Source organism: Peromyscus eremicus, chromosome 23 (genome assembly GCF_949786415.1).
Source record: "Peromyscus eremicus chromosome 23, PerEre_H2_v1, whole genome shotgun sequence".
Lineage (NCBI taxonomy): Eukaryota > Metazoa > Chordata > Mammalia > Rodentia > Cricetidae > Peromyscus > Peromyscus eremicus.
This window is the reverse complement of record NC_081438.1, coordinates 27,600,436-27,722,331: the sequence shown is the minus strand read 5'-3', so window position 1 is coordinate 27,722,331 and position 121,896 is coordinate 27,600,436. Positions and strand designations below refer to the sequence as shown.

General features: G+C 43.8%; 2 protein-coding genes, 6 long non-coding RNA genes and 3 pseudogenes across 8 annotated transcripts; 4 read left to right on the top strand and 7 right to left on the bottom strand.

Moving 5' to 3' along the window:
• Positions 1-436: 436 nt before the first annotated feature.
• On the bottom strand, positions 437-16,072 carry LOC131898614 (uncharacterized). Its single transcript, XM_059249801.1, is given in 11 exon segments — positions 437-507; positions 1,035-1,101; positions 2,801-2,928; positions 5,576-5,630; positions 5,632-5,725; positions 7,743-7,831; positions 8,458-8,571; positions 11,441-11,540; positions 12,168-12,220; positions 13,536-13,652; positions 15,344-16,072. Coding segments are annotated over 11 exon segments (1,617 nt in total).
• A 2,306-nt stretch (positions 16,073-18,378) lies between these two features.
• On the top strand, positions 18,379-19,996 carry LOC131897901 (uncharacterized). Its single transcript, XR_009375823.1, has 3 exons — positions 18,379-18,492; positions 18,691-18,872; positions 19,466-19,996. It is a non-coding gene; the product is annotated as an uncharacterized LOC131897901 (long non-coding RNA).
• Positions 19,997-21,251: 1,255 nt separating this feature from the next.
• LOC131898650 (small ribosomal subunit protein eS6-like) lies at positions 21,252-41,013 on the bottom strand (annotated as a pseudogene).
• A 47-nt stretch (positions 41,014-41,060) lies between these two features.
• LOC131898652 (uncharacterized) lies at positions 41,061-45,452 on the top strand. Its single transcript, XR_009375974.1, has 3 exons — positions 41,061-41,536; positions 43,122-43,643; positions 45,097-45,452. It is a non-coding gene; the product is annotated as an uncharacterized LOC131898652 (long non-coding RNA).
• Positions 42,385-43,652, bottom strand: LOC131898655 (uncharacterized). Its single transcript, XR_009375977.1, has 2 exons — positions 42,691-43,652; positions 42,385-42,604 (listed from the first exon to the last, which is right to left on the bottom strand). It is a non-coding gene; the product is annotated as an uncharacterized LOC131898655 (long non-coding RNA).
• A 1,302-nt stretch (positions 45,453-46,754) lies between the features above and the next one.
• LOC131898648 (small ribosomal subunit protein eS6-like) lies at positions 46,755-76,976 on the bottom strand (annotated as a pseudogene).
• Positions 76,977-77,818: 842 nt separating this feature from the next.
• On the top strand, positions 77,819-82,057 carry LOC131898653 (uncharacterized). The gene is made up of 3 exons (XR_009375975.1): positions 77,819-78,294; positions 79,881-80,402; positions 81,848-82,057. It is a non-coding gene; the product is annotated as an uncharacterized LOC131898653 (long non-coding RNA).
• On the bottom strand, positions 79,144-80,813 carry LOC131898654 (uncharacterized). The gene is made up of 2 exons (XR_009375976.1): positions 79,450-80,813; positions 79,144-79,363 (listed from the first exon to the last, which is right to left on the bottom strand). It is a non-coding gene; the product is annotated as an uncharacterized LOC131898654 (long non-coding RNA).
• Positions 82,058-94,698: 12,641 nt separating the features above from the next.
• Positions 94,699-97,838, bottom strand: LOC131898649 (small ribosomal subunit protein eS6-like; annotated as a pseudogene).
• Positions 97,839-100,794: 2,956 nt separating this feature from the next.
• LOC131898435 (uncharacterized) lies at positions 100,795-103,658 on the bottom strand. Its single transcript, XR_009375924.1, has 3 exons — positions 103,418-103,658; positions 102,165-102,224; positions 100,795-101,235 (listed from the first exon to the last, which is right to left on the bottom strand). It is a non-coding gene; the product is annotated as an uncharacterized LOC131898435 (long non-coding RNA).
• Positions 103,659-103,730: 72 nt separating this feature from the next.
• Zscan21 (zinc finger and SCAN domain containing 21) lies at positions 103,731-118,597 on the top strand. Its single transcript, XM_059249752.1, has 4 exons — positions 103,731-103,786; positions 109,570-110,048; positions 110,828-111,023; positions 117,345-118,597. The coding sequence occupies exons 2-4, from the start codon at positions 109,653-109,655 to the stop codon at positions 118,187-118,189; spliced, it is 1,437 nt and encodes a 478-aa protein (XP_059105735.1). The 5' UTR covers positions 103,731-103,786; positions 109,570-109,652; the 3' UTR covers positions 118,190-118,597.
• The last annotated feature ends 3,299 nt before the right edge of the window (positions 118,598-121,896 follow it).

Below are 121,896 nucleotides of genomic sequence, written 5' to 3'. Positions count from 1 at the left end.
AAAAGAGAACGTGAAGTTGAAAGAAAGCATGGATGGGTATATGTTAAGGGTTTGGAGAAAGCGAAAGGATAAGTCTTGTGATTACATGTATTAGGATCTCAAAAAAAGAGCTCAGATGCCCATATGAAAGGCTTATTCAATGTATATGCCTGAATGAACCTGAGTGTCAAAATAAGTGATGATAGTGAGGGAACAGAATTAATACATGGGATTGTGCAGGGGAGGTGAGGAGCAGGAACAGGAGAAAAACAAAGGGGAGAGAGGAGAGAAGAGTAGGAGGGGAGAGAAGGAGGAGGAGTTGTGGAGGATGAAGGAAGGGAAGGAAGAGGAAGAAGGAGGAAAAAGAAGAAAATGAAACAGAAAACAGACGGCTTGCCCCTCTCTTACACAGAACAGAGCTCATAGCTGCATAGGATGGGACGGCATTAGAAAGCCATCATTCTTCAACCGTCACAGCAATGGCTTCCTCAGAAACCACCCATGATGGGATAATGAGCAGGTGAAAAGCTAGTAAGAGTAGTGGGGTATGTGCTTAATCCCAAGGCTTTCTCTACACGTTCCATATCAACTACACAGGAAATCAAAGCTTGGCTGTAAATCAAGAGCTGGACAAGCATTCATCCCAGGTTTCCAGTGACCATCACCACTGTGGGGCTGTTCCTCTCACTGGGTGTCTACATGAAAATCTCCAGGCAGAGCTTTTGACTCAGGGGATCTAGATGAGGCCCAGTTGGTATCTGTTCTGTAGTACCAGATCCAGAGACCACTGGTGATCTCCAGTCCTGAATTGCATGCTTACAGCTGCCCTTCAGGTTTTGAACACAGTAATAATCCTGTGCTTCTAGAAAGTTCCTCTGGCTGCTGTATATAATGTCTACATCTGTGGGTTGGGGTGGAATTTTTTTAAGGGGTTGGAATTGTTTGTTTGAAATTTGGAGACATAGTCATCTAATTGAAAATCCTTCTGAGTATTTCCAGGACAAACTCCTCACTCTGAGGTTCCCCATCAGTAAACATAAAACATTCTTGCTTACCTTTATGAGACTCCTTGATGTTAGAACTCTGGGAGTTTATTATCAGCTGAAGAAAATCCACTCTTTGCTGAAAGAATAATTTTTGAAAGATTCAAGGTCAGTTGAGAGGTCAGAGTGAGTCACAAGTGCAGAACTAGTCACCATTCTGACAATAATGCTTATTGAAAGTCCAGAAGTCTGGCTGGGATTCCCAAAGTCAATGATAAAGAACAACAAAAAAAAAACATGTCCATACACATGCTTTGGAGAGCAGAATGCTTTCCTGGGTGAACACTGGCTCTGAATCCAATGGCTTTGGTCTTTCCTGTCTTTGACCCTGAGTTCTCTGGCTTCTGAACAGTCCAGGTTGGCCCCTTCCCTTTGCGTGTGTGTTCACACAGAAGTTCTGGACTTCAGTCTGGTGTCCTCCCATCTTAATCTCAAACCATTGTCCTTATAATGAAACTTGGAGGCAGAATGACTGAGAGAGACGAGCCTGGGCTTCATAGCAAGATTATCTCAAAAAACTTAAAATTAAAAATAAAGCAGACTAAACTGTGCTGAGTAGGATAAAATGAATTTTTTTTTTGAAAATGTGTAAAATGATAAGCTTGGAAATGAAGTGATTTCTTGCCAGTATGAGGTCTGGGGAGTTGAAGTACCTGGAAAGAATTTGTAAGCAGAATCATTATCCTTTTAGGAAAAGGAAGTGGTAATTTTGTCTCACTTTTTTAAAATTTACATTAAATGACGCACACAAAAAAATTGTACATAGAAATGGAATGAAATGAAAATTTGATGCATGTATATATTGAATGTTGCTTAAATCAGGTTAAGTATATTTTTCTCAACATCCATCACTCATCTGTGATGAGAACTTTCAAAGTCCATTTCTCTATAGCTTTGGGGATTTTTAGAATGACTTCAATGAGCATAGGAGTACAAATGTCTCCCACACAAGCTTATGTCATCTTATGACCGACAGGAAGATGGCTGGATCACATGGGAGTTCTATTTTTAACTTTTTGCTCATCTTTTTCCTCTGATGTGAACTAAGATCACTGAAGACTTAATCTTTGAAGAAATTATCCATTAATAATGGTTGTTCCTGTCTGGGTGTGATGGCTCACACCTTTAATCCCAGCACTCAGGAGGCAGAGGAGGGTGAAAACCAAAATAATAATAATAATAATAATAATAATAATAATAATAATAATTAATAGCTTCTCTGTTGTGATCTTCCAGTCCAACATCAAAGTCATAAACTCTGTTTCCAATATGAAACTCTAGAATAGGATTGAGCTGGATACCCAGGGCAACTTGAACCATTGTTCAAGGATGACATGTTTGCTGATCACATGTAAGGATCTGGGTTTTATTTTATCTCCAGCACTGACAAAATAACAAACTTTGATTTTTTTTTTAGATCTATCCATATAGTTTTCCATAATTCCCCCAGTTTACATCCCCACAAATCATATGCAAACAATATCTGTTTACTAGCATGTGGTGAAATTCTTGCCCTAAAAATATTTATTCTGTGGTACACTAATTGTCAGGCATATCATTAATTTTAAATGCTTTCTCTGGCTCATTTTATTTCTCTATTCCCAACCACTACACTCTTCATTCTCTTCTAAATATCAAAAATTCCCTGTCCTTAACCTACACTCCTCATGTAACTTTTAAAGATACAGAGGAAATATATATATATGTATATTTGTTTTATAGAAAGAGGGAGAAATACATTATCAACAAATGAAAGTCCTCGTGTGAGTAGTTATTACCTTTGCTTTCTCTTGCATGCGATCCTCCTTCATTTGCTGTACAGAAGTTTTAAAAAAGCTCATAACATCTTTTGGAAACAAGCAGATATTTAACGCATCAAATACTGGGATAAGGAATGGAAAGAGTGCTAGAGGGGAAAGAAAAGAGAAACCGTGGTGAAAATACAAATTTTACCTGGAATGATTACATTTATTCCAAACACTCAGAACAGTAAAAGTTACCAGGATCTCAACCAAGACACTCTCTCTCTCTCTCTCTCTCTCTCTCTCTCTCTCTCTCTCTCTCTCTCTCTCTCTCAGGTTCCAAGCCACTGGCTGGGAAAGGGTGTGTCAATGTATGGCCACTGACATAGAAGTGATATCAATGGCACCTGCTGCACGGTTTCAGGGTTAAATCCCTTGACCTCTCACCCTTGACATGTTGGACTAAGGTCTTTTTGGATAAATCAGGCTTCAGTCCAGTTGCTGCAGTTAATCGTGATGTTCAAGAAAGAGCTTTCACGCTGGAGAGATGGCTCAGAGGCTTAAGTGCTTGCCTTGCAAATGTGAGGCTCTGGGTTCAGTTCCCAGAACCCACGTTAAAATCCAAGTGCAGTGCCTCGCGAATGGCAACATGAGAGATGAAGACAGTGAATTCCTGGAAGCTTAATGTCTAGTGAAGCTTGGTGAAGTTCGCCTACCTACTTGGTGAAGTTCCAGGCCAGTAAGAGAGCCTGCCTCAAACAAAAGGTGGCAGATGCCTGAAGTTGCCCTCCGACCTCTGCATACTTATACATACTCCAGTGCATACACCCATACACCCATATACTCCAGTGCACCTACCCACCCACCCATGAACACAGACACAAATGATGATGATAATGATGATGATGATGATGATAACATTAACCAAAAACACACAAAAAATGAAGAAAACCTTATAAGATAGAGACAAAACAATATCCAGAAGGGTATTTGTGGGTATTGAGGAAAAACTGATGCCGTATGACAATACTTTATAGCATGTACCACTAAAAGAGAAGGAAAAACACACTTTAGGCAGAGAGAGAGTGGATACTACTGACCAAAGTGCAAACTAATAAAATAAAAAACATGGAGGAAATCAATGAAAACAAAAGATTCTTCTTTGAAAATGTCTTCAGAGTTGGCAAAATGTTAGCTGGGATTGTTCTAGAATTAGAGTGATAGCTCAGATTACTAGCATGCATAGTGAAGTGGGAGGAGAATAATGTTATGGAAAACACAAGGGCATATAAAGGAATCCCACTAGTAATTGAGCGACTAGGACAATAGCCTCAATTATACATCTGAGCCAGAATGTACAAATTCCTAGAAATACACAAATTGTAGAAACTGACTCAAAAAGAAATGCATACAATGCATAATAGACTGGTGACATAATGAGAAGTTATTTGTTGCAAAGCAAGCACACAGAGATCCATAGCATTCCTCACAATCTAGAGAAAATTGAAAACTATGACAAGAGGAGATTATCGGATCAATGTGTTCCGGTATCATACTTAATCTTACCTCCTCCTATCTAGCCTTAAGTACAGAATTTAAAGTGCTGCTGATTTTTTAAAAAATGCTATCAACAAGGAAAGCCTAAAATCAGGAGGTTTCAATGATGACTTTTGCTAAATATTTAAAGAAAAGCATATGCCATTTCTTCCCAAATATGTCCAAAATATAGAAAGGACATGAAAACATCTCCAAAATTTTCCATAAGATGTGTGGTACCCTAACACTGAGACCAGATGAATATCTCACAGGAAAAGAAATCTACAAACTAACATCACTTGTAAGTGTGGTTGCAAGATTTTCAACACGATATTAGATACTAAATCAAGTGACTATAAGAAGAGTTATATTACCCTAACTCGGTAGGATTCATCTCAAGGATGCTCTGCTGTATAACTGAGTATATCAATGCAAATGAAAATGAGCAAAACAGATGAACAGATGAAAAAAACATCAAAGCCAACACTCTTTTGTGATTAAAGACATGTCCTTAATTAGTTCAGCACATTATATTAGATATTACTATACAACTCAGGACTTCCCCTTGAGTATACATCAAAAAACAACTGAAAACGTGTTGAAACACAAACTTGCATAATATTCATAGCAAGGCCAGGTAGTGGTGGTGAACACCTTTAATCCCAGCACTTAAGAGGCAGAAGCAGGTGGATTTCTGCGAGTTCAAGGCCAGCCTGGTCTGCAAAGCAAGTCCAGGCCAGGCTCTAAAGCTACACAGAGAAGCCCTGTCTCGAAAAACAAAAAGAATATTCATAACAGCACTGTTTCACAACAGCCAAAAAGGTCAAAACATTCCAAATATCCATCAGTTACAGACAGAACATGACATGTCCATAAGATGGAATATAATTCTGTCATAGAAAAAATGAAATACTAATACACACTTAAGATGCATGAACTTTTAAAACATACTAATTTGAAAGTGAGATACAAAAGGTGACATTATACAGTTCTATTTATATGAAGTGTCCAGAATAGGCAAATCTGTGCAGTTAGAAAATAGACTTACTTGTTGTTTATGCCTCTGAGAGGTAAGGAGTTAGTCATTAAAAGTACAGAGTTTCTGAGATGACAAAAATGTTCCACAGCTGACAACAGTGATAGCTGAAAATATTTTAAATATACTGAAAATCATCTTTTGGCCTGTTTAAGTGGACTACTGACAACATATGCAGATTATATTTCACTACACTGTTACTTAAAAAGACAGAAAGAATGAAACATTAGGTCACATACTCACTGTGATGAACAATGGATCAAAGATGTCAACTTTTAAGATCTTCTTTATTTTTTTCCACAAAAGGATCCTGTGGATTGTTGAGGGAATCAACATTCACACCAAATGATGTGGCAGTGATCACATCCATGCTGTAGGCCCCAAAAATGCTGAGGACAGAGAGAAATGGAAATTAACAGCTACACCTCTTCCTACTCTGCCTAAGACACATAAGGTGTGAAGTAGTAAATTCAGTCCAGCCAAGATAATCAGAGTGCCACACAGAAACCCTTCCTATGATGCCCTTGTTCCGACCATACTCAATTGTGAGAAGTTTTTCAGGTGACAGTGTTGTACCTGTCTTTGTGCTGTGGGATGGCATGGATACCACGATGGTTAGTTTTAATTATCAAAATAACATAATCTAGAAATCCCTGGGAAGAAACTCTTAAGGAGGAATTGTTTATACCAAGTTGGACAGGCGTGTTGCCTTGATTGTGTTAATGGATGTGGGAATACATGATCCACATTATCATTCCCTAGATGTGGTGGTCTGAATGTAATTGGCCGCCAATAAGCTCATAAGGAGTGGCACTTTTAGGAGGTGTACCTTTGTTGAAGTAGGTGCAGCCTTGTTGGAGGAAGTGTGTCACTGAGGTCTCCTATGCTCAAGATTCCACCCAGTGTCCGAGTTCACTTCCTGTTGCCTGTGCAAGATGTAGAACTCTCAGCTACCTCTCTACCACCATATCTACCTGCACACCACCATGTCCCACCTTGATGATAATAGACTGACTCTCTGAACTGTAAGCCACCCAGTTAAATGTTTTCCTTTATAAGAGTTGTCGTGGCACTTTGCACAGCCTTGGTGCAGGGAGGAGGGGCTTGGACCTGCCTCAACTTACTGTACCAGGCTCTGCTGACTCCCCATGGGAGACCTTACCTTGGAGGAGATGGGAATAGAGGGTGCTCTCAGGGGGGAAGGCTGGGGGTAGGAAGAGGGAGGACAGGGGAATCTGAGGTTGATATGTAAAATGAATAGAAACTCTCATAATAAAAAAAATAAAGAAAAAAGTTGTTATGGTCATGGCATCTCTTCACAGCAATGGAAACCCTAAGACACTGGGTTCAGTCCTGAGCTTTGTAAGTATGGGAAAGATAAGCTAAATATTAAGCTTGTGTGTACTCATTTTACATTGTTCTTCACTGTGGACATCAGTTCTCTCCCTCTACCATGTGGCTCCCAGGGATCTAGTCAAGTTAGCGCTTTGGTGGCTGGTGCCTTTACCCACTGAACTGTCTTGCCAGACCAAGGAAAGATTTACTGTTTCATTGATAGTCTCAAAAAGTTTATGATGGAATATAAATTGTTTGACATTTTAACTTTCCTGGTACACACACAGCATCCGAGTACTTTCTCCATCTTTTCTACTGAATCAACACTAACAGGTTTGTTTAGATAATGTCCTTTCTTTCTAAATTATCTTTTTTTTTCTAGAATTTAAAAAATGACAGTTGAGTAGATGACTTAATAATGGATCCTGTATACAGAGGTGAGACTTGTTCTCTGTAAGTCATCCTACCTTCTTATAGGAGACAACCCTTTGTAGGCTGGCCCATTATAAGCCCATCCTAATACTGCTACAAGGATGTCTCCAGTTTCCTCTGGTCTCAAACTTCAGTAGTAGTCTGAACTGTTGTAATCAGTTGAAACACCATACAACTCACTTTCTACTGGTCCTGGAGTAACCTAACAATGGACACTTCAACTCCACAGCTGGCAGTTATGGAGTCTCCTAGCATTATTGTTATGATTTGAATGTGCAATATTCCCCCAGAGGATCATGCATTTGAACACTTGGTCCCTGGCTAGTGGCACTCTCTGTAAAAAAAATGTGGAAACCTGGAGGTAGAGCCTCATTAGAAGAAGCAAGTCATTTTGGGCAGGCCTTGAGTCTCTATAGTCTGGCCATACTTCCTTCGTCCTGATCGTAGATACAGTGTGATCCGCTAGCCTCCTGCTCATGCCGCCATGTCTTCATGCTGTGACGTACTGTATCCCCCTAGAACTGTAAGGCAACATGAAGCCTTTCTTCCTTCAGTTGCTTTTGTCAGGGTCTTTTGTCACAGCAACAGAAAAAGAACTCACACAACAACCCAGCCCCCAATGACCATGCCAGCACTCACTCTTTCATGGAGATGGAATTCCCATTCTCTGATCCATGCCTCATATTTCTCACCAACACATCTGCATACTGGTTAATGATGGGGAGCATCTATGCACAAAACAAAACACCATTGTAGCTTAAGTTTTTCTGCCTGGCCCACAGTCAGGACAAATCTCTCTCACCTGCCAGTCCCACAGCCACTCAGACCCGACCAAGTAAACACAGAGATTTATATTGCTTACAAACTGTATGGCCATGGTAGGCTTCTTGCTAACTGTTCTTGCAGCTTAAATTAATCCATTTCTATAAATCTATACCTTGCCACATGGCTCGTGGCTTACCGGCATCTTCACATGCTGTTTGTCATCGTGGCGGCTGGCAGTGTCTCTCTGACTCAGCCTTCCACTTCCCAGCTTTATTCTCCTCCTTGTCCTGCCTACACTTCCTGCCTAGCCAATGGCCAATCAGTGTTTTATTTATTGACTAATCAGCAACACATGTGACATACAGAACATCCCACAGCACACCATCTATAGTGAGCTGAGGGGCCTCAGTTCCCAGTAGACACAGCTTCCCCAAGGACAAAGCAAGAAGTCCCATTAACACAAAGAGACATTCTTAGGAAGTTTCAACTCAGAGGACACTGCTTGGAAAAGAACTGTGATCTTCCACTCTACTTGTCCCCATATCTGTTCCTCATGTTTCCAATGACAAACTTATTATTACTTCATTACCTCCTTGAGCTTTCCACTGGTGAAGGTTGGAGACAGCAATGCTCGAATTCTCTTCCATTCCTCGTTCTCAGCGATGGAGATGGCTTTTTTCAAAATTCCCGATGGACCAAATACCTAGAATCCAAAGCAAAAGAGATGTTGCCCTATATAGATTTGGAGAACAGCCAGGTTGTGGTGAAATGTTAACAGGCATCATTTACATACAAATTGTTTATAACTATGTCATTGAATGGCACAGGAAATGTGTGTTTCAAATGCCTTACTCTCTGGGAGGCTAGAGGTAGAGAAATTCACTCTGTAGCCCAACTTAGACTCACACATTTTCTTCTACTGACCTAACCTCCTGAATAGTTATACCACCACCAGGCCAGATTGTCTGAATCTTAAAGACAAAAAAGCTGTAATGTCCCTTTTCTCCTCTGAGCCCGTCCCTCCCACCCATAATTCTTCATTTGATATTAGCTCACCTCCTCCAGGAAGTTTCCCAGCAGCCTGGGAAGGCATTCCTTCCCAGTTGTGGAGGTCTGATAAAGGTAGGCTTGAGTTGATTGATGTATCAATATGCATGCATTTTAATATTATGCCTAGCTCTACTAATAATATGTAATTAATAAATGCAATGAAAAATTTTAAGTGTATGTGTTGTATGGAAAGTCACAAGAGCAGCAGCTAAAATTGAGCCCAACTGTGGAAGAATAAAGTTTATCTCCTTTAAAAGTAAATGCACACTCAACATTCTGTTCAACATTGTACTGGAGTGAAGAAAAAAATAAAACAAAAAGTATATAGAAAGAAAAAACTTCCCTATTTTTTATTAAATTAAGGTCAAGATAGAGAATTCATGGAAGATGTAAACAAATATCTAGAACTTACAAATGAGTCAATTTGCAAAAATTAAGGCACACTGGTAAGTGAGGAATGTGCAAAACTACATTAAATACACAATGACTTTCACAATCATTCCAAAGAAAATGAAATACTTTAGGTATGAATCTAACAAAATCTAACAACAGCAATAAAAATGCTCATTTAAAAAAATCAATGAAAATTTGAAGGAATGAAGAAATGTCAAGAATTCACAGATCAAAACAATCTGCTGGGGAGACGGCTCCGAGGGTAGGAGGGCTTGTTCTTTAAGCATGAGGACCTGGGTTTGAATTTGCAACAGCCACATTTTAAAACATTTTATGGCCAAGAGTGCCTGTAACCTGGTGTTGGGGGAATGGAGACAGGCAGATACCAATAGCTTACTGACCCACCAGACTAGCCAAAACAGCAGAGTAGAACAGTAGAACACGTAACATCCTCCTTGGGGCCTCTGCAGGTTCACACAGGCACACACACGTACACACACATTTATACAACTCTCACAAATGCAAGATTGAGAATCCTAAAATATTGTGCTATAGACATGCATACACACACACACACACACACACACACACACACACACACAAAATGGAGTCTTATTCAGCCATAAAGAGGAACAAAATTATATCATTTACAGGAAAATAGATGGAACCAAAGATCACATTAAGTGAAGACAAATTCAGGAACACGAATATCACCTATCAGTGTCGATAATAGTTTTTTTTAAACTATGTTCATACAACAAAATATTATAGGGACTGGAGAGAGGGGTCAGCACTTAAGACCCCTCAGTGCAGGGGGAGGGGCTTGGACCTGCCTCAGCTGAATGTATCAGGCTCTGCTTGACACCCCATGGGAGGCCTTATTTTCTTGTAGGAGGGAATGGGGGGTGGATTAGGGGGGAAGGCTGGAGGGGGTGGGAGGAGGAAAGAGAGGGGAATCTGTGATTGGTATGTAAAATGAATGAAAAAAATCTTAACTAAAAAAAAAAGAAGACTTGCTGCTCTTGCAGAGGACTGGAGTTTGGTCCTCGACACACTTCAGCTGCCTCATAAATACCAATAACTACGGCTGTAAAGGATCTGTGCCCTCTTTTGGCCTCTGTGGGCACCTACACACATGTGCACATGCACACACGGAGAGAAACACATACAAACATATACACAAAATAACTATTTAAAAAATAAAAAAGTCACAAGAAAGCCCACTGTTTTTGTACAATAAATATATGCCAATGCTGTAGAAAATAAAGATAAAATGTTTCCAACTAAAAAAAGAAAATACAAGCTGTGTGTGGCAACTCTAATAGACAAGGATGTGGGAACCTCGAGGTGAAGGAACAGTTCTGTACCTTGGCTGTTGATGGTTATACATAGGTGCACCAATAAACATGCATGGAGTTACATACCCTTGGGCGCACACACTACAAAATAAAGAGATGTAAGATTGGTACTGAATAAAATGTATGGGTTATACAAATTTCCTGTCACAGAAGCATACTAAATTTATAGTTATGTAAAATATCACCATTGAGACAAACAAGATGAGGAACATATGGACCATTGTTATGTATTTTGGGCCAATGCCCTATGAAATTATAATTATTTCATGATAAAAAACTAACATATTGCCAGGTGGTGGTGGCTCACACCTTTAGTCCCAGCACTTGGGAGGCAGATGCAGGTGGTTCTCTGTAAAAACAAAGCAAGTTCCAGGACAGCCAGAGCTGTTATACAGAAAAACCTTTTCAAAAAAAAATTAAAAAAAAAAAAACCACTAACGTATAAAAACATAGGATCTGAGTTTGAATATCAAGCACATATTTAAAAAGCTGGACATGGCCCTGTGCATCTATAACCTCAGCTCTGTGAGGGACAGAAACTGGAGAATTGCCAGTGCTTACTGACTGACAGTCTGGCTCCAGGTTCAGTGAGAGACCCTGTCTCAAGGGAATAAGGCAGATAGAGCAGGACATCCAACATCCTTCTCCGACTTCCATATGTGTGTAGGTATGTACATGGGCACGCATATGCATATCCCTATGCACATGCACGTAAACACTCATGCCTCAAAAAGACCCTAATATATAAATAAATAGAGAATAGGCACCTACCCGACGATTTGTGAAGGTAGAATAACATTCCTTCACCAACACTGTTTTGATCATGTCTGGATCCGTGATAGCTAACACAGGCTGTCGGCCCTCATAAAACCTGCAAAGCAAAGAGGATTAAACCCAGCCATCTAGATTTGATAGTTGGAGGCATGCCAAGGAATCCAGAATCTGATCCAGATGTTATATAACCAACACCTTAGTTATGCAACATGAGCACCTAGTTCAAGTGAGGGATTCTGACCATAGGTCACTGGCATCTCATGAAACGAAGTGTAACGTAGGACATTCAGGGAGGGGCAAACACAAAATAGCTCTACACAGAAATCATAATTAGAACTAAATTGGAGCATGTGTTACCTGGATGGTGCCTACATGAATATTACCCATGTACTATTTTTTATAATTTTGCATAATCAAAATATTAGAATACCAAAAAAGATATGAAGTGAATGGAAAATTGAAAGTAAGTAACTTAAGTTCAAAATAGTGGAATATCCAGACACTGGACTGAAACTCAGGTGAACCATTCCTGAACCGTCAAGTCCTGGAGAAAAATCAAAATATGCGACTTTCTCCACCAAAATCTGTCTGTGAAGCACAACACTGGCAGACATATGGGATCTTTGGTAGGAAAAGCCCTCCAAAATCTTCGTAATACATAGCTTACACTCCTGTGGGCTTTGACATTTCCCGTCTTCCCAATGGAAGTTGCCATAATACTTACCCCCACATTTTCCCATATTTTCTATGACATTGTTTGTCAAATTCCCAGAAGCCCTGGAAAGAGAAAGAAAATAAAAATCCATAACTATTTTAAATATACTCTTCTCACCTCTAGTTGGGGCACAAATGATTTGGATCTTACAAAATCAGGTTTACTGTCTACCCCTAGACAGCAGTGAGAGGGGCATTGTTATTTGTAGCTGTCGGAGTGGAAAGGAGATTAAATTGCTAGAGGTATTTGAAATGGGGATATTAAAGTTTCCCGAATTTTCTCCCAACATTGCAAATGAACAAAAGCTCACCCTTGATTGTAAATAATTGCCTATGCTTGGCCACTTACCCTTCGCTACAAATAACAGCTAACAACATGTCTCTAAAGATTTCGCTTCTCCACATGCTGTCCCTAAAATCCCAAGACTCTCTGAACTGTTCCCTCCATAGACACAATGGAGAAACAGAAGCTAAGGGAATGCCAGTGAGATCCACTAAACTCCTTACCCAGCATCTTTTTCATTTATTTCATGCCTCTTTCCTTAGAAGACTAACAGAATTGTGACAGTGAAGAGACCAGTGGCCTCCTTTAATTTAGAGCATTTAGTCTCCAGCAAGTTTCTGAGTGAGAAGGCAAGTGAATAAGAATGATAATGAGTGGGCTGAAGAGATGGCACAGTGGTTAAGAGCATTGCCTGATGTGTCAGAGGACCAGGGTTCAATTCCCAGCACCCACATAGCAGCTATCTGTAATTCCAGTTCTAGGGGGACACCTTTGTGGGCACCCAGAACTCATACACAGACTTGTATGCAGGCAAAATACCCATACACCAAAAAAAAATATTTTTAAAAAAATAACAAAGGGAGTTTGCCTTTATGGCTCCCTGGCAACATGGAAAAATGGGGAGAGGCCACCTCTACACAGAACACAGCAAAGGAAAGTACTTTCTCCTCTACACACAATGTTGGAAATGAAATACTGGCAATGAGTCTCTGACACTTCAAAAGAAAACTTCTGCTAAGTTTCAGTTATAAGTTCTAATTATGCAAATAAAAATTCCAGAAGCATGGCTGTCCCTTGCTAGAATCTGCACTGGGAACAAAGGACATTGCCCTTGGAAGATCACAAGTCTGAACATCAAGTCCTCAGCATGAGTGTTGATATGTCAAAGGTATGAGCTGATGAACTGCGCTAAACCGGAATTTCCAAAGACTAACAGCAAGGCCTTCAAGAAGCTGATCTTGTCTCAGATGGAAGCCAAACATAGTTTCTGAAATGCTACCTCAGTTCTACTCAAGATCTTGTCTTTTTATTGATGGACCTTAGCCAATCTTGGCAAACACAAGAAGAAAGATAGGGAGCCCAGTGAACACTTACCTTCTTGTGGTAAGCAAAAATTGAACCCAAGAATGGCAGAGGCTTGGGCCCAGGAATTCCCAACTTTTTAAAAATCCCATGTGAATGGGTTCCATACCTATGAAGTGAAAGAGAAAACTAGTACATTGGGATTGTCATTGTATGCTATAGTGGCTCACCAGTTGTGGATACAGACACTATAAAATTCAAACAAGGGAGGCAACATGTAGGCAACAAATAACAAAAACTCCAACAACAATAATTATTTTTAGTCTTCACATCTTCTCCATGGGACTCAGCAAGTGTATCTGAGAGTTTTCTCTTGAGAGAGGAGGCATATTCTCCACTTCCTTGTAACTCATACCTGAAGGTATTTCATTTCATCACTGCCCCATCCTCTTCCTTATCCACCTGTACTAAGGGATTCACACGACCAGACAGACGGGTATAGGAAACACTGATGAATTTTTTGAAACCTAATAAGCAAGTTTATTTCAAAGCATACATGCGATCTATACCACGTATTTGTTTATGCATTAGGTTCCCATTCCTGGCACTATCATAAACAAATGAGTAAATACATCAGTTGTCACAAATATTGAAAGCAACAACCCCATTTTAACTTTTTGAAGGAAGGTTCTGGGATATCTAGAGCTGAATAGAAAGAAGGAAATGAAACATTTCCATTAATTGTAAAATATTATCAGATGGAAAAGATGTTGCACAATACTTTAAATACTTACCTATTGCTTTAAAGATAAATAAAAATAAAACCACATTTGAATTTTTCATTTTCACATCATTATGAATGTCTAACTTTCCTTAGAGTAAAATGGTGACAGAAGTCACAGACTCATAGTTTCTCTCTCTCTCTCTCTCTCTCTCTCTCTCTCTCTCTCTCTCTGTCACACATACACACACATGCATGCACGCACTCACGCACACACACACACACACACACTCACACAGAAAAAGAGACAGAGACAGAGACAGAGACAGAGAGAGAGAGAGAGAGAAAAAAACAGTGGTTCTCAACCTTCCTAATGTTGCAACCCTTTAATACAGTTCCTCATGTGGTGGTGACCCAACTGAGCAGACATATTGGAAGTAGATATTCGTCCAGTAATGTTCTCACTAACCATCACTGCATATCCATTCCCAGAGGCATCCATAAAGACAGTCCTTGCATTATTAAGAGGGCTTTGTTTTACTACCCTGGGAAAAATAAATGAACAAACCTTAAAACTTTCAATAAGTTTATGCTTAGGATAATGATTATCTGTCTGGCCACAAAAGGTACAGAGAAACAAACACCAAGATTCATGTTCCTTTTGCAAAGTGTCTAACATTTCCTGTACATAAGGCAATACAAGATTGTCAAACATCTTTCCAAAGGTAGTCAAACTGAGTTCCTTAGCTTTCCACAATAGTTGAATAACCAATTCATAATAAGGATTCAATACCTTAGTAGGTGAAGCAGACAGATGAACCCAATAAATAGGCCCAGTCTGCCAAAACACTCCAGTGGGAGAAAATTTGGAAGGCAAGACTAGTAATTGTAAAGGCCGGCCATAATCTATCTGCTGAACATGTAAATCTAATAAAGCCTGTTCTACTTGAGCCAATGCTGCTTTTGCTTCTGGGGTTAATTCCCATAATGATGTAGGTGAAGAATCTCCTTTAAGAATATCATAAAGAGGCTTTAGATCTCCAGTAGTTATCTGAAATGTAGGTCTAAGCCATTGAATTTCTCCTAAAAATTGCTGCCATTGATGCAAGGTTTGTAATTCTGAAATTTTAAATTGTAACTTTTGAGGAGCAATACCTACTTGCTGAATAGTATAACCAAGATACTGATATGGCATTTTCTGTTGCACCTTTTCAGGTGCTATAACTAGTCCAGTACTGGCAAGTGCTTGTTGTAAATCTGCATAGGTTTGCAGCACTTGTTCTTGTGTGCGTGCAGCCAGTAAAATATCATCCACATAATGTATGATATATGTCTCTGGATATTTGTTCCTTATGGGAGATAAGGCTTCTGCAACATACATTTGACACATACTAGGACTGTAAGCCAACTGCTTAATAACGGGCATAGCCTGATCAGAGTCCCCAAATATCTTTCCAGCTAGTTGTAACAAGCGTGAGACAAAGTCAGCATATGGCTCAGAAGGGCCCTGCAGCACTTTTGATATCTGTTCTCCTGCAGCTACATTAGGTAGTGATTTCCAGGCTTGCACTGCGGCAGCAGCTATTTGAGCATAGGTACCGAGATCATATAAAATCTGTTGTTGAAGGTTAGCATACTGTCTTGATCCCGTGAGCATGTCATAATTTCTCTGGGGTTGTCCAGCTCGAGCATTTATGTAAGCCAGTTCTAAGCATTTCTCATGATTTTCACTTTTCCATAGTAAATAATCATCCCCAGATAACACAGCTCGGCACAATCGCTGCCAATCACTTGGCATCAAATGATTAGCGGAAAATGATTCAAACAGAGTCACAGTGAATGGAGCCTGTGGTCCATAACTGCTCACTGCCTCCTTCAACTGCTTCATCTCTTTGAAAGTTAAAAGAACATGCTCCCGGACCACCTGTCCAGCTTGATTCTGAGTTTCAGTTACTGGATATGTTTCATGCCACATCACCCCCTTTTTTTTGCCTATATCTGTCCTCTGATTCTTTTTCCTCCCCTATCCAATGAGGATTTCTTGGCAGGGGCCGAGACAACAGAGGCATAGAAGGTGCTGACTGTGCTTTCATTTTTGCACGACACAACTTCTGTTGTAGTTCCTCTATCTCTTTTTCTAGCTGCTCTTCCTCCTCTACTAAATCTGAGACAGAGGCAAGATCATCGTCTTCTTCCTCATCCATTAAATCTTTCACAAATATCCTTATACACTCTTTACAGGGGACCTCGACCTCTTCCTTTTCCCCTTTCAAAGATTCATTCATCTCGGCCTCCTGAGCGTTAGCAAATGCTTGCTCACACTCTGAAAGTTGCTCTTTCACTTTCACTTTATCAGTCAGAAGAGCATCTTTCACAACTCTCCATAGAGAGCTGTAGGAAATTTATCTGTCAAACCTCCTCCCGTCAGAAACCAAGAACTTGCTTCAGCTATGGTGTCCGCAAATGTGAGTGCGGTGCTAGACTTAATTCCTGTTCCTTGCTTACTTGACTTAATTCCTGTTCCTCAGTGGCCAACTGAGCTTTTGCAGTAGAATTACCCATGGTACGTACCAATGTTCCAGACCTCTACCCCTCCTTTTAGGGTAAGCTTCGTTCGCTTACCCCTTTCCAGATCTCAGTGGGACCTCCACTTGCCACGACACGCGCAGCTGGAGCACGAAATCTGATGAAGGACACTGAGGTTAAACAGCACTCTAGACACCCAGTTTCAGTTCATCAGGGAAGCAGCTCTCTTTATTCATACCAACATGGGCTTATATGCACCTCTAACAGCAGGGGTCAAGGAATGGTTACTCTGTATCCAGAGGCAAGCCGGACACTGTTTTCCAAACAGGAAAAACCACAGGGGAACTGATCCCCAGCACCCTCTGGAACCCAACTGCACATTTTTCACACAAACAACTTAACTGGGACAGGACAAAAAAAGGGCATTTAAAATGAAGGCAGCAAATTTACTGCTGCTGACATTTGATTTCCAAATAGAATCAGGAAGGATTCAAATTTCAGGTAATTGAAGTAAGTTGTGAAAATTTAGGAGAAAGGAATCTAGACATGGTAGCTTTTAAGGCCAAAACTCAGGAGGTAGATACAGGCAGATCTCTGAGTTGAGGCCATGCTGGACAGCAGAGAAGCCCTGTCTCAAAAGCAAACAATCATTTAGTATAATGCCGGGCGGTGGTGCCGGCGCACGCCTGTAATCCCAGTACTCGGGAGGCAGAGCCAGGCGGATCTCTGTGAGTTCGAGGCCAGCCTGGGCTACCAAGTGAGTTCCAGGAAAGGCACAAAGCTACACAGAGAAACCCTGTCTCGAAAAAACCAAAAAAAAAAAAAAAAAAAAAAAAAAAGCAAACAATCAAAAAGTTAGGAGAGAGGCTGAGAGATGGCTCAGCAGTTCAGAGCACTGCCTGCCCTCCTGGAGGACCTGGATTCCACTCCCAGCACCTATATGATGAATCATAACTACCTATAATTGAAAAGCACGATTAAACATGAACGCATACAGTTTGCTACTGTCTGTTACCCTAACACTAACCTCAACCTAAATATCCCTAAGGCCATCTAAGCATGGCCTTTTCTATACTGACATGTACCTAGGCACTTTGTAAGTGGGTCCTCTGTGTGCCCTTGTGTGGGTATGAGGACATGGGCACAGTGCCTTTTTGTTCCTTCACCTCTGGTGACAGTGGTATGGGGTTTCTCAGGTATAGGGAATCTGTGATCATATACAAAAGATGACACACTAGAAAATCAACACCAGAATGATCTACAGGGAGGAGGTTTTGAACAGTGGGAAGACCCTAAGAGAAAATTACTTTTTTCCTGGAATGCATGTGGTATAGAGGTAATGGTTGGGAAACCTCTTCTGCTTTCTTGAAGTTGAGGGTCTGGCTGGAGCCAGGCTTCCCAGGTCAGTGTGTGGCATGGGCATATGGACACCACTGTGTCCCATTGTACACATGGAAAGGCAGGAGAGAAGATGGCAGCCCTGGTCAGCCCTAGAGAAAGCCTATGTGGAGGAAGTGCTGACTGGAGGGCCCCAGGAAGTGACCTCACTTCCTTAGTATTATTACAGATGGAACTCAGGCTCCTGGTTACCAGGTAACCAGCCATCAACAGCAGCCTCAACTCACTCACTTCTCTGGAGGCACTAGAAGAGCAAGGATGTTCTCTTGCTTCAGGTGTTTTGGTTGTTCACGCCGCCAAAAACCAAAGCTTCCTGGCCGGTTCCGACGTGTGCTGCGAAGTATTTGTGCACACCTCTGTCTATTTTCCTGTAGGAAAAATGAGGTAACACAGGCCAGCCTGCAGCCAGGAGACTTTTTGGTCCCCCTGATCCACTGCAGTTCCTGAATGGGTCTGTGTTCCTGTGAGAACACTGAGAAACGTCTTTTATGCTCGCTTTTCACTTCAGTGTGTGGTAATGGGTTGTTATTGTCTCTGAGATTTCACATTTAAACCCTCCTTCCTTCCTTGGTCTTTCCTCAGGATGACAGGATTCAGGAAGACGGCCCCATATTTGATCCACGGAGCCCAACCTATATGCAAGACGTTATCAATCATATACCAAAAGCCTATAAGGATGGGAATTACCTATTTATAGGTATAATATTGACTATCTACCATAGGTTTGTGACCACCTGGGAGATGCTGGACTTAATTATGGACACGTGAGTGGCTACACACAAGTCAGGCTCTCAAGCCTCCTGTTTGGTTTTAGAATGTCTCTACCCTTCTCTGGGACTGTATGCTCTCACAGAACAAGTATTATTGTATCATTGGTCCTGGGCCTGGACCTTCAAGATGACATGGCCAGAGATAGGGGTAGGGGAGACAACACTAGATTGTCATTCACTTTTCCCAAGAAGTGTCAAACACTATCCTTTCTTATCCTTTGAACAGAGCCTTTTTCCCATTTGTATAAAAGCTTCTAGACACTATCTAGGTTTGATGGGACTAACAGAAGCAGATAAGGGTCCCTGGGGCCACCCAAGAAATCCTGTAACAACAACAACAACAACAACAAAAAAAACCAAGAAGGAGAAGCTTAGGTTACCCATTGTGTGACAATCCTTGAGAGCTGTGACCAGAGGCTCTTTCCCAGACCCTAACCATGGAAGTCAGAACATTGCAAGGAGCCCTGAGGACCCTCATCCCCTTCCTGGCTTCTATTTCTCTACCTGATTCATGTAGCTCCTTCTAGATCCCTTGGTGGGTTGGGGACACATGGCCTTAGTGGTGACACCCTCATGAAATGCCACAGGTATGGACCTTTGCAGCCAGACTGTATGGAGGATCAGGAAAAAAGGAAGTGAGTTGGCTTGGGTGACGAGGGAGGTAAGAGCCCCTCTACACAGTGGGATGTCTGGGGTGGCTAGGGTTGAGGACTGAGCTGTTACCAGTCACCCTGCTCTTGGGATTCCCACTAGAGGGATGGTACCAGAGACTTCACGTGCAGGTGGAGAAAAACAGAAATAAATCTCCATTGATCTCCTTGGTCCTGAGGAGCACAGGGATTGACGGAAGCTAAAGGGCCCTAGGGGAAACCATCCCCACTACAGCCCAGCCCAGTCTGCCCAGTCCCTCCTCCAAGGGACAGAAAGTGTCTCGAGCCCTGTCCATACAGCTCTACACTCCTGACCACCATGCCCAGCAGCACATGGGCTGGGCAGCCTTTTCCTCATCTAAGGGACACTGCTGTGCTGGTGAAGTGAGGCCAGGCTTCTGACTCTACTTCCCTCCAACCTGGTCCTCCCTGCAGTGCCTTGTTATCCTTCCTATCGATATGGACGTCAAAACAACCCCAGGACTTCAGGTCTCCAAACCTTGCCGTGGCCAAGAGGCTCGTGAAATATCTATGGCCCGATGAGCCTGCAAAAGACTTCACTCTCCAAGGGGAGGCGCTGGAGGAGCAGGACTGTAAAATGGGTGAGGAGGCCTGGGGTAGGTTCCTAGGAAGGCTGAGGTAATTTCGATGATGGGTTATACCAGGGAATTGTCCAGATATCCCGCCTGGAACCAGAGCTGGACACCTGTCGGGTGAGATGTCCTGTTGTGGGGAGAGGGGACTGGGGATTTTCTGACATGAACAGACCTTGTGTAACCAGCAAGGCCATCTCTGGGAAGCTCACCCCATCATGGAAACTTCTAGGGCACTTCCACTAATGGTTCATCTCTTTCTACCTTAGATGATGGACTCCTCAGGGAAGTTAATACAGAGGCACCCATGCAGGATGCATTAGGGATGGTGGAGACTCTACATGTGGGACCAACTTCTGTGGCAGAGCCCCGGGAATTTCTGAAAACCCAAGATGACACAGACCTGGCCCTTGGGGAACCAACCGTGCCAGAAGCTGGACCAGTACCACTTCAAACTTCAGACCAGCCTCTGCCCACTGATGCACAGCCACCTCTAGAAGTGGCTGCAGATGTTCCAGATGCTGGGCGGCTCTTTCTAGTTTCTGTTGTGCAACTGGGTGCACCAGAGCCCTTTTTCCCTCTGCCTGATGTTGACATAGATTGAGATTGTTTATGACCTGCCGAGTTCCACCCAGGACCAGCTGTCCTTCCCGTCTTTAGAGAAAGTATCTCCTTTCGTTGTGTTTAAAACTTTTTATTGTTGTTTTCAAAGTTAATATTAATATTGCCTTTAATTATATTTCATTATTTTTCCTTGTTTTTTCAATATTAATATGTATTAATAAACATTAAGTATGCCTAGTTCTCTCATTGTTTTCATGTTAATATCACCTTTAATTTTGTTTATTTCTTTTTTATTAATGGTTTCATTGTTAATATTTCCTTTAATTTTCTTTAGTACTTTTTTCAATGTTAATATTGCCTTTAATTATGCTTAATTCTTTTTATTGTTGTGTTCATTGTTAATATTGCCTTTCATTTTGTTTAATTCTTTTTATTGTTCTTTTCACTCTCAATATCTCTTTAAATTTTGTCTAATTTTTTTTTATTGTTGTTTTCATTTTTAGTATCTCCTTGAATTTTGTTTAAATTTTTTAGGGCATGATCATTTATTTGTTACCCTTAAAGACTTATTTCTGACTGGACTCAGACTCACAAGTAAAAGCTCTGAGAGGACAGCCTACGTCTCTTGGCGATCTGGTCCTGGCGCTTTACTTGGGCGTCCTTCATTCTCTTGCCAAAAGTTCATCACATTCTGCAGCCTTCTCCTTGTTTTCCTTTGTCTGTTGTTTCTTTAGAGCAGCAATATGACAGCCTTTGTGTTGCAGGACATGAGGAGTGACAGGATGCTGAATCTTGAGTGCTTTGGTCCTGGGCTTTTTCTTGGTTTAATGGCTTTCTGACCATGTATTTTTGGCGGACATCATCTTCCTTAAAGAGATTAAAAAGCTTTCAGATTCTGCTAGCTCTTTAAGGTCCCAAGTGACGAGGCACAGTAGTATCTGTCCATCCAGGAATATCCTCCTCTCCTTTTTTTTTTTTTTTTTTTCTTCCAATAACCAAATTAGGAACACTGAAATTGGCTTCCATGATGCATCCTCAAACAGACTTGTGCTTCCTCTCTCCGTTCTCCTTGGTCTATAACAAGAATGGCCCTTACTCAACAGCAGGTGCACGCTGCCATGGGTCAAAATGCCTTGCTTCATGGGAAAACTTTTTCATTCCTGCCAATGATTCGGACCACATACCCCTTCCACTCTTCACCCAGAGCATCAGCAGCTACTTCTGTGGCCATGGGCTTCTCACAGAACATACGAAGCTTGTGTTCATCATCCACTTCAATGAGTTTCTGACAGCTGGTGGCAGGGAAGGAGACATTCAGCTTCATCTTGACACAGCCAACCGCCTAGGAGGTGCCACAAAAAAAGAGCTGTTTAACTCCTTTTTATGGTGTTCTCAATGTGGGTTGTTATTTAGACTTTAATATTAATAAAAATTTGTTTACTCATGTTATGGTTCAGGGGCATCATGTCTATTCCCCATGTGCTACAATTTACTCATGTCTACCTGTGTATGGCAACTCTGAGACAAACATGTGGATCATGGAAGGAGAACCCTTGAAGGCCGTCTTAGAAGCAGGGAAAAGCAAGCAGCTCATGTGGCAGAAAAAGGGCAAATACCAACAATGGTGAGGAATATATGATTGTGAACTGGCAGTCTTCTGCTCAGCGGTCTCCCTAACACTTAGGGACATAGATTCTGAGTTCAGATAGAGTAGGGCTCAAGCTCAGAGGTCTTCACTTTCTCCATGGGCTTCTGCTCTGTCAAAATGGTCTGCAGGGCCATGCAGAGAAAAATGATGTCAACTTAACTATAATGGTGCTCCCCATTCTCACCAACCCTGAGCCCAGAGCTGGCCGCATACTCAGAGATCTGCTTGCTTCTGCCTCTTAAAGGCCTGCACCACCACTGCCCAGTCCCTTTTCTTTTCTTAATGTGAGTTTGGGTATTGAACTCATGCTTGCAAGGCAAACATTTCAGTAGCTGAGTTATCATGCCAGTCCATTTGCATTTTGTGTTATATTATTAATTCACATAGCTGCTTAATTAAAAACAAGGTTTATACTCATTATCTCCCCCCCCCGTGTGTGTGTGTGTGTGTGTGTGTGTGTGTGTGTGTGTGTGAGAGAGAGAGAGAGAGAGAGAGAGAGAGAGAGAGAGAGAGAGAGAGAGAGCCTGTGGAATCCAAAAACCAGGAGTCAACATTTCACGAAGCTGGAGTTAGAGGCAGCTGTGAGCCACACTTTAATAAGTGCTGGGAACTGAACTTGGGTCCTCTGCAAGGGTTCTTAACTCTGACATTTGCACAGTTCAGTAGACTATTGTCCTTCCTTTCATAGACAAAGACACTGAGGCTTAGGCGGGAGACTGACTTGTTCTCAAATGCAAACGGCGTAAGCAATGGTTTTCTATTTCAAACCCCTGTGACTAAGAACTGAGAAGATGACAGGGTTGCAGCCATCTTTGAGAAGGGTCAGACTAGGGGCCAGCAGGCCCTGGGAACCCCACCAGGGATGTGCTGCCCCTCCACCCTTAGGCCCTGGGAACCCACCAGGGATGTCCTGCCCCGCCACCCTAAGCCCTGGGAACCCACCAGGGATGTCCTGCCCCTCCACCCTAAGCCCTGGGAACCCCACCAGGGATGTGCTGCCCCTCCACCCTTAGGCCCTGGGAACCCACCAGGGACGTCTTGCTCCTAGACTCAGACAATTAAGAGCTACATAAAAAATGAGTTCCAGACATTTCCTGCCATCACCTAAAGGATATGATAGATTATATACCATAGCTGTTAGAGGGAGCAAGTTTCCTACAGATAAGAAATGGGATGTCTAATTGTCAGAGAAAATGGGTAAGAAAAAAGTAAGCACCAGTCCTGAGCTTGTAACTATACAGAGTTGGAATTCCCCCGATCCCCTCCCCTAACCATTTTAAAAACCCTGCCCCATTGCTACTCAGGGTCTCTCTGCTCAGCTGCTGCGTCAGATGGATGGAGAGACCCAGGTTTAAAATAAGAACTCTTTGCTTTTGCATTTGGATCGGTCTCTTGATGGTCTTTGGGGGACTCTGGGTACAACAGAAGGGCATTTCTTTCCTGGACCATTGAAAACTGAGACTAGCCAGGGACTAGTCCATTGAAAATGATGTTATCTATCTATCTATCTATCTATCTATCTATCTATCTATCTATCTATCATCTACCTACCTATCATCTATTATCTATCTTTTCATCTTCTATCTATTATCAAGTATCTATCATCTATCTATCATAGATGATCTATCATCATCTATCAGTTTATAATCTAAATCTATCCTCTATCTACATATTTATCAATTAAAGCTTTCTATCTTTGACATCTATCTATTATCTATCCTTCCCTCCTTTCTTCCGCCCACCACTTACCTATGGATCCATCTATTGTCTATTTCTCAATACTTTATTTCAGTATTAGGGGTTGAACCTAGAGCTTTACACATACTCAGTAAACACTCCATCATTGAGTGACATCCTCAGCCCGATTTTTACTTTAACTTTTTTTTTTTTTTTGATAAATGGTCTCATTAATTTGTTCAGGCAAGCACTGAACTCACTCTGTAGCCCAGGCTAGACTTTAACTTGTGATTCTTCAGTTCAACCTCCTGAGGAGCTGGAATTATAAGCCTGCACTATGGAGTCTGGCTTTTTTTTTTCTTTGTAAGGACTTCTCTCAAGGTGGTCAGACCCTCCACTTTTCCCGGTTATCTCCTCCCACAGGACCCATTTGTCACCTTGGAGAAGATTTTTGGAGAAAAAAAGACAACAGTTTCTACTCAGGGTGGAACTTGGCAGGGATCCTAGAATTGCTGTCACTACCTTTTCCAGGCAAGGCAACTCATAAACGTCTACATTTCCATGGCGCACATTGGAGGCTACGTGGGGGAGGGAGGAAGAGCCAGTCTTTTCCCATTTACAGAGAAGAAGTAGTGCTGGGAGGTATGGCTGGAAGGAAAAACAAGGCCCAGAGGCCTTTGAGAAGAAACTTTTTTGCCTGGAGTCTCACTATGTAGCCCAGGTTGTCCTTGAACTCACAATCTGCGCTCCCATTATTCGGTGCCAAGGTTGCATAACTGTGCAGTGCTGGGGAAATGAACTCAGGTCCTCTTGCATGCACAGCAAGCATTTTGCCGCCTAAGCCATCTCCCCAGCCCAAGGCAGACGTTCTATAAACAGAGACAACTCTGATGGTCTCAGTGACTGAATATTTTCTGTAGGTAGAGTTTTAGCTCACATGAGTCTCGAGTATATATAAATTTATAAAATATATAAATATATAAAATATATAAATTTAAAAATCACATAGAAAGGTCATTAAACGTAATTTTGTGAGCGGGGGACCGTAACGTAACTTTTATATGCTCGAATGCCTGTGCAGCATACATGAAATCCTGCCTTCCACCCCCAGAACCACAGAAACCAGGTGTGGCATTGCATGGCTGTAATCCCAGAACTTGGGAGGTGGAGGGGGAAGGATCAGTAATTCAAGGTCATCCTTTGATACATAGTGAGTTTGAGGCCAGTTTGGGTTACACTGGATGCTGTATTTTAAAAAGGGGTAGGGGTGGGGTGTGGGTAGAAAGAAAGGAGAAGCCAGGTCAGGCAGGCTTGCAGAATCATGCTAGGGAGGAGAAGGAGGACGAGAAGGAAGGAGGGAAGAAGGGGAGGAGGAGGAGGAAGGAGGGGAGGAGGAGGGAGGGGAAGAACATGAGGAGAGAGAGAAGGAAGGAGGGGAGGAGGGGGAGGAGGAAGAGAAGAAAGGAGGAACTCATGCTTCCAGGAACTGTGACCAAATGAATTGTGCTAGAATTCAGAGACTACTGCCTCATACCTGTTGGGGTGGCTGAAGGGACGCTAGTCAGCCTGGTCCTGGCAAACATGGCCCTGGCCAGCCTTCTCCCCCATTCCCTCTGCCTTGCTAAAATCCGTTAGCTTGCATTCCTAAGGCTAGCCCCCAAGGTCCATTCCCTTATTTGGCCACTTCCTCCTCCTGAGGCTGACTATCAAGGTCTAGCTATCCAAGTACTGAAGTCCAGCAATCAGAAGCCCCCTTTGGTTCACTTCATTAACATGCCCAATTAAAAGTAAACACTTCATCCTAACATGGGATTTTCACCTTTACCTTTATTTATTTTAAGATTTATTTATTACGTATACAGTGTTCTGTCTGCACATATCCCTGCAGGCCAGAAGAGGGCACCAGATCTCATTACAGATGGTTGTGAGCCACCATGTGGTTGCTGGGAATTGAACTCAGAACCTTTGGAAGAACAAGCAGTGCTCTTAACCTCTGAGCCATCTCTCCAGCCTCACCCTTACCTTTATAAACCGCCATTTTCCTATGGGCCACCTCTGTCTCCCCTCTATCCAGAGGCAGGCAGTCCTCTGTCCTCTGGGACAAATCCCCCTCCCCATTTCCCGTGTCCCCTTCCCCTTCTCCCTTGTCTTCCATCTCCTGTCCTTGTCTCTTATTCCCTGCCCTCTGTCCCTCTGGGGCAAATAAATCTCCTTTGTGCTGAGAACTTGGTATTGGCGGTCCCGAGTGGATACTTTTCCTTTCAGTGGCAACTATTGAAACTACCCCTACCTCAAAAAGGGGGTGTAGACAAGGATGTGGAGAAATTAGAATTCTTGTGTCTTGCTGGTGAAGACCCCTTGGAAAGCAATATGGTGCTAACCTTTAAACATTTAAAAACAGAATTGCCATATGAGACACAAATTCCATTTCTGGGCATAAATGCTAGAAAACTGAAAGCAAGGATGTGAAAAGATATTTGTACACCCCTGTTCACAGCAGCAGAATCATCATAGGCAAAAGATGGAACTGCCCCAGGGTACCGGTTGGTCTTTGTCAACATGTCACAAACCAGACTCACCAGGGACGAGGAACCTCAATGGAGGAATCATCTTCATCAGACTGGCCTGTGGGAGCATTCTCTTGATTGGTAATCGGTATGGAGGGGCCCAGTCCACTGTGGGCACTGCCATCCCTGGGCAAGTGGCCCTGGGTTGTGTAAGGAAGGTAGCTAAGTAACCTAGCGGAATCAAGACAGTAAGTAGCTCTCCTCCATGGTTCCTGTTTGAGTTCCTGCCCTGACTTCCCTCAAGGGTGGGCTGTCCTTGGGCTGTGTGAGCCAAAAAACCCCGTTTCTCCTCAAGTTGCCGGTCAGTGTTTTGGCACACCAACAAATTAGGACACCAAATGAAGTGTCCACCACCTGACGGATGACTAAACAGAATGTGACACACGTGCACTCGGCCGTTAGAAAGGAAGGGCACGGGGCTGGGGAGATGGCCAGTGGTTAAAGCACTCACTGGTAGAAATCTGCGTTTGGTTCCTAGTATCATACTGGGTGGCTCACAATGGCCTTAAACTCCAGGTCCTGGGCATCTGACATTCTCTTCTGGACTCTTTGAATATCTGCATTCATATGTGCATGCGCATACATACATACATACATACATACACACACACACACACACACACTTAAAAATAAAATAAAAAAAATTTAAAGGAAGGACATTCTGATACATCACACAACGTAGTTCAAGTTTGAGGACAACTGTGCCAAATGAAATAAGCCACTCACAAGAGGACAAAGACTGTTTGATTCCATTTATCTATGTACATAGAGTAGAGCATGCAGGGAGAGAACATCGAGAGAGTGAAGAATGTAATGTTAACAGTTAATAGTTAATCGTCATAGTCAAGACAGTGGCCTTTTCTAGGAGGGAATTCATGCTAAGTAAAGACTCAGATGTGACTTCCGACCTGGCAACTCAGTCTTGATCATTGAAAAGCAATTAACAGTAGACAGTAGTGCTCATGATCTGTAGTTATTGAAATGCAGGACTCATTCTAGAGATCAAGATTTGGACATGAGGAAGCTATGCCCAGAGATTCTTTGTTTAAGATTCCTGTTCTTTCCAAAAGGGCAGCTGTCAGTCACATGTATATGCTGAGCCCTTAAAATGTGGAATCTGAATTGAGGTGTGTATGTGCGCGTGTGTGCGTGTGTGCGTGTGTGCGAGTGTGAGTGTGTGTGTGTGTGTGTTTGAGGTATTGGGGATGGAACCCAGGAACTGGACCTCACATATGCTAGCAGGTACTCTACCACTGAGCCCACCCCAGCCCCTCACTGGGGGATTCTAGGCAGGTGATGTACCACTGAGCCACACCCCAGCCCCTCACTGGGGGATTCTAGGCAGGTGCTCTACCACTGAGACATGCCCTCCAGTCCCAGAACTGATTCCTACCAAAGAATATTAAAGAGGATTTTAAAATCTTATTATTTTGGCAAGTAGATACAGATCCTTGTCTGGCAGTAGTCAGACATTGTTCATTAATGGGGAAGAATCAATGAAAAGCTCCCATGAACTACAGCAACAACCCATATCAGTGTTATATAGGTTTGATCTTTTCTTTTCTTTCTTTTTTTGGTGGGAGGGTGGCTTTGAGACAGAGGAGTTTCACTATATAGCTCTGGCTGTCCTGGAACTCACTCTGGAGACCAGGCTGGTCTTGAACTCACAGAGATCCACCTGCCGCTGTCTCCTGAGTGCTGGGATTAAAAGCGTGTGTCACCACTGTCTGGCAGATTTGATCTTTTCTGTTGTTTTTTAAATAATTTTTAAATAAATTTTCACTATGTAGGCCAGGGTAGCTTGGAATTCAGTATGGAGCTTAAGCTGGTCATCAGTTTATAATCTTCCTCCTTCAGCCTCCTTAGGTCTAGATGTGTACATCTGCATTAGTATTGCATTAAGAATAGAGAGACTTCCTCTTTGAGTCGTGTAGACTAAGAGCAAGCCCAAATTTGAATTCTCTACTTTTATCTCTGTGCCTTCCATCTGTCTGTGGCCTGTTTGTTGTGTGTGTCTGAAGTCTGTCCCTAACGAAGAGCTTTGCTACACAGCATGAGAAAGCATGAGGGATTCCTTTCTCTAGAAGTCTTTAACAAAGTTCTACAAGGTAAGAAGTTACTGTATGGATCCCACCTGGCCCAGAATAGCAAGGAAACTACAAACAGTTGTTATCAGTCTTTATACCCACACGTTGCTTTGAACATTTATGGGGTATTTATTTTGTTTAAGATTGCTTTCAGCAAACGATTACAACCTGCACCCCCATCATTCTGGGTCAGGGACATGGGAGAGTACATAATTTAAGATTGAAGCTATGCCTTTAGCTTAGGTTGTAAATGCTGATTACGTGGGAATTGCAAGGCATGGTGAGGTCGGTTACATTGTTCTTTTAAAGGCAAGTTAAACAGGCTGAGTACATAGTAAGGCAGCAGGGTAGGTACATAGTTTTGAATGATTCCCAGGCACGTTATTAACTTGGTTGCAAGGTCCAGCAAAAGTTCAGTTTCTGAAGGCAAGAAGGATTTTCAGAAAAAAACATTTCCACATACTTCATGCCTGGTTAATACATTTGAGTTTAATCTCATTCCAACAGACAAGCAATGTGTCCCACACAGGCTCTCCCAAGTCTCATCTATTCATTATGAGTTGTTGAGCATGGGAAGACGTTGCTCCAAAAGTGTGAAGTGCTAGACATGATGGGTAAATGCTGAAGATCTGTTGTACAGCATTGAGAATGTAGTTCATAGTCATGTCTTGAGTACTTGTATTGATGACTGACCACCCATGGTCTCAGGAGGTGGGAGGAAGAGGTGGTAAGGATCTCAAGTTCAAGGTCTTCCTTGGTTATATTGTGGGTCAGAGGCCAGCCTGGGCTCTATGAGACCCTGTCTCAAAAACAATCCCCACCCCATCAAAAAAACCACCTAAAAACCAACAGTAAACAACCCCCAAAACAAGACCAGAAAAGTCACCTTCAACAAAAATCTGAAAAACAACAAAGCAAAACCGAACCCAAATCATACCAAAACAAGAACAAAAAGAAAAAAAGAAAGAAAAGAAAAAGGAGAAAATTGCTGAGGAAGCCTGCCTCCCTATCTCCTTTCTCCCTTTTGTCCTTTACTTTTTCTGACCTCCTAAAATCTAGGACCTAGGTCAGTGGTACTCTACCTTCCTAATGCTGAGACCTTTTAATACACAGTTCCTCATGTGATGCAGCTGTCTTTGAGTCATTTCTGTTCCAGTAAGTAACCTCTCACCCCATATTCTTTTTTTTGTTTTGTTTTGTTTTGTTTTGTTTTGTTTTTCGAGACAGGGTTTCTCTGTGTAGCTTTGCGCCTTTCCTGGAACTCACTCTGTAGCCCAGGCTGGCCTCGAACTCACAGAGATCCGCCTGGCTCTGCCTCCCGAGTGCTGGGATTAAAGGCGTGCACCACCACCGCCCGGCCACCCCATATTGTTGTTAGCAACCCCAATACAACTCATCGGTTCACCAGGTTGGACTTTGGTAGTATCCGTACTTGGGTGTGTTGTGGGTTCCCTGTCCCCCCAGGAAAAGTTTTGTCACCCAAGACCACACTCATGCTCACCCAATCAACCCTAGTTAAATTCAGCGAGTCATAAATTAAAAGAAACACTTGCTGAAAGAAAGAACGAAAAAGAAAAGAAATCGTTGAGAGACATTTTAAACGTTTACTTCACAGGCTGCTAGAAACCTAATTTTTAGGACCCCACAGCAGGATCCATATTGCCACCTAGTGGCAATAATCTGAAACTGCAACAGAATCTACCTCTAAGTCTTTTCCTGAAGCAGGCTTGAAGAGGTGTCTGAGGAGGCTGCCTGGAGGTATCCGTTATTAGAGAGCATCCAGAGGTACAAGGACTTGTTTCCCAATGGAATGTACTAGTTACTTTCTCGTTGTTGTGAAAATGCCTGGCAAAAGAAACTTCAGGAAGAAGGGTTGGTTTTGGTTCAGTTTGTAAGGTGTAGTTTATCGTGGTGGGAAGGCATGGCAGCCGGAGCTTGAAGCAGCTGGTCACCTTGCATCCACAATCAAGAAGCAGAGGGTGGGGAAGGGGCAGGGAGAGGGGGAGAAGGAGAGGGAGAGGGGAAGGGGGGCGGTGCTCAGCTTACTTTGTCTGTTTTGTTCAGTCTGGTGTTGCCCACATTGAGGGTGATCCTTTCCACCTCAGCTAACCTAATGTGGATGATCTTTCACAGAGGAGTCCAGAGTCTCTTAAGGGACTTTTAGATCCTGTCAAGTTGACAATCGATATTAACCATCCCATCACGGGGAACATGGGGGAAAGGACAGTACAACTTTTCCTTGTTTCCTGGTTCCATTTCCTTGGAATCCCTTTTCCTATCCTGTCACTATAAGACAGTGTCTATACTTAGTAACTCAGTGTTCCATTTTCACTTCCTTGGAAGATTCTCTCCTCCTTCTGGTGCCTTTCTAGGTACCTAACCTCTGTGATTATTCAGATTGTAACACACATGACAAAAGCTTAAAATAGGGACATACTGATAGAATTTCTAGCCATGCCCCATGACCTCACATGTGTTGGCAAGATGCTTAGTCACTTCCTGGGCCGTACCTATGTAATCTGTGTGCTGTGTGGTCATGTAATTTGTGTGCAGTGTGATCACGTAATCTATGCACATGCGTGGTGTAGTGTAGGCCCATATGTGCATGCGTTGGGGGAGTCCATGAAAGGCGGATCCCATTACCCTCTCTTCCCTCTCCCACACATGTCTTTCAAACAGGCCTGTCCCTCCCTTCTCCTAATAAACTCTTATAGTGGGTTTTGTTGTGCCCCATGACTTTTTCTCACAGGGTAAACAGCACCGCATAAAACTAACACATACATTCATAGAATACAGTGTGTAGCAAGCCCACAGCCAACATCAATCTAAACTGAGAGAATCTCAAAGAATTTCCTCTAAAATCAGAAATAAAACCCAGTGTCTACTGAAAGATAAACAGTACTGTTTGGTGGCGCTGGTTACTGGTGGAAAAGTCAGGAGCCACGGCCATGATTACTAGAGTTACAGAGAGCTTTATTAGAAGGGAAAGGTGAGGGAGAGAGGGGAGCTAGGTCTGGGGGAGGGGGGAGATGGCGGGAGCAGAGCAGAGAGCAGGGAGCAGAGAGGGAACACAGAGTAGAGAGCAGAGAGAGAAGGCACAGACTGCGTGACCATGGCAGGTTTAACTTGAGGCCCAGTCCATGAGAGGGAGTGGGTGCCCTATACTATCTGATGGCCAGGAACTGGAGACTGGATAGTCCAGAGACCTAGGGTGGAATCAAACACTACAGGCAAAAAACAAACCAACAAAAAACAGTGAAATGATTCCTAATGATATTCTGCAATACTCACAGATCAGTGCTTTGTCCAGTTATCATCAGAGAGGCTTCCTCTGGCAGCAGATGGGAGCAAGTGCAGAGACCCACAGCCAGACGTTAGGCAGACAGAAAGTTTCAAGTGGAGGTAAACATCCAAATATTATTTTATCCACCTTATCCTGTCATATGAACTATGCCTTCTGCAGTTGTGAATACAAAACAACTCTGACCTCCCAATTTGATATTTTTATACTACATTTCATTGTTTCATTTCTTCATATGAGCAGCTCCAGATTCAGGGTTTTTATCAAGGCCAGGTAAATTTACTCTATATTCTAGATAAGAAAATTTTGTGTTTGAAAGATTATTTTCAATTCTGAGAAATAACATAAATGGACTCAAGGCAAAGATCACATGATGATCTTAAAAGATGTAGAAAAAGCCTTTGATAAAATCCAACATGCTTTTTTTGATAAAAGTCCTATGGTACCTCAATAGAATGGAGGTTTCTATGACAAACCCACGGGCAGCGTCAGGTTCAGTGGAGAAGAACTTGAATCAATCCCAATCAAATCTGAAAATAATCAGTGCTGTCCACTATGCCCAGTCCTTTTCATTATTGTATTTGATGCATTAGCTGGAACCATGAAGCCTTAAAAGGAAATTAAACACATACCAATAGGAAAAGAAAAAAAATCAAAGTATCCCTACTTGTCAACGATATGATATTATACACAACATTTTCCAAATATCCTGCCAGAAAACTTACAGAGATGATCAACAGTCTCAGCAAAGTGGCAGGTCCCAGAATCACCTTACAAACTCAATAGCTATTCTACACACCACCAACAAACAGGCAGAGAAAGATCATGGAGACACTGCCATGCAGAATATTCTAAAGAAGACAGAATACCTGTGCAGAAGCTTCTAAGTGTTATGTTGGCTTATGCATCAAATCTTGTTTATTTCCCAAGCGACTGCATTCTTGTTCAGAAGGTCCTTCTCTGTAGTTATAGTTTGAAATTCACTCCTTATGTTTTCATCTAGCAATCTCCAGAGTATTCAGATATTCTGCTGCTGATCTGTTTGTATTCAAAAGAGAAGGATTGAGTCATATGCTTGTATCTTTTTATTTACTATCAAAAAGATTTCATGCAAAAATATTTTTTATTGGATGAGATGTATTAGTTCTTCACCTTTTGTTACTCTCCCCTAAAGTTATTTGGTATTACTTTTAAACTTTTAAATATTTTATTGTTTATTATTTTATATATGTTATTATTGTATTCATTTTTTGAAATGAATACATTTACAGTTGACTAGGGAGGCATTACAATATGTGCTAATGATATCCAGAGAGTGATTTGGGAATACCTTGAAAGCGTATATTACAAATGGAAAATCAAGAAAGACACCTGTGAGATTTCAAAATTAATTCAGGAGAGGAGGTGCCATAGACTCCCAAATATAAGGATATTGCTCTTTGCTACTATTCAGAACTTGATATAAGAACCTATTGCTGATGGTATTGGCGTAAAAACAGACAGGTGGATCAATGGAATCTAATCAAAGACCCAGACATAAATCCACACACCTATGAACACTTGATTATCGACGAAGAAGCCAAAACTATACAATGGAGAAAAGAAAGCATCTTCAACAAACGGTGCTGGCATGAATCCAACACTCAGTACAAAACCTTATCAAAGAAAAGGGGGCTAAGAGTAACAGCAGCTTCCACCCAGCTTCATTTTTGATACATTCAGGGTTTAGGAGCCTTCAGAGGCTGGGTTTAAATGCATGGAGAGATTTTTATGACAGAGCCACTCAAAGAAATATAAATTTCCCTTGTGCAAAACAAACAGTGATTGAAGCTCAGACACACTGCCACCACAAGAGACTCTTTTTGTTTGTTTTGGTTTTTAACATTCTTTTCTAGTCACTTCTTGGGGCGAAGGATAGAACTCAAAAAGCCAGGGGAAACTTATCATACTTGGAAATAGAACTAGGACCTTCTGGAGTGTGTGTGTGTGGGAGCGGGTCCTTTAAAAAACACAGACTCGTGGTGGAGCCTCCTGCCTCAGCCTCCAGAGCCCGCGCCACCACAGGCCCTGCTTGCATTGCTTTTGTTTAGAGTTCGGGTTCCAGGGCCTGCTGTAGGCTCAGGGCCACCTCTACCAACTACTAAGTCCAGCACCAGGACTTTGGTTATTAATATCATTCATTCTAATAGCAGCACAAGCCACTCAGTAGCCTCCAGTCAGGGGACTCAGGCTCCACTTTACCCTGAAGCAACAGGACAAGGCTGGGGGAGGCGTGGCGTGGTGATAAAGCTGATGATGCATTTCCTTAGAGTTGAGGGCTTCCTTTCTTCTGTTTCCTGGGGGAGAGGTTTGCAATGAATGTTTCAGTGATCTTTCAAAAGAAACTCTGTAACCACTCTTGAACATTCTGATTTTATTTCAAACTTCACTCCAGAAAAGGAGTTCCGTTTACTTTTTGTTGTTGCTGTTCCATGATTCTGGGGGTTGTGGTTGTTGTTACATGTTTCTGGGATTTTTGTTCTTGCCTACTGTTCCTGCCCTTCTGATTGTATATTACTTTTAAAATAAAAATAAAATCTAAGAAATTCAAAAGATACAAGAAACTAGATGTAATGCCAACACTCGGAAAGCTGAGGCAGGAGGATTGTGAGTTCCAGTCTGGCCTATGCTCCTTAACAAGGCTCTGTGGGGAAAAAAAAAAGCAGTTCAAAAACAGGAGTGTCCTGTCATATCAGTATAATCATGAAAATTTGGCCCTTGGGTCTGTCATGGCGGCTCATGTTCTGATCCATATTTAGGGGATGAGCACAATGAAGATCAATTCAGTGTCGCCTTTGACTCTGGATATAGTTCTGAGAGCTGCCTAGCCTACAGGAACCCCAGTGTAAAGAGAGAGAAAAAGCACCTGGGGGAGGACAAGTGGCTCACACCTTTAACCCCACCACTCAGGAGGCTGAGCCCTGAGAATCACTGAAAGCTGGAGGCCACTCCGGTCTACACAGGAAGCTCTAGGCTGTCAGGACTACTGAGCAAGGTCCTGTCTCCAAATAAATAAATAAAAGAAACAAATAAACTTGGGACTAGGAGATTGGAATAGAGCACTTTTCTGGCCTGGGGAAAGCTCTCTGGGTTCTATTCCCAGAGTTGGAAATACAGACAGACAACCCAACAGTCAGCACATGGCCAGGATCCAGGTCCTTGCTCCTTTAAGGTTCCACCTTCCTGAGAAGGTGGCACCTGGCAGGCAAGCCGCAGCAGCAAAGGGCTGCTTTTCTCCTCTGGTCATTTTCTGAAGTTCCTGAAGCCACACTGAAATGTCTCCAGGGTTTTTTCAGCATTCTCCTCTGTAGGCACACAGACATCTTCCTGACCCCTGTGACACACTCAGAGCCTTTCAGGTCAGAACTAATTTCAGCCAGGTGGCAACCCAAGGATTCAGAGGGAAACTCCATCCAGTAAATATCAACACCCAATTAAAACCAGAAACTGAAAGAAAACTATGTGAGGCTTGACATCTACTCTGCAGTATAAAACATGATACAAACATCATCTCCAGTCCCCTCTGCTATCACTACAGAGACCAGGATAGCCTGAAACTGTGGCAATCCTCCTGCCTCTGCCTCTTGAATGCTGAGATTACAGGTATGGAACACACACACACACACACACACACACACACACACACACACCTTTAAAAGAGAGTTTACTTGCATGTATAGATATGCACTACATTCATGCAGTACTCATGTAGGCCAGAAGAAGGCTTTGGATCCCCTGGACTTGGAGTTACAGGTTATAGTTCTGATCACTGTGTGGATGCTGGGATTTGAACCTGGGTCCTCTGCAAGAGCAGCAAGCTCTCTTAAAAGCCATCCCTTTAGAAGAGAAAGTAGGAAGTACTCTTGAACGCATTGGCACAGGAGATCACTTCCTAAATATAACACCAGTAGCACAGACACTGAGAACAACAATTAATAATAATAAATAAATAAATACTAAATTAATAAATGGGACCTCTTGAAAATGTATGAGAATTCAGTGGAGTTTCAACCCTAGTTCATCTGCACATCTTCAGGTTCCCATGTGTGCCTTTAATACCTATGGAGTGGTGGGCGGTGGTGGCGCACGCCTTTAATCCCAGCACTTGGGAGGCAGAGCCAGGCGGATTTCTATGAGTTCGAGGCCAGCCTGGGCTACCAAGTGAGTTCCAGGAAATAGGCGCAAAGCTACACAGAGAAACCCTGTCTCGAAAAACCAAAAAAAAAAAAAACCAAAAAAAAAAACAAAAAAAACAAAAAAAAAAAACAAAAAAACCTATGGAGTACCCAGGGTTCCCGGGGGTTAGCTACATCTGGCGTGGGATATGAGGGAAAAAAATCTACATACACTATGTTCTCATGTGTATTAACTTTATTCCTCTAAGACAAAATTCTATCAATTCAGCTATAGCTCCACCAGGCATTCAAGGCAGGAGGAATAACTCTAGACATATCTATATCCATCTACTTTATTTCTCTGGAAATGAAATCCTGTCTCCATAACTGCAGTTCCATCCAGGTCCCTAGCTCATAGTCCTGCTAACGACTAATGTCAATTCTCTCAGCCTCATCATCGTCCTCTGTGTCCTCTTTCTCCATTTCTGCTACTCTCTACTCCTGGCACTCAGAAAACTCTACTCGAGATCTGCTTACCCTTTATGGAACCTCTGTCATCCTCTCTTCTCTCTCGCCATGCGGTTCTGTCCCTGTCTACAGAATATACCTGCCTTTTCTTTCCCTGGGCACCTCATTGCCTGCCTCCTCAGGAATGTTGTTTTATCTCCCACCTTGATATGTAAAAAGCTCTTTTGTTCTCAGTCAAAGTGCTCTGGAGAACCAGCAGGCCTCAAGGCCAGGAGATGGCCTGAGCTTCACTAGCACAGGAAACAAAGCTACATGTCTCTGCCAGCTTGTCAGCAGGGCAGTTAGTAACTTAGGTTCAGCAGGTCTGGGGAGCTGAACTGTTTACCAATAGGTCTGGGCACACAAGGATTTCATAGCAGAAGACAGCTGAAATATTAAAGGCTGGGTAACACCAAATATTCATAATAAATGGCTTTGCCTTTTGACAGACCCTTGGCTGGTCAAAGTTCAGCTTTAATACACAGCTGAATCTCTATGATATATTCTTGCGGCCCGCAAGACTTTTCATAAAGAAATTAGACACCGTTGGAGAAGCTTCCTAACTCTGTCTATCCATTTTACCTCATGAGGCAATAACACATCTTCATCTTGGTGGCAGATGCCTGCTGCTTTGGAAGCAAGCCATTAGGGTCATGTCCAGTCTTGTGTGCTTTCCAGGTGTAATGCTGACAAGGGTCGGCTCCTTCCCTAGAGCTACTCAAGACCATTCCTACAGGGTAGTTAAGGTCCGGCCCATAAACTTGTCTGGTGGTTTCCCCTCTTCCCCTGAGACCACCGGAGAATGCTTTGCTCATTTTAAAACCTGGACTTAAATTCGGTTTGATTAGGCTTAGTGCATGGGTGGAGTTACCCACTACCTGGGGATATTTTGCTTAATACCTCTTTCTCAGGCTGTTTCCACCCTCTTTGTAAAGCTCTCTTTGGCAGATATCCCATAGTTCTGATACTTCTTTATCTTTCACTTCACAGGCTGTTTCCACCCTCTTTATGAAGCTCTCTTTGGCAGATATCCCATAGCTCTGATACCTCCAATATCTTTCACTTCACACGATGGCCGTCCTGACATTTCAGGGCCATCATGTGGGGACTCCCCTGCCACATGCTGTCTGGCCTCCGTTCTCTGAAACCACAGAGCATGAATCTATGACCCCTTTACTCTTGCATCCTTCATGCTGAAGCCAGCGCCAAGGAGGTGGCACTGCCAAGTTCTGCAGCCAGCTTGGGTTGGACCCTCATCTCCCTGAACCACACTGGCAGCAGCTTTCGTTTGTAGTTGCTTTCTAGGAGCAGAAAATGCTTTCGGCCTTTTCCTTTTACAAATCAGAAGTGCTGTGTGGGGTTCTGGCCTGGGAGAACTCTTCCGTTTGTTATGGTCAGATCATTAAGGTCACTAATCTTAACAATCACAGCCTCTGTTCCAGCACATACCTGGGATGGGATGCTAAGTTTGCAACATTTTTTTTTCTTTTTAAATTTAGCCACAAGTAGGTTCTCAGGTCACGGGCAGAAGGCAGTCAGATTCTTTGCCAAAGTATCCCATGAATGGCCTCCAGTCTGTTTGCTGACATCATTCCCCTGTGAAACCCCTTGAGCTGTGTCTCCCTAGTCCACATGGCTCTCAGCACTACTGCCTTTAGGATCCTATTAGAATGACCCTTTAATCTCTACTTACAGTGTCCAACCACTTTTCTAGTCCAAAGTCCTAAAGTCTTCACATTCCTCTAAAACAAAAACAAAAACAACATGGCCAGGCTTTTCAACAGCAATACTTCATCCCTGATATTAACTTCTGTATTAGTTACTTTCCTATCCCCATGATGTTAAAACATTGTGACCAAGGCAGTTTATGAAAGGAGGATTTTCCTTGGGCTTATGTTTCCAGACAGATAAGAATGCATGCAACAGGAAGACATGGCAGCCAATACAGGAAGCAGAGAGCTCACAATCACAAGAGAGCAAGGAAGTGGTGTGAGGCACAGGGCTTGGGGATTAAACCAGTAGCTTCCAAAAAAGGTAATCTGACACCTGTGGAACATCTTGTAATGTCTGGAGACAGCTTCTGCAGTCAGAAGAGGGAAGGTGAGGTTGGCACCTAGCAGAGGGGAAACAGTCCCGGACTGGAAAGAAACCAAGTGTCTGTCACAGTTGGAAGAACAGACAATCTGTGGCATAGGGCTGTGCCCAGTGCTGCTGCTGGTCTACAATCCCAGCTCTTCAGGAAGCAGAGGTAAGGGAATCAATAGCTCAAGTCGCTCTCTCTGCTTTCAGCTTGTGCTGTGAGATGTGAACCCTCAGCTCCAGCTCTAGCCTCTGTGCCTGTCATCTGTCACTCAGCTCCATCATCATGGGTGTTTATTTCTCTAGAACCATAAACTTAAATCAACCCTTCATTCTATGTCTTTCCCTGGTCATGCTGTTTTATCACAGCCACAGAAAAGTGACCAAGACAACAACAGTGTGAATTCAAGGATAGCCTGGGAACTTAGTGAGACCTTGTCTTAAATACAAGATAAAAAGAGGGGTGAGCATACAGCTCAAGAGCACAATGCTTGTAGAACTTGCTCAAAGCCCTGGGTTCTACCTCTAGTACCATTTTTTTAAAATGTGGGCCAAGGAGCTGGTTTAGTGGGTAAAGTACTTGGCACACAAGCATGAGGACCTGAGTTCAGATCCCCAGAACCTGTGTAAAGCTGGATGTGGTAGCACTCTGTTGTCAGGATGGGAAACAGAGGCAGGGGAATCCCATGAAGCTAGCCTGTCATCTGCAGCTGTAAACAACAGGAGACTCTTGACAAGGCTGGGGAGAGGAAACCTCAACTGAAGAGTGGCCTCCGTCTGATTGGCCTGTGGGCATGTCTGTAGGGCATTTGCTTGATTGCTAATTGATGGAGGAGGGCCTTGCCAACACTGTGGGTGGTACCACCCTTAGGCAGGTGGCATGGGCTCTATAAGAAAGGAAACTGAATGTGAGCCCAGCCTACTCTCCAAAACATACATCCAGAGGTGTGTGTCTCCTAGGTGATTTCAAATCCAGTCAAATTTGGCATGAAGATTAACTATCTATTCTAGTTCCTTTTTCTGACCAAGAGCAACATGGGAAATAAAAGTTTTATTTTATCTTGCACTTCCAGGTCAGTCTATCATTGAGGGAAGTCAGGGTAAAACTTGTGCGGAACCTGGAGGCAGGAACTGAAGCAGAGACCATGGAGAAGTAATGCTTGCTCTCAAGCTCACATTCTAGATTTCATGTTAGGTAATGAAAACAAAAGAAAACAAAACAAAACACTGTAATATCAAACCTCGTACCTGTGCACCTTGCTTTACTCTCTGTAGTAGCATCATTTGATTCTTGGCAAATGTGATGAGATCTTCTCCGGGCAACGTCTCCAGCTGAAGCAGTTGTCATATGATCGACTTCTGTAACCCATGCATCCAGTGTGTCCCCCAAAAGAAACACAACATCTGCCTAAAACAAAAACACGCTCAACATTCAAGGCAACCATACTTCTAAAATTAACAAGTATAACTTCAACAACTTTAAGTAATCAGAAGAATCAAAAAGCAAACAAAAACCCCAGCATAAAACTCTTACAGAAACCATTAAGTTCTCTAAGTGTACGAGTGGGTGTTGGACCTAGAGATTTGTAGAGCTGTAAAATTCATTCTGTTGGAAGCTGAAAAGTCATCCATGTGCACATGAAAACAAACATAACTACAGTCGCACATGAATGGAGGAACATTCAGGCTTTATCTAAAATCTTAGGCTTTACTAACTCTGAAGACTACTTAATCCTTGTGCCTTCCGTTTCCTCACCTGTAGAATAAGATAATGAAGGAACTCAGCTCATGAAGAAGCTTAAGTGACAGAATCGGGAGCTTAGGCAAATGCCTGGAACTCAGTAAGCAAATGAAACATTTTGGTAATAAACAACTACCTTTCAGAATCATTGAGCATTAAACATTTCACAGGGCTGTAAGAAGGACCTTATTCAACCCTCCTTTGACTATGGAGCTGAGTCAACACGATATAACTCCTTGACTCTTCCCTTTATCAGGTCCTCTTCATCGCGTCACTGTGTAAATGTCTGAAATACAGCAGGATCTCTCGGGATAGTGATAACAAGGAGCAGGAAGGAAACAAACTGCTTGTACATCAGGAAATTAAAAAAAAAAAAAAAAACACCAGGAAATCAATGGGTGATTATAAATTGAAATGGAAATCCCTGAGGAAAGGAAGAGTGCTTCTTTTAAAGAAGAAATCCTTCTCCCCATGCCCGAATTTTCCAATTGATTACCCTTCCGAGCTACAGGGAACCTGGCAGTGGAATGCTCTCCTCACCTTGGATTTTCTGGTCCCGGAAGGTGCCGCAGCCACCCCATCTTGAAGAGGACCGTGCAAAACAAAATCGTCACAAGAATTCAGCCAAAAGAGCTTGTGACAAGGAAGAGCCCCTTCAGGATCAAGAACCAGGGACCGTCGCCCTGGCACGTGCCAGCACCGGGCTCTACGCTGAGCGCAGCGGCTGGCACTGAGCCGCGGAAGCCAGGACAGCGTGATGGCCGTTCCCTCCCCCTCCTTGAGTGATGCAGACCAAAGGGGCAGAGCGACTCCACCGTTAGCTCCCTGCCCCTACCACCGTCACCGCTGCTATGCAGGAGTCTGGGCTGCTCCGCCTCTGAGGCTGCCAGAGCAGATTAAGGGTGGTGCTAAGGGAAAGCCTCCCCAGAATGCCTCCCCCGGTTTCCAAGGTTACATGGAAGAGGCACTTCCTCTTCCTCCTCAGCCTCCTGGAGGAAGTTAGTTCCCTGTGAGCTGGTCTCTGGCCTTTGCCTGCAGCACCAGGAGCCTCAGAGCTCTGCCCTGGGTGGAGTGAGGCGTTTGAACACAGGTGTTCGTTGATCACTTTGTTTCCTAATTTTTTAAGATGTTGTTTGTAAGTTTGAGTATCCCAACTAGTGGGCATATGTGGAACAAGTAGTTCCTAGGTGATGTAATTCTGTCAGATGTACAAAATTTGTTGCGTCGTGAATAGTAATTGGGAATGTATATCTGGATCCATTAGTTTATCAGAGTTGCAAAATGCTGACATGTTGACTCTGTCCTTCTAAAAATTAATTAATTGGCTGAGATAATTCTTGTGCTTCTTAAGATTGTTAATTTGAAAGGCTCTGGAATCATGTAGGAGACCAGCCTTTAGGCTTGTCCGTGAGATTTCTCTAGATTAAATTAATTGAGATGGGGAAACCCACGGTAAATGTGGGTGGCGTTATTCCGTGGATTAGAGGACATGTCTGCATGAAAAGGAGAAAGCAAATTGCACACCAGCATTCATCTGAAAGGATTCATCAAGGTCACAGTGTGGAAAGTCAAGAGTGACTGGTGTCTATAGGCTCCCTTCAGTGTGGTCCCTAAGGAGAGAGGGCAGGATACAGGGATCTAAGAGTTCTGCCAGAGTATAGCAGCCTTCCCTTTCCTAGTGGTTGCTCACAAGGGGATGGAAGGAAGAAAAGAGGAAAATCTCAGAGGACTCTCTGGAGAGGCAGGCAAAGAAGAGATGGAAGATATTCCAATATAGATGTTTGTTGTTGCCTCATAGAGTGGTAACAGATAACATCTAGACTGACCTAAGCCATTAAAAAAAAAAAAAAAAAAAAAAGGCCTGATATTTTTCAATAGTTAATCCTGGCCCAAACATAAACTGGAAGATGGAATAAGGAGTATCAATCATAGTGCTGCTTGTTTGTAGGTGAAAAGGCATTTATTTATTCCTCCAGTTTTTCAGGCTGTCTTCTCCCAGGTGTAGACACACACTAATTGCAGGTACAGGCCTTCAAGCAGTTTGGCCCTCACCCCAAGTATAGCCAGAGAGTATCTCAAGTTACCCAGGGGTAAAGGCAGATAGTTTTGTTGGCTTGATCCTCTTTGATCGTGGCTTCTGGAAGCTGTGTGGCATGATCTTACAAAATATGAAGATATCAGAGGTTTACAATTCAAAGTCAAGTTTTGTCCCTGATAATCCTCTGGTGGGGCAAAAATCCTTACCTCCTTTTTGTCCTCATTCTCAATACACAGCACAGCAAGCAACTGGATTCCTTCTCTCTCGCTTCTCTAGTTCTTCAGAAAAAGGTATTTTCTTCAGTTTTACAGTGGAATGAATACCTTTTGTTAGGAAATTGTCATGTGCTATGTAAACTCACTGAAGCTGGCTCCAGAGGTGAGATTTTCCCACAGACCCAAGCACGTATGTCTCACAGTGTCCTCCAAACTCCCTGTTTTCCATCCCTCTTCTCTCTACTTTGTAGCAGGAGAAAGGAGACCAGCAAAGCAGCACTGGGATGAAAAGCACTGTGCCCTTGGAAACAGCTGAAAAGGCACTGTTTCCAAAAGAGGATACTGTTGTTTAACCCAGGATATAAAATGGCTGTGGTACCCAGAGCAAGAACTGACCTGCATTTCTGTTCCCTTTGGATTAGACTTCCTGGTACCAGAAAGCACCATGCGAGATTCCAGAGATGGGAGACAACTCACAGTCCTTCCCAGCTCTGACACCTGTGAACCGCATCAACCAGCATGGCATGACAACCCGGGTGCAGTTGTGGCATGTGTGTGTACCTTGGACTAAATTGGACTCATTGGACTTAAGACCTGCTCAACAAGAGGGCAACCATGCTTGATACAGGAAACAAACCTAACTATTCAGTGCTAGTGAGGTCATGGTTATTGGTAGAGAATTTACAGCCACTAATTTGCTAAACCAGCATCATCCCTAACAACAATCTCTAAACATTTGTCCTTATGCCCACAGATAATTGTGGTCCTCACTGCTCATCAAGGCAACTTTTCTTTGCAATGTACGGAGACCACTACAGAAAAACACAATCAATCAATATGCAGAGTTGTAGAGGTCAGTCCCAATGGATGAGACTGAGAACATGGGCAGAGAACATGGGCAGAGAAGAGCCCATGAGGCTTCAACCCCACATAAAAAACTACAGGTAACTGAGGAAAGCTGGGAGCAAGAGAGCACACCAGTCGCTTGTCCAGTACCAAATAATCAGCCCTGAAAACATCCCTACAAGTAACAGGGACTGAAGAGGTTATATTTAGAAATATGCATGTATATATGTATGTACATATTTGCATACAATAATAGTTAACAAAAAAAGAAGCCATGAATTTGGTGGAGAGCAGGGATTGTTATATTGGAAGGGTTCTGAGGGAGAAAAGGAAAGGAGAAATGTTATATTGTTTACCTTCCCTGGCCAGGGAGGCTAAATCTCTTCACAATAAAAGGTCTGTGAAAAGATCTATAAGGGATTACCAGTGGACTCCAGACTTAAGAGTGGTGTGAACAAAGCACTTCCCACTTTTATTCTTAAAACAAGAGAAATGTGAGGTGACTTTTACAGTTAACCTAAGCAAATAGAAGGACACTGAGGAAATTCAGCTGGTGGTATGTCTTATCATCTTTGGTCATATGAACAGAGCCAAGAGTATCCCACCCAGGCCTTTTCCTTTTCTGTAGAGGTAATGTGTACATGCCAAGCCGTTCCCTTTCATGTCCTTGCTTTCAAGTGCATTCACTTATGGTTTATACATTTTTTTTCTACAAAGCTACCTGGGGAAAAGAACATTCTGCACTCCAACCATATTTTACTGTTAAGGTTACAGCTTCTTTTTTTAACATAGGCTCCTGATTTTATAATCTCAGAATGGCTAGTAAACTCTTTTTTTTTTTTTTTTTTTTTTTTGAGATATGGTCTCTCTACATACTTCTTGACTGTCCTGGCACTCACCACGTGCAGACCAGGCTTGGCCTGTAACTCACACATACCCACTTTCCCCTGGCTTCCATGTGCAGGGATTAAAGTTGTGCATCCCAATCAGCCAGTAAACAGTTTGAAAAGTATTCAATGTCCTTGGCTATGAAGGAAACACAGATGAAAACTACTTCAGGATTCCATCTCACTCCAGGCAGAATGGCTATGATCAGGAATACAAGTGACAAGCAACAGTGATGTGGATGTACAGAAAGAAACACTCTTATGCGCTGTGGGTGGAGGCATAAACTAGTACAGACACTATGAAATCAGGCTGGTCTCACAAACGTCCCCCACAGGCTCCCATAGTTGAACACTTGGTCCCCATTTGGTGACACTGTTTAGGGAAACTGTAAAAGGTAGAACCTTGTTGGAGGATGTACCTAACAAAGGATGAACTTTGAGCACGAATGGCCTTGCTTCACTTCCAGCTCATCCTCTCTGCTTTATTTTTGCTTTTGAAGATAAAACTGTAAGTCAATATAAATTCTTTCATAAGCTGTTGTTACTCAGAGTAGCTTCCCAGAGCTAGTGAGGTCATGGACCTTAGAAAAGAATCTACCAGCACAACTTTTCTAGACTAGCATAATTCCTTACTACACTTGAAATCTTATCCTTATATCCACAGATAAGTGAAGCTACTATCCCTCATTTAAGACTCTTCTCTTTACAAAACATGTGGAGACCATCACAGAAACCACAACTGGACACAATGCGGAAATAAACCAGTGGGTCAAGGGGAGACCAGTACCAACGGATACATCTACATCACAGCTGTGTCTCTGAACAGGTACCAATATGGAAGCGAGCTTGTGAAAGCTAAAATACCAGGAAGTTTGCTCTGCAACAGTTTCTCCTAAAAATGACTCTATAAACAAGACCAGGACAACAGCAGTATCAACGGACATGTTGATGTAGAACACCCCTAGACAAAGGACTACAGGCACCTAATGACTGCTGAGAGGAGAATTAGTTTCTCCCAGGGTTGAACCCCTTATTCAATGTCTAATGCAGAGTGGTCAGCCCTGAAAACTGTATATACACACACAACAAAAATGTATTCCACAAGTTGTGTATACATATATATTACATATTGTCTTAGAGTTTTTATTGCTGTGAAGAAACACCACGACCATGATGACTCTTATAAAGGAAAACATTTAATTGGGTGGCTTACAGTTTCAGAGTTAATCATCATGGGGAGATTGGTGGCACGTAGGCAGACATGGTGTTGGAGAGGTAGCTGATAGTTCAGCATCTTGTGCAGGCAACAGGAAGTGGTCTGTCTCACTTGCATGGATTGAGCATATATGAGACCTCAAAGCCCAACTCCACAGTGACACACTTCCTCCAACAAGGTCATACTTATTCCACCAAAACTACACCTCCTAATAGTGCCACTCCCTAGGAGCTTATGGGGGCCAATTACATTCAAACTACGGAGGTCCACTCTCTGGCCCCCAAAAGCTTGTAAAAATATCATAATACAAAATGCATTTAGACCAACTTCAAAAGTTCCCATAGTCTATCACAATATCAACAATGTTTCCAAGTCCAAGATTCACCCTTCTGAGGTTCATGCAATCTCCTAACAGTAATCCCCTACAAAATCAATATCAAAGAATAGATTACATAATTAAAACATATAATGCCATAGGATATACATTAGCATACCAAAATGTAGGGAAGGTGGTAGAGTGAGGAAACACCGGACAAAAGCAAGACCAAAAACCAGATGGGCAAACTTCCAAACTCTCTATCTCCGTGTCCCATGTCAAAATGCTCTTCAGATCTCTTAACTGCTTTTAGCTTTGTTGACTGCAACATACTTCTTTCTCTTGGGCTGCTTCCACTCCCTGTTTGCAGCTTTCCTCAGCAGGTATCCCATTGTTAGGTGTGACATCTTTTGTTCCACAGTGCTGTGAACAGTGCAGCAGTGTGGGCGCACTGAACGGGGGTGTGGACGTATGCATTGTGACAATGTGACTTAGATTCATTTTGTATAGACCCTGGAGTGGCTTCGCTGGACAGTATGACAGCTTTAGTGTTTTGTTATTGTTAACCTCCTGTGATGATTGATCTTCCTCTCCCTCTGGCTACATTTGTAATCACCTGGGAGCCACACCTCTGGGTGTGTATGTGAGGCTGTCTCCAGAGAGGGTAAACTGAGCAGGGGAGACCCACGCTGAGTCTGGGCAGCACCATCTCATAAGCTAGGGTTCCAGACTGCTTCAAAAGCGAAGTGAAGTGGATGCTGAGCAACAGGATTCATCTGCTTTCTGACCAAAGAGACAATGGGATCAGCCACTTCAGACACCTGCACCACTCCTTCCCCACCAGGATGGACTAAACCATTCAACAGGAGCCCAAATAAATATACCATCCTGGCTCAAATTCCTTTCTCAGATATTTTGTCAAAGAATTTGGGAAGTCACCAACAGCCCCCATATTGATTCCCATGGCAGCTGCACCAGTTCCCATTCTGACCAGCAGAGTATAAGAGCTCACTTCCACCTCCTCCCTGGAAGCTTTTGTTTCCTTAATATGACAGTTCTGACTATAATGAGATAGTATCACCACACAATTTTAATTTATATTTCCAGTGGATTGTGGTATTTGCCCTTTTTTTTTCAAATGTTTATGGAGTTTTTGTAAATTATAGTTGTATTTCTTCAATTTACTTGTCCATTTATTAATTGGAAGATTTTTTGATATTCAAGTTTTGAAATTCATTACAGAGCCTAGATATTAATCTGCGGACTGATCTTCTCCCATTTGCCAGGCTGTCTCTTTATGCTGGGGATTGCTTCCTTGCTAATGGAGCATGATTTTTAATTTTTGGAGGCCTATTTGTTGAGTTCTTGGAATATATTGTGTACTGGATTTCTTCTCAGAATGTTCTTGCATATGCCCATATATTGAGCTGTTTTCTGTAGCTTTTTCTCTAGTGGTTTCAGGTCTCACCTTAGGGTCTTTGTCTAATCTGAACTGCACTTTTGGTTGGAGGAGAGATGAGAATCTAATTTTATCCTCTATGTGTGAATATCCAAAACTACTTATTCAAAAAATATCATTTTCCTCAATGTATGTTTTTGGCATCTTTGTCCAAAGTATGTTGGGGCCTGGAAGGATGGCTCAATGGTTAGGAGAACTTTCTGCACTGACATAGGATACAGGTTTGCTTCCCAGTATCCAATCTGTCAACTCACAACCACCAGTAAGTAGCTCCAGCTCCAGGGGATCCAAAGTCCTCTTCTGTCCTCCAAGGGCACTCCCATTCACTGCCATACACCTGGACACAGACATATAAATAAAAAACAAAAATCTTGTTAAAGACCAGGGTGGTTCTAGCTGTGTGGCTTCATTTCTGTGTCCTCTGTCTATTCTACTGGTCTACTCTTCTGTTTTCTGATAGTACCATGCTGTTCCTGCCACTTAGAACCAAGTCTTGAGATCAAATGTTCTGATAACCTGCAGTGTTTTTTCCTGCTTTGGATTATTTTTTTCCTAGAGTCTTTTTAGCCATCATATGCATTGTAGATTTTTTCCTCTTGCTTTGTGAAGAAGATCATTGGAATTTTCATAGGTATTACCAAGATCACTAGATAGATTTTGACAAAACAGACAGTTTATTTTATTCATGTCAATCCAAAAGCATGAGAAATTTTCTGTTTTCTAAAACCTTAATTTTTTCTTATATTTTTGGTTGTAGATATCATGTACCTTCAATGGTAGGTATTATTTTAAAAAAAAAACTTTTAAAAGTGGATGGGGTCCCCACCTCCTGATTTCGACAGTATCCAGAGTTTGATTACTGCGACCCGCGCAGCTGGAGCACGAAATCTGGCGAGGGACCCCGAGATTAGACAGCACTCTAGACACCCAGTTTCAGTTCATCAGGGAAGCAGCTCTCTTTATTCATACCAACATGGGCTTATATACCCCTCCAACAGCAGGGGTCAAGGAATGGTTACTCTGTATCCAGAGGCAAGCCGGACACTGTTTTCCAAACAGGAAAAACCACAGGGGAACTGATCCCCAGCACCCTCTGGAACCCAACTGCACATTTTTCACACAAACAACTTAACTGGGACAGGACAAAAAAAGGGCATTTAAAATGAAGGCAGCAAACTTACTGCTGCCGACATGTCCTCCCTTTTTATTTTCAAAAGGAACACATCAGCTAGAACAGCCTGTGGAAGATCAGATAGCCCCTGCCTTAGGTCACCTGTTGCAATCCCCAAACTTACCCGTCATAGGGGGCTGCCCTTATGGCCCCTGCCTTAGGTCGCATGAGGACCACAGGAGTTGCCCGTCTCTGGGTACTATCTGTAACCACACTTGTGCAGATTCAGAGGGTGATGTGGCCAGAAGGGCTTGCTGTCGGTGTCGAGTGAACTGGCGTTGCCATTGGCATAGCAGAAATAACCCAATTCCCATACCACCTGCACAGATTAATAAGAGGGAAACAGACCCTGCCCACCTAGTAATCCACCCAACAGCATTAGACATTAATGACCACCAGGTCTGCTCATTTACAGGAACAACTCTAGTTTCATCAATCCTTACAATAGCATGTGCTAACTGAATTGTATAGTTCAAAAATGTTCCATTCCAAGGCCCTCGCAAATAAGCATTCAATTCTGCAACCTTGGCCAATGCATTAAAAGCTGCATGAGGGGTTATACAAACTTCTGACATTCCATAAGCATGTAACATATGTTGGCGTATCCACAACATATCTATTTGTTCTTGTAACAGTGCTGCTTGCTGATTAAGCATCAGAATTCCAAAGTGTAATTGTCCATTCAATGTTTGCTGAGTGTCCAAGGCACCAGCCACCCTCTCAGATAATGTGTTGATAACGGCAGCCTGTTGAACAGTCTGAGATAATGCAAGCCCAGCAGCTGTAGCAGCAACAGCAGATGCAGCCACAGCCGCAACAATTGGGGCAGGAATGCCAAAGTCTCTTCTCGTCCTCTTCAGTTGCAGCGGAAACTGATCAGAAGGACTCTCCAGAGGCATCACTGCAAATGCAGGTATTCTCACAATCACTGCATGGGACCAATTTGCACTCCAGCAATTATTCAAGCTACAATTTAGAACTGAACAGTTCAGTAGTCCCTCCCCTCCCACATCACCATTCCAAACAACAAAAGGGAAAGGAGCACTTGGGAGACCCACAACACGAGACATGCTGGAATTACCTACAAAGTCTGCCAAAGAAGTATTACTCAGGACTAGGCAATCATGAAATCTGCCTTTCAGATTCAAGGAGATATCACTGGTATTATTCTTGCCAGCTGTCTTGGAGTTTTACATTGCTGGCAGCAGTACCAATTGTCCAATTAGAAGAAAATACAGCAGGAAAAAGCAGGGCTATCAATACTCACAGGCAGTAACACAGGCGGATTTCTTACTAAACTCCATAACGGCTCAGCTTCTCCCTGAGGCATCATCATGGGCATCATCATCAGCCACAGTATCCACAGATGCATTTTTATCAATCTCTTCTGCCAGGCATATACACCTTTCTGGGAGCCAAATGGGCTTTTCAGCACCTGAAGGATAAACACACACAGCTCCCCTCACTCTGGCCAACATAGGTGCAGGAGGCTGCCAGGTACGGGTGGCTAAATCCTTCCATCGCACCTTAGCATCAGAGACAGAGGGGCCACCAAAATGCCTCTGAGCTGCTGAAACTCCCTTGCTATCAACAAGCAAAAAATTTAAAGTAAAAAGTGTAATGGAAAGTAAAGCTTGAGGTCCTTGTATATCCCTATACATCTCACCCTCTTTTATTTTTTGCAAATCGGTTTTAAGATGTTGATGAGCCCTTTCCACTATGGCTTGCCCCTGGGGGTTATAAGGAATGCCAGTCTTATGAATAATATTCCAATGTTTACAAAATCCTGTGAAGCTGGCACTGGTATACACAGGACCATTATCTGTTTTTATATGCTAAGGAACCCCCACATAGGAAAAAGCTGAAATTAGATGTTTTTTAACATCTTGAGCACGTTCTCCTTTATGCAGAGAGGCAAATATTAAGTGAGAAAAGGTATCCATTGACACATGCACATAGGCCAATGGTCCAAAGCTAGAAATATGAGTAACATCAGTCTGCCAAATCTCATTTGAGATAAGTCCTCGAGGGTTGACACCCAGAGAAGGCACATGAATAAATGGTGCACATAAAGCCTCAAGTCTAGAACAACTAGTACGATGTTGCAAGGTCTGAGCATTAACATGAAATTTACGATGCAATTGTAGAGCATTATCATAGGCAGTAACAGCGGGGAAACAATTGAACATTCATGGCATGGCACCCAATTGTACCTCCCATCGAGTATAATGATCTGCCACTTTATTGCCTTCAGCTAGTGGACCAGGCAACTCTGTATGTCCTCTAAGATGCCCAACAAACACAGAATGCTTCCTTGCCCAGATTAATAGTTGAACTTGTTGAAGTTGGCTTTGCACAGCAGAGTGTTGGCCTATGTATGGGGCAGTTTCTATACCACAATGGCCTTAGCTACATAACAGCTATCAGTATAGATATTAAGGTCGTCTGTAGGAAACATTTCAAGAGCTAGCTGTAAGGCAAACAACTCTGCTTGCTGAGCAGACATATTGGAAGTAGATATTCGTCCAGTAATGTTCTCACTAACCATCACTGCATATCCATTCCCAGAGGCATCCATAAAGACAGTCCTTGCATTATTAAGAGGGCTTTGTTTTACTACCCTGGGAAAAATAAATGAACAAACCTTAAAACTTTCAATAAGTTTATGCTTAGGATAATGATTATCTGTCTGGCCACAAAAGGTACAGAGAAACAAACACCAAGATTCATGTTCCTTTTGCAAAGTGTCTAACATTTCCTGTACATAAGGCAATACAAGATTGTCAAACATCTTTCCAAAGGTAGTCAAACTGAGTTCCTTAGCTTTCCACAATAGTTGAATAACCAATTCATAATAAGGATTCAATACCTTAGTAGGTGAAGCAGACAGATGAACCCAATAAATAGGCCCAGTCTGCCAAAACACTCCAGTGGGAGAAAATTTGGAAGGCAAGACTAGTAATTGTAAAGGCCGGCCATAATCTATCTGCTGAACATGTAAATCTAATAAAGCCTGTTCTACTTGAGCCAATGCTGCTTTTGCTTCTGGGGTTAATTCCCACAATGATGTAGGTGAAGAATCTCCTTTAAGAATATCATAAAGAGGCTTTAGATCTCCAGTAGTTATCTGAAACATGTAGGTCTAAGCCATTGAATTTCTCCTAAAAATTGCTGCCATTGATGCAAGGTTTGTAATTCTGAAATTTTAAATTGTAACTTTTGAGGAGCAATACCTACTTGCTGAATAGTATAACCAAGATACTGATATGGCATTTTCTGTTGCACCTTTTCAGGTGCTATAACTAGTCCAGTACTGGCAAGTGCTTGTTGTAAATCTGCATAGGTTTGCAGCACTTGTTCTTGTGTGCGTGCAGCCAGTAAAATATCATCCACATAATGTATGATATATGTCTCTGGATATTTGTTCCTTATGGGAGATAAGGCTTCTGCAACATACATTTGACACATACTAGGACTGTAAGCCAACTGCTTAATAACGGGCATAGCCTGATCAGAGTCCCCAAATATCTTTCCAGCTAGTTGTAACAAGCGTGAGACAAAGTCAGCATATGGCTCAGAAGGGCCCTGCAGCACTTTTGATATCTGTTCTCCTGCAGCTACATTAGGTAGTGATTTCCAGGCTTGCACTGCGGCAGCAGCTATTTGAGCATAGGTACCGAGATCATATAAAATCTGTTGTTGAAGGTTAGCATACTGTCTTGATCCCGTGAGCATGTCATAATTTCTCTGGGGTTGTCCAGCTCGAGCATTTATGTAAGCCAGTTCTAAGCATTTCTCATGATTTTCACTTTTCCATAGTAAATAATCATCCCCAGATAACACAGCTCGGCACAATCGCTGCCAATCACTTGGCATCAAATGATTAGCGGAAAATGATTCAAACAGAGTCACAGTGAATGGAGCCTGTGGTCCATAACTGCTCACTGCCTCCTTCAACTGCTTCATCTCTTTGAAAGTTAAAAGAACATGCTCCCGGACCACCTGTCCAGCTTGATTCTGAGTTTCAGTTACTGGATATGTTTCATGCCACATCACCCCCTTTTTTTGCCTATATCTGTCCTCTGATTCTTTTTCCTCCCCTATCCAATGAGGATTTCTTGGCAGGGGCCGAGACAACAGAGGCATAGAAGGTGCTGACTGTGCTTTCATTTTTGCACGACACAACTTCTGTTGTAGTTCCTCTATCTCTTTTTCTAGCTGCTCTTCCTCCTCTACTAAATCTGAGACAGAGGCAAGATCATCGTCTTCTTCCTCATCCATTAAATCTTTCACAAATATCCTTATACACTCTTTACAGGGGACCTCGACCTCTTCCTTTTCCCCTTTCAAAGATTCATTCATCTCGGCCTCCTGAGCATTAGCAAATGCTTGCTCACACTCTGAAAGTTGCTCTTTCACTTTCACTTTATCAGTCAGAAGAGCATCTTTCACAACTCTCCATAGAGAGCTGTAGGAAATTTATCTGTCAAACCTCCTCCCGTCAGAAACCAAGGACTTGCTTCAGCTATGGTGTCCACAAATGTGAGTGCGGTGCTAGACTTAATTCCTGTTCCTTGCTTACTTGACTTAATTCCTGTTCCTCAGTGGCCAACTGAGCTTTTGCAGTAGAATTACCCATGGTACGTACCAATGTTCCAGACCTCTACCCCTCCTTTTAGGGTGAGCTTCGTTCGCTTACCCCTTTCCAGATCTCAGTGGGACCTCCACTTGCCACGACACGCGCAGCTGGAGCACGAAATCTGATGAAGGACACTGAGGTTAAACAGCACTCTAGACACCCAGTTTCAGTTCGTCAGGGAAGCAGCTCTCTTTATTCATACCAACATGGGCTTATATGCACCTCTAACAGCAGGGGTCAAGGAATGGTTACTCTGTACGCAGAGGCAAGCCGGACACTGTTTTCCAAACAGGAAAAACCACAGGGGAACTGATCCCCAGCACCCTCTGGAACCCAACTGCACATTTTTCACACAAACAACTTAACTGGGACAGGACAAAAAAAAGGGCATTTAAAATGAAGGCAGCAAATTTACTGCTGCTGACATTTGATTTCCAAATAGAATCAGGAAGGATTCAAATTTCAGGTAATTGAAGTAAGTTGTGAAAATTTAGGAGAAAGGAATCTAGACATGGTAGCTTTTAAGGCCAAAACTCAGGAGGTAGAGACAGGCAGATCTCTGAGTTGAGGCCATGCTGGACAGCAGAGAAGCCCTGTCTCAAAAGCAAACAATCATTCAGTATAATGCCGGGCGGTGGTGCCGGCGCACGCCTGTAATCCCAGTACTCGGGAGGCAGAGCCAGGCGGATCTCTGTGAGTTCGAGGCCAGCCTGGGCTACCAAGTGAGTTCCAGGAAAGGCACAAAGCTACACAGAGAAACCCTGTCTCGAAAAAACCAAAAAAAAAAAAAAAAAAAAAAAAAAAACCAAAAAAAAAAAAAAAAAAAAAAAAGCAAACAATCAAAAAGTTAGGAGAGAGGCTGAGAGATGGCTCAGCAGTTCAGAGCACTGCCTGCCCTCCTGGAGGACCTGGATTCCACTCCCAGCACCTACATGATGAGTCATAACTACCTATAATTGAAAAGCACGATTAAACATGAACGCATACAGTTTGCTACTGTCTGTTACCCTAACACTAACCTCAACCTAAATATCCCTAAGGCCATCTAAGCATGGCCTTTTCTATACTGACATGTACCTAGGCACTTTGTAAGTGGGTCCTCTGTGTGCCCTTGTGTGGGTATGAGGACATGGGCACAGTGCCTTTTTGTTCCTTCACCTCTGGTGACAGTGGTATGGGGTTTCTCAGGTATAGGGAATCTGTGATCATATACAAAAGATGACACACTAGGAAATCAACACCAGAATGATCTACAGGGAGGAGGTTTTGAACAGTGGGAAGACCCTAAGAGAAAATTACTTTTTTCCTGGAATGCATGTGGTATAGAGGTAATGGTTGGGAAACCTCTTCTGCCTTCTTGAAGTTGAGGGTCTGGCTGGAGCCAGGCTTCCCAGGTCAGTGTGTGGCATGGGCATATGGACACCACTGTGTCCCATTGTACACATGGAAAGGCAGGAGAGAAGATGGCAGCCCTGGTCAGCCCTAGAGAAAGCCTATGTGGAGGAAGTGCTGACTGGAGGGCCCCAGGAAGTGACCTCACTTCCTTAGTATTATTACAGATGGAACTCAGGCTCCTGGTTACCAGGTAACCAGCCATCAACAGCAGCCTCAACTCACTCACTTCTCTGGAGGCACTAGAAGAGCAAGGATGTTCTCTTGCTTCAGGTGTTTTGGTTGCTCACGCCGCCAAAAACCAAAGCTTCCTGGCCGGTTCCGACGTGTGCTGCGAAGTATTTGTGCACACCTCTGTCTATTTTCCTGTAGGAAAAATGAGGTAACACAGGCCAGCCTGCAGCCAGGAGACTTTTTGGTCCCCCTGATCCACTGCAGTTCCTGAATGGGTCTGTGTTCCTGTGAGAACACTGAGAAACGTCTTTTATGCTCGCTTTTCACTTCAGTGTGTGGTAATGGGTTGTTATTGTCTCTGAGATTTCACATTTAAACCCTCCTTCCTTCCTTGGTCTTTCCTCAGGATGACAGGATTCAGGAAGACGGCCCCATATTTGATCCACGGAGCCCAACCTATATGAAAGACGTTATCAATCATATACCAAAAGCCTATAAGGATGGGAATTACCTATTTATAGGTATAATATTGACTATCTACCATAGGTTTGTGACCACCTGGGAGATGCTGGACTTAATTATGGACACGTGAGTGGCTACACACAAGTCAGGCTCTCAAGCCTCCTGTTTGGTTTTAGAATGTCTCTACCCTTCTCTGGGACTGTATGCTCTCACAGAACAAGTATTATTGTATCATTGGTCCTGGGCCTGGACCTTCAAGATGACATGGCCAGAGATAGGGGTAGGGGAGACAACACTAGATTGTCATTCACTTTTCCCAAGAAGTGTCAAACACTATCCTTTCTTATCCTTTGAACAGAGCCTTTTTCCCATTTGTATAAAAGCTTCTAGACACTATCTAGGTTTGATGGGACTAACAGAAGCAGATAAGGGTCCCTGGGGCCACCCAAGAAATCCTGTAACAACAACAAAAAAAAAAAAAAAAAAAAAACAAGAAGGAGAAGCTTAGGTTACCCATTGTGTGACAATCCTTGAGAGCTGTGACCAGAGGCTCTTTCCCAGACCCTAACCATGGAAGTCAGAACATTGCAAGGAGCCCTGAGGACCCTCATCCCCTTCCTGGCTTCTATTTCTCTACCTGATTCATGTAGCTCCTTCTAGATCCCTTGGTGGGTTGGGGACACATGGCCTTAGTGGTGACACCCTCATGAAATGCCACAGGTATGGACCTTTGCAGCCAGACTGTATGGAGGATCAGGAAAAAAGGAAGTGAGTTGGCTTGGGTGACGAGGGAGGTAAGAGCCCCTCTACACAGTGGGATGTCTGGGGTGGCTAGGGTTGAGGACTGAGCTGTTACCAGTCACCCTGCTCTTGGGATTCCCACTAGAGGGATGGTACCAGAGACTTCACGTGCAGGTGGAGAAAAACAGAAATAAATCTCCATTGATCTCCTTGGTCCTGAGGAGCACAGGGATTGACGGAAGCTAAAGGGCCCTAGGGGAAACCATCCCCACTACAGCCCAGCCCAGTCTGCCCAGTCCCTCCTCCAAGGGACAGAAAGTGTCTCGAGCCCTGTCCATACAGCTCTACACTCCTGACCACCATGCCCAGCAGCACATGGGCTGGGCAGCCTTTTCCTCATCTAAGGGACACTGCTGTGCTGGTGAAGTGAGGCCAGGCTTCTGACTCTACTTCCCTCCAACCTGGTCCTCCCTGCAGTGCCTTGTTATCCTTCCTATCGATATGGACGTCAAAACAACCCCAGGACTTCAGGTCTCCAAACCTTGCCGTGGCCAAGAGGCTCGTGAAATATCTATGGCCCGATGAGCCTGCAAAAGACTTCACTCTCCAAGGGGAGGCGCTGGAGGAGCAGGACTGTAAAATGGGTGAGGAGGCCTGGGGTAGGTTCCTAGGAAGGCTGAGGTAATTTCGATGATGGGTTATACCAGGGAATTGTCCAGATATCCCGCCTGGAACCAGAGCTGGACACCTGTCGGGTGAGATGTCCTGTTGTGGGGAGAGGGGACTGGGATTTTCTGACATGAACAGACCTTGTGTAACCAGCAAGGCCATCTCTGGGAAGCTCACCCCATCATGGAAACTTCTAGGGCACTTCCACTAATGGTTCATCTCTTTCTGCCTTAGATGATGGACTCCTCAGGGAAGTTAATACAGAGGCACCCATGCAGGATGCATTAGGGATGGTGGAGACTCTACATGTGGGACCAACTTCTGTGGCAGAGCCCCGGGAATTTCTGAAAACCCAAGATGACACAGACCTGGCCCTTGGGGAACCAACCGTGCCAGAAGCTGGACCAGTACCACTTCAAACTTCAGACCAGCCTCTGCCCACTGATGCACAGCCACCTCTAGAAGTGGCTGCAGATGTTCCAGATGCTGGGCGGCTCTTTCTAGTTTCTGTTGTGCAACTGGGTGCACCAGAGCCCTTTTTCCCTCTGCCTGATGTTGACATAGATTGAGATTGTTTATGACCTGCCGAGTTCCACCCAGGACCAGCTGTCCTTCCCGTCTTTAGAGAAAGTATCTCCTTTCGTTGTGTTTAAAACTTTTTATTGTTGTTTTCAAAGTTAATATTAATATTGCCTTTAATTATATTTCATTATTTTTCCTTGTTTTTTCAATATTAATATGTATTAATAAACATTAAGTATGCCTAGTTCTCTCATTGTTTTCATGTTAATATCACCTTTAATTTTGTTTATTTCTTTTTTATTAATGGTTTCATTGTTAATATTTCCTTTAATTTTCTTTAGTACTTTTTTCAATGTTAATATTGCCTTTAATTATGCTTAATTCTTTTTATTGTTGTGTTCATTGTTAATATTGCCTTTCATTTTGTTTAATTCTTTTTATTGTTCTTTTCACTCTCAATATCTCTTTAAATTTTGTCTAATTTTTTTTTATTGTTGTTTTCATTTTTAGTATCTCCTTGAATTTTGTTTAAATTTTTTAGGGCATGATCATTTATTTGTTACCCTTAAAGACTTATTTCTGACTGGACTCAGACTCACAAGTAAAAGCTCTGAGAGGACAGCCTACGTCTCTTGGCGATCTGGTCCTGGCGCTTTACTTGGGCGTCCTTCATTCTCTTGCCAAAAGTTCATCACATTCTGCAGCCTTCTCCTTGTTTTCCTTTGTCTGTTGTTTCTTTAGAGCAGCAATATGACAGCCTTTGTGTTGCAGGACATGAGGAGTGACAGGATGCTGAATCTTGAGTGCTTTGGTCCTGGGCTTTTTCTTGGTTTAATGGCTTTCTGACCATGTATTTTTGGCGGACATCATCTTCCTTAAAGAGATTAAAAAGCTTTCAGATTCTGCTAGCTCTTTAAGGTCCCAAGTGACGAGGCACAGTAGTATCTGTCCATCCAGGAATATCCTCCTCTCCTTTTTTTTTTTTTTTTTCTTCCAATAACCAAATTAGGAACACTGAAATTGGCTTCCATGATGCATCCTCAAACAGACTTGTGCTTCCTCTCTCCGTTCTCCTTGGTCTATAACAAGAATGGCCCTTACTCAACAGCAGGTGCACGCTGCCATGGGTCAAAATGCCTTGCTTCATGGGAAAACTTTTTCATTCCTGCCAATGATTCGGACCACATACCCCTTCCACTCTTCACCCAGAGCATCAGCAGCTACTTCTGTGGCCATGGGCTTCTCACAGAACATACGAAGCTTGTGTTCATCATCCACTTCAATGAGTTTCTGACAGCTGGTGGCAGGGAAGGAGACATTCAGCTTCATCTTGACACAGCCAACCGCCTAGGAGGTGCCACAAAAAAAGAGCTGTTTAACTCCTTTTTATGGTGTTCTCAATGTGGGTTGTTATTTAGACTTTAATATTAATAAAAATTTGTTTACTCGGGGCTGGAGAGATGGCTCAGCGGTTAAGAGCACTGGTTGTTCTTCCAGAGGTCCTGAGTTCAATTCCCAGCAACCACATGGTGGCTCACAACCACCTGTAATGAGCTCTGGCGCCCTCTTCTGGCATACATAATAAATAAATAAATCTTAAAAAAAAAAAAAAAAAAAAAAAATTTGTTTACTCATGTTATGGTTCAGGGGCATCATGTCTATTCCCCATGTGCTACAATTTACTCATGTCTACCTGTGTATGGCAACTCTGAGACAAACATGTGGATCATGGAAGGAGAACCCTTGAAGGCCGTCTTAGAAGCAGGGAAAAGCAAGCAGCTCATGTGGCAGAAAAAGGGCAAATACCAACAATGGTGAGGAATATATGATTGTGAACTGGCAGTCTTCTGCTCAGCGGTCTCCCTAACACTTAGGGACATAGATTCTGAGTTCAGATAGAGTAGGGCTCAAGCTCAGAGGTCTTCACTTTCTCCATGGGCTTCTGCTCTGTCAAAATGGTCTGCAGGGCCATGCAGAGAAAAATGATGTCAACTTAACTATAATGGTGCTCCCCATTCTCACCAACCCTGAGCCCAGAGCTGGCCGCATACTCAGAGATCTGCTTGCTTCTGCCTCTTAAAGGCCTGCACCACCACTGCCCAGTCCCTTTTCTTTTCTTAATGTGAGTTTGGGTATTGAACTCATGCTTGCAAGGCAAACATTTCAGTAGCTGAGTTATCATGCCAGTCCATTTGCATTTTGTGTTATATTATTAATTCACATAGCTGCTTAATTAAAAACAAGATTTATACTCATTATCTCCCCCCCCCCCGTGTGTGTGTGTGTGTGTGTGTGTGTGTGTGTGTGTGTGTGAGAGAGAGAGATAGAGAGTGAGCCTGTGGAATCCAAAAACCAGGAGTCAACATTTCACGAAGCTGGAGTTAGAGGCAGCTGTGAGCCACACTTTAATAAGTGCTGGGAACTGAACTTGGGTCCTCTGCAAGGGTTCTTAACTCTGACATTTGCACAGTTCAGTAGACTATTGTCTTTCCTTTCATAGACAAAGACACTGAGGCTTAGGCGGGAGACTGACTTGTTCTCAAATGCAAATGGCGTAAGCAATGGTTTTCTATTTCAAACCCCTGTGACTAAGAACTGAGAAGATGACAGGGTTGCAGCCATCTTTGAGAAGGGTCAGACTAGGGGCCAGCAGGCCCTGGGAACCCCACCAGGGATGTGCTGCCCCTCCACCCTTAGGCCCTGGGAACCCACCAGGGATGTCCTGCCCCGCCACCCTAAGCCCTGGGAACCCACCAGGGATGTCCTGCCCCTCCACCCTAAGCCCTGGGAACCCACCAGGGATGTCCTGCCCCTCCACCCTAAGCCCTGGGAACCCACCAGGGATGTCCTGCCCCTCCACCCTAAGCCTTGGGAACCCCACCAGGGATGTGCTGCCCCTCCACCCTTAGGCCCTGGGAACCCACCAGGGATGTCTTGCTCCTAGACTCAGACAATTAAGAGCTACATAAAAAATGAGTTCCAGACATTTCCTGCCATCACCTAAAGGATATGATAGATTATATACCATAGCTGTTAGAGGGAGCAAGTTTCCTACAGATAAGAAATGGGATATCTAATTGTCAGAGAAAATGGGTAAGAAAAAAGTAAGCACCAGTCCTGAGCTTGTAACTATACAGAGTTGGAATTCCCCCGATCCCCTCCCCTAACCATTTTAAAAACCCTGCCCCATTGCTACTCAGGGTCTCTCTGCTCAGCTGCTGCGTCAGATGGATGGAGAGACCCAGGTTTAAAATAAGAACTCTTTGCTTTTGCATTTGGATCGGTCTCTTGATGGTCTTTGGGGGACTCTGGGTACAACAGAAGGGCATTTCTTTCCTGGACCATTGAAAGCTGAGACTAGCCAGGGACTAGTCCATTGAAAATGATGTTATCTATCTATCTATCTATCTATCTATCATCTACCTACCTATCATCTATTATCTATCTTTTCATCTTCTATCTATTATCAAGTATCTATCATCTATCTATCATAGATGATCTATCATCATCTATCAGTTTATAATCTAAATCTATCCTCTATCTACATATTTATCAATTAAAGCTTTCTATCTTTGACATCTATCTATTATCTATCCTTCCCTCCTTTCTTCCGCCCACCACTCACCTATGGATCCATCTATTGTCTATTTCTCAATACTTTATTTCAGTATTAGGGGTTGAACCTAGAGCTTTACACATACTCAGTAAACACTCCATCATTGAGTGACATCCTCAGCCCGATTTTTACTTTAACTTTTTTTTTTTTGATAAATGGTCTCATTAATTTGTTCAGGCAAGCACTGAACTCACTCTGTAGCCCAGGCTAGACTTTAACTTGTGATTCTTCAGTTCAACCTCCTGAGGAGCTGGAATTATAAGCCTGCACTATGGAGTCTGGCTTTTTTTTTTCTTTGTAAGGACTTCTCTCAAGGTGGTCAGACCCTCCACTTTTCCCGGTTATCTCCTCCCACAGGACCCATTTGTCACCTTGGAGAAGATTTTTGGAGAAAAAAAGACAACAGTTTCTACTCAGGGTGGAACTTGGCAGGGATCCTAGAATTGCTGTCACTACCTTTTCCAGGCAAGGCAACTCATAAACGTCTACATTTCCATGGCGCACAGTGGAGGCTACGTGGGGGAGGGAGGAAGAGCCAGTCTTTTTCCATTTACAGAGAAGAAGTAGTGCTGGGAGGTATGGCTGGAAGGAAAAACAAGGCCCAGAGGCCTTTGAGAAGAAACTTTTTTGCCTGGAGTCTCACTATGTAGCCCAGGTTGTCCTTGAACTCACAATCTGCGCTCCCATTATTCGGTGCCAAGGTTGCATAACTGTGCAGTGCTGGGGAAATGAACTCAGGTCCTCTTGCATGCACGGCAAGCATTTTGCCGCCTAAGCCATCTCCCCAGCCCAAGGCAGATGTTCTATAAACAGAGACAACTCTGATGGTCTCAGTGACTGAATATTTTCTGTAGGTAGAGTTTTAGCTCACATGAGTCTCGAGTATATATAAATTTATAAAATATATAAATATATAAAATATATAAATTTAAAAATCACATAGAAAGGTCATTAAACGTAATTTTGTGAGCGGGGGACCGTAACTTTTATATGCTCGAATGCCTGTGCAGCATACATGAAATCCTGCCTTCCACCCCCAGAACCACAGAAACCAGGTGTGGCATTGCATGGCTGTAATCCCAGAACTTGGGAGGTGGAGGGGGAAGGATCAGTAATTCAAGGTCATCCTTTGATATATAGTGAGTTTGAGGCCAGTTTGGGTTACACTGGATGCTGTATTTTAAAAAGGGGTAGGGGTAGGGTGTGGGTAGAAAGAAAGGAGAAGTCAGGTCAGGCAGGCTTGCAGAATCATGCTAGGGAGGAGAAGGAGGACGAGAAGGAAGGAGGGAAGAAGGGGAGGAGGAGGAGGAAGGAGGGGAGGAGGAGGGAGGGGAAGAACATGAGGAGAGAGAGAAGGAAGGAGGGGAGGAGAGGGAGGAGGAAGAGAAGAAAGGAGGAACTCATGCTTCCAGGAACTGTGACCAAATGAATTGTGCTAGAATTCAGAGACTACTGCCTCATACCTGTTGGGGTGGCTGAAGGGACTCTAGTCAGCCTGGTCCTGGCAAACATGGCCCTAGCCAGCCTTCTCCCCCATTCCCTCTGCCTTGCTAAAATCCCTTAGCTTGCATTCCTAAGGCTAGCCCCCAAGGTCCATTCCCTTATTTGGCCACTTCCTCCTCCTGAGGCTGACTATCAAGGTCTAGCTATCCAAGTATTGAAGTCCAGCAATCAGAAGCCCCCTTTGGTTCACTTCATTAACATGCCCAATTAAAAGTAAACACTTCATCCTAACATGGGATATTCACCTTTACCTTTATTTATTTTAAGATTTATTTATTACGTATATAGTGTTCTGTCTGCACATATCCCTGCAGGCCAGAAGAGGGCACCAGATCTCATTACAGATGGTTGTGAGCCACCATGTGGTTGCTGGGAATTGAACTCAGGACCTTTGGAAGAACAAGCAGTGCTCTTAACCTCTGAGCCATCTCTCCAGCCTCACCCTTACCTTTATAAACCGCCATTTTCCTATGGGCCACCTCTGTCTCCCCTCTATCCAGAGGCAGGCAGTCCTCTGTCCTCTGGGACAAATCCCCCTCCCCATTTCCCGTGTCCCCTTCCCCTTCTCCCTTGTCTTCCATCTCCTGTCCTTGTCTCTTATTCCCTGCCCTCTGTCCCTCTGGGGCAAATAAATCTCCTTTGTGCTGAGAACTTGGTATTGGCGGTCCCGAGTGGATACTTTTCCTTTCAGTGGCAACTATTGAAACTACCCCTACCTCAAAAAGGGGGTGTAGACAAGGATGTGGAGAAATTAGAATTCTTGTGTCTTGCTGGTGAAGACCCCTTGGAAAGCAATATGGTGCTAACCTTTAAACATTTAAAAACAGAATTGCCATATGAGACACAAATTCCATTTCTGGGCATAAATGCTAGAAAACTGAAAGCAAGGATGTGAAAAGATATTTGTACACCCCTGTTCACAGCAGCAGAATCATCATAGGCAAAAGATGGAACTGCCCCAGGGTACCGGTTGGTCTTTGTCAACATGTCACAAACCAGACTCACCAGGGACGAGGAACCTCAATGGAGGAATCATCTTCATCAGACTGGCCTGTGGGAGCATTCTCTTGATTGGTAATCGGTATGGAGGGGCCCAGTCCACTGTGGGCACTGCCATCCCTGGGCAAGTGGCCCTGGGTTGTGTAAGGAAGGTAGCTAAGTAACCTAGCGGAATCAAGACAGTAAGTAGCTCTCCTCCATGGTTCCTGTTTGAGTTCCTGCCCTGACTTCCCTCAAGGGTGGGCTGTCCTTGGGCTGTGTGAGCCAAAAAACCCCGTTTCTCCTCAAGTTGCCGGTCAGTGTTTTGGCACACCAACAAATTAGGACACCAAGTGAAGTGTCCACCACCTGACGGATGACTAAACAGAATGTGACACACGTGCACTCGGCCGTTAGAAAGGAAGGGCACGGGGCTGGGGAGATGGCCAGTGGTTAAAGCACTCACTGGTAGAAATCTGCGTTTGGTTCCTAGTATCATACTGGGTGGCTCACAATGGCCTTAAACTCCAGGTCCTGGGCATCTGACATTCTCTTCTGGACTCTTTGAATATCTGCATTCATATGCGCATGCGCATACATACATACATACATACACACACACACACACACACACTTAAAAATAAAATAAAAAAAATTTAAAGGAAGGACATTCTGATACATCACACAACGTAGTTCAAGTTTGAGGACAACTGTGCCAAATGAAATAAGCCACTCACAAGAGGACAAAGACTGTTTGATTCCATTTATCTATGTACATAGAGTAGAGCATGCAGGGAGAGAACATCGAGAGAGTGAAGAATGTAATGTTAACAGTTAATAGTTAATCGTCATAGTCAAGACAGTGGCCTTTTCTAGGAGGGAATTCATGCTAAGTAAAGACTCAGATGTGACTTCCGACCTGGCAACTCAGTCTTGATCATTGAAAAGCAATTAACAGTAGACAGTAGTGCTCATGATCTGTAGTTATTGAAATGCAGGACTCATTCTAGAGATCAAGATTTGGACATGAGGAAGCTATGCCCAGAGATTCTTTGTTTAAGATTCCTGTTCTTTCCAAAAGGGCAGCTGTCAGTCACATGTATATGCTGAGCCCTTAAAATGTGGAATCTGAATTGAGGTGTGTGTGTGCGCGTGTGTGCGTGTGTGCGTGTGTGCGAGTGTGAGTGTGTGTGTGTGTGTTTGAGGTATTGGGGATGGAACCCAGGAACTGGACCTCACATATGCTAGCAGGTACTCTACCACTGAGCCCACCCCAGCCCCTCACTGGGGGATTCTAGGCAGGTGATGTACCACTGAGCCACACCCCAGCCCCTCACTGGGGGATTCTAGGCAGGTGCTCTACCACTGAGACATGCCCTCCAGTCCCAGAACTGATTCCTACCAAAGAATATTAAAGAGGATTTTAAAATCTTATTATTTTGGCAAGTAGATACAGATCCTTGTCTGGCAGTAGTCAGACATTGTTCATTAATGGGGAAGAATCAATGAAAAGCTCCCATGAACTACAGCAACAACCCATATCAGTGTTATATAGGTTTGATCTTTTCTTTTCTTTCTTTTTTTGGTGGGAGGGTGGCTTTGAGACAGAGGAGTTTCACTATATAGCTCTGGCTGTCCTGGAACTCACTCTGGAGACCAGGCTGGTCTTGAACTCACAGAGATCCACCTGCCGCTGTCTCCTGAGTGCTGGGATTAAAAGCGTGTGTCACCACTGTCTGGCAGATTTGATCTTTTCTGTTGTTTTTTAAATAATTTTTAAATAAATTTTCACTATGTAGGCCAGGGTAGCTTGGAATTCAGTATGGAGCTTAAGCTGGTCATCAGTTTATAATCTTCCTCCTTCAGCCTCCTTAGGTCTAGAGTTACAGATGTGTACATCTGCATTAGTATTGCATTAAGAATAGAGAGACTTCCTCTTTGAGTCGTGTAGACTAAGAGCAAGCCCAAATTTGAATTCTCTACTTTTATCTCTGTGCCTTCCATCTGTCTGTGGCCTGTTTGTTGTGTGTGTCTGAAGTCTGTCCCTAACGAAGAGCTTTGCTACACAGCATGAGAAAGCATGAGGGATTCCTTTCTCTAGAAGTCTTTAACAAAGTTCTACAAGGTAAGAAGTTACTGTATGGATCCCACCTGGCCCAGAATAGCAAGGAAACTACAAACAGTTGTTATCAGTCTTTATACCCACACGTTGCTTTGAACATTTATGGGGTATTTATTTTGTTTAAGATTGCTTTCAGCAAACGATTACAACCTGCACCCCCATCATTCTGGGTCAGGGACATGGGAGAGTACATAATTTAAGATTGAAGCTATGCCTTTAGCTTAGGTTGTAAATGCTGATTACGTGGGAATTGCAAGGCATGGTGAGGTCGGTTACATTGTTCTTTTAAAGGCAAGTTAAACAGGCTGAGTACATAGTAAGGCAGCAGGGTAGGTACATAGTTTTGAATGATTCCCAGGCACGTTATTAACTTGGTTGCAAGGTCCAGCAAAAGTTCAGTTTCTGAAGGCAAGAAGGATTTTCAGAAAAAAACATTTCCACATACTTCATGCCTGGTTAATACATTTGAGTTTAATCTCATTCCAACAGACAAGCAATGTGTCCCACACAGGCTCTCCCAAGTCTCATCTATTCATTATGAGTTGTTGAGCATGGGAAGACGTTGCTCCAAAAGTGTGAAGTGCTAGACATGATGGGTAAATGCTGAAGATCTGTTGTACAGCATTGAGAATGTAGTTCATAGTCATGTCTTGAGTACTTGTATTGATGACTGACCACCCATGGTCTCAGGAGGTGGGAGGAAGAGGTGGTAAGGATCTCAAGTTCAAGGTCTTCCTTGGTTATATTGTGGGTCAGAGGCCAGCCTGGGCTCTATGAGACCCTGTCTCAAAAACAATCCCCACCCCATCAAAAAAACCACCTAAAAACCAACAGTAAACAACCCCCAAAACAAGACCAGAAAAGTCACCTTCAACAAAAATCTGAAAAACAACAAAGCAAAACCGAACCCAAATCATACCAAAACAAGAACAAAAAGAAAAAAAGAAAGAAAAGAAAAAGGAGAAAATTGCTGAGGAAGCCTGCCTCCCTATCTCCTTTCTCCCTTTTGTCCTTTACTTTTTCTGACCTCCTAAAATCTAGGACCTAGGTCAGTGGTACTCTACCTTCCTAATGCTGAGACCTTTTAATACACAGTTCCTCATGTGATGCAGCTGTCTTTGAGTCATTTCTGTTCCAGTAAGTAACCTCTCACCCCATATTCTTTTTTTTGTTTTGTTTTGTTTTGTTTTGTTTTGTTTTTCGAGACAGGGTTTCTCTGTGTAGCTTTGCGCCTTTCCTGGAACTCACTCTGTAGCCCAGGCTGGCCTCGAACTCACAGAGATCCGCCTGGCTCTGCCTCCCGAGTGCTGGGATTAAAGGCGTGCACCACCACCGCCCGGCCACCCCATATTGTTGTTAGCAACCCCAATACAACTCATCGGTTCACCAGGTTGGACTTTGGTAGTATCCGTACTTGGGTGTGTTGTGGGTTCCCTGTCCCCCCAGGAAAAGTTTTGTCACCCAAGACCACACTCATGCTCACCCAATCAACCCTAGTTAAATTCAGCGAGTCATAAATTAAAAGAAACACTTGCTGAAAGAAAGAACGAAAAAGAAAAGAAATCGTTGAGAGACATTTTAAACGTTTACTTCACAGGCTGCTAGAAACCTAATTTTTAGGACCCCACAGCAGGATCCATATTGCCACCTAGTGGCAATAATCTGAAACTGCAACAGAATCTACCTCTAAGTCTTTTCCTGAAGCAGGCTTGAAGAGGTGTCTGAGGAGGCTGCCTGGAGGTATCCGTTATTAGAGAGCATCCAGAGGTACAAGGACTTGTTTCCCAATGGAATGTACTAGTTACTTTCTCGTTGTTGTGAAAATGCCTGGCAAAAGAAACTTCAGGAAGAAGGGTTGGTTTTGGTTCAGTTTGTAAGGTGTAGTTTATCGTGGTGGGAAGGCATGGCAGCCGGAGCTTGAAGCAGCTGGTCACCTTGCATCCACAATCAAGAAGCAGAGGGTGGGGAAGGGGCAGGGAGAGGGGGAGAAGGAGAGGGAGAGGGGAAGGGGGGCGGTGCTCAGCTTACTTTGTCTGTTTTGTTCAGTCTGGTGTTGCCCACATTGAGGGTGATCCTTTCCACCTCAGCTAACCTAATGTGGATGATCTTTCACAGAGGAGTCCAGAGTCTCTTAAGGGACTTTTAGATCCTGTCAAGTTGACAATCGATATTAACCATCCCATCACGGGGAACATGGGGGAAAGGACAGTACAACTTTTCCTTGTTTCCTGGTTCCATTTCCTTGGAATCCCTTTTCCTATCCTGTCACTATAAGACAGTGTCTATACTTAGTAACTCAGTGTTCCATTTTCACTTCCTTGGAAGATTCTCTCCTCCTTCTGGTGCCTTTCTAGGTACCTAACCTCTGTGATTATTCAGATTGTAACACACATGACAAAAGCTTAAAATAGGGACATACTGATAGAATTTCTAGCCATGCCCCATGACCTCACATGTGTTGGCAAGATGCTTAGTCACTTCCTGGGCCGTACCTATGTAATCTGTGTGCTGTGTGGTCATGTAATTTGTGTGCAGTGTGATCACGTAATCTATGCACATGCGTGGTGTAGTGTAGGCCCATATGTGCATGCGTTGGGGGAGTCCATGAAAGGCGGATCCCATTACCCTCTCTTCCCTCTCCCACACATGTCTTTCAAACAGGCCTGTCCCTCCCTTCTCCTAATAAACTCTTATAGTGGGTTTTGTTGTGCCCCATGACTTTTTCTCACAGGGTAAACAGCACCGCATAAAACTAACACATACATTCATAGAATACAGTGTGTAGCAAGCCCACAGCCAACATCAATCTAAACTGAGAGAATCTCAAAGAATTTCCTCTAAAATCAGAAATAAAACCCAGTGTCTACTGAAAGATAAACAGTACTGTTTGGTGGCGCTGGTTACTGGTGGAAAAGTCAGGAGCCACGGCCATGATTACTAGAGTTACAGAGAGCTTTATTAGAAGGGAAAGGTGAGGGAGAGAGGGGAGCTAGGTCTGGGGGAGGGGGGAGATGGCGGGAGCAGAGCAGAGAGCAGGGAGCAGAGAGGGAACACAGAGTAGAGAGCAGAGAGAGAAGGCACAGACTGCGTGACCATGGCAGGTTTAACTTGAGGCCCAGTCCATGAGAGGGAGTGGGTGCCCTATACTATCTGATGGCCAGGAACTGGAGACTGGATAGTCCAGAGACCTAGGGTGGAATCAAACACTACAGGCAAAAAACAAACCAACAAAAAACAGTGAAATGATTCCTAATGATATTCTGCAATACTCACAGATCAGTGCTTTGTCCAGTTATCATCAGAGAGGCTTCCTCTGGCAGCAGATGGGAGCAAGTGCAGAGACCCACAGCCAGACGTTAGGCAGACAGAAAGTTTCAAGTGGAGGTAAACATCCAAATATTATTTTATCCACCTTATCCTGTCATATGAACTATGCCTTCTGCAGTTGTGAATACAAAACAACTCTGACCTCCCAATTTGATATTTTTATACTACATTTCATTGTTTCATTTCTTCATATGAGCAGCTCCAGATTCAGGGTTTTTATCAAGGCCAGGTAAATTTACTCTATATTCTAGATAAGAAAATTTTGTGTTTGAAAGATTATTTTCAATTCTGAGAAATAACATAAATGGACTCAAGGCAAAGATCACATGATGATCTTAAAAGATGTAGAAAAAGCCTTTGATAAAATCCAACATGCTTTTTTTGATAAAAGTCCTATGGTACCTCAATAGAATGGAGGTTTCTATGACAAACCCACGGGCAGCGTCAGGTTCAGTGGAGAAGAACTTGAATCAATCCCAATCAAATCTGAAAATAATCAGTGCTGTCCACTATGCCCAGTCCTTTTCATTATTGTATTTGATGCATTAGCTGGAACCATGAAGCCTTAAAAGGAAATTAAACACATACCAATAGGAAAAGAAAAAAAATCAAAGTATCCCTACTTGTCAACGATATGATATTATACACAACATTTTCCAAATATCCTGCCAGAAAACTTACAGAGATGATCAACAGTCTCAGCAAAGTGGCAGGTCCCAGAATCACCTTACAAACTCAATAGCTATTCTACACACCACCAACAAACAGGCAGAGAAAGATCATGGAGACACTGCCATGCAGAATATTCTAAAGAAGACAGAATACCTGTGCAGAAGCTTCTAAGTGTTATGTTGGCTTATGCATCAAATCTTGTTTATTTCCCAAGCGACTGCATTCTTGTTCAGAAGGTCCTTCTCTGTAGTTATAGTTTGAAATTCACTCCTTATGTTTTCATCTAGCAATCTCCAGAGTATTCAGATATTCTGCTGCTGATCTGTTTGTATTCAAAAGAGAAGGATTGAGTCATATGCTTGTATCTTTTTATTTACTATCAAAAAGATTTCATGCAAAAATATTTTTTATTGGATGAGATGTATTAGTTCTTCACCTTTTGTTACTCTCCCCTAAAGTTATTTGGTATTACTTTTAAACTTTTAAATATTTTATTGTTTATTATTTTATATATGTTATTATTGTATTCATTTTTTGAAATGAATACATTTACAGTTGACTAGGGAGGCATTACAATATGTGCTAATGATATCCAGAGAGTGATTTGGGAATACCTTGAAAGCATATATTACAAATGGAAAATCAAGAAAGACACCTGTGAGATTTCAAAATTAATTCAGGAGAGGAGGTGCCATAGACTCCCAAATATAAGGATATTGCTCTTTGCTACTATTCAGAACTTGATATAAGAACCTATTGCTGATGGTATTGGCGTAAAAACAGACAGGTGGATCAATGGAATCTAATCAAAGACCCAGACATAAATCCACACACCTATGAACACTTGATTATCGACGAAGAAGCCAAAACTATACAATGGAGAAAAGAAAGCATCTTCAACAAACGGTGCTGGCATGAATCCAACACTCAGTACAAAACCTTATCAAAGAAAAGGGGGCTAAGAGTAACAGCAGCTTCCACCCAGCTTCATTTTTGATACATTCAGGGTTTAGGAGCCTTCAGAGGCTGGGTTTAAATGCATGGAGAGATTTTTATGACAGAGCCACTCAAAGAAATATAAATTTCCCTTGTGCAAAACAAACAGTGATTGAAGCTCAGACACACTGCCACCACAAGAGACTCTTTTTGTTTGTTTTTGGTTTTTAACATTCTTTTCTAGTCACTTCTTGGGGCGAAGGATAGAACTCAAAAAGCCAGGGGAAACTTATCATACTTGGAAATAGAACTAGGACCTTCTGGAGTGTGTGTGTGTGGGAGCGGGTCCTTTAAAAAACACAGACTCGTGGTGGAGCCTCCTGCCTCAGCCTCCAGAGCCCGCGCCACCACAGGCCCTGCTTGCATTGCTTTTGTTTAGAGTTCGGGTTCCAGGGCCTGCTGTAGGCTCAGGGCCACCTCTACCAACTACTAAGTCCAGCACCAGGACTTTGGTTATTAATATCATTCATGCTAATAGCAGCACAAGCCACTCAGTAGCCTCCAGTCAGGGGACTCAGGCTCCACTTTACCCTGAAGCAACAGGACAAGGCTGGGGGAGGCGTGGCGTGGTGATAAAGCTGATGATGCATTTCCTTAGAGTTGAGGGCTTCCTTTCTTCTGTTTCCTGGGGGAGAGGTTTGCAATGAATGTTTCAGTGATCTTTCAAAAGAAACTCTGTAACCACTCTTGAACATTCTGATTTTATTTCAAACTTCACTCCAGAAAAGGAGTTCCGTTTACTTTTTGTTGTTGCTGTTCCATGATTCTGGGGGTTGTGGTTGTTGTTACATGTTTCTGGGATTTTTGTTCTTGCCTGCTGTTCCTGCCCTTCTGATTGTATATTACTTTTAAAATAAAAATAAAATCTAAGAAATTCAAAAGATACAAGAAACTAGATGTAATGCCAACACTCGGAAAGCTGAGGCAGGAGGATTGTGAGTTCCAGTCTGGCCTATGCTCCTTAACAAGGCTCTGTGGGGAAAAAAAAAAGCAGTTCAAAAACAGGAGTGTCCTGTCATATCAGTATAATCATGAAAATTTGGCCCTTGGGTCTGTCATGGCGGCTCATGTTCTGATCCACATTTAGGGGATGAGCACAATGAAGATCAATTCAGTGTCGCCTTTGACTCTGGATATAGTTCTGAGAGCTGCCTAGCCTACAGGAACCCCAGTGTAAAGAGAGAGAAAAAGCACCTGGGGGAGGACAAGTGGCTCACACCTTTAACCCCACCACTCAGGAGGCTGAGCCCTGAGAATCACTGAAAGCTGGAGGCCACTCCGGTCTACACAGGAAGCTCTAGGCTGTCAGGACTACTGAGCAAGGTCCTGTCTCCAAATAAATAAATAAAAGAAACAAATAAACTTGGGACTAGGAGATTGGAATAGAGCACTTTTCTGGCCTGGGGAAAGCTCTCTGGGTTCTATTCCCAGAGTTGGAAAAACAGACAGACAACCCAACAGTCAGCACATGGCCAGGATCCAGGTCCTTGCTCCTTTAAGGTTCCACCTTCCTGAGAAGGTGGCACCTGGCAGGCAAGCCGCAGCAGCAAAGGGCTGCTTTTCTCCTCTGGTCATTTTCTGAAGTTCCTGAAGCCACACTGAAATGTCTCCAGGGTTTTTTCAGCATTCTCCTCTGTAGGCACACAGACATCTTCCTGACCCCTGTGACAAACTCAGAGCCTTTCAGGTCAGAACTAATTTCAGCCGGGCTAAATGTCACCGTGGCAACCCAAGGATCCAGAGGGAAACTCCATCCAGTAAATATCAACACCCAATTAAAACCAGAAACTGAAAGAAAACTATGTCAGGCTTGAGATCTACTCTGTAGTATAAAACATGAAACAAACATCATCTCCAGTCCCCTCTGCTATCACTACAGAGACCAGGATAGCCTGAAACTGTGGCAATCCTCCTGCCTCTGCCTCTTGAATGCTGAGATTACAGGTATGGAACACACACACACACACACACACACACACACACACACACACACACCCCTTTAAAAGAGAGTTTACTTGCATGTATAGATATGCACTACATTCATGCAGTACTCATGTAGGCCAGAAGAAGGCTTTGGATCCCCTGGACTTGGAGTTACAGGTTATAGTTCTGATCACTGTGTGGGTGCTGGGATTTGAACCTGGGTCCTCTGCAAGAGCAGCAAGCTCTCTTAAAAGCCATCCCTTTAGAAGAGAAAGTAGGAAGTACTCTTGAACGCATTGGCACAGGAGATCACTTCCTAAATATAACACCAGTAGCACAGACACTGAGAACAACAATTAATAATAATAAATAAATAAATACTAAATTAATAAATGGGACCTCTTGAAAATGTATGAGAATTCAGTGGAGTTTCAACCCTAGTTCATCTGCACATCTTCAGGTTCCCATGTGTGCCTTTAATACCTATGGAGTGGCGAGCGGTGGTGGCGCACGCCTTTAATCCCAGCACTTGGGAGGCAGAGCCAGGCGGATTTCTATGAGTTCGAGGCCAGCCTGGGCTACCAAGTGAGTTCCAGGAAATAGGCGCAAAGCTACACAGAGAAACCCTGTCTCGAAAAACCAAAAAAAAAAAAAAAAAGAAACCAAAAAAAAAAAACAAAAAAAAAAAAAACCTATGGAGTACCCAGGGTTCCCGGGGGTTAGCTACATCTGGCATGGGATATGAGGGAAAAAAAATCTACATACACTATGTTCTCATGTGTATTAACTTTATTCCTCTAAGACAAAATTCTATCAATTCAGCTATAGCTCCACCAGGCATTCAAGGCAGGAGGAATAACTCTAGACATATCTATATCCATCTACTTTATTTCTCTGGAAGTGAAATCCTGTCTCCATAACTGCAGTTCCATCCAGGTCCCTAGCTCATAGTCCTGCTAACGACTAATGTCAATTCTCTCAGCCTCATCATCGTCCTCTGTGTCCTCTTTCTCCATTTCTGCTACTCTCTACTCCTGGCACTCAGAAAACTCTACTCGAGATCTGCTTACCCTTTATGGAACCTCTGTCATCCTCTCTTCTCTCTCGCCATGCGGTTCTGTCCCTGTCTACAGAATATACCTGCCTTTTCTTTCCCTGGGCACCTCATTGCCTGCCTCCTCAGGAATGTTGTTTTATCTCCCACCTTGATATGTAAAAAGCTCTTTTGTTCTCAGTCAAAGTGCTCTGGAGAACCAGCAGGCCTCAAGGCCAGGAGATGGCCTGAACTTCATTAGCACAGGAAACAAAGCTACATGTCTCTGCCAGCTTGTCAGCAGGGCAGTTAGTAACTTAGGTTCAGCAGGTCTGGGGAGCTGAACTGTTTACCAATAGGTCTGGGCACACAAGGATTTCATAGCATAAGACAGCTGAAATATTAAAGGCTGGGTAACACCAAATATTCATAATAAATGGCTTTGCCTTTTGACAGACCCTTGGCTGGTCAAAGTTCAGCTTTAATACACAGCTGAATCTCTATGATATATTCTTGCGGCCCGCAAGACTTTTCATAAAGAAATTAGACACCGTTGGAGAAGCTTCCTAACTCTGTCTATCCATTTTACCTCATGAGGCAATAACACATCTTCATCTTGGTGGCAGATGCCTGCTGCTTTGGAAGCAAGCCATTAGGGTCATGTCCAGTCTTGTGTGCTTTCCAGGTGTAATGCTGACAAGGGTCGGTTCCTTCCCTAGAGCTACTCAAGACCTTTCCTACAGGGTAGTTAAGGTCCGGCCCATAAACTTGTCTGGTGGTTTCCCCTCTTCCCCTGAGACCACCGGAGAATGCTTTGCTCATTTTAAAACCTGGACTTAAATTCGGTTTGATTAGGCTTAGTGCATGGGTGGAGTTACCCACTACCTGGGGATATTTTGCTTAATACCTCTTTCTCAGGCTGTTTCCACCCTCTTTGTAAAGCTCTCTTTGGCAGATATCCCATAGTTCTGATACTTCTTTATCTTTCACTTCACAGGCTGTTTCCACCCTCTTTATGAAGCTCTCTTTGGCAGATATCCCATAGTTCTGATACCTCCAATATCTTTCACTTCACACGATGGCCTCTTAGGACGGACGTCCTGACATTTCAGGGCCATCATGTGGGGACTCCCCTGCCACATGCTGTCTGGCCTCCGTTCTCTGAAACCACAGAGCACGAATCTATGACCCCTTTACTCTTGCATCCTTCATGTTGAAGCCAGCGCCAAGGAGGTGGCACTGCCAAGTTCTGCAGCTAGCTTGGGTTGGACCCTCATCTCCCTGAACCACACTGGCAGCAGCTTTCGTTTGTAGTTGCTTTCTAGGAGCAGAAAATGCTTTCGGCCTTTTCCTTTTACAAATCAGAAGTGCTGTGTGGGGTCTTGGCCTGGGAGAACTCTTCCATTTGTTCCGGTCAGATCATTAAAGTCACTAATATTAACAATCACAGCCTCTGTTCCAGCACATACCTGGGATGGGATGCTAAGTTTGCAACATTTTTTTTTCTTTTTAAATTTAGCCACAAGTAGGTTCTCAGGTCACGGGCAGAAGGCAGTCAGATTCTTTGCCAAAGTATCCCATGAATGGCCTCCAGTCTGTTTGCTGACATCATTCCCCTGTGAAACCCCTTGAGCTGTGTCTCCCTAGTCCACATGGCTCTCAGCACTACTGCCTTTAGGATCCTATTAGAATGACCCTTTAATCTCTACTTACAGTGTCCAACCACTTTTCTAGTCCAAAGTCCTAAAGTCTTCACATTCCTCTAAAACAAAAAAAAACAACAACATGGCCAGGCTTTTCAACAGCAATACTTCATCCCTGATATTAACTTCTGTATTAGTTACTTTCCTATCCCCATGATGTTAAAACATTGTGACCAAGGCAGTTTATGAAAGGAGGATTTTCCTTGGGCTTATGTTTCCAGACAGATAAGAATGCATGCAACAGGAAGACATGGCAGCCAATACAGGAAGCAGAGAGCTCACAATCACAAGAGAGCAAGGAAGTGGTGTGAGGCACAGGGCTTGGGGATTAAACCAGTAGCTTCCAAAAAAGGTAATCTGACACCTGTGGAACATCTTGTAATGTCTGGAGACAGCTTCTGCAGTCAGAAGAGGGAAGGTGAGGTTGGCACCTAGCAGAGGGGAAACAGTCCCGGACTGGAAAGAAACCAAGTGTCTGTCACAGTTGGAAGAACAGACAATCTGTGGCATAGGGCTGTGCCCAGTGCTGCTGCTGGTCTACAATCCCAGCTCTTCAGGAAGCAGAGGTAAGGGAATCAATAGCTCAAGTCGCTCTCTCTGCTTTCAGCTTGTGCTGTGAGATGTGAACCCTCAGCTCCAGCTCTAGCCTCTGTGCCTGTCATCTGTCACTCAGCTCCATCATCATGGGTGTTTATTTCTCTAGAACCATAAACTTAAATCAACCCTTCATTCTATGTCTTTCCCTGGTCATGCTGTTTTATCACAGCCACAGAAAAGTGACCAAGACAACAACAGTGTGAATTCAAGGATAGCCTGGGAACTTAGTGAGACCTTGTCTTAAATACAAGATAAAAAGAGGGGTGAGCATACAGCTCAAGAGCACAATGCTTGTAGAACTTGCTCAAAGCCCTGGGTTCTACCTCTAGTACCATTTTTTTAAAATGTGGGCCAAGGAGCTGGTTTAGTGGGTAAAGTACTTGGCACACAAGCATGAGGACCTGAGTTCAGATCCCCAGAACCTGTGTAAAGCTGGATGTGGTAGCACTCTGTTGTCAGGATGGGAAACAGAGGCAGGGGAATCCCATGAAGCTAGCCTGTCATCTGCAGCTGTAAACAACAGGAGACTCTTGACAAGGCTGGGGAGAGAAAACCTCAACTGAAGAGTGGCCTCCATCTGATTGGCCTGTGGGCATGTCTGTAGGGCATTTGCTTGATTGCTAATTGATGGAGGAGGGCCTTGCCAACACTGTGGGTGGTACCACCCTTAGGCAGGTGGCATGGGCTGTATAAGAAAGGAAACTGAATGTGAGCCCAGCCTACTCTCCAAAACATACATCCAGAAGTGTGTGTCTCCTAGGTGATTTCAAATCCAGACAAATTTGGCATGAAGATTAACTATCTATTCTAGTTCCTTTTTCTGACCAAGAGCAACATGGGAAATAAAAGTTTTATTTTATCTTGCACTTCCAGGTCAGTCTATCATTGAGGGAAGTCAGGGTAAAACTTGTGCGGAACCTGGAGGCAGGAACTGAAGCAGAGACCATGGAGAAGTAATGCTTGCTCTCAAGCTCACATTCTAGATTTCATGTTAGGTAATGAAAACAAAAGAAAACAAAACAAAACATTGTAATATCAAACCTCGTACCTGTGCACCTTGCTTTACTCTCTGTAGTAGCATCATTTGCTTCTTGGCAAATGTGATGAGATCTTCTCCGGGCAACGTCTCCAGCTGAAGCAGTTGTCATATGATCGACTTCTGTAACCCATGCATCCAGTGTGTCCCCCAAAAGAAACACAACATCTGCCTAAAACAAAAACACGCTCAACATTCAAGGCAACCATACTTCTAAAATTAACAAGTATAACTTCAACAACTTTAAGTAATCAGAAGAATCAAAAAGCAAACAAAAACCCCAGGATAAAACTCTTACAGAAACCATTAAGTTCTCTAAGTGTACGAGTGGGTGTTGGACCTAGAGATTTGTAGAACTGTAAAATTCATTCTGTTGGAAGCTGAAAAGTCATCCATGTGCACATGAAAACAAACATAACTACAGTCGCACATGAATGGAGGAACATTCAGGCTTTATCTAAAATCTTAGGCTTTACTAACTCTGAAGACTACTTAATCCTTGTGCCTTCCGTTTCCTCACCTGTAGAATAAGATAATGAAGGAACTCAGCTCATGAAGAAGCTTAAGTGACAGAATCGGGAGCTTAGGCAAATGCCTGGAACTCAGTAAGCAAATGAAACATTTTGGTAATAAACAACTACCTTTCAGAATCATTGAGCATTAAACATTTCACAGGGCTGTAAGAAGGACCTTATTCAACCCTCCTTTGACTATGGAGCTGAGTCAACACGATATAACTCCTTGACTCTTCCCTTTATCAGGTCCTCTTCATCGCGTCACTGTGTAAATGTCTGAAATACAGCAGGATCTCTCGGGATAGTGATAACAAGGAGCAGGAAGGAAACAAACTGCTTGTACATCAGGAAATTAAAAAAAAAAAAAAAAACACCAGGAAATCAATGGGTGATTATAAATTGAAATGGAAATCCCTGAGGAAAGGAAGAGTGCTTCTTTTAAAGAAGAAATCCTTCTCCCCATGCCCGAATTTTCCAATTGATTACCCTTCCGAGCTACAGGGAACCTGGCAGTGGAATGCTCTCCTCACCTTGGATTTTCTGGTCCCGGAAGGTGCCGCAGCCACCCCATCTTGAAGAGGACCGTGCAAAACAAAATCGTCACAAGAATTCAGCCAAAAGAGCTTGTGACAAGGAAGAGCCCCTTCAGGATCAAGAACCAGGGACCGTCGCCCTGGCACGTGCCAGCACCGGGCTCTACGCTGAGCGCAGCGGCTGGCACTGAGCCGCGGAAGCCAGGACAGCGTGATGGCCGTTCCCTCCCCCTCCTTGAGTGATGCAGACCAAAGGGGCAGAGCGACTCCACCGTTAGCTCCCTGCCCCTACCACCGTCACCGCTGCTATGCAGGAGTCTGGGCTGCTCCGCCTCTGAGGCTGCCAGAGCAGATTAAGGGTGGTGCTAAGGGAAAGCCTCCCCAGAATGCCTCCCCCGGTTTCCAAGGTTACATGGAAGAGGCACTTCCTCTTCCTCCTCAGCCTCCTGGAGGAAGTTAGTTCCCTGTGAGCTGGTCTCTGGCCTTTGCCTGCAGCACCAGGAGCCTCAGAGCTCTGCCCTGGGTGGAGTGAGGCGTTTGAACACAGGTATTCGTTGATCACTTTGTTTCCTAATTTTTTAAGATGTTGTTTGTAAGTTTGAGTATCCCAACTAGTGGGCATATGTGGAACAAGTAGTTCCTAGGTGATGTAATTCTGTCAGATGTACAAAATTTGTTGCGTCGTGAATAGTAATTGGGAATGTATATCTGGATCCATTAGTTTATCAGAGTTGCAAAATGCTGACATGTTGACTCTGTCCTTCTAAAAATTAATTAATTGGCTGAGATAATTCTTGTGCTTCTTAAGATTGTTAATTTGAAAGGCTCTGGAATCATGTAGGAGACCAGCCTTTAGGCTTGTCCGTGAGATTTCTCTAGATTAAATTAATTGAGATGGGGAAACCCACGGTAAATGTGGGTGGCGTTATTCCGTGGATTAGAGGACATGTCTGCATGAAAAGGAGAAAGCAAATTGCACACCAGCATTCATCTGAAAGGATTCATCAAGGTCACAGTGTGGAAAGTCAAGAGTGACTGGTGTCTATAGGCTCCCTTCAGTGTGGTCCCTAAGGAGAGAGGGCAGGATACAGGGATCTAAGAGTTCTGCCAGAGTATAGCAGCCTTCCCTTTCCTAGTGGTTGCTCACAAGGGGATGGAAGGAAGAAAAGAGGAAAATCTCAGAGGACTCTCTGGAGAGGCAGGCAAAGAAGAGATGGAAGATATTCCAATATAGATGTTTGTTGTTGCCTCATAGAGTGGTAACAGATAACATCTAGACTGACCTAAGCCATTAAAAAAAAAAAAAAAAAAAAAAAGGCCTGATATTTTTCAATAGTTAATCCTGGCCCAAACATAAACTGGAAGATGGAATAAGGAGTATCAATCATAGTGCTGCTTGTTTGTAGGTGAAAAGGCATTTATTTATTCCTCCAGTTTTTCAGGCTGTCTTCTCCCAGGTGTAGACACACACTAATTGCAGGTACAGGCCTTCAAGCAGTTTGGCCCTCACCCCAAGTATAGCCAGAGAGTATCTCAAGTTACCCAGGGGTAAAGGCAGATAGTTTTGTTGGCTTGATCCTCTTTGATCGTGGCTTCTGGAAGCTGTGTGGCATGATCTTACAAAATATGAAGATATCAGAGGTTTACAATTCAAAGTCAAGTTTTGTCCCTGATAATCCTCTGGTGGGGCAAAAATCCTTACCTCCTTTTTGTCCTCATTCTCAATACACAGCACAGCAAGCAACTGGATTCCTTCTCTCTCGCTTCTCTAGTTCTTCAGAAAAAGGTATTTTCTTCAGTTTTACAGTGGAATGAATACCTTTTGTTAGGAAATTGTCATGTGCTATGTAAACTCACTGAAGCTGGCTCCAGAGGTGAGATTTTCCCACAGACCCAAGCACGTATGTCTCACAGTGTCCTCCAAACTCCCTGTTTTCCATCCCTCTTCTCTCTACTTTGTAGCAGGAGAAAGGAGACCAGCAAAGCAGCACTGGGATGAAAAGCACTGTGCCCTTGGAAACAGCTAAAAAGGCACTGTTTCCAAAAGAGGATACTGTTGTTTAACCCAGGATATAAAATGGCTGTGGTACCCAGAGCAAGAACTGACCTGCATTTCTGTTCCCTTTGGATTAGACTTCCTGGTACCAGAAAGCACCATGCGAGATTCCAGAGATGGGAGACAACTCACAGTCCTTCCCAGCTCTGACACCTGTGAACCGCATCAACCAGCATGGCATGACAACCCGGGTGCAGTTGTGGCATGTGTGTGTACCTTGGACTAAATTGGACTCATTGGACTTAAGACCTGCTCAACAAGAGGGCAACCATGCTTGATACAGGAAACAAACCTAACTATTCAGTGCTAGTGAGGTCATGGTTATTGGTAGAGAATTTACAGCCACTAATTTGCTAAACCAGCATCATCCCTAACAACAATCTCTAAACATTTGTCCTTATGCCCACAGATAATTGTGGTCCTCACTGCTCATCAAGGCAACTTTTCTTTGCAATGTACGGAGACCACTACAGAAAAACACAATCAATCAATATGCAGAGTTGTAGAGGTCAGTCCCAATGGATGAGACTGAGAACATGGGCAGAGAACATGGGCAGAGAAGAGCCCATGAGGCTTCAACCCCACATAAAAAACTACAGGTAACTGAGGAAAGCTGGGAGCATGAGAGCACACCAGTCGCTTGTCCAGTACCAAATAATCAGCCCTGAAAACATCCATACAAGTAACAGGGACTGAAGAGGTTATATTTAGAAATATGCATGTATATATGTATGTACATATTTGCATACAATAATAGTTAACAAAAAAAGAAGCCATGAATTTGGTGGAGAGCAGGGATTGTTATATTGGAAGGGTTCTGAGGGAGAAAAGGAAAGGAGAAATGTTATATTGTTTACCTTCCCTGGCCAGGGAGGCTAAATCTCTTCACAATAAAAGGTCTGTGAAAAGATCTATAAGGGATTACCAGTGGACTCCAGACTTAAGAGTGGTGTGAACAAAGCACTTCCCACTTTTATTCTTAAAACAAGAGAAATGTGAGGTGACTTTTACAGTTAACCTAAGTAAATAGAAGGGCACTGAGGAAATTCAGCTGGTGGTATGTCTTATCATCTTTGGTCATATGAACAGAGCCAAGAGTATCCCACCCAGGCCTTTTCCTTTTCTGTAGAGGTAATGTGTACATGCCAAGCCGTTCCCTTTCATGTCCTTGCTTTCAAGTGCATTCACTTATGGTTTATACATTTTTTTTCTACAAAGCTACCTGGGGAAAAGAACATTCTGCACTCCAACCATATTTTACTGTTAAGGTTACAGCTTCTTTTTTTAACATAGGCTCCTGATTTTATAATCTCAGAATGGCTAGTAAACTCTTTTTTTTTTTTTTTTGAGATATGGTCTCTCTACGTACTTCTTGACTGTCCTGGCACTCACCACGTGCAGACCAGGCTTGGCCTGCAACTCACACATACCCACTTTCCCCTGGCTTCCATGTGCAGGGATTAAAGTTGTGCATCCCAATCAGCCAGTAAACAGTTTGAAAAGTATTCAATGTCCTTGGCTATGAAGGAAACACAGATGAAAACTACTTCAGGATTCCATCTCACTCCAGGCAGAATGGCTATGATCAGGAATACAAGTGACAAGCAATGCTGATGTGGATGTACAGAAGGAAACACTCTTATGCGCTGTGGGTGGAGGCATAAACTAGTACAGACACTATGAAATCAGGCTGGTCTCACAAACGTCCCCCACAGGCTCCCATAGTTGAACACTTGGTCCCCATTTGGTGACACTGTTTAGGGAAACTGTAAAAGGTAGAACCTTGTTGGAGGATGTACCTAACAAAGGATGAACTTTGAGCACGAATGGCCTTGCTTCACTTCCAGCTCATCCTCTCTGCTTTATTTTTGCTTTTGAAGATAAAACTGTAAGTCAATATAAATTCTTTCATAAGCTGTTATTACTCAGAGTAGCTTCCCAGAGCTAGTGAGGTCATGGACCTTAGAAAAGAATCTACCAGCACAACTTTTCTAGACTAGCATAATTCCTTACTACACTTGAAATCTTATCCTTATATCCACAGATAAGTGAAGCTACTATCCCTCATTTAAGACTCTTCTCTTTACAAAACATGTGGAGACCATCACAGAAACCACAACTGGACACAATGCGGAAATAAACCAGTGGGTCAAGGGGAGACCAGTACCAACGGATACATCTACATCACAGCTGTGTCTCTGAACAGGTACCAATATGGAAGCGAGCTTGTGAAAGCTAAAATACCAGGAAGTTTGCTCTGCACCAGTTTCTCCTAAAAATGACTCTATAAACAAGACCAGGACAACAGCAGTATCAACAGACATGTTGATGTAGAACACCCCTAGACAAAGGACTACAGGCACCTAATGACTGCTGAGAGGAGAATTAGTTTCTCCCAGGGTTGAACCCCTTATTCAATGTCTAATGCAGAGTGGTCAGCCCTGAAACTGTATATACACACACAACAAAAAATGTATTCCACGCCGGGCGGTGGTGGTGCACGCCTTTAATCCCAGCACTCGGGAGGCAGAGCCAGGCGGATCTCTGTGAGTTCGAGGCCAGCCTGGGCTACCAAGTGAGTTCCAGGAAAAGGCGCAAAGCTACACAGAGAAACCCTGTCTCGAAAAACCAAAAAAAAAAAAAAAAAAAAAATGTATTCCACAAGTTGTGTATACATATATATTACATATTGTCTTAGAGTTTTTATTGCTGTGAAGAAACACCACGACCATGATGACTCTTATAAAGGAAAACATTTAATTGGGTGGCTTACAGTTTCAGAGTTAATCATCATGGGGAGATTGGTGGCATGTAGGCAGACATGGTGTTGGAGAGGTAGCTGATAGTTCAGCATCTTGTGCAGGCAACAGGAAGTGGTCTGTCTCACTTGCATGGATTGAGCATATATGAGACCTCAAAGCCCAACTCCACAGTGACACACTTCCTCCAACAAGGTCATACTTATTCCACCAAAACTACACCTCCTAATAGTGCCACTCCCTAGGAGCTTATGGGGGCCAATTACATTCAAACTACGGAGGTCCACTCTCTGGCCCCCAAAAGCTTGTAAAAATATCATAATACAAAATGCATTTAGACCAACTTCAAAAGTTCCCATAGTCTATCACAATATCAACAATGTTTCCAAGTCCAAGATTCACCCTTCTGAGGTTCATGCAATCTCCTAACAGTAATCCCCTACAAAATCAACATCAAAGAATAGATTACATAATTAAAACATATAATGCCATAGGATATACATTAGCATACCAAAATGTAGGGAAGGTGGTAGAGTGAGGAAACACCGGACAAAAGCAAGACCAAAAACCAGATGGGCAAACTTCCAAACTCTCTATCTCCGTGTCCCATGTCAAAATGCTCTTCAGATCTCTTAACTGCTTTTAGCTTTGTTGACTGCAACATACTTCTTTCTCTTGGGCTGCTTCCACTCCCTGTTTGCAGCTTTCCTCAGCAGGTATCCCATTGTTAGGTGTGACATCTTTTGTTCCACAGTGCTGTGAACAGTGCAGCAGTGTGGGCGCACTGAACGGGGGTGTGGACGTATGCATTGTGACAATGTGACTTAGATTCATTTTGTATAGACCCTGGAGTGGCTTCGCTGGACAGTATAACAGCTTTAGTGTTTTGTTATTGTTAACCTCCTGTGATGATTGATCTTCCTCTCCCTCTGGCTACATTTGTAATCACCTGGGAGCCACACCTCTGGGTGTGTATGTGAGGCTGTCTCCAGAGAGGGTAAACTGAGCAGGGGAGACCCACGCTGAGTCTGGGCAGCACCATCTCATGAGCTAGGGTTCCAGACTGCTTCAAAAGCGAAGTGAAGTGGATGCTGAGCAACAGGATTCATCTGCTTTCTGACCAAAGAGACAATGGGATCAGCCACTTCAGACACCTGCACCACTCCTTCCCCACCAGGATGGACTAAACCATTCAACAGGAGCCCAAATAAATATACCATCCTGCCTCAAATTCCTTTCTCAGATATTTTGTCAAAGAATTTGGGAAGTCACCAACAGCCCCCATATTGATTCCCATGGCAGCTGCACCAGTTCCCATTCTGACCAGCAGAGTATAAGAGCTCACTTCCACCTCCTCCCTGGAAGCTTTTGTTTCCTTAATATGACAGTTCTGACTATAATGAGATAGTATCACCACACAATTTTAATTTATATTTCCAGTGGATTGTGGTATTTGCCCTTTTTTTTCAAATGTTTATGGAGTTTTTGTAAATTATAGTTGTATTTCTTCAATTTACTTGTCCATTTATTAATTGGAAGATTTTTTGATATTCAAGTTTTGAAATTCATTACAGAGCCTAGATATTAATCTGCGGACTGATCTTCTCCCATTTGCCAGGCTGTCTCTTTATGCTGGGGATTGCTTCCTTGCTAATGGAGCATGATTTTTAATTTTTGGAGGCCTATTTGTTGAGTTCTTGGAATATATTGTGTACTGGATTTCTTCTCAGAATGTTCTTGCATATGCCCATATATTGAGCTGTTTTCTGTAGCTTTTTCTCTAGTGGTTTCAGGTCTCACCTTAGGGTCTTTGTCTAATCTGAACTGCACTTTTGGTTGGAGGAGAGATGAGAATCTAATTTTATCCTCTATGTGTGAATATCCAAAACTACTTATTCAAAAAATATCATTTTCCTCAATGTATGTTTTTGGCATCTTTGTCCAAAGTATGTTGGGGCCTGGAAGGATGGCTCAATGGTTAGGAGAACTTTCTGCACTGACATAGGATACAGGTTTGCTTCCCAGTATCCAATCTGTCAACTCACAACCACCAGTAAGTAGCTCCAGCTCCAGGGGATCCAAAGTCCTCTTCTGTCCTCCAAGGGCACTCCCATTCACTGCCATACACCTGGACACAGACATATAAATAAAAAACAAAAATCTTGTTAAAGACCAGGGTGGTTCTAGCTGTGTGGCTTCATTTCTGTGTCCTCTGTCTATTCTACTGGTCTACTCTTCTGTTTTCTGATAGTACCATGCTGTTCCTGCCACTTAGAACCAAGTCTTGAGATCAAATGTTCTGATAACCTGCAGTGTTTTTTCCTGCTTTGGATTATTTTTTTCCTAGAGTCTTTTTAGCCATCATATGCATTGTAGATTTTTTCCTCTTGCTTTGTGAAGAAGATCATTGGAATTTTCATAGGTATTACCAAGATCACTAGATAGATTTTGACAAAACAGACAGTTTATTTTATTCATGTCAATCCAAAAGCATGAGAAATTTTCTGTTTTCTAAAACCTTAATTTTTTCTTATATTTTTGGTTGTAGATATCATGTACCTTCAATGGTAGGTATTATTTTAAAAAAAAAACTTTTAAAAGTGGATGGGGTCCCCACCTCCTGATTTCGACAGTATCCAGAGTTTGATTACTGCGACCCGCGCAGCTGGAGCACGAAATCTGGCGAGGGACCCCGAGATTAGACAGCACTCTAGACACCCAGTTTCAGTTCATCAGGGAAGCAGCTCTCTTTATTCATACCAACATGGGCTTATATACCCCTCCAACAGCAGGGGTCAAGGAATGGTTACTCTGTATCCAGAGGCAAGCCGGACACTGTTTTCCAAACAGGAAAAACCACAGGGGAACTGATCCCCAGCACCCTCTGGAACCCAACTGCACATTTTTCACACAAACAACTTAACTGGGACAGGACAAAAAAAGGGCATTTAAAATGAAGGCAGCAAACTTACTGCTGCCGACATGTCCTCCCTTTTTATTTTCAAAAGGAACACATCAGCTAGAACAGCCTGTGGAAGATCAGATAGCCCCTGCCTTAGGTCACCTGTTGCAATCCCCAAACTTACCCGTCATAGGGGGCTGCCCTTATGGCCCCTGCCTTAGGTCGCATGAGGACCACAGGAGTTGCCCGTCTCTGGGTACTATCTGTAACCACACTTGTGCAGATTCAGAGGGTGATGTGGCCAGAAGGGCTTGCTGTCGGTGTCGAGTGAACTGGCGTTGCCATTGGCATAGCAGAAATAACCCAATTCCCATACCACCTGCACAGATTAATAAGAGGGAAACAGACCCTGCCCACCTAGTAATCCACCCAACAGCATTAGACATTAATGACCACCAGGTCTGCTCATTTACAGGAACAACTCTAGTTTCATCAATCCTTACAATAGCATGTGCTAACTGAATTGTATAGTTCAAAAATGTTCCATTCCAAGGCCCTCGCAAATAAGCATTCAATTCTGCAACCTTGGCCAATGCATTAAAAGCTGCATGAGGGGTTATACAAACTTCTGACATTCCATAAGCATGTAACATATGTTGGCGTATCCACAACATATCTATTTGTTCTTGTAACAGTGCTGCTTGCTGATTAAGCATCAGAATTCCAAAGTGTAATTGTCCATTCAATGTTTGCTGAGTGTCCAAGGCACCAGCCACCCTCTCAGATAATGTGTTGATAACGGCAGCCTGTTGAACAGTCTGAGATAATGCAAGCCCAGCAGCTGTAGCAGCAACAGCAGATGCAGCCACAGCCGCAACAATTGGGGCAGGAATGCCAAAGTCTCTTCTCGTCCTCTTCAGTTGCAGCGGAAACTGATCAGAAGGACTCTCCAGAGGCATCACTGCAAATGCAGGTATTCTCACAATCACTGCATGGGACCAATTTGCACTCCAGCAATTATTCAAGCTACAATTTAGAACTGAACAGTTCAGTAGTCCCTCCCCTCCCACATCACCATTCCAAACAACAAAAGGGAAAGGAGCACTTGGGAGACCCACAACACGAGACATGCTGGAATTACCTACAAAGTCTGCCAAAGAAGTATTACTCAGGACTAGGCAATCATGAAATCTGCCTTTCAGATTCAAGGAGATATCACTGGTATTATTCTTGCCAGCTGTCTTGGAGTTTTACATTGCTGGCAGCAGTACCAATTGTCCAATTAGAAGAAAATACAGCAGGAAAAAGCAGGGCTATCAATACTCACAGGCAGTAACACAGGCAGATTTCTTACTAAACTCCATAACGGCTCAGCTTCTCCCTGAGGCATCATCATGGGCATCATCATCAGCCACAGTATCCACAGATGCATTTTTATCAATCTCTTCTGCCAGGCATATACACCTTTCTGGGAGCCAAATGGGCTTTTCAGCACCTGAAGGATAAACACACACAGCTCCCCTCACTCTGGCCAACATAGGTGCAGGAGGCTGCCAGGTACGGGTGGCTAAATCCTTCCATCGCACCTTAGCATCAGAGACAGAGGGGCCACCAAAATGCCTCTGAGCTGCTGAAACTCCCTTGCTATCAACAAGCAAAAAATTTAAAGTAAAAAGTGTAATGGAAAGTAAAGCTTGAGGTCCTTGTATATCCCTATACATCTCACCCTCTTTTATTTTTTGCAAATCGGTTTTAAGATGTTAATGAGCCCTTTCCACTATGGCTTGCCCCTGGGGGTTATAAGGAATGCCAGTCTTATGAATAATATTCCAATGTTTACAAAATCCTGTGAAGCTGGCACTGGTATACACAGGACCATTATCTGTTTTTATATGCTAAGGAACCCCCACATAGGAAAAAGCTGAAATTAGATGTTTTTTAACATCTTGAGCACGTTCTCCTTTATGCAGAGAGGCAAATATTAAGTGAGAAAAGGTATCCATTGACACATGCACATAGGCCAATGGTCCAAAGCTAGAAATATGAGTAACATCAGTCTGCCAAATCTCATTTGAGATAAGTCCTCGAGGGTTGACACCCAGAGAAGGCACATGAATAAATGGTGCACATAAAGCCTCAAGTCTAGAACAACTAGTACGATGTTGCAAGGTCTGAGCATTAACATGAAATTTACGATGCAATTGTAGAGCATTATCATAGGCAGTAACAGCGGGGAAACAATTGAACATTCATGGCATGGCACCCAATTGTACCTCCCATCGAGTATAATGATCTGCCACTTTATTGCCTTCAGCTAGTGGACCAGGCAACTCTGTATGTCCTCTAAGATGCCCAACAAACACAGAATGCTTCCTTGCCCAGATTAATAGTTGAACTTGTTGAAGTTGGCTTTGCACAGCAGAGTGTTGGCCTATGTATGGGGCAGTTTCTATACCACAATGGCCTTAGCTACATAACAGCTATCAGTATAGATATTAAGGTCGTCTGTAGGAAACATTTCAAGAGCTAGCTGTAAGGCAAACAACTCTGCTTGCTGAGCAGACATATTGGAAGTAGATATTCGTCCAGTAATGTTCTCACTAACCATCACTGCATATCCATTCCCAGAGGCATCCATAAAGACAGTCCTTGCATTATTAAGAGGGCTTTGTTTTACTACCCTGGGAAAAATAAATGAACAAACCTTAAAACTTTCAATAAGTTTATGCTTAGGATAATGATTATCTGTCTGGCCACAAAAGGTACAGAGAAACAAACACCAAGATTCATGTTCCTTTTGCAAAGTGTCTAACATTTCCTGTACATAAGGCAATACAAGATTGTCAAACATCTTTCCAAAGGTAGTCAAACTGAGTTCCTTAGCTTTCCACAATAGTTGAATAACCAATTCATAATAAGGATTCAATACCTTAGTAGGTGAAGCAGACAGATGAACCCAATAAATAGGCCCAGTCTGCCAAAACACTCCAGTGGGAGAAAATTTGGAAGGCAAGACTAGTAATTGTAAAGGCCGGCCATAATCTATCTGCTGAACATGTAAATCTAATAAAGCCTGTTCTACTTGAGCCAATGCTGCTTTTGCTTCTGGGGTTAATTCCCACAATGATGTAGGTGAAGAATCTCCTTTAAGAATATCATAAAGAGGCTTTAGATCTCCAGTAGTTATCTGAAACATGTAGGTCTAAGCCATTGAATTTCTCCTAAAAATTGCTGCCATTGATGCAAGGTTTGTAATTCTGAAATTTTAAATTGTAACTTTTGAGGAGCAATACCTACTTGCTGAATAGTATAACCAAGATACTGATATGGCATTTTCTGTTGCACCTTTTCAGGTGCTATAACTAGTCCAGTACTGGCAAGTGCTTGTTGTAAATCTGCATAGGTTTGCAGCACTTGTTCTTGTGTGCGTGCAGCCAGTAAAATATCATCCACATAATGTATGATATATGTCTCTGGATATTTGTTCCTTATGGGAGATAAGGCTTCTGCAACATACATTTGACACATACTAGGACTGTAAGCCAACTGCTTAATAACGGGCATAGCCTGATCAGAGTCCCCAAATATCTTTCCAGCTAGTTGTAACAAGCGTGAGACAAAGTCAGCATATGGCTCAGAAGGGCCCTGCAGCACTTTTGATATCTGTTCTCCTGCAGCTACATTAGGTAGTGATTTCCAGGCTTGCACTGCGGCAGCAGCTATTTGAGCATAGGTACCGAGATCATATAAAATCTGTTGTTGAAGGTTAGCATACTGTCTTGATCCCGTGAGCATGTCATAATTTCTCTGGGGTTGTCCAGCTCGAGCATTTATGTAAGCCAGTTCTAAGCATTTCTCATGATTTTCACTTTTCCATAGTAAATAATCATCCCCAGATAACACAGCTCGGCACAATCGCTGCCAATCACTTGGCATCAAATGATTAGCGGAAAATGATTCAAACAGAGTCACAGTGAATGGAGCCTGTGGTCCATAACTGCTCACTGCCTCCTTCAACTGCTTCATCTCTTTGAAAGTTAAAAGAACATGCTCCCGGACCACCTGTCCAGCTTGATTCTGAGTTTCAGTTACTGGATATGTTTCATGCCACATCACCCCCTTTTTTTGCCTATATCTGTCCTCTGATTCTTTTTCCTCCCCTATCCAATGAGGATTTCTTGGCAGGGGCCGAGACAACAGAGGCATAGAAGGTGCTGACTGTGCTTTCATTTTTGCACGACACAACTTCTGTTGTAGTTCCTCTATCTCTTTTTCTAGCTGCTCTTCCTCCTCTACTAAATCTGAGACAGAGGCAAGATCATCGTCTTCTTCCTCATCCATTAAATCTTTCACAAATATCCTTATACACTCTTTACAGGGGACCTCGACCTCTTCCTTTTCCCCTTTCAAAGATTCATTCATCTCGGCCTCCTGAGCATTAGCAAATGCTTGCTCACACTCTGAAAGTTGCTCTTTCACTTTCACTTTATCAGTCAGAAGAGCATCTTTCACAACTCTCCATAGAGAGCTGTAGGAAATTTATCTGTCAAACCTCCTCCCGTCAGAAACCAAGGACTTGCTTCAGCTATGGTGTCCACAAATGTGAGTGCGGTGCTAGACTTAATTCCTGTTCCTTGCTTACTTGACTTAATTCCTGTTCCTCAGTGGCCAACTGAGCTTTTGCAGTAGAATTACCCATGGTACGTACCAATGTTCCAGACCTCTACCCCTCCTTTTAGGGTGAGCTTCGTTCGCTTACCCCTTTCCAGATCTCAGTGGGACCTCCACTTGCCACGACACGCGCAGCTGGAGCACGAAATCTGATGAAGGACACTGAGGTTAAACAGCACTCTAGACACCCAGTTTCAGTTCGTCAGGGAAGCAGCTCTCTTTATTCATACCAACATGGGCTTATATGCACCTCTAACAGCAGGGGTCAAGGAATGGTTACTCTGTACGCAGAGGCAAGCCGGACACTGTTTTCCAAACAGGAAAAACCACAGGGGAACTGATCCCCAGCACCCTCTGGAACCCAACTGCACATTTTTCACACAAACAACTTAACTGGGACAGGACAAAAAAAAGGGCATTTAAAATGAAGGCAGCAAATTTACTGCTGCTGACATTTGATTTCCAAATAGAATCAGGAAGGATTCAAATTTCAGGTAATTGAAGTAAGTTGTGAAAATTTAGGAGAAAGGAATCTAGACATGGTAGCTTTTAAGGCCAAAACTCAGGAGGTAGAGACAGGCAGATCTCTGAGTTGAGGCCATGCTGGACAGCAGAGAAGCCCTGTCTCAAAAGCAAACAATCATTCAGTATAATGCCGGGCGGTGGTGCCGGCGCACGCCTGTAATCCCAGTACTCGGGAGGCAGAGCCAGGCGGATCTCTGTGAGTTCGAGGCCAGCCTGGGCTACCAAGTGAGTTCCAGGAAAGGCACAAAGCTACACAGAGAAACCCTGTCTCGAAAAAACCAAAAAAAAAAAAAAAAAAAAAAAAAAACCAAAAAAAAAAAAAAAAAAAAAAAAGCAAACAATCAAAAAGTTAGGAGAGAGGCTGAGAGATGGCTCAGCAGTTCAGAGCACTGCCTGCCCTCCTGGAGGACCTGGATTCCACTCCCAGCACCTACATGATGAGTCATAACTACCTATAATTGAAAAGCACGATTAAACATGAACGCATACAGTTTGCTACTGTCTGTTACCCTAACACTAACCTCAACCTAAATATCCCTAAGGCCATCTAAGCATGGCCTTTTCTATACTGACATGTACCTAGGCACTTTGTAAGTGGGTCCTCTGTGTGCCCTTGTGTGGGTATGAGGACATGGGCACAGTGCCTTTTTGTTCCTTCACCTCTGGTGACAGTGGTATGGGGTTTCTCAGGTATAGGGAATCTGTGATCATATACAAAAGATGACACACTAGGAAATCAACACCAGAATGATCTACAGGGAGGAGGTTTTGAACAGTGGGAAGACCCTAAGAGAAAATTACTTTTTTCCTGGAATGCATGTGGTATAGAGGTAATGGTTGGGAAACCTCTTCTGCCTTCTTGAAGTTGAGGGTCTGGCTGGAGCCAGGCTTCCCAGGTCAGTGTGTGGCATGGGCATATGGACACCACTGTGTCCCATTGTACACATGGAAAGGCAGGAGAGAAGATGGCAGCCCTGGTCAGCCCTAGAGAAAGCCTATGTGGAGGAAGTGCTGACTGGAGGGCCCCAGGAAGTGACCTCACTTCCTTAGTATTATTACAGATGGAACTCAGGCTCCTGGTTACCAGGTAACCAGCCATCAACAGCAGCCTCAACTCACTCACTTCTCTGGAGGCACTAGAAGAGCAAGGATGTTCTCTTGCTTCAGGTGTTTTGGTTGCTCACGCCGCCAAAAACCAAAGCTTCCTGGCCGGTTCCGACGTGTGCTGCGAAGTATTTGTGCACACCTCTGTCTATTTTCCTGTAGGAAAAATGAGGTAACACAGGCCAGCCTGCAGCCAGGAGACTTTTTGGTCCCCCTGATCCACTGCAGTTCCTGAATGGGTCTGTGTTCCTGTGAGAACACTGAGAAACGTCTTTTATGCTCGCTTTTCACTTCAGTGTGTGGTAATGGGTTGTTATTGTCTCTGAGATTTCACATTTAAACCCTCCTTCCTTCCTTGGTCTTTCTTCAGGATGACAGGATTCAGGAAGACGGCCCCATATTTGATCCACAGAGCCCAACCTATATGAAAGACGTTATCAATCATATACCAAAAGCCTATAAGGATGGGAATTACCTATTTATAGGTATAATATTGACTATCTACCATAGGTTTGTGACCACCTGGGAGATGCTGGACTTAATTATGGACACGTGAGTGGCTACACACAAGTCAGGCTCTCAAGCCTCCTGTTTGGTTTTAGAATGTCTCTACCCTTCTCTGGGACTGTATGCTCTCACAGAACAAGTATTATTGTATCATTGGTCCTGGGCCTGGACCTTCAAGATGACATGGCCAGAGATAGGGGTAGGGGAGACAACACTAGATTGTCATTCACTTTTCCCAAGAAGTGTCAAACACTATCCTTTCTTATCCTTTGAACAGAGCCTTTTTCCCATTTGTATAAAAGCTTCTAGACACTATCTAGGTTTGATGGGACTAACAGAAGCAGATAAGGGTCCCTGGGGCCACCCAAGAAATCCTGTAACAACAACAAAAAAAAAAAAAAAAAAAAAAAACAAGAAGGAGAAGCTTAGGTTACCCATTGTGTGACAATCCTTGAGAGCTGTGACCAGAGGCTCTTTCCCAGACCCTAACCATGGAAGTCAGAACATTGCAAGGAGCCCTGAGGACCCTCATCCCCTTCCTGGCTTCTATTTCTCTACCTGATTCATGTAGCTCCTTCTAGATCCCTTGGTGGGTTGGGGACACATGGCCTTAGTGGTGACACCCTCATGAAATGCCACAGGTATGGACCTTTGCAGCCAGACTGTATGGAGGATCAGGAAAAAAGGAAGTGAGTTGGCTTGGGTGACGAGGGAGGTAAGAGCCCCTCTACACAGTGGGATGTCTGGGGTGGCTAGGGTTGAGGACTGAGCTGTTACCAGTCACCCTGCTCTTGGGATTCCCACTAGAGGGATGGTACCAGAGACTTCACGTGCAGGTGGAGAAAAACAGAAATAAATCTCCATTGATCTCCTTGGTCCTGAGGAGCACAGGGATTGACGGAAGCTAAAGGGCCCTAGGGGAAACCATCCCCACTACAGCCCAGCCCAGTCTGCCCAGTCCCTCCTCCAAGGGACAGAAAGTGTCTCGAGCCCTGTCCATACAGCTCTACACTCCTGACCACCATGCCCAGCAGCACATGGGCTGGGCAGCCTTTTCCTCATCTAAGGGACACTGCTGTGCTGGTGAAGTGAGGCCAGGCTTCTGACTCTACTTCCCTCCAACCTGGTCCTCCCTGCAGTGCCTTGTTATCCTTCCTATCGATATGGACGTCAAAACAACCCCAGGACTTCAGGTCTCCAAACCTTGCCGTGGCCAAGAGGCTCGTGAAATATCTATGGCCCGATGAGCCTGCAAAAGACTTCACTCTCCAAGGGGAGGCGCTGGAGGAGCAGGACTGTAAAATGGGTGAGGAGGCCTGGGGTAGGTTCCTAGGAAGGCTGAGGTAATTTCGATGATGGGTTATACCAGGGAATTGTCCAGATATCCCGCCTGGAACCAGAGCTGGACACCTGTCGGGTGAGATGTCCTGTTGTGGGGAGAGGGGACTGGGGATTTTCTGACATGAACAGACCTTGTGTAACCAGCAAGGCCATCTCTGGGAAGCTCACCCCATCATGGAAACTTCTAGGGCACTTCCACTAATGGTTCATCTCTTTCTGCCTTAGATGATGGACTCCTCAGGGAAGTTAATACAGAGGCACCCATGCAGGATGCATTAGGGATGGTGGAGACTCTACATGTGGGACCAACTTCTGTGGCAGAGCCCCGGGAATTTCTGAAAACCCAAGATGACACAGACCTGGCTCTTGGGGAACCAACCGTGCCAGAAGCTGGACCAGTACCACTTCAAACTTCAGACCAGCCTCTGCCCACTGATGCACAGCCACCTCTAGAAGTGGCTGCAGATGTTCCAGATGCTGGGCGGCTCTTTCTAGTTTCTGTTGTGCAACTGGGTGCACCAGAGCCCTTTTTCCCTCTGCCTGATGTTGACATAGATTGAGATTGTTTATGACCTGCCGAGTTCCACCCAGGACCAGCTGTCCTTCCCGTCTTTAGAGAAAGTATCTCCTTTCGTTGTGTTTAAAACTTTTTATTGTTGTTTTCAAAGTTAATATTAATATTGCCTTTAATTATATTTCATTATTTTTCCTTGTTTTTTCAATATTAATATGTATTAATAAACATTAAGTATGCCTAGTTCTCTCATTGTTTTCATGTTAATATCACCTTTAATTTTGTTTATTTCTTTTTTATTAATGGTTTCATTGTTAATATTTCCTTTAATTTTCTTTAGTACTTTTTTCAATGTTAATATTGCCTTTAATTATGCTTAATTCTTTTTATTGTTGTGTTCATTGTTAATATTGCCTTTCATTTTGTTTAATTCTTTTTATTGTTCTTTTCACTGTCAATATCTCTTTAAATTTTGTCTAATTTTTTTTTATTGTTGTTTTCATTTTTAGTATCTCCTTGAATTTTGTTTAAATTTTTTAGGGCATGATCATTTATTTGTTACCCTTAAAGACTTATTTCTGACTGGACTCAGACTCACAAGTAAAAGCTCTGAGAGGACAGCCTACGTCTCTTGGCGATCTGGTCCTGGCACTTTACTTGGGCGTCCTTCATTCTCTTGCCAAAAGTTCATCACATTCTGCAGCCTTCTCCTTGTTTTCCTTTGTCTGTTGTTTCTTTAGAGCAGCAATATGACAGCCTTTGTGTTGCAGGACATGAGGAGTGACAGGATGCTGAATCTTGAGTGCTTTGGTCCTGGGCTTTTTCTTTGTTTAATGGCTTTCTGACCATGTATTTTTGGCGGACATCATCTTCCTTAAAGAGATTAAAAAGCTTTCAGATTCTGCTAGCTCTTTAAGGTCCCAAGTGACGAGGCACAGTAGTATCTGTCCATCCAGGAATATCCTCCTCTCCTTTTTTTTTTTTTTTTTTTCTTCCAATAACCAAATTAGGAACACTGAAATTGGCTTCCATGATGCATCCTCAAACAGACTTGTGCTTCCTCTCTCCGTTCTCCTTGGTCTATAACAAGAATGGCCCTTACTCAACAGCAGGTGCACGCTGCCATGGGTCAAAATGCCTTGCTTCATGGGAAAACTTTTTCATTCCTGCCAATGATTCGGACCACATACCCCTTCCACTCTTCACCCAGAGCATCAGCAGCTACTTCTGTGGCCATGGGCTTCTCACAGAACATACGAAGCTTGTGTTCATCATCCACTTCAATGAGTTTCTGACAGCTGGTGGCAGGGAAGGAGACATTCAGCTTCATCTTGACACAGCCAACCGCCTAGGAGGTGCCATAAAAAAGAGCTGTTTAACTCCTTTTTATGGTGTTCTCAATGTGGGTTGTTATTTAGACTTTAATATTAATAAAAATTTGTTTACTCATGTTATGGTTCAAGGGCATCATGTCTATTCCCCATGTGCTACAATTTACTCATGTCTACCTGTGTATGGCAACTCTGAGACAAACATGTGGATCATGGAAGGAGAACCCTTGAAGGCCGTCTTAGAAGCAGGGAAAAGCAAGCAGCTCATGTGGCAGAAAAAGGGCAAATACCAACAATGGTGAGGAATATATGATTGTGAACTGGCAGTCTTCTGCTCAGCGGTCTCCCTAACACTTAGGGACATAGATTCTGAGTTCAGATAGAGTAGGGCTCAAGCTCAGAGGTCTTCACTTTCTCCATGGGCTTCTGCTCTGTCAAAATGGTCTGCAGGGCCATGCAGAGAAAAATGATGTCAACTTAACTATAATGGTGCTCCCCATTCTCACCAACCCTGAGCCCAGAGCTGTGTATACACACTCAGTGTATGTTGTGACACTTGTCACACCCCAATGAACATGTTTAAACAGATGGTTATCATAAAGAAGTGCCAGGTTTTCCCAGAATTGTGGGGGTGATCAACACATGACAGAGTTGAGTCCATGGAAAATTTTCACATTTGTCTGTGGGGAATGGATTACATGTCGTCTTATGTTCACTATGTCCAGGAAACCCTCCAAAGGACAAAACTAGAGGTCACCATCAAAAATGGCTCACTGTAGTCCTCATCCTGGGCATATGTGATGCCACCTACCATTTAGAGGACACTGAGTGGTATCAGTGGGCAGCTCATTTTAGCTATGATATATGGGAAACCCCCCACACACACCACATCACTGTCCACCTAGGCATTTGACTTTGAAGAGGTTATATACATCAAGCTAGTCCACGTCTAATCAAAAAGTGAGCTTGTTAGCTCAGTGATGGTGGCTCAAACCTTTAATCCCAGCACTCGGGAGGCAGAGCCAGGTGGATCCTGTGAGTTTGATGCCAGCCTGGTCTACAAAGCGAGTTTCAGGTCAGCCAAGGCAACACAGAGAAATCCTAGCTCAAAGAACAACAACAAAAACAACAACAACAACAACAACAACAACAACAACAACAACAAATCTAGCTGTTCATATCATCTAGTCTCCAGAGCTAGGGTGTACAATGACTCTGGGAACAAGAGATCCAGGGCTGCATTAGACAGGTTGAGAGAAAACTCATCCATTTTGCAGGATGGAGACAGGCTTTCCTGTTGAACTATGGTGGCCTATCCAGCACAGAGAACAGAGAGGGGCAGTAGCCAGAAATGATGGCAGCAGTGGTCTAGCTGTCATCCCTACTCACAGAGAAAGTGAACTAGTTCATTAGTAATATGTGCAAAAAGAATCTACAGAACATAATCAGAGCTAGTAAGTTAGTTCAAGAAAATCACAAAGGACACACCAGCACACATCACAAGAAATGAACTCACCATTTAACTGCACACCAGCCATGCCCAGGGAGGACACCAGATAAGAGCATCGACTCAAAAACACATCACAGGAGAGTAAGTAGATGCAGCCATTCAAACAGCCATCGATGCTGTTACTGCCTTGTCCCCTGCTCTCCACAGTGTACCTAACATTCCCTCCAGAATACTTCAAAGAAATGTAAACAATGGGTAAGAAATTAAACATGTAGCTTAAAAACCAAGAAAGCCAAGAGATGCAGAAATGGCAGTTCGTGAGTTAAAGGACCATAACTTTTAAAGTTGGTGACATGGGAATCATTCTGCACACTCCACATGATTACTGTGGTAGACAACAGTGGGAATGCTTATGTCAATGTCCCTAGGCGGTTTCAAAGTACCCACAGGACAATCCAGATCGGGGATAAGGAGATTCTGTCAGTATGCTGCCTGCTAAGAAAACACAGGGACCAGAGTCTGGATCTCCAGTATTTACATAAAAAATGCTATGGTCATGTGCAGATGATGCCCAATGTGCTGTGTTTCCTTTTGTTGTGATTATTGTTGTTTTCAACTTGATACAGGTAGGGTCAATTGTTAGAGGAAATATTAGTTGAGAAAATGTCTCTATCAGATTGGCCTGGAGGTAAGTCTGTGAAGCATTTTCTTTATTACTGAATGCTTTATGTGAGAAGGTTCAGCTCACTGTGGGCAGTGCCACCCCTGCACTGGTGTTTTGGGGTGCTATAAGAAAGCAAGTTGGGCAAGCCATGGGGAGCAAGGCAGTCAACAGTGTTCCCTCATGGCCTCTGCTTCAGTTCTTGCCTCCAGGTTCCTGTCTGCATTTCTGTCCTGACTTCCCTTCATGATGGACTGTAACCTGTAAAGAAATAAATGCCTGCTTTCCCAAAGTTGTTTTTGATCACTGTTCTATCACAGCAAGAGAAAAGAAAACTAAGACACCCTAGGTGACAGCAGGTCTCCAGAGCTCACTGGTCAGCCGGTCTTGTCAATTGGTGAGCACTGCATTCAGTGAGAAAATGTGGTTCAATGAAAACTAGGGGTAGAGGGAATAAGGAAGACTCGTGGTGTCAAACTCCTGCCTCCACCCACATGGACACCACATGAACACAAACACACATGTTCACACATACACATGGATATACCACACATACACAAGGCTATACACACTCCACACCTGTGAATGGACACATACACACACATAGACCACACATACACATACTTACATGTGTGTGTACGCACACACACACCAAAACACGTGTATGGATACAAACATACCCCCCACACACACACACATACACACAGAGAGAAAACAAAACAACTAGATCATGGCCAATTTCAATCCCACCTCAAGCAGCTATTACCAGCTAAGTGGGATCAGCTGTCAAGAAGACAGACAAAAGGATCAATGGAGCTGAAGCAAGAGTCCAGAAACTGAGAGAATGGTCCTGGGGTGCAGTGTTCACACAGGGTCTCACTGTGTAGTACCGGCTCACTTGGAGTTCACCTTGAAGTCTTAGCTGGTCTTCATCTCCAGATCTCCAGGTTGGATGGTCCTTTCACAAGGCTCACTTAAGACCATCAGAAAACACATATATCTACATTAAGATCCACAACAATAACAAAATTAGAGTTATGAAGTACCAACGAAAATACTATTATGGCCAGGTTTACCACAGCATGAGGAACTGAACTAAAGGGTCACAGCATCAGGAAGGTGGAGAACCACTGCTTTACATGGTAGGATTACAGGTGTGCACCACCATACCTAGAAAAAACCATTTATTCTTCTGGTGGAATGTTCTCCATCATGAGAGCTGCTTCTACCATTAGTGACTTGCCCCTGCATAAGGCTGTGGACACTCGGGTTAAAAGACTAGACAGAGGCCATGGGCTCCACACAGCCAATGAGAACTGAAGGTCTGAGTACAAAAAAGGGTTAATGAAGAGATGACGGGACCCAAGACCAGGCTCCAAAGAGCAATTGGCAGTGATAATCAAAGCGTCAAGTGGGTTGCTGAGATGTATGTGAGGTTTTACTCCTCTGTCTTGTGAGACCTCTTAGGTAAAAGTGCAACTTAAGCCAGAAGAAGACTCATTCCCTTCACCCCACCCAAGGTTACAGAAGTGTAAACACCCGGTGGGGGAGGTGACCCTGACCTAGCTGGCTACCTGCAAATAATATTAGGTTTGGGGACCCAGGAAATGGAGGATTGGAAGCCCAGCAAATTTTCAACCCATTTCTGATCCCTTTTCTGGACATTTACAGGCTCTGTTTAAGAGATCAGTGACAGTTCCCACAGTTTATAGAGAAAGAAACACCATTCCTGACAGCAAACAGTTCTCTAAAATGGTGTCTCACAATACAATACAGTGTACTGACCTGGGTAGCATAAAGTGTCAACTTGTCACAGCTAGAGTCATCTGAGGGGAGACCCTCCAATGTAGGATTGGCCTAGGTCAGATGGGCCTCTGGATATGTCTGTGAGGGACTCTTTGGTTGTAGGTTGATGTAGGAGGGCTCAGCCCACTGTGGGAGGTACCATTCCTAGGCATGTGGAAATCAACTGTATAAGAAAGCTAGCTGGGTATAAGCCAGCCGGCAAGTCGAGAGTAAGCAGCTTTCTATATGAGCCTTGCTCTAATTTTTGCTTGTGAAATGTGATCCTTTAATGGAAGTAATGCTATGTGTACCAGCAAGCAGATGTGACTTCAGATCCTGCTTTGACTACACTCAGTGTTGGACTCAGTCCTAAGATGAATAAATACTTTCCCCCCTTAAGATGCTTTTGGTCAGAGGTTTGCAGATTTTCTTTTTCTGTTTTCAGTCACAGCAAGAGAAGTGCAAGTGGAATATGTACAGAGCTGAATTGAAAGCAGATGAAAATTCCTCTGGCACTCTAGTAAAGCAGCATTCAACATCTGCCATTCCAAAGCAAAGGTCACAAAGAGAAACATCCAGACCCAAGGCAGCTTTCGTTGAAACTCTGGTTCTTGGCACCATAGATTCTCTCTCAGTGGATACTCAACAGGCCTTACAGAACCAAGAGCCCCTTTCATCTCAGGAGAGAGGTAAACCAATAGAAGCTATGAAGACAGTGAGGTATCAGTGAGTGTTCCCACCAGAGCCACACACAGAACTCACTTAAACAGGGAAACAGTGAGCTTCATCCCCTGATATTATTATTTTAAGTGTATGGGTGTTTTGTCTACAGGTAAGTCTGTGCACCACATGCATGATTGGTGCCCAGGGAGGACAGAAGGCACTTGATGCCCAGGACTACAGTTATAGGTAGTTATGACTCATCATGTAGGTGCTGGGAGTGGAATCCAGGTCCTCCAGGAGGGCAGGCAGTGCTCTGAACTGCTGAGCCATCTCTCAGCCTCTCTCCTAACTTTTTGATTGTTTGCTTTTGAGACAGGGCTTCTCTGCAGACCAGCATGGCCTCATTTCAGAGATCTGCCTGTCTCTACCTCCTGAGTGCTGGCCTTAAGGGCCACCATGTCTGGATTTCTTTCTCCTAGGTTTTCACAACTTACTTCAATTGCCTGAAATTTGAATTCTTTCTGATTCTATTTGGAAATCAAACTCTGTGGATACTGTCGAAATCAGGAGGTGGGAACCCCATCCACTTTTAAAAGTTTTTTTAAAAAATAATAACTAAGCCGGGCGGTGGTGGCGCACGCCTTTAATCCCAGCACTCGGGAGGCAGGGGCAGGTGGATCTCTGTGAGTTCGAGGCCAGCCTGGGCTACCAAGTGAGTTCCAGGAAAGGCGCAAAGCTACACAGAGAAACCCTGTCTCGAAAAAAAAAAAAAGTCTCCATGCCTTGATTTGGGAGCTGGTTGGTGGTCCAAGAAAGCCTGTTACAGTTCTGGATATCTGAACTCAGTGGTGATTTGAATGAGATGTCCCCCATAGTCTTGGGCATTTGAATACTTTGTTCCTAGTTGATGATAATGCTTAGGGAGGCTTAGGAGGTGTGGCCTTGCTGGAAAAGGTGCAAAAGCCATTTGCATTGTTTTGCGGGCTGCAAGACTATATCATAGAGATTCAGCTGTGTATTAAAGCTATACCTTAAAAAAAAATAAATAAAGCTATACCTTGAAGGCCAAGAGTCTGTCAAGAGGCAAGCCATTTATTATGAATATTTGTTGCTACCCAGCCTTTAATATTCCAGCTGTCTTCTACTATGAAACTCCTGCGTGCTCAAATATTTTCAGACCTGCTGAACTTCTAGGTAACTTCCCTGCGGGAGCCAGTACCTGGATAAGGTCACATAAGCAAAGACAAGCTGGCAGGAGACTCACAGCTTTGATTCTTGTGCAAATGAAACTTAGATCATCCCCCAGACCTGAAGCCTAGCGGCTTTCCAGAGCAACTGACTAAGAACAAAAGAGGTTTTTACATTTCTAGGTGAGAGTTAGAATAACATTCCAGAGGAGGCAGGGAACCTCGTGCCCAGGGAAAGAAAGGGCAGGCATTTTCTGTAGACAGGGACAGAACCGCATGGCGAGAGAGAAGAGAGGATGACAGAGGTTCCATAAAGGGTAAGCAGATCTTGAGTAGAGTTTTCTGAGTGCCAGGAGTAGAGAGCAGCAGAGATGGAGAAAGGGACACAGAGGACGATGATGAGGCTGGAAGCATAGGAGTTTAGTTGTTAGCAGGACTATGAGCTTGGGAACTGGACGGAACTGTAGTTATGGAGACAGGATTTCATCCCAGAGAAATAAAGTAGATGGATAAAGAGCTTGGTATGTCTAGAGTTATTCCTGCCTTGAATGCCTGGTGAAGCTATAGCTGAATTGATAGAATTTTGTCTTAGAGGAATAAAGTTAACAGACATAAGAACATAGTATACATAGATTTTTTTTTTTCCCCTCAGATAACCCACGCTGGACGTAGCAATATCCCTGGGACCCTGGGTACTCCATAGCATTGTGCTCTGCTGCTCCCTACTTGAGGTTCAAGATGTGAGCTCTCAGTTTTCCGCTCTGACTGCCATGCCTGGCCTGCTGCCTCCCAGCCTTATTGCTCTGGGACCATAAATCCTTCCTTCTATAAGTTACCTTGATTTAGCAGTTTTATTACAATAGCAAAGTAATATATTTTACAAGCACTTTACCCACTGAGCCATCTGCCCAATCCCAAAACTGTGTATTTGTCATTTGTAATTTTGTGTCATGATACATACCTGATATATGTTATGCCCAGATTTCGGGGACCCCCAAAAGACCACCACGGGGACCGAATCCTGCATGTAAAAGCAAAGAGCCTTTATTATCTTCAAGCTCCGAGCTTGGTCTCTCTGTCTGCTTGATGCAGAGCCCAGGCAGGGTGGGGTTTTTATCATAGCAGAGGTTGGGGTGATGGCATTTCCAGGGTTCAGGACTCTGATTGGCTGAGATTTGTATAGGGGTATAGGGAATGTTTGGAATGTTAGGTATTTCCTCTTAGATGCAGGCCCCACTGGATGGGGTCAGCTTATGGCTATTTCTGGGTCCAGGTGTTGCCTGCCAGAAGCTGTGTCTGGGCTTCTAAGCCTGTCAGCTGTGTGGTCAAGTTGTTTTGGGGCCAACCACAATATAGAGGACATTCTTGAGAAGTATTTGTCCAGTGAACTCATTGGAAATCAATATATTTCTGAAAAAGACATGCATGTGGCAAACCACAGAGAGCCCTACACCACAGTGACTAATTTTTCCTTGTTTCCTTTCTCATTATATGGTCATGGTTATATTAATGGAAAAAGAATGGATCAGCATAAAATTACTTGATTTAACATGATGTAAATGGACAACTTATCTCATAATTTTGTCTTGACTGCTAACTTCTTTTTCTTTTTTTTTTTTTTTTGACACAGAGTCTCATGAAGGCCAAGCTGGCCTGGAATATGTAGCTGAGAATGACGTTCAACTCCTGAGCACCCAGCCTGCAGCTCCCAGTGTTGGGATGGCAGGTGTGTGCCACCACATCCAGCTCTAGTGTTATATATTTTTAAACATCTCTTCAGAGCCAGGGAAACAGCTTGATGATGGAGCACCAGCACGCCTAAGGCACTGGGTACCATACTCAGCACCGGAAAAAAAAAATCTGTGGTGAAATAACAAACATGCACAATTAGAGAATTGAATTCTACTCTCAGCTTTACTGTCCACACTCCAGTATGCACTAGATCTGATCTGTCGAGACACTGGTTTCTTCACATGTGAAGAAGAGCTCAGGCAGATTGTACTCTGTTTGTGCTCATGTACACAAGTAAAGGCCAGAGGTTGATGTCAAGTGTCTTCTTCAGTTGCTTCTCTACCTTTTTTTTAGCAGGCCCCAGGGATCCTCCCAGTACTGGGATTACAGGCATGTAATGTATCGCAGGCTTTTTATGTGGTGCTAGAAATCCAAACTTAGGTCCTTACACTTGTATATATAGCAAGCTCTTTCTTTACTCACTGAGCGAGAGGCAGGATCGTTTTGAGTTTGAGGCCAGCCTGGTATACAGAGAGTTCCAGGCTAGATAGAGCTACATAATGAGATGTTTGTCTCAAAAACAAAAAAAGGAAAACAAGAGGGAGAGGGAGGGAGAGGGGAGAGGGAGACAACAAAAAAAGAAATAGAAAAAAAAAGGGGGTGGGGGTGGGGACTGGACAGATCAAGTCCAGGACAGCTCCAGTGTCCGCTCAACGAGGATACCGAGAATTCCCGGATTTCTAGAGGGGCGACTGCGCCCCCTCCCGCGGGGCGGGGTCCTGACGCACTTCCGGCTGCGCCGTTGTTCGGCGGCTGTGCGGGTTCCAGGCTCCGAAGCGGTTCTGAGTCACGGTGAGCCTGCGAGTCCCGGGTTAGCCTAGCGGCCGGGAAAAGGAGCGTTGGCCGAAAGGTTTAGAGAGGGAGGAACGGGTTTAGCAGCTGTGGTTCTGGTTCCGGGGATTCGTCCATGGTGGTTCTGGGAGGTTGCCTAGGGAGGAGCGGCCCCGCCCAGCTGCTGGAGGCGCCGTTCTACGGAAAGCCTTTTCCACCCTCCAAGGGCTTTCTCGAACAAAACCTTGTTTCTTTTGCTTCCGGAATCGCTTTTTCTGTGAGCTTCTTCAGCTGAGCTCTTATGTTATCCGAAGGAGATTGCCTTCTTTTTTCGCTAGCTCTCGCCCGGAGATTTAAACTCGGGATTAATTGTTACGAACAAGCCTGAGGTTAGGAACATTGTGTGAAAACCCGAATCTCATTAATCTTGGGTAATGTCCAGTCCTGGCGGGGAAATAGTCCCGTTAGGCTTTGTGTGCACAGAACAGGGATCTGCTTAAGTTTGGAAAGATTTTTAGAGGATCGTTTGTAAGTAGAGTATAGGAGAGAAAGGTGATTTATTTAGTGGGTTGACATGCTTGGAAATCTGTGTTGAAGGGGGACAATTGAAAAACTGAACAGAAGATTGCACAAAAGTTGTTTTTCAAATGCTGGAAGGCTTCTGAGGAGAAACTGAGTATTGGTCCAGGGCTATTGAAATGATGCAGAATTTGGCTCGCTCTAAAGGATCCTTTCTTAGCAATTAGATCCGCCCCGCAGTTATGCTCCTCAAAAATTTTTGGCTTGCCTAGAAGTTTTTTGAAAATAAGTTTGCTCGGTTTGAGACAGGGTCTTGCTGTATAGCCCAGGCTAGCGTATAATTGGTCATCCTCCTGTCTCTGCTATCCCCAGTGCTGTAATTAACAGGTGTGTGTCACCATGGCTTCAGCTTGGAGTTTCCAAGTACAGACTGTCTTAAAGGCTTTATCTACCACTAGGCAGTAATTGCTGTTCATTTGCTGCAATCTGTGATACTTTGATTTATGTATACCTCGCCTTGTACAGAATGAGTTTGAGGCTGATTAAGAGGGGTATATAAACTTTGCAGATTTGGCATAAAGGTGGGCAAAATTGAGAAGTGACCAAAAGCCTGCCCTGAATAGACTACATGCCTCTGCTGGTAGACTGCAAGAGTTAAAACTTATTTTTATTTTATTTGCTGTGTGTGTGTGTAGGTCAAAGGACAATTTACATGAATCAGTGCTTCCCTTCCATCATGTGGGCACCAGGATCAAACTTGGTAGCAAGTTGCCCTTGTTACTCACCTAGCCATCTTGCCAGTCCAGTTAAACCTTTAAGGTAGCTTTGGGTTTTGTTGTTGTAAAACCAAAAGGTTTTTTAAGACAGGGTTTCTGCCGGGTGGTGGTGGCACACGCCTTAAATCCCAGCATTTGGGAGGCAGAGCCAGGCGGATCTATGTGAGTTCGAGGACAGCCTGGTCTGTCTCGGGAGCGGGGTGGGGGGTGGGTGGAGACAGGGTTTCTTTGTATAGCCCTAGCTGTCTTGGAACTTGCTCATCGACCAGGCTGGCTTTTTTTTTTTTTTTTTTTGGTTTTTCGAGACAGGGTTTCTCTGTGTAGCGTTGCTCCTGTCCTGGAACTCACTCTGTGGCCCAGGATGGCTCGAACTCACATAGATCTGCCTGGCTTTTTGATTTTATGAACATTTAAGAAATTTTCAGAAACCAAGACTTGGGGAGAGAGGGCATCTCCAAATGGCAAGCTCAGCATAACCAAATTCGAAATTACTGGCTTTCTTTGGAGGGGAGGAGGAATGACAAGATAGTTTATTACCAGATTTTTTTTTTTTTAAATCTTGCCAAAAAAAAAACCCCACAAGATGACAGTCAGGTGGAAGCATTTCTCTCACTCCTGTCCCATCTCCTACCATTTTCTTCTCTCTACCTCCCTTTTGTGGTGGTGGTGGTGGTGTTTGAGAGAGGGCATTTGCTGTGCATACATTTTTCACAGGCTGGCCTAATGGCTTCAACTCACTCTGTAGCCAAGGCTCTGGCTTTGGCCTGTCTCACAATGCTGGGATTGCAGACATGCTCTCCCATCACAACCATAAAAATTTACTAAAGAGACTTTTAGAGTCCGGGACTGAAGTGAAGGCAAGGCACATTCGATGGTTCAGTTAGTGTTCCATATTCTAGGGTACCAAGTGGGAGATACCAAATGTCCAAAAGCTAAAAGAAAAATGTTTCTAAGTCTTTTTGTTTTCATCACCTTTTTTGGTTGAATTTTCCTGTCAGTTTCTTTTCAGCGATATGTATTTTCTCCGACTAAGTAACTGTAAGCATGTATCATGCTGGGATCGGTGACACCACTTTAATCCCAGAGCTCAGAAGGAGAGGCAGGCCAATCGCTTATGAGTTCCAGGTCAGCCAAGGCTATTCATCGAGACCCAGTCTCGAAAATAACAACAACAACACACATTCATTTTTGTCTTTCTACCCGTTATTCTGTTAAAATCTAACAGCAAGACCACAAAAGAGATGGGTCAGCCAGTAAAGGTGCTTGTCCCCAAGCCTGATGGCCTGAGTTTGGTACCTGGAACCTACGTGATGGAAGAAGAGAAGTGAGTCTTGCAAGTTAGCTCTAACCTCTTAAAAACCTCTATACAATACATACTGTGGCATGCATACATCTCACCCTGACACACAAAATTGATCAATTAAAAAGGGGAAGGGAGCCCGGTGATAGTGGCACATGCCTTTAATCCCAGCACTCTGGAGGCAGAGGCGGGCGGGTCTCTGTGAGTTTGAGGCCAGCCTGGTCTGCAGAGCAAGTCCTAGAACAGGCTCCAAAGCTACACAGAAACCCTGTCTCAAAAAACAAAACAAACAAACAAAAAAAGGGCGATGGGGACTGGGGAAATGATTCAGTGGTTAAGAAGATGTACTGCTTGATGGGCAGTGGTGGCACGCCTTTAATCCCAGCATTTGGGAGGCAGAGACAGGTGGATCTGAGTTTGAGGCCAGCCTGGACTACAGAGTGAGTTCCAGGACAGCCAGGGCTACACAGAGAAACCCTGTCTCAAAAAAAAAAAAAAGTATATATACACACACACACACACACACACACACACACACACACTGCTCTTGGCAGAAGACCCTAATTTGTTTCCCTCAGTCGTGTTAGGCAGTTCACAAAATGTCTGTAGATCCAGGGGTTCCCACTACTGTCCTCCACAGGTACCTGCCCTCATGTGCACATGGGAATGTAAACACATTGATGCACGGTTTTAAAATTAAAATTTTTTTTTTTTTTTTTTTTTTTTTTTGGTTTTTTGAGACAGGGTTTCCCTGTGTAGCTTTGCGCCTTTCCTGGAACTCACTTGGTAGCCCAGGCTGGCCTCGAACTCACAGAGATCCACCTGGCTCTGCCTCCCGAGTGCTGGGATTAAAGGCGTGCGCCACCACCGCCCGGCTAAAATTTTTTTAACGCTAAAGACACTTAAATAAAAACTTGAATATGGGACTTGGGAAGAGGCTTAGTTAGTAAAATGCTTTCTGTGAAAGCATGAGGACCTGAGCACAGGTGAAATCCCAGATATGTCTGCTTGTGCCTGAAATCTCAGCACTGGAAGGGCGAGACAGGCAGATCCCTGGGTTCCCTGGCCAGCCAGCAAGCCTTGCTGGCCGTGATCTCCAGGTTCAGTGAGAGACCCTGTCTCAAAACAAACAATAAATAAGGTGAACAGTGACAGGGGAGGATGTCTGACATTGACCTCTGATCTATACACACATGCACAGGAAAGTTCATCTGTACACTTGTCTATACACGTATACACACCCCCAAAAAGAAAAACAATTGAATATGTTCTCCTTAAAAAGTCAGATAAGCCGGGTGGCGGTGGCACACGCCTTTAATCCCAGCACTCGGGAGGCAGAGGCAGGCGGATCTCTGTGAGTTCGACGCCAGCCTGCTCTACAGAGTGAGATCCAGGACAGGCTCCAAAGCTACACAGAGAAAACCTGTCTCGAAAAACAAAACAAAAGTCAGATAAATTCAGATTGTATCCTAATTAGACTTGGATTATCTCTGTTTTAAAATTTTTATTCATTTATTTATTTGGTGCCAGGAGTAGAACCCAAAGCTTTGTATCCACCAGACAGACACTCCTGCTGAGCTATCTTCCTAGCCCCTATATGCCATTATTATTATTATTATTATTATTTTGTTTTTTTTTTTAAAGATTTATTTATTTATTATGTATACAGTATTCTGCCTGCATGTGTTCCTGCAGGCCAGAAGAGAACACCAGATCTCATTACAAGTGGTTGTGAGCCACCATGTGGTTGCTGGGAGTTGAACTCAGGACCTTTGGAAGAGCAATCGGTACTCTTAACCACTGAGCCATCTCTCCAGCCCCTTATTTTGGTTTTTTGAGACAGGGTTTCTCTGTGTAGCTTTGTGCCTTTCCTGGAACTCACTTGGTAGCCCAGGCTGGCCTCGAACTCACAGAGATCCACCTGGCTCTGCCTCCCGAGTGCTGGGATTAAAGGCGTGCGCCACCACCGCCCGGCGCCATTATTTTTTTAACAAGCCAGTTAATTCCAGCCTGGGACGTACATGCTTATGCTGACAAACACAATCATTTGACTAGTCTACTTTTCTATGTTCAGACAGTATTAGTTAGTTTGCTGAAACCATAGAAACTAAGGTACTTATTGTTATAAGATTGTGAAACAGTTTTTGGAGCAAAGATCTATTTTTAAATTATGCTACTCTGGACTTTGGGGAAAAATGGACACATCAAGTGACTTAGCTGACTCCAGAACTATTTTGAACAATATGTATTTTTCTAATTTGTATGTACTAATGGTACAAAGTAACAGGCTTCATTGTGATGTTTCCATGCACACATTCTTAGTCACTGTTCTGTTGATGTGAAGAGACATTATGACCAAGCCAACTCTTATAAGAGAAAGTGTTTAATTGGGGGCTTGTTTACAGTTTCAGAGGTTAAGTTAAGTACATTATCATCATGGCAGGAAGCATAGCCACATACATACAGGCAGGCACTGGCCCAGTAGCTAAGAGCTATATCCTGATCTGTAGGGAGAGGGAGCAACACTGGGCCTATTGTGGGCTTTTGAAACCTCAAAGCCCACCCCCAATGACACACTTCCTCCAGCAAGGCCACACCGAATCCTTCTAATCCTTTCAAATAGTACAGTCTCTGGTGACTAAGCTTTCAAATATATGAACCTATAGGGGCCGTTCTTAGTCAAACAACCATAGCACATATAATTACTTTAATCATACTTAGTCCTTAGTTCCCCTTTCTTGTACCCCTCACACTCCCTCTATCCCTTCCACATCCCTTTTACTTTCATGTCTGCTTCCACCCTTCACATTCTGCATAGGAGAGAATACATGCTCAGCTTATTTTGGTGAGTCTGGCTTATCTTGCTGAACGTGATAATTTCCACTTCCATCCATTTTCCTGCAAACATCATTTCTGAACAATGCTTTTTTTTATATACATTGTGTGTGTGTGTGTGTGTGTGTGTGTGTGTGTGTGTACACACGTGCACGCATGAGGTACACATGCGGTCAGAGAACAACTTGGAGAAGTTGGTTCTCTTCTACCACCATGTGGATCACAAGGGTGGTCAGGCCCAGCAGCACTTTGATCCCACTGAGCCATCCCACCAGCTCTGAACAATACTTTTTATATGGTAGTTGTCTGGTGGCCCCTGTGATGAAGACCAGAAAAACTTGTTTGATAATGTTATGGCAACTGTGTTTTTGTAGGTTTGAAGTGTGGCCCTTAAGAAACAGAAACCCAGAGGTACCAGGTCTGCTCCCCAGATCCTGCTCTTTCTGGAATCTGTGTGATGACCAAGGTGGTGGGCATGGCCACAGTTCTGGGCCCCAGGCCACCTCAGGAGCCAATGGGGCCTTCGACTCTTAAAGCTGAAGAGGATGAAGAGAAGGATAAGTGCCGCCCTAACCTAGAGATATCCCGTCAGCGCTTCAGGCAGTTTGGGTACCATGACACTCCTGGGCCCAGGGAGGCACTGAGCCAGCTTCGGGTGCTCTGCTGTGAGTGGCTGCAGCCCGAGATCCACACCAAGGAGCAGATTCTAGAGCTGCTGGTGCTGGAGCAGTTCCTGACCATCCTGCCCCGAGAGCTCCAGGCCTGGGTGCAGCAGCACTGCCCTGAGAGTGCAGAGGAGGCCGTCACTCTCCTGGAAGACCTGGAGCAAGAACTGGATGAGCCAGGACTGCAGGTGGGCGGGAGGCCATCGGATGCTAGGAGACATAACATCCTTGGCAGCAGTCAGGGCTTGTCCATCTGTTGTGTGCAACTTTTCCCGGGGAGACACAACACACGTCTACTCACCCCAGATAGGGAACCCACAACAGACCAAACTACAGACACCACCAAAGTCCAGCTTGGTGAACTGATAAGTTTTATTGGGGTTGCTTATCAAAGTTTGGGTGAGGGGTCACTTACAGGAGCAGAAGTGACTCAAGACAGCTGTATCACCAAGGCCACCCCAGCATACATGACAGCTCACAAAGCTGGGGACCTGGAGCCCACTGCACAGCCTGCAGGCAGCTCATCAGGTTGGAGAGGGTTTTGTCCAGGCAGTTCAGCTGGTCTGAGAATCTTGTTTGCAGCTTGGCTTTGCTTGGTCTCCTGTACAGCTCTGTTCCACTAGTCTCAGAGGGACGCCCAGCTTTTATTCCTTACTCTGACAGGGAGGGGCCTAATGAATCTGGTCAGTTTCAGGGACTTCCTGAGGCTAGTTTATGCTGTTTACCTTCCTATAGGATGGAAGGCAGAAACTGTTACACAACAGCATCCAGTAAGATTATTAACCAGCTAGAAGTTTCTGGGGAGCTAGATCATTTTCCTCCTGTTGTCTGCTCTTATCCTGAAGTAACTGTGGGAACTGAGTGGGATGGCTATTTTCCCCCTCCTTCCCTAGAGTTCTGCTTAGCTTGCTTGAGAATCTTCTCATTTTGAGTCACCTATGCATACGTCATTTCTTACTGTCTCTAGGTCTCATCTCCTCCAAATGAACAGAAGCAGGCTTGGGAGAAGATGTCAACTTCAGGAACTGCAATGGAGTCCTTAAGCAGTACTACCCAAGCTCAGCCTGTGGATGCCAGCCCCAAGTATGAGTATTGGGGGCCCCTGTACATCCAAGAGACTGGTGAGGAGGAGGTTTTCACTCAGGATCCAAGAAAGCGGCAAGGTAAGGACCCATCTCGGTGTCCAGAGAGCTCTGTAACTCTAGATTGACCTGACTGGTTGAGCAGCCTAGGCAGAAGTCATGCACTTTCCTCCCAAACCCGATTGCCTCGGACAGGTTCCCAGCACTAGGACAGGCAGCATGCTTGCAGAGGGTTGAGTGGAGTGAGCTGTTTTAAAAAGGAGTGACACTGATTGGGGACACGGACAGGCTGAATGAACCAGGATAGTGCCCAACTAGACAACAGTGAAAAGGTGTTGCTGCCTGTGAGCCCGAAGGGCCAAGAAGGAAGACCTGTTATTACAGAACCAGACAAGAGCCGAGCCTTGGTAGGGAAGGAGGGAGTCACGTGCTAGGAGCCATGGCCCTAGGTCCTACCAGTGTGTAAAGAGGAGAAAATGGGATAGATACCTCGTTTTCACACTGTTCCTGTCACACATTTTCTGGTGTACCAGTTAGCAGACTCAGCCGCAGCCGATGGTGTGCAAAGTCTTTAGGCCTAAGGGTCAGTTTCCTGGGATGCATAGCCGGACAGCCTGGGTCTGGAAAAGGCCAAGGAGCCTCCGTCCTGAGTCTCCGCAGATGTCACAGGTCAGAAATAAACTAGGGGTTGGAAATATAGCTCAGTTTATAGAGTGCTTACCTAGCATGCAGGAGGCCCTGGGTTCCATCCCCAGCACTCAGATTCAAGGTCATCCTTGGCTACATGGTGAGTTCAAGACCAGTCTAGGTTTTATGAGACCTTGTCTAAAAAAAAAAGTATATTAGGGTAACTAACTTTCCCTACCTCAGATCTCCACAAAGCATGGTTTACATATCAGCCTTATTTTTCTATAGGTTGTTTCTGCTCTTATATACTTTCATTTACCTGGTATAATAAAGTTTTCAAAGATTAATTAGATTTACATGTTGATGAAAATATAGCACATTGTTCCAAATCTTGTATTTATCATTTTTCATGGATATGGTATGTTCATGAGCAGAGCCATGGCCCTTAGAAAATGCCTGAATTACTTACCATGTCCTAGACACTTGAAACCCCCTCTTGGAAACAAAATTTTGAGCCCTGTTGAAAACTATATTCTGTACCAGGCATAGTGGAGCACACCTTTAGTTCCAGTACTTGGGAGGCAGAAGCAGGTGAGATTTCTGTGAGTTCGAGGCCAGCGTGCTCTACATAATGAGCCAGTGCTTTGTAGAGAGATCCTGTCCAAAAAAACCCAAACAAACAAAAAACTGTATTGGGGCTGGAGAGACGGCTCAGCAGTTAAGAGCAGTGGCTGCTCTTACTGAGGACCCAATTCATTTCCTAGCACCCATATTGAGTGCCTTACAGCGGTCTATAACTCTGGTTACTAAGGTCTGCTCTCCAAGGGCATCTTGTCAGGGTGCACCGAGTAGTGTACAGGTCGGTTGAAGAAAGAAGGCACTCCCAGGATGACATTTTAAGGCCTATCGGGCAGCAGGAAGGTCCAGCCTCTTCTGATGGACTGAACCCCCGAAAAGTCGTACAAAGATGTATTTATTAAAAATTACATAAAGTGGGGCTGGAGAGATGGCTCAGAGGTTAAGAGCACTGCTTGTTCTTCCAAAGGTCCTGAGTTCAATTCCCAGCAACCACATGGTGGCTCACAACCATCTGTAATGAGATCTGGTGCCCTCTTCTGGCTTGCAGGGATATGTGCAGACAGAACACTGTAGACATAATAAATAAATAAATCTTTAAAAAAAAAAAATTACATAAAGTATTTCCTCATCCCAAGGTCCCTAATCTAATTTACATGTCTTACTGAAGGAGAGCATCACATGCCATTACTCTAGTCCTTTATTATGTATCCTTTGCAGTACACAATAAGACAAGAGCCTCCGGTATGCCTGAGGCGTCTTGTGCCCAAAATCCTGGGATGCTACAGTACCACCTTAGCGAAACAATCACTGTTTTCCACGAGGATTCTCCAAGGTCAAAGTACTTCTAAAAAAACAACAGTTTATTCTAATATCTGCCCCATACAGTGATTCTGCTAAATTCCTACAACAGTACCTGCACATTTGTGGTGCACATACCGATAAGCAGGCACATAAATAAAAACAGTTGTTTGAAAATGTACATCATAGGGACTGACAAGATGGCTCAGCAGTTAAAGTGCTTGCTCTGAAAGCCCAGTGACCTGAGTTCCATCCCTGGAACCTACATCATAGAAGGAGAGAACTAAGTTCTGGAGTTGTCCTCTGACCTTCACACAGGCAGTTACAGAAATGCCTGCACACACTCAGTAATTCCTACTTATTAATGAGACAGGGTCCCAGTGTGCAGTCTTGGCTGGCCTAGAACTCAGAGCTGCTTGCCTGTCCCTTCTGAGTGCTGGAGTAATTCCTACTTATTAATGAGACAGGGTCCCAGTGTGCAGTCTTGGCTGGCCTAGAACTCAGAGCTGCTTGCCTGTCCCTTCTGAGTGCTGGACTGAAAGTGTGCACCGTCACTCCTGACCTGAGTCTGTTGAAAGCTACATTCTAGGGGGATGGAGAGAGGTGGCGGTCAAGAGTGCTTGTTATTCTTGCAGAGGACTTGAGTTCAGCTCCCAGCACCCATGTGGTGGCTCCTCAGCATCTGGAACTCTCCAGTTCCTCGTTCTAACTCTTCAGGCACCAAACACACATATGGTGCACATACATACATATAGACAAAACATGCATGTACATAAAGTAAGTCTAAAAAATGAGCAACAAAATTCCCACATTCTCCAGCCAGGTACAGTGTCACACACCCTGTAATCCCGGCACTCACAAAGGCCAAGGTGGAAGAGTTCAAGACCAGGCTGGGCTATATATTGACACTCTGACTCAAGAAACAACAAAATCATATTCTCTGGGAAAAGTGAAAATTAAACTGTTAATTTAAGTTTTTCACTGTTTACATTTACCTAGGGGCTTCCCTGGACTGCCAGAGTAATTAATTATACATGAAGAAAACCAAGAATATAACTTTGCACAACACTTGAAAATCTGAAGCAGGAGGATTGCCATGAGTTTGAGGCCAGCCTAGATCTACCTATTGTGAGGTGTCTACTAGAGAAGACCACTCAGACATGGTTCAAGCCAAGAGAAGGTCTTCATTGTCTGGCAGCAGCTTACACTGGGCGTAGTTGGAATTGTCTTTGTGCTGCCAACCAGACCCCAAAATAAAGACACGGAGACCTATGAAGGCTCAGCCTTAGCTTCAGCTTATCCGCTAGCTCTTTTTTAATTTATTTAACTTTTATGTGCATTGGCATCAGATCCCATGGAATTAGAGTTACAGACAGCTGTGAGCTGTCATGTGGATGCTGGGAATTGAAGCCAGGTGCTCTGAAAGAGCAGTCAGTGCTCTTAACCACTGGGCCATCTCTCCAGCCCCACTAGCTCTTATAACTTAATTTAACCTGTTTTTATTCATCTAGGTTTTGCCTTGGGGCTTTTTACCTTTCTTTCATTCTCTATGTCCTACTTTCCTGCTTCCTCCGTGTCTTGCTGGCTGGCCCCTGGTGTCTCCCTGGTGTCTCTTTTCTTTCTTCCTTTGACTCTAAATTCCTCCTCCTGTTTGTTCTCCCTGCCCAGAAGTCCCACCTATACCTTGTTCAGCTTTTTATTATACCAGTCAGGGGCAGGCAAGGTAAAACAGCGACACATCGTTGCATAGTTAAACAAATCCTCCACAACAACTGGGTATTCAGGACCAGAGTGGCAGTCCCTAGCCTTTCTCTGGATGTGCTTTTAAGCATAAAAACCACATCCTGGGTTGACACACTTCAGTTAGCAAGAATGTTAGCCAGAAGCCGAAAAGCAAGGTTAGTACATTTAGGAACTTCCTCAGAACTGTGGACTTTGATGGGCTGGGTCTTTGTTCTTGTTTCAGCAGGTGGTGGTGCTGTGTACTGGGTTCCAAGGCCTGAATGGCACTTCCATTATGGTGTCGGTTGTGCTAGGACCTGGGGGCCTGTTGCAAACCTAGTGTGGTACAGGAGTTTGCAGAATGAGACCCTGTCCCCAAAAGAAGGAAGACCCTCCCTCTTGCAGATTAAAGTGTTTCCCCACAATCCCCACTTTTAGAATACCATCCTACCCTAGTCTGCTCTCTTCCTTCTCTTTCTGTTCTGTGCCACGCACTCCTTCTGCCCCCTCCCCCTTGCTTTGGATTCTGAGACTCTGACCCTTTGAAACTTGATTCAGCCTGGGATAGCCAACCTCCTAACCCAAACTCCTGCTCTTGAGGGCACCACACAAATGAGTGCAGAACACAGACAGTTGATAGGCATGTGCTCCTGACTGACTGCCCTGGCACCATTGTCAGTAGACTGTACCCAGTGTACCTTTTCAGTTGTAAATAGAAATTAGGGGCTGGAGAGATGGCTCAGTAGACAAGAGCACTTTCTGCTGTTGCAGAGGACAGAGGCTTGAGTCCGGCACCCACAGGAGGCTGCTCACAACTGCCTGTGTGTTAACTCCCACTTCAAGAGACCTAATGGCCTCTTCTGGCCTCTATGGGCACCTGTATACATGTAGCAGACACACAGTTACACACATGAATAAAAATAAATCTTAAAAATCTTAAATATAAAAATAAATCTGGGATAATTGGGACTGGAGAGATGGCTAGACAGGTAAGAACACTTGGTGCTTTTGCAGAGGACCCATATTCAGTTCCCAGCACCCACGTGGCAGCTTAAAACAATCCAGAACTGCAGTTCTGGGGATCTGGCACCCTTTTCTGGACTCCATGAGAACCAGGCATGCACACAGTACACTTTCATATGTGCAAGGAAAATACCCATACGAACACTATTTATTTATTTGTTTGTTTTATTTATTTATGGTTAAAAAAGGACACTGGCCGGTGGTGGTAGCTCACGCCTTTGATCCTCACACCTTTGATACCAGCACTCAGGAGGCAGAGGCAAGAGGATCTCTGAGTTCGAAGCCAGCCTGGTCTGCAGAGTGAGTTCTAGGACACCCAAGGCCACACAAAGAAACCCTGTCTGGGGGAGTGGGGATGCGGGGGATACTGGCTTCAAAAGTGTTATGTAAAGGAGGGTGACCTTGAACTCCTGGTCCTGCTTCTACTTCCTTCTGGTGCTGGGATTTGAGATGTGTACCACCATACCCAGCTTCATATCTAGAGGGTTCTAAGTCAGCATATCACAGATACTGGGCTAATTTTACTGTAGCTTTGTTCATAATACCCAAAATGTGGAACCAGCCTGGGTATCAGTGGATAAAGAAAATGTACATAATACACAATGGAATTACAGTCAACTGTAAAAACTTAAGAGAAAAATTATGACAGTTGGAGGAAAAATTACAATAGGATAGATTGAATCCTGTTGTATACACTTCCCTTTGCATATTCACATGTCATTTCTACACAGAGTGGAAGACCAGGAGGAAGTGTTACCAGAGCTGGAAATGAGCTGGGTTTTTTGTTTGTGTTTGTGGATTTTTTTTTCTGTTTGGTTGGTGGACTGATTGGTTGGTTCTGACTTGATTGTAATTTTGTTTATTTGCTTTTGTCTTTTGTTTTGGTCTATGTAACCTTAGCTGGCCCAGAACTCACCATGTAGACTAGGCTGCCTCAAAAGACAGAGATCCACCTGCCTCTTGCTCCCAAGTGCTAGGATTAAAGATGTGCGCCACTATACCTGGCCCAGGCTCAGGTTTTAATGCCCATTTGGGGAAAGGGCTTTTAAGTGCTCTTAAGGGAGAGGAGTTGGCACTGTTCTCAAAGAAGCTTATGTACCCCTGAGAAGGTGTGCTGTACTGGAAGACTGAGCCAGTAGCACAGGACAAGGGGGAGTTGACCAGTTTGTCTGAGCGTGAGTGGAACTCAACCTCACCCACAGCACTGAAACCTGAGGTTTACCCTGGTAGAAACTTGAGCTCCTTTCTTTTACCTGCATGGCCCAGAAACCTTCCAAGGCAGAAATCCTTCACAAACATTGGCTCTGAGTGTCTTGTAGAAGCAAATGTGAAGTCACAGACAGAATATTCCAGTGTATTCTAGACTGCTTCAGAGCATATGGGGGTGGGAGTGGGGAGGGAGCACAGTCTTTCTAGATAGTAAGAACTGTCAAATAATCATATAATAGGTATTAGGGGCAGGGGCCCTCTGAACGCACAGTACCATAAACTAGATGTGACAGTAACTTCATTTGTATTGCTGTTAGAGCTGTTTCACACATCATCATCATCCTTTCGAATCTGTCTACCTCCCTTGGTGATCCTGCTTCCCCTGTACCAGCTGCATCCTCAGAACAGGAACAACTGATGCATCCTTAACCCACCTGCTTTCAGGTTTGAAATCGAATCCTCAGAAGGAGGACTCAGCAGATGAACAGAGAAGTTCTGAAGAGGAGTCTCATGCAGACGGACTCAAAAGGGACATCATCCCAATGATTGCTGCCAATAAGTACAGGTCAAGGTCAGAAAGGCAGTGGGCCAATAGTCTGGGAAGGGAGAGGGGAGCAAGAGCTTCTCTGCAGGATGCAGGTTCCAGGAGAGGGGCAGAATCCATGTCTGCTAAGCCTGCCCCGGGAGAGAAACGTTACATATGTGCAGAGTGTGGGAAGGCCTTTAGCAATAGCTCAAACCTCACTAAACACCGGAGAACACACACTGGGGAGAAGCCTTATGTGTGCACAAAGTGTGGGAAGGCTTTTAGCCACAGCTCCAACCTTACCCTTCATTACAGAACACACTTGGTGGACCGGCCCTATGACTGTAAGTGTGGGAAAGCCTTTGGGCAGAGCGCAGAACTCCTTAAACATCAAAGGATGCACACAGAAGAGGCGCCCTATCAGTGTAAAGACTGTGGGAAAGCCTTCAGTGGGAAGGGCAGCCTCATTCGACACTATCGCATCCACACAGGGGAGAAGCCCTATCAGTGTAACGAGTGTGGAAAGAGTTTTAGTCAGCATGCAGGTCTCAGTTCCCATCAACGCCTGCATACAGGGGAGAAGCCCTATAAGTGTAAGGAGTGTGGCAAGGCCTTCAACCATAGTTCAAATTTTAATAAGCATCACAGAATCCATACTGGCGAAAAGCCCTATTGGTGTAACCACTGTGGGAAAACCTTCTGTAGCAAGTCCAACCTTTCCAAACATCAGAGAGTCCACACTGGAGAGGGAGAAGTACTGTAACTGTCCATCCTCCTCTGTCGTTGTTCTTGTTGTTATAAACATTAGAATGTGAATGCTAGAGAGCAGCTCTGTAATACAATGATGTTTGGTGGTAGATTTTGCTCTAGTCATCAAAGGATGCCATGGAGGGAGGACTCCACAGTGACAGGGCAGGCGGAGGTCTGCAGAGCAGCAGTGAGCTCCACAGTGGTCACCTCGGCCAGCAGGGTCCCTCTTCACACTCCAGGCCCTAGTGAACTATGCTGACATTGCCTTCCGCATAGTTAAACTGATGTGTGTCCAGTGTAGTTAAGGAAGAAACATTAAAATATGTTTAACTGTTTTAACATATATTCCACAGTTGTAGTTTGTAAAGAACTGAGCCACCTTGAACAGTCTATTTCAGAATAAACGTATAGCATCATGTAATGTCTCAGGACTATTATTGTGATAAATGATGTTGTTATATAACACTTTTTTTTTTTTTTTTTTTTTTTTTACAGTTTTTGGGTGGGTGGGTGGGTGGGTAGGTGGGTGGATGGGTATGTGAGTGTGTGTATGCCCTAGCACATATGTGGAGGCCAGAGGACAACTTGAATGAATTATTTCATCCAGCATATGGGTCCCAGGAATCAAACTCAGGTTGTCAGACCTGGTGGCAAGCTCCTCACCCACTGAACCTATCAGTATCCATGTTATTGAACACTCTTAGGTAAAATATTGGCCAGGCATGGGGGTATACTCTCATAAAGAGAGGATCATGAGTTCCAGACTGGCTAGACCATGTCAAAGAAAGGAGAGGAGGATAGAGGAAGGAAAGAGCGACCGCCTCCAGTCTGGAGCTTGTGAATGGGTGTGATGAAATCATGGGCGAGTATGGGTGTAGCCACCTAATGGTCTGCACTGTTATATTGTGCTGTCCTGACAGTGAGCACACACTCTTTTTGACATAAGCTTTCTATGTGTGGCCAGGGTTTTTTGAGACAGAATTTCTCTATCTAACCCTGGCTGTCCTGGAACTCACTCTGTAGACCAAGCTGGCCTCAGACTCACAGAGATCCACCTGCCTCTGCCTCTCAAGTGCTGGGATTAAAGGTATGCGCCACCACCACCACCTGGTGTGAACACATATTTTCATTAGTGGGATTGTTTTGTCAGCCTGTGAGCTTTATATCAACCCTGTCTATACTCATGTCTATGAAAATCAGCTCTCCATAAGCAGCTTCCTTCTGAAGACTCCAGAAGTCAAAACCCAACAGGATTACCTTAAATCCTCCCTGGCAAAATCCGAATGCAGTCTCTGCACTGGTGAAACATCTCCGTTCCTTCTGTCCGATGCTGTCCAGAAACCCAGCTACTCCCCTTCCTTCGCCACTTGCTTCTCTGCATATTATGACAGTTCTTTACCTCCTGAAAAGGAATCACTGAAGTATTATACCAAGCATCTTGATATGCTAAGAACTGGGGAGCAAGAAAGTTTCCCGTTGAGTGCCAGACCTAAGGATTGTTCCAGACCCTCTACCTATACCACAGCAGTCAGGCTACACCTCCCTTCAGCTTTCCATGGACAGGAGAGTCAATAAGCTTGCAGTGACCTTGGCAATAGTCCTCTCCCTTGCAGCTGCAACCTCCCTCCCCACACCCATATTCCCAGGCCCTAATGCCCATTCATGGGTATGTATACATGTGTGCAGGTGCCTATGCAGGCTAGAGGTGTGGGAAGATGCCTGTGAGCCCTGCAACATGGGTGCTGGAAACCAAACTTAGATCCTCTGTAAGAACAGTATGTGCTCTTAACCACTAAGCCCTCCCTCCAACCCTGACAACATTGAATTTTAACTTTACTCTGTTGTTGATTTTGTTGTTTGAGACAGGGTCTCACTATGCAACCCTGGCTGCTATGCTGTGTAGACCAGGCTAGTTTCGAACTCACAAAGATCTGTTTCTTAAGTTCTGGCATTAAAGGTATATATCAACATGACCTGCCCAACTTTACTCTGTTCTGAATATTGTATTTATGTGTATGTGTGTGTATCTCTGTGGGTGTGCACATGAGAGCAGATCCCTGTAGAAGCCAGAGGTGTGGGATCCCCTGGAGCTGGAGTTAACAGGCTGTTGTGAATTGCCTGATGTGGATACTGGGAACCTAAGTTGGGTCCTCTGCCAGGAGCAGCACATGCTCTTGACCACCAAGCCATCTCCTCAGCCCACCCTTTTCCCTGATGCCCTCTTACCTTGTGGCTCCTGGTATGTAAGCGAGGTCATGCCACTAGGCTGTGGAACTTAACCCCCCTTTCCCCCAGAAGTCTGTAAAAAGAAGGAATATCCTCTATGTCCTGATATTCTCTACGTCCTGGGGAACTGAATGCTCTCCATTCAGTCCCGCCCCACCCCCACCCCTGTGCCGTGACCACCCTTCTTCCTGAGAGCTCCCAGCTTCCACTCTCTGAACTTGGCATTTTTTCTTTCTGATTGGCCACACACACTAAGTCTTCATGTACCAGCCAATAGGAGGGGTGGAGCACTGAAAATGAAAACTGACTTTTTCTTGCTGTTCACAGTAGCTTAGGAAAGATGTATTTGGGTGTCCTCGCAGAATTATCTCTCCTCAGTCCCAGAAAAGGGATTTCTGCAAAATATGCTAATTCTAAGTTTTTGAAAAATACAGTTTTACCATGTTAAATTCCCATTACCAATGTTCAAAGGTCTCAAGTTCTCCAAATTCTCCTGATAGTTGTTGCCATCTTTTTGTGACAATAGCCAAGCATTCATGATAGTGCATGTCTTCCATCCATTGGTTTGTTTTTGTTTTTCAAGATGGTTTAGATTTACATTTCCCTCAAGATTAATGATCTGGAACTACTTTTTTTTTTTTTTTTTTCTCAAGCCAGTGTGGTGACACACTCCTGTAATCTCAGCACTTTGGATGTGGAGGCAGGAGGATCAAGAGTTCAAAACCAGCCCCACCTGCACATCCCCACCCCATTGAAGTCCGGTCTGCACTACTGGAGACCCTGTGTCAAAAACAAAATATTTCTCATGTATGTATGGGGCATTTTTGGAGAAATGTCTACTCAAGTATGTAGCCCTTTTTAAGTTGCTCGGGTTGACACTGAACATGGATCCTCCTGCCTTTCCTAACCTCCTAAGAAGTTGGGATGGCAAGTCTGCATCCCCAGGTTAGGCAGCCCAGTGGTGTTTGTCTCCGTCTCCTGATTTACAGGAGCTTGTTAGCCCTATATTGGATACCCGGCTAACAAGCATCTTTCTCCAACCCACTGATAACGGCTGTGTTTGAGTGTGTACTCTAAGGGGTCCTCCATCCCTGCAGTGATGAGGGGTAGGGAAGATGTTAGGCAGTTTAAGAGCTGGGATTTAATGGAGTGTCCCTAAGTCACATTAGAAGCTGCCATAAGAAAGGATTGAAATGACTTTGATGGGACTCCTGAGCAATTTCCAGGGGAAGTGGTTAAAATAGAAAGCTTGACTCCTGAATCACACTCTGGCTTTCTCTCACTTGCGCACATGCTTCGACCACTGCTATTGGATCTTCACCAGATGTCAGGTCAGTGAGGCTTCCCAATGTGGGGCTCTTAGCCTCTAAAGCTGTGAGCAAAATAAACTTCTTTTTCTTAGAAAGAAAAAGAAAAAAAAATTGTCATTTTCCAGGCACACACACTCTATCATCCTTTCCAACTATGAAAGTAATAGTTATGGTAGGATAGTAT

Excerpts from the sequence above, each read along its gene's own strand:
- Zscan21 (XM_059249752.1), top strand. The coding sequence starts at position 109,653 with ATGACCAAGGTGGTGGGCATGGCCACAGTTCTGGGCCCCAGGCCACCT. Across the intron at positions 110,049-110,827 it reads TGGATGAGCCAGGACTGCAG|GTCTCATCTCCTCCAAATGA; the intron begins GTGGGCGGGAGG and ends TACTGTCTCTAG. Across the intron at positions 111,024-117,344 it reads GGATCCAAGAAAGCGGCAAG|GTTTGAAATCGAATCCTCAG; the intron begins GTAAGGACCCAT and ends ACCTGCTTTCAG.